Source organism: Salvia hispanica, chromosome 5 (assembly GCF_029641045.1).
Source record: "Salvia hispanica isolate PSC_SH4W2 chromosome 5, Shi_PSC_v1, whole genome shotgun sequence".
Lineage (NCBI taxonomy): Eukaryota > Viridiplantae > Streptophyta > Magnoliopsida > Lamiales > Lamiaceae > Salvia > Salvia hispanica.
The window spans coordinates 44,609,484-44,753,329 of record NC_142696.1 but is presented as its reverse complement, the minus strand read 5'-3'; the positions used below and the strand labels follow the sequence as shown (position 1 = coordinate 44,753,329).

The window sequence follows — 143,846 nt, the reverse complement described above, 5'->3', positions numbered from 1 at the left end:
AGTTAGATTAGTCAGTTCAAATTAAGTAGATCCATGTTAGGTTTCCGCTACCATTTCCTTTTCAAATTAAAGGCAATTAATATAATGAAAATGACAATAGTACCTAATTTTCTGTTTTTTTATTTCCTGTTTAGAGTTATATTACTATTTGCAAATGTATTTATTTTTTAGTTTTCAAGATATATGTACTAATTATCGTGAATTAAATATATGAGTCCACCAAAGGCCTTTTGTAGTTTAACTCATACTCCTTACGTCCATAAAAAATAGTCCTCATATTTCCACTTTCATTATTCCCAAACTAAAAATGAAAATTACTCTTAAATTACTACTCACTTTTATTTACTTTTTTCTTTTATTTTATCGATAATTTCACTTTCTCACTTACATTATCGACTTTTCTCTATCTATTCTACACTTTATCAATTTTGCATTAAAATTCATATCGTCCAACAATAAGACTATATTTTGTGAATAGATAGAGTATAAAAGAATTTTACCTTACATTTTTGTACGTACTTTTAATTCTTTTAACATCGATTTAAGGTCGAACTCAACCTATTCGATGTTTTCAGCTCCAAATCCACAGATTTTTCCAACTAATTCATTATTAATTTCCTAATGTTGACACTTGATGCATTGACTTCATAATTATGGTGAAGTCGATCTTCTTTTCTAGGTAATTTACGATGCTGCTTTTCTTCTAATCAGACAAAAAGGAGACCATCTCTTTCATTTGAATTAGATTTTTCAAAAGGTTTTGTTGACGTTGATCATAACCACACATTGCATGTATTCTGATGAGTTGTTTAGCATTTGTATGTATCCGCGGTTGAATATGCATATACTATGTAGTTAGATTTCATATCAAAAGCAACAAAGTAATTTTAAATCAATTTCCCACCTAAATACCATTGCCAAAATTTTAGGTTGGTTGTTCTCTTACTCCTGTATATGATTATACAGAGTTTGAGAAATATATTTTACTGCACTTTTTATGTTATGCATCAATTTCGTCAGTCCATGTTAGTAATATTTATTTTGATTTTAAAAATAAAGGTGTAATTCCAACTACTATATTACGTATAGTACTACGACAAACATGACTATGAGAATTATACATATAATTATTTTATTTAATATCTGTGCGGTTAAAAAAAATCTAAGTCGTAATTTTAGTATTAGGATGATAATGATTATCAGGAGTAATTTAATACTATAAATTGTTGTAAAAATAAATGAAAAAAAGTAATAATATTATATTATTATGATTGATGAAAATATAATTGAGTCAAATTATGAACTTATTTAAACAAGATAACGTTTTGTCAGTTTAATGCAATTATCCATCTTAATAGTGATGTTTAATAGAAAGACGACCACGTCAACAATAATGCTAAAATATAACACGATAATGTAGCAATGAATGGGATAATCCATATATTCCTGACCTGTCTTTACAGGTGTCCGAGGCATCATTAATAATACAGCGAGGGATCGATGAAACCTTATAAGTTGCACGGAGAATTAAATGGATAAGATGACTGTTGTTAGGGGCAAACAACTGTGCCTCATTTCCATAAAAATAAGAATATTTTCTATTCAAATATTGATAACTGAATTTTATTAATTTTGCCATTTTAAAATATTTATTTTTAAATATCTAATTTCACTTTTATTATAATATAATATTCTATTAACTCATACTAGCATTAGTTATATTTAACTGGAGCATTAAAAAATATATAAAAATGAGATTTGCATTCATTAATTTTTTCAACCACATAAGTATACATTTAAAAGTAAAATTACATGAATACACCTAAAAATGTAAGCTTATTAAACAAATGAAGATTATATAATGTGTTTATTGGCATGTAAATTACAGCACCACAACATAAAACAGAAAAAAAAAAAAAAAAAAAAAAAGATAACAAGGAAGAGTGAAATAATAATGAAGAAGAACAAACTGAAAATACTAGAGCTTCACAACTTCTGGAATATGAACAGGATATTTATGAATGCAATCCGCCCACGGCCCCTCCACCGGCAACTTGATCGTCCGGTTACATTTCCAAACCGCGCTGTTGCATTTAAATCCACTCCCAAATGCAATCTGCCAAACCCTATCCCCTTTCTTCATCCTCCCCTTGGATTCAATGTAGCTCAATTCGTACCACAGCGATGACGACGATGTGTTTCCGAATCTATGCAGCGTCATCCTCGACGCCTCCACCTGCTCGTTTGTCAGGCGGAGGCTCTTCTGCAGCTCGTCGATCACCGCCCTTCCGCCGGCGTGGATGCAGAAATGCTCAAACGCCTGCTTGAAATCGGGAATGTATGGCTTCCATTTCGAATTGATGATTTTCCTTCCGATGAGCGAGAGCGCGAAGAGGATCTGCTCCGACGCGGGGAGGACGAGCGGCCCGATCGTCGTGATATTCGATTTCAGCGCCTCTCCGGCGACGGCCATGAGATCTATGTTCAATTTAATCCCGACGTTTCCTTCCGAATCCTCTTCCTGCGACACGCATCCGTACGATTTGTCATCGGCTCCTTTATGCGTCCTCACCACGTGCGCCAGGCGGTACTTGGCGCGGCGGCGATCGGCGCGGCGGTTGGACAGAAGCAGGGCGGCGCCGCCCATCCGGAAGAGGCAGTTGGGGAGGAGCATGGCTCTCTCCTTCCCCTTGTAGCAGTTTGGGGTGAGGATCTCAGTGCTGATTACGACGGCGTTGGAATTGGGATAGCGCTGGAGGAGATCTCTGGCTAGATCTATGGAGATCAAGCCCGCGCTGCACCCCATGCCGGAGAGATTGAAGCTTCTGATGTTGCTCCTCATTTTGTACTTGTTGATCACCATCGCCGTGAGCGACGGCGTCGGAGAGAACAAGCTGCAGTTGAGGATCAAAATGTCCACGTCTCTAGGCTTGATTCCGGTTTTCTGCAACAGAGAATCCACTGCCGAGAATATGATCAGCTCGGCTTCCTCCCTCGCCATCGCCATGGTTGGGGTCGGGGGAATGTAATGCAGGGCTGGGGGAAGGCACGTGTTCTCCCCGAGCCCGGAACGTTCGAGAATCTTCATTTGAAAATGGATGCTTTTGGGCTCGGAGAAGAGGCGGCCCATCCGCACGTGCTCGATGAAGCCGGCAAAGGAGACGCGGTAGCTGCGTGGGGGCTTGAAGAGAGCGTAGTCGACTAGGTAGACCGGGCGCGGCCGCCACATCACGAACAAGGTCAGGATGTAGACGACGAAGAATGAGGCGCACAGTAAGACCACTGGGGTCAAGTGCATGGAATTATACATACTCATAATCTCTTCCGGACTAGTAAATAGAATTTTGATTGAAATAGCTAGTGTTGATGGTATCAAGAGGAGTATGAAGAAGTTGTTTACCAGGAATTGGTAGCATAACTTTAACGATTGAGCCATGGCGGTGGGAAATGGATGGAGGGAGATTTAGTTGTTTAAAGATTTATTTAAAGAGAGAGAGAGAGAGATGGGAGGTGGGATTAATAATTAATGAAGTGTAGGATATAGTTGTGAAGATGAGTAGCTAGGTATCGTAGTCGTTATGATTTGGCACTGCTCAAATAATAGTGGGAATTAATAGTAACTTTGATGCAGGGCTGCGTTTAACTGTTCGATCGATTTGATCCCCACAAATGGATGGTCACGGTTGGAGGGCTCAAGTTCACTCATCAATAGATTTAGTTGCATTTATGGACTCAACAGGAAGTTGCTTTTTGCAACTTGTGGTCATGTGGATAATCAAATCATGCATATCACTGATTCAATTACTAATTTAATTTAAGGTGCTAACTGTATTTTACTATATTAACAGTCACAGGATATTGTCCTCTAAAGAGAAAGGTCATAGGATAAATGTTCTCAGTTTGTTTGGTAATTAATCTTTGATTCAATTATTTATTATGGAGTACAGTTTTAATTGGACATCTGGATCTATGCTAATTAGAGTTTTGATCTTAAATTTAAGAGTTGTCTGTGTAGTGTGTACGGTGATTTAGACACTACAAGTGAGAAGATAATTTCATAGTAGTATTTATATAACTTCAAATGGATAATGGTTAATAGACATTTTTATTCATTTAAGGATGTTAAGTTTTTCAATAAGTAGTAGTATCATTTTTGGCGTTTAATTAAAATTAAGAGGTGTAAATAGATTAAGACGTGTATTAACTGACAATATGTCCTTAACATAAAAATGTTTTTCTTTGCATCCTAAATTTTAAAACTATTTTCTGATGCAAATATTACGTCTGCAATTCTAGGTGCTTATAAGATGAATTCGCTGGGATAATCTAAGTTCTTCATGCAAGTTGCATGTATCCAATATCATAAAATGACACTATCGTAACAGATAGATATCATACTCAAGAAACTTGAATCACGTTGTAGCGCTAAACATACTATTTTGACTAAAACATCTCAACAAAATAAGAGGAAAGGTGATAACCACAAAATACAAATGCAAATGGTAATAATTAGTTGTCAGACATATTCAATCTGTCAATCAAAAGGCCTTAAACAATAACCCCAATTAAATGATCAATTAACTAAATTATTTGCATTTGCATTAATATAATACTATTACATAGGATTAGTTGTACGAACTACATTTATTTATGGACGATCATAAAGAAAAGGATAAACAATAATATTAATTTTATGCATTAAATCTAATGTACCTTATGTTTCAACTATAAAGTTTAAATATCATAAATACAAATAATTGTAATTTGTTAGAAATTTCGGAACAAAGTTAACTAAATAGAATAGAGAATAAATATATAAGTTGATATTGTCAGATAATTCTGACTAAGTTTCGGAATATGTACCAGTTTTTTTTATCTGGATAAGTAACCTAGAATTTAAGGTTGTCATTTCATTCGTTTTCAACTTTTAAAGGCCAAAAAATGTTTCATGTAATTTAAAGAGCAAAGGACAAATTAAGATGTTACTATATTGCCTATCCTTTTTACAAGTAAGGAATTCTAGTCCCAAAAAGAACTCCTCCAAGGGAAGGTAAAATGGAAAATATAAAAACTAAATATATACTTCCTCTGTCCCCAATCAAAAGTCACACTTTTCCATTTTGATTTGTCTCCAATTAAGAGTCACACTTCATTTTTACCATAAATAGTAAGTGGTCTCACATTCCACTAACTCAATTCACTCACATTTATTATAAAACCAATATAAAAAAATGGATCCTACATTCCACTCTTTTTCAACCAACTTTTCTTTACATTTCTTAAAATCCGTACCCGATCAAAGTGTGACTCCTAATCGGGGACGGAGGGAATACTACATTACTCCCTCCGTCCCAGATAATTTGGGACACTTTGACCCGGCACGAATTTTAAGAAATCTAATGGAAAGTGAGTTGAAAAAGTTGGTGGGATGTGGGTCCTAATTTTAAAGTATTAGTTTTATAATAAAATGTGAGTAGGAATGAGTTAGTGGAATATGTGGTCCACTACCAAAAATGGTGAAAGTGAAATGAGACAAATTATGTGGGACAACCCGAAATGAAATACTGGATCGAATTATCTGGGACGGAGGGAGTACTAAATTTTGATATAAATTTCATCTTAAATAACAAAAATACTTATACTACTATAAATTACTTATATATTTAAGAGAAGACGAGTAAGAGCATCAGCAGCGCGGCTCGCCACCGGCTCGATCTCGTCCCGGCGAGACCGCGTTGCAAAACGCATCTCGTCCTGAAGAGACAGAACGTCTCGTCAGGCGTCGCACGCGGAAGGGGCCGGCCACGAGCTGTCTCGCCACGCGCCAGCGCCACGTGGTGCGCGCTGGCGCTTTATGACGTCATAATTTGTTTTTTTTTTTAATTCGAAATTTTGAAAAAAAAATTTCAAACGGTCGATTTTTTTTTATTTTTCTTTTATTATTCTATAAATACTCCATTCCTCTTTCATTCTCCATTCTACACACAAACACTACACTCATCTATTCTTCTCTCAAATATCTTGTCTCTTTTCTCTCCAATTTTTGAAAAATGTCCGGCGATGGAAACTCGGCTCCGGCGGCCAGGTTTTCGGCGGGTTCGAGTTGAACTCGTTTGGCGATTGGGCGGGCATGTACAACGTTTTGGGTACTACCGATACCGGTTCGTCGCCGGGCACCCAAGGCTCGACGACTCCGCCGGCGTACCAAACACCACATTTTGATGTGGATGCATACTATCATCCCTCCCCTCAGAGGTACGGGCAATCCCCAGGATTACCCCAAATTTCGGAGAATTTTCCGGATGAACGCACTTTGGAATACCGGCCGATAGGTGGAGGCTCCGCCCGGATCGGCGTCAATGCCGAGGTGGCCGAGGAGGAAGAGGGCGACGGCGAGGTTGTGGTGAACGACGACCGTCATCCATACAACCAAAATGAGACGTTGGCTCTGTACGACGCTTGGATCACCGTCTCGTACGATCATGTCATCGGGAATCAACAAACCAACTTGTGTTTCCGGAAAAAAGTCACCGAACTTTACAACGCACGAAGGTCGAAGAAGACCTTTGCCCGCAACTTGAAGATGCTCCGCGGTCATTGGGACCGATGCGACAAAGATGTCAAAAAATTTTACGCGATATACAGGGTAGAAGAGGCGAATTACCAAAGCGGAGCCAGTGGAGCCGACATTCTGAGAGCGACGTTGCGGCTCTTTAAAGACGACATCGGTAAAGATTTCAAGCATGTCGATGTTTGGTCGCAAGTCCACCACCTTGAAAGGTGAGCTGGCGGTGTCCAGTCGGGCTCGGGCTCGAAATGCACGAAGCACACGACGCGTGGCCAATACTCGTCTAGAGAGGGTGGCGAAGGCAACACCTCACAAGAGGGCACGTCAACCGATGATGCAGGGGGGGTCTTACGGTTCACGACGTCGGCCGCAAGGGACCAAGGCGGCGAAGGCGGCTAGAGCGAGGGGGAGAGGGAGGGGGAGGGGCCGCGGCGAATCAAGCCAGGCGGGCTCGGGCTTGGGCTCCGGCACGGGCTCGAACACCCTAATGTCCATGTACTTGCTCGCCACGATGGCTGACACTTCAAAAATGAGTCCTCCCCAATTTGAAGCCCATATGGACGGAATTGAGCATATGAAAACTCAACTTGGTATTCGGTCTCGATCTAACTTGGGTGCACCACCACTGACTTCGGGGGATGATTCGCCAGCGGAGTTGTTTTTATAATTTAATTTAGAGTATTTTAATTATGTATTTTTTTTTTGTAGGATTTTAATTATGTATATTTTTTTATTTTTTAGGCCTTTAAATTGTAATTTTTATTTATTTAATGAAGTGTGTTTTTATTAATTGAATTTGTTGGAATTAAAAATAAAAAATGAAATTGAATGAATAGTTAAGAGATGAGATGGTTAAGAGATGGAGGGATGCAGGTAATGTCTCTTAGTTAAGAGATAGGCTGAAAAGTACAATGGGACACATGAATAGTTAAGAGATGAGATGGTTAAGGGATGAGTAAGAGATGGTGTTGTGTATGAACTAATTATCCATTTTCTTTTTACCTTCTGCCTAGCTAGAGAAGAGAAGGGTAAATACACCTTCCACATATACCCATTCTCTTGGAGTTTCTATAATATATCTACCAACATCACCAAATCTCCGTGTACTTACTTTCATAGGTCACATTTTTTTCAAGAAATAAATGTGCATTATGCATCCAACTTTTAACTCAACCATGACAACAACTATTGTTTGATATCTGTAAATAGTATGTAGTACTAGTTTGATATCTGTAATTTTTGACAGCCGGAATTCAGGAATGTGTATATCGGATTTTGCGTTAGCCCAACTCAAGGGAAAATGGAAAAAGACATGTTTTGAGTTGGCAAATTATACTAATCAATTTATTTTGTTTTTTCTGCAATGCCAAAAGAAGTATCGAGAACTAGTGCGTGGATCTTCAATAAATTCGATAAAGGAAGTACACACACGCAATTCGTCGAATTAAATTAAAATAGGCCAATCTTTAATTCCCATCTATTTATAGGCGGCTGTGCAATTAATAAATTGTGACCCCCTCTCCCACATGTCTGAAGAAGAAAAAAAAACAAATAATGCCTTTCGCAAAAGTATTGATCACTACCAGCGCATCACATTTACAATTTTGTTTTGCCTCTGAGCTGAATTTCGAAATGTGATTGTATAAAAATTGGGACGGTGTATGATAATGGAATCTGCTGTCGACATTGAATGTCAACTCGTGACTACAGTCTACAGCTGAACAAGATTTATGATCCAAGTTATTGGTCGCAGTATTTCTACTTTGCTTAATACAATAAATGTAAAAGTTTGTGAGAATAGTTGTTGTGACATTTATGAGATTAAATTGGTGTAATTAACAATCAATGCCAGCGTTTTTTATTTGGCAGAAAGCAGAGATATGCCAAATTTTGATTAGAATATTGAAATGAATGTCTCCGGTTTGTTGTGGCAAATCACAGAACTATTTTTTTCAAATGCTCATCAATATTTGTGTTGTGGAGTAACAAATTAACATGGATTTGTGGAAAGATTAAAGGTCAGAGATGCATATTAGTTACAGAGCAGAGGTGGATTTTGATTTTGGTGAATGAAAGAATTGAACTGAGTAAGCTTAAAAAGGCAAGATCTATATTGTTGAATATATAATGCTAGCAATGGTTGATTATATGTTGATGTTCTTGATTGAAGACATTTCATGAAATAAAAGATGGGTTGAGAAAGTAATAATTGCAACGTCAAATTTAGAGATGGCAATATGGTGGATTCGAACATGAGACCTCTGGTCGTGTGCATTATTAACTAACAAGTGCTTAACTATCTTGCAGATGGCTCCAAATACAAATTGATTTCAAACTGGTAAGATTTTGAGAGGAAACCGTGGAAATTTTTGTGTTTTGGCAGTGTTACAGTCTATACCCCAAGAGTGGTGAGATATGGGATGACATTGTCAAAAGATGGGTGTTGGGTGGTGAGTATAATTTTCTTGATAGTATTTCTTTAACTAGTTCAGCATCGTTTAAACCGTGGGAGTTTGTTTTCATGGTCATTCGTCTTCAACAGCCGTCAAAATGGTGTGTCGCTGCTGCCAAACATCGAGAGAAGCTGATGAGTTTTGTGGTTTAGGGAATTAACTGTAAACTTTCCTACTGCTCTGAGAGACAAAAACAGAGGATATGATTGGAATGTTGTTAAACTTTGTACTATTACAGGATGTGAGGACTAAACATGGATATTGAATCTCATGTTTCTTCTTCCTTCTTTCTTCTTTTTCTTTTATGTTTGGGTCCTTGGTTGATAACTTGATATGTATGACTTTTCATTTTTAGACGTTTCAAACCATGTGAAGTATAAAAATAGTCTCACTTCGTTTTCCGGGCCTCAAATCTTTCAGATATGGTATACAAAATAATAGCCCAATTATGAATAAACTTTGACCCAATTTGTGATTTAAACAAAATTTCGAAAATATTTTAGTACAGTCTCCATCTTTTAATTTGTACCCTCCTCGGTTCTGTTCGGCCTCTTAGTTTGTGTATATAATAATCAGGATTGCAGCCTGAACCATGGTACTATTTTTTTTCCCTCAATAAAACAATTTTTTCAGTGTTTTTTTCTCTCCCAAATTTAACATAAATTACTAATAGTATTGTATCGCCTCTATTAATAATCTAAATTAAACAATAATGCAATTTTAAATAAAATTTAGAAAATATACCTCTATCGATATTATTTTCTGCATCCACTCCTACGATAAGCTGAATATTGGAGAATTTGATTTCTCTCTGTATTATCGAACAATCGATGTCTTCTTATTTTTTTTGGATGAATGAACATACATTTAAAGGTCACACTACGGAGGACTGGACTATTGATCACTTATTACATTGATAGAAGCAGGGTTTATCCGGGATGTCGATGTAATGAAATTATCAACCATTCGTATAAACTTTGTAAATTAATTAATCAAAATATTTTATTATAATTTATTTTTGTTGACAAGTCAAAGTAATAAATTGTAAAAGTAGTATATTTCTTATTTAGTTGTTAAATATCTATTTAGGGGAGCACTATGGTGACACCATAGTTAAAATGACAACCTAACATCATTATACACCGTCCGATTTCTTAATTAGATGGATGAGATTGATTTGTAAGATTAGAGTACGAATTGCTTGCCTATTAAAAGAATATTGCTTGTATGGGTATATTTGTCATTTGACCATAAATGAAACTGATACAGATTTGAAAATCACAATTAATTTGGACTCTGATTTAGAATTTCTCTCACACACCTTTCTCTTTCCCCTATTCTGCAATTAATCGGTGATCTCAACCTAGAAACCCTAGGAAGAAATCGTTGCTTTCCACTAACTCTCTTCGCCTCCATCCAAGCGTTGCAGCAGTCCACGGAAGAAAGAGCGCCGCTGCTGAAATCTATCCAACCTTGCTCTCTCATCGTTTATGATTGCATCTGGTGGAGGGCGGCACTATCTGCTATTCGTAGATGCCCGTATGATGCTCTTGATTCCTACTCCGACGCGACAGGTTGGGTAATTGTGTATGCAATTTTTTGACTTAGTATCGCTGTTGATTGTTGGGTAATTGGGTAATTGATGTGTATTCAATTTTCTGATTAGTTGGTGATGGTTGGGTAATTGATATGTATTCAATTTTATGAATCGCCATTTCCTTCTAATCGTTTGGTAATTGATGAGTATGCATTTTTTCAATTTGCTATTTATCTGTACATGCAATTATTTGATCTATGTATGCAATTTTTTTGATTAAGCTTATGCATTGATTGCTTGACGAGTGTGTAGTGAATTGCTTGATTAAACATTATGGATTGCTTTATCTATGCTTAGGTAAAAAAAAGTAGTAGTGAATTGCTTCACTGCGATTGATTAAGCTTATGCATTAATTGCTTGACGAGGGTTTGGTGAATTGCTTGATTAAACATTATGGATTTCTTTAAATAGTAGTGAATTGCTTCACTATGTTTGATTAATTGCTTGTCTACATAATACATATTGCTTGCCTTGAATCTAATTCGTTTGATAATTGCTTATTCAATGCGTTAGAAATGCTTGTTAAGTGTGTTAGAATTGCGTGTTAAACAAAGTGCTTGTTCATTGAGTTAGAATTGCTTGATACGCATTGAAAATGTGGCTCAAAAGGCATTTCTTACCAATCGTGGAATGTGCTTTTAAGTACATTATTATTTAGCTATTTCGAATTGTCTGGTCATTGGAATTGCTTGATAAAGGTATTGCTTTTTCAGCATGGTATAATTGCTTGTTCAAAGTGTTAGAATTGCTTGATAAACGTGTTGCTTGTTCAGAGTGTTAGAATTGCTTGATAAACGTGTTGCTTGTTCAGAGTGAGAATTACTTGTTCAAGCTTATTAATTGTTCCTTTAATTTTTGCTTTAATAAAGCATTGGATATGTGTGTCTAAAGGCATGTGTATAATTTGCTTATTAATGGTTGAGAATGTGCTTGTTAATACATGATAAGCGTAATGGTTTTCGTCATTCAATACATGACACGGTTAAACAATGGTTAGAAAGAGGAAGGTAACCGCAAAGCTGCAGAAGAGGACTCTCGAAGGAAATCTGTAGAAGCTCAAAATAAGTTCTTGGATGACGTAATGAGTACAACAACACACCACTTTGAAGAGACGCAATAGAAGGGACCCGTTGATGCTGAAAAGATAGTTGCAAAGTACCACAGACCTTGAACGGTGAATGATGTTTTAGGAGGATGAACGTTATTGTGTTTTGTTTAAAATTTTTTTTTAGGAAACTAACTCTTGATGGTAGATGACTGTTTGTTTCTTTTGATGTATACATTGATGGTTTTTGGGTTACTTTTTGTTTGGTGTAGACATTGAATGTTAAACACGCATAACTCATTATTTACAATGGTAAGCAAATTCTGACACATTGACAAACAAAACAAACTCTTTTAACATATTTGACACATTGGCAAGCAAATTGCAATACAAATTCTGAGTTGAGTACAAACAACTTCAAGCACTAATCTGTTTAAATCCTTGGTAATACAAAGCACTAAATGATAAATTGACATGCAATATGTGATGCAATTAAATTATAAAGAAGAATATGGAATTAATGACAAGATATGTTATTTCATATAACGAAGCAAGCAATCTGGTTTTAGACCTTGGTTTTTGATTTGTTGCATATATAATGTTTTTAGACTATTGTTGACCTTGGTTTCATAGTTTGACCATGTTTTTTATGACATTTATCATCATCTGGATTTATGCAAAAACATAAGCGTTATATAGCAGAGGGTGATACGTTTTTAATACAGGTGTTACTAAAATAAAATAGAGTGCAGACCTTCCTTAGTAAAGAAGCAATAACCAACAAACAAGCATGCAATCTGGAAGTCATTCTTTACGACAATAAAATTGAGTTCATTGTGGAATGTTTTTAAAAATGTAGTATGCACACTTTGCATAACAAAAAAAATGCATTGTTTTAATCAACAATCTATTAAACATATGTAATCTTCACATTTGGTGCATTAAATACGATCATGCAAACTACACCATAAAATATGCAGTAACCAACAAACGAATATGTAATCTAGTAGTCATACTCTTCGACAATGAAACTGAATGCACTATAAAATAGTTTCAAAATGTGGTAGGCAAACCTTAAATATTAAACAAGCAACATAAATTGTAGTAATCAACAATCTATTAAATATATGTAAATGAGCATGCAAACTTCCCCAAGAAAAGAAGCAAAAACCAACAAAAGAATATGCAATATAAAAGAATTTTGCAATCTAATACGCATTATCACACAACAATGAAATTGAGTGCTTTAGCGAATGGTTTAAAATACAGAGTATGTAATAAGCAAACTACTAACAAGCAATGTCAAGTATATTCATAAGCAATCTGTTAATCAAACTATGTTCGCCCAAAACAAACTACGTTAAATTACATACGGTTTTTCAATGAAACAAAAATCCCTAACTCTTTTCCTCTTATCACTTGCTGATAATGTTGAGGAGTAACTCTCAATACTTTGCCCAACCTCTTCCATCCCAGCTGAAAAATCGTAGAAAGCAATCCCCTCTTCAATTTTATAAAATTAGGAATTGCTTACCTTCTAAAAAGTTACAAATTACTGATCTCCATACAACCTAACAGTTCTTCAACTCTTTATCATTAATGATATCATATTCCAGATCGTCTAAAAAATCATGGCCGCTTTCTTGTCAATGAAAAATTACTGATCTCCAATATAGCATCACTTATCTCCATTGATCGATAATAAGAAATCTGGAATCGTGAATTGCTTATGTTGGTTAAAAATTATAGATTGATTTTCTAGAGACGAAGAAGAAGATTCTGTGAATAAATTTGACTTGAAATTAGGAGGAAGATAATGAAAATAACGTAAATTAAGGAATGAGAATAACTGCTCCAAAATGTATCTGCCCTCTTTACCCTTTCACGATGAAATATCATTTTTTTTAATTGAATTTCCCCTGCCAGGTGGCAGGCTGTGTGCTATCCGTTTTCAAAATCTAATGGTGTATTAGTGGCATGTTGTCATTCTAAATGTCGTTCGTCTTCTTAACATCTCCATATCTATTTATTTTTTCAAAGAAGCCGGATAAATGAATTTATATTGATGATGTAATCACCAATTCACCTTTTATTCTAAAAGGCTTTATATTTGGACTTGTTTTTATTCAATTGTGTTCGCATGCGATATCAGAGGAAAATAAATAAATCATGCAATATTATAAATAAGTCGTGGAAGGGGTCATTGAGAGAAATCATCGTGGATACCACATCTCTAATATTGTCACTGCTAAATCAAATTAATTAGACTGTAATTATAAAACATAAAATATTGCTAAATTCAGAGTTCATCAACATTTCCAAATTCATGAAAACCAAATTAAAATAATCCAAAATCTGAAAATGCTGAGTTGTTTTTGGAGAGATCGCGTCTTGTGAGATTAAATCCCCGAAAAAATGTACGCCACTAACCATGAATTTGGGATGATACTGCTGAGTCACGGGTGAGTTAGTCAATTATCTAATTTTTATGCTCTTTCCACGCAGCAATATTAATTATGTAATCATGTATTGTAAATAATGTTTGTTTTCTATTTTAATATTTTCACAGATCATTTAACTCAATATACACAGACCTGATTAATAAATGATGGTTTTAGTTTTATTCAGTAATTTGTTTACCAGTTTCAATTTCGTTTTATGCGACTAAAGAATTTTGCAATTACTACCCTGTTCATGGTTGGAATATAATTTTGCTTCCACAATATTTATGGAGTTTTCTCAATAAATTAGCAGTTCATGTAAATATAATTCATAAGAATATCGTAAGATATGAAACAAGAAAATGAGGCTCGGAATTACTCACTTGATATAAAACAAAATTGATTAAATAAAAGTTTATGGACATGGTTGGTAAAAGTATGAATAATTGGAAGAACCTTAATATAAAAGTATATTTGTGTTGGGATTGTAGCATTGTATACATTACTTTGATATATATTTTTCGCTTTGCATATGGTTAAACCTATACGGATTGTTTTTGGTCGTTTTTAAAAAAATTTAAAGTAACTGAAGTTGAACAACACTTATATATAGCTTGCAACATCCCTCACTCATGCACTATAGGATGAGTTTGTAATCCAACAATATGAAATGTTATATATCTTCCGTTATATCATAGTTGAATTATTTTTATTTTTGAAATGTTTCACTATAGTTGAGTTATAAACTATTTACATATTTTTATTACTTTTTTTCTTAACTTGATAAATATTTATTTTAATCTTTATGTTAAAAAGAAATGTCAATTATAATATTGGATGGAGTTATATTTGGAATGATAATAAAACTTCTATTGCCGGAGAATCTTATGCCATCCTAGTATTTAGATAAAATTTGGGTATCATATGTGCCATTGATGTCAATATCCCAAATAAAATTTCATTAGATAAGCGCACATTCGTTTTCCAAGTCAAATTCCAATTAGAGAGAAAGAGTGTTTGGCTTCCCTTTTTTGAGTCATACTATAAATTTATGAAATTTAGATAATGAATCTTTATCCAATAATCCAATCATCTCCACCACACTAATCAATCCAATGTTGACTAACTACCACATTTTTTTGGTCATCTTTATAATTAAATATTACTCCACGTTTATTAAATATACACCATACCATCTTCCCGGAACATCTCCTTCTCTACCTCAAACTATCACAAACACAGATTACATATTTAGCCAGCTGTGAAATTCAATTCAACAAAATCTTGCGAAATTGAAGAAATTATGGTAATTCCAGAGATAAACATGTGCAACTTCGAAGCAGGAATGAAATGCCTGCAAAATCCATCAACAATCTCCCGTTTATTTTCAATTCCAACCTTGTGGAAATATGGCGCTTTAATTTTGGCAATTTTTGCTACTTTCAACAGCATAATTAAAAGAATTAAGCTCAATTTCATTCGTTTCCACACTGTAAAACCGTGTTCTAGTCAAACCGAAGACGTATTCGAGTTCAGCGACGAAGACGACGACGTATCGCTAGCGTCTTCGGATGATGAACAGGAAGAGGAAGAAGTGAAAAGTCGAGATCAACACCGCGTTGATGGAGATTTTGGCGTGAGAGGTTCAATCCTCAGCTTCAAGAGCCAGCGGCGGAGCAGCGGCGGCGTGTGGCCGGAATTCGCCTGTGGTAAAAATGTTGTTAAGCTTTGGGATAGCTTAGGGTTTAGCCTAGAAATTGATGATTATCTATTCAATTTCGATCCGAATAGCATTGTTTCTACGTGGAATCGCCACCAGGAAGAGAAATCTAGCGAGATTCGCGGCGATATCTGGCCGGTGCCGGCGTTATTGCTGATGGCGGAGAGCAACGGGAAGGGAGACGGCGTGATTTTAGGTGGTTACGACTGGAGGATGAGGAGCAGAGTCGCGGCGCTGGTCGCGGAGTGGAAGCTTCCGGTGGAGAATGACGTCAGCGGGGTGGTAACGGTTGGTGATGTGAGGAACGTTAGGAGGCCGTTAGGGAGTGCGGGAAAGTCAAAAGGCGATACGTGGTGGGAAGCTGACGCCGTTATAGCGTCTAGGTAAAGAACCGGCAACTGATTTGGACCGGATTAGAAGAAATCGAGAGATGGAAAACTATGCTCTCCGTAAATAATTTCAATAAAAAATTGTTGATTATTTGTTACTCAATTTGTAAATAATAGGGCTAGTTTATTTATTTTTTAATGTGCCTTGGTGGATTAATGTTATTTTCTTGTTAAAAAGGGAGTGCTAATATTTCTTTCATTAAAATGTAATCTAAAAAGTTACTAGCAATTTCGCCATCGTGAAATTCTAGTTACCTTTTTTATGCACAACTATGATAAATTGAGAATATAGTCCGGAAAAGGATATATGAGAAATAATTATGTACTACTATCATCCGACGAAATTCACAAATATACATTGGAAACAATGACTTAACTTCCTTATATAACGTTGACCAGTTAAAAAATTTACGCAATGTATTTTGTAATTTTATTTATTTATGACCTTTGCACAAATTTGTGACTCCTCAATTATTCAAACTTTTAAATCTCGGTCATATTTAGGGCTGGGTAAAAATATCGAAATATCACCCTTATTGTATCGAAAAAATACCGAAAATATCGAATTTTTGGTATACCAAGGTACGGTAACGGTAACGGTATGAATTTTCCTATACCGAGGTATACCGGGGTATACCGAAAATACGGTACATACCGTAATTTTAGGTGTATACCGTGATTTTCGGTATATACCGATATCAATATATGCCAAATTATATCAAGTAAATTCGTACTTTTACCAAACAAATAAATATTTACTTGTAGAAATCAAATATTGCCTCATTATAGTTGTCGGCTAATCATGTAATTAAATATAAAATCAAATGAACTCAATTAGGAAAACTAGATATCGTTGAATCAATTAGTTTCAAACAAATATACTAATATTTTAGTTAAATTAGTTTCAAACAAATATCGTTGAACGTCGTATGATTGCGTGGAGTTTAATTGTTGCAGTTTTTTTAACATTATTTGAATATGTTTGAGTTTGATTAAATTTAATGTGTTTCTAAGTATTTTGAAATATTATTTTCTTTGTTTTACTATTTAGAATTATTTACAAAATAATGAGATTTTGGTACGTCATACCGTAGTCCGATTTACCGTAAAACACTGGCATACCCCAAAAGTACGGTATACCGAATTTAGGTACGACATACTGAAAATAAGGTATGGTATCAGTATTGAAATTTGTCATACCGAATAAGGTATACAGAAAATTTTGGTAAGGTAAAGGTATGATTTTTTCTCATACCGAATTTTTGGTAAGGTATACGGTATGATGGTTTCGGTAAGGTATTACCGTACCTACCCACCCCTAGTCATATTTGATTGTAGAGTGAACTTAAAAAATGGTCCCTGGACTATAGGTTTATCTCGAAAATGGTCCCTGGACTTTAAAAATATCGCCAGTAGTCCCTGGACTAAGGGTTAATATCAAAAACGGTCCTTTTGCACTGTTTCGTGACGAAAATGCCCTTTTGAGGGGTTTTGGGCGATTTGGGCGATTTGGTCTTTTTACACTTTTAACATTTTAAATATGATATTATTTCAGTTATGTACTAAATCTGATATTATTTCAAAATTATCATTTTTCTTCCCTTTTATCATCCTTCATTTTGTTTCTTTATTTCAATATTAGATTTAATTAATAAAATGAAATTTTAAAATTTATTTTTAAATATCAATAATTTTTTTTAATTAAAACTATTAATTCATGGACACTAGAAATATTGATTAAAACTATTAATTTTTGTTATTTAATATAATATTCAGCTGAATTGAAGAAGTACAGAAAAGTAATATTAATCATGATGGAAAAATAAGAGCTATTCTATTTAGCCTTCGTTCGGTTGTTATAATTGCTTGTGATTGAATATTATGAAGTTGACTAAAATTTTTATATAGCAGTATTTTTGTTGAAATTTTCTAGTCATTTTGATTGTTTTCAAATTAATAAATGAAAATTATATTAGTTTTACATTAGATGCATATTTATTTCAGAATAAATCGTGTTATATGATCTATATATGATTAAAGCTATTAAATATTGATTAAAACTAAGGCGTAGTTATATCTTATTGATTAAATATTAGACACTATCAAATGTTGATTATGACTATTAATTTTTGTTATTTAATAATTTTTATAATTAAAAAATTTTATTTATATTTAAAAACTGAAATTTAAAATTTAATTTTGTAAAATTAAATCTAATATTGAAATAAAGAAACAAAGTGAAGGATGAAAAAAGAGAAGAAGAATGATAATTTTGAAATAATATCAGATATAGTACATAACTGAAATAATACCATATTTAAAATGTTAAAAGTGTAAAAAGACCAAATTGTCCAAACCACCTAAAACCCTTCAAAAGGGCATTTTCGTTTCGAAACAGTGCAAAAGGACCGTTTTTGATACTAACCCTTAGTCCAGGGACTGCTGGTAATATTTTTAAAGTTCAGGGACCATTTTCGAGATAAACCCATAGTCTAAGGACCATTTTTGAAGTTCACCCCTTGATTGTAATCACAACTTATCCGGACTAGTCAGCAAACTCGCTAACATATGCTGCATATATTGATAATTTGTGCACAAAAAAAAATACTTATAAATCGAATACCATAAATTCTAATTTAAGCATAAAAATCTTTTAATTAGTAGAAATTTTTATATTTGCAAGGTAATTTATACTATCATCTAATTAGCTCATTTATATGATGAAGTGTGGGCTCATGAATATGTTATATAGAGCGAATGCGACAATAAAATAATAAGCCCAATTCTACAAATAAAACCCCCCATTTTTGGGCCCATTTGTCATTTCACCTCTTCGTCGTTTTGAGTTTCAGCTGTGCAACAGTGAGAAGAAGGGTGAAAGATGAATGCCCCTGATCGTTACGAGCGATTCGTCGTCCCTGAAGGCGTCTCCAAGTATTCTTTCTCTCATCCTCTAAATATATTGTCGCTTACACTATTCGATCTCTGCTGCGTTTTTTTGATTTTTTGGTAATGATTTTTAAAATTGGTTGCATAAGGGTTTCGTACGAGAGGGACACGAAGATCATCAACGCGGCGACGTTCACCGTCGAGCGTGAGGACCACACAATCGGCAACATTCTCCGCATGTATGTCAATTTTCTCCCTTCCTTTTCACGGTGTTTGATCGTGCGCGGCGTTGCGTTATTGAACCCTATTTTCCCCAAAATCAGGCAATTGCACAGAGATGAGAACGTTTTGTTTGCCGGATACAAGCTGCCGCACCCGCTTCAGTACAAAATACTTATAAGGGTTTGTATCTTTTCTTTCTGGAGTTTCTCTTTTCATCACTCCGATTGTTTAATTCATTTTTTGGTTCTCGATTTAGGAATTATATTGTTTTGTTTGTGCTAGATTACTGTAAAATCCTTGGCAATAGCAATATGGTAAGCTTAGTGTGGCAGTTTATACTGAAGAATAATTTTGCAGAATTGTGTAGATGTTGGAAACTTAGAGCTGAGGATCTCATATTGTCTTTATCTAAGTTGTGCATTTTGAAACATTTTGAAAATGTTCCATTTTTTCTATTTTTGCATCTGAGCATACAAATTGAGCTTTGGAAATTAAGTTTGTAGAACATTGTGTTTCTTTTTCTGGGGTCTAAAATTACGAGTCTTTTGTCGCTCATTGGCTTCATATGTTAAAGTATATATCTGAAACTTTAATTGCAATTCTTTCTATCAGTTTGAAGTCTTCTCTCTCAACTTGTTTGTAATTGGTGACTTCTCTCTCGATTTTTATGTGTTTGATATTTTTTGGCTGGCCAATTTGCAGATCCAAACCACGAGCCAATCTTCACCAATGCAGGCATATAATCAGGCTATCAATGATCTGGACAAGGAACTCGATCATTTGAAGAACACATTTGAGGTAATACTATCTTCCTAGTGTTCTTTTACCGTGACATTAGTGATACATCGCCTGTCAAATGCATCTCATGTATTAGTCCTGCCTATCTCTGCTGGTTCTCTCCATGTAGTAATTTCTCTTTGGTTATTGACGCTGGCAATTGCGTCTTGTTTCGCTATGTCATGTGCTGTATCCATCTTTGGTTTATGAATACTTGCATTTCCATTGTGGTTACTGGTTAGATAATAAGTATAAATTTTTGCGCTCTGTCTAGGTTGAGTTGGCAAGGCACAATGCAAGTCAACAACGGGAGTTCTAAGCTGCGTTGTTTTGGTTAAGATGCTAGTTGCAGTTATACTGTGGTAAATGTGGTTAAGTTGGGAACTGTCTACATGTAGAACTCCATTCTAAAACTTTCAGAAACATGCCTGTGTATGTTGTACGCGTTCTGAGACGTCGTCAAGTTGGTATGTTGTTGGCCATTAGTGCTCCCCTCTTATGAAACTACTACTAATTCTAGTGCTGTATTTTAGAAGAATTTAGAATTGGTTAATCCTCTTTCTACAATGTGCTGTGTTTTGCAACCCCCTGGAATCGATGCGCGGTGAGTCCACTGGGTAAATTCTCATTCCTGCTTCTGTTTTCTTGAGTCCTCAGTTGGTTCCTCAAATAGGTTAGGTAGCAAAACTGCTGGAATATAAATTATGCCTATGGCTTTTAGAAAAAATAGTTCTCTACTTATCATCATTATTTAAGACGATTATTGTCTCCGGCTGAGTTTGATTATGTTATTCTTATATGGTTCACTTATTAATATTTTTATAGGCATGTGTTGTATAGCATTATAATTAAATGAACGTCGCCTCTTTAGCAGAAATGTGTGTTGCTCTTGTGGTATAGCCAATAATATCATGGGTAAAAGGATTTGGCTTTGAGCTCACCATGACATGGTATTAATATTTTCTGTTTATTTGTTCATAAAAAAAGCTAAAAGTTTAGCCCAATGGAGCAACATATTGAGACCCCTATACTACTCTTTGCTGTGTTACTAGATTGTCAATCAGGAGAAAGTGAAATTCTAGTATAAACTTGATAGAATTAACATCATAAAGCTAAAAGTTAATGCTATTTGTATTTAATTGATTGCGTAAATTGTTTTAAAATGAATACTAAATTTTTATTTTCAACATATAAGGTTTTAATTTATTTTTGATTTTGCATTCCTCTTTTGGGCGAATTGGTTCTTTGAGTAAAAATTTGGCCATTTTTACTTTAGGTAAAATTTTATGTGGGGAAGTTGCCGAGATTTATCAAAGATCCATCCCATCCCATATCTTTGTCTTATATCATAACTTTGAAACTTATAAATTAAATTTTATGTATGAGGGCTTGTAACTTGGGGTGGGGAAAGATGTCAAAATAACATAATGTCAGACTTACGGTATCAAAAAAAATACCGAAAATATAGCATTTTTGGTAGGCTATGATGCTCTTCTCTCCATTATTCTCTCTCTTACTATAGAGAAACGGGTGGAGAATTATTTTTGTTATTAATATATTTGAATTACCAACAATCAAGACACTGTTTTTATTTCATTTAATTCTTGTTTTTAAGATGTATTATGTGCTAGAGCTTTGAAAGTTTATTATAACAGAATTAATTCTTACTAGCTAGATACTCCCTCCGTCTGCCATTAGGATTCTCATTTATGGGCGGCATGAGTTTTTAGAAATGTTATGAAAAATGGGTAGAAAAAAGTTATTGGAATAGGAGTCCCACTTGAATATAATAGTTTTAAATGAAATGTGAGTGAAATGAGTTAGTGGAAGGTGTGACTCTATTACCATTTATAGTAAAAGTGAACTGAGACTTCTATTTGCGGACGGACTAAAATGAAAAAATGGGATTCCTATTCGCGGAGAGAGGGAGTAGCATGTATTCCCTCACTCTACAAAAATAGTTCCATTTCTAAAAATAACAATACTATCATTTTGCCATTTCTTTTGTCCTAGTTTTGCCATTTCTTAGATCCTAAATCAAAGTTTTGCCACTCTACTAAATCGAAGTTTTGCCAGTCATCCAAGATTAAAAGTTACTTGTATTGACGTTGCAAAGGATCTTTTATGACATCCATTCTAATTTCTACAATATAGTAGCATTGGCGGAGCCAATTAAGGAAAAGGGGGGACGGTGGTTACCCCAAAATTCTCGAATTATTAGGTACTATTTGAGATTAACTAATATCAAAGTTGTCAAATGGTCTAGTGGTATTGCTCTTCTTTCTCATTGATTAGATCATGTGTTCAATTCTATTTGGACACCAAATTAATTTTCTTATCTTATTAAAACAAATTGGTGTCTAGAATGGTAACCATTGGAAATATATTATCAATAATATTTTATAATTATATACTTCTATGTAACAATTGTTACTTTTTTTTATTATATTTAATAATTATTATATGAAAATGAGATTTTTTTATTAAATATTAGTAAGGTTTAGAAAAATAAAATAGAATGTTAAGGTAATCTAAATGATGACCAATATTGTTTACGTTTTCACCGAAACTTTTTCAAAATAATGTAAAAGATGATTTCTGAATAACGGCTATTACTTCATGTAAAAATTTATCGCACTCCCAAGTCAAAAGTTCTGGATCCGCCACTGTACAGTAGGAAGACCTTTTATGAGTAAATATAACTAAATTAATGGTGCAAATTTTAATAGCTCAAACGGGAAAAGCTTATTTAGCATTTTGGTTCCGGCATGAAATAACATTACTATTACATCATCTGCCCACCATAAGACTCGTATTGCTTATGTCCAATTTAAAGTGAGCCATTTTTTTGCTAAATTAGTATAGGATTATTCTCTCCTTACTTTATAATTTCTATAATTAATTATCTAAATACCATATTCTTAAATCTCATGTTTAAAAGAAATGTCTCGTTTATGGAGATGAAGGGAGTAATATTTTTAAGTAATTTAACTTGGCTTGATGAGTAAAAATTCATACAACGAGAATAGAATTTAATTAACTCAACAAATAAATGTGTAGACCTGTCTGCAAAATTTATTAGCAGCACAAATATGCAAAGGATGTAGCAATCAACCTTCACACATGGCTGATTAATTAAAGAATTAAAATGTTTTCTCTAGGCAAATCTAAATCATAAATAATGAAATAATTTCATCCAAATCTCTTGTCTACCCAAACCTAAATCGTAACAAAAATGAAATAGTTTCACCTCTTAATAAATCTTCATCCACCACAATGAATCCAACGGTTAGTACTCGGTATACGGCTTCATGTAATCCATGTACGGTGAGATCGCGGTCGCCGCCATCGCCGATTGGAACATCGCGCTCGTCCGCGGCGAGCAATAGAAATCACTCGATCCATTTAATTGCGGCTCCGCCTCCACCAAATACGGCATTCTGTACATCGCCTCCTGATTCACGTCGGCCACAAATCTCCGATCATCAACCGACGACGCCGTTTCATAATTCTCGTCGTACGATGCGATGCCGCCGCCAACGGTATTGCCAAATCCGCCGCTGCTCGTGTCTACTTTTTCGTCCTCCTCCTTGAGCGTCTCCACCTCCACTTTTGCCGCGGCTGCCTCCCCGTCGCCGTCGTCGGACTGGCCGGTGAGCCTCTGCACCAGCTTCATGAAGTTGCTCGGCGCGGCGTGGATGACCTTGGGCGAGTGCGTGTATATGATCAACGGCTGCCGCGGCTTCGCGCCGGCGGATGGTTGGTGATTAGAAGGGGGTTTTTGGATGACGTGTGAATCTTTGCTGATTCGCATCGGATGACGTGGAGTGTTGCTCACTCCCCTTGCGACTTCACTGCCGTTATAATTTAAATTAGGGCTCATTCCTTTCTTCATGTTGTCAAAATGATCAAATTAAAGAATTAATCAAAGTGTGGCTTTTTTTCTTAGATTTTGTGTTAAGGGATCGGTGGGGGCTTATATGTGTAGAGGTGATAGAATTAAAAATGATAAGTAAAAGTGGTGTAAGTCTACTGCCTGCTGCTTATATATAGAGGTGATTGAAATTCAAATGATAAGTAAAAGTAGTGAAAGTGTACTACCCTTATATAGGAGTTTGATATATATGGCTGCGATTTCTGACCGTTAAAACAAAATGTTGAGGTGGTGGAATCATAGGGTTTATAGTGATAGTAATGGTTGAGAAAGAGTGGTTTGTTTCACTTTTGTTGCCTTCTTTTCGGTGGCGGGTGACATAGCCTAACATTTTAGAGATTAATAATCTATGGTTTACACGTAACTTTTCACATATTTTTATTAAATAATCAGTTATAAGATCCTGATTATCCATCTTTCTTAACGTTTCAAATGTAGAACTCTTGTAACTAAAATGATATTTTCTAGTGAACATATCCAGATTTAAATAAGTAAATAATACTAATAAATGAAACTAGTGGGGAATTGTATTGTAATAATTTTTGCCATATACACAACAGTCAACACAACCATGCATCCTTGGCTTCCGATGAGTCAAAATCTAGGGTTTAGTTAATTTCAGATATACTTTGAGTTTGTTGTAACAAAAAAAATAGAGTTTGTGAGTTTTTTTAATAGAAAATTTTCACATTTCATTTACAAACATGTGTGAGTGATCATTTATCAGCGCATGCTCTCATACTCACATATAAGCGACAATGCGACATGTATTCTCTGTTAGGAAAATATCTAGATTAAAGAATCTAGTAGAGAATTCTAGAATGTGAGATGTATGCCTATAAATATGGTATAGTTGTACCATTTTGAGAAGTTGAACAAGTTGTGAACTTGAGAGAGTTTGAGAAATAAAGTGTTTCTTTTGTGTTCCCACATCACCAACCTCTCCTAAATCATATTCCACATATTCCACCCATTCTCCTCTTAAATATTTCCTCCAAACTAAATCACTCTTCCAACATATATGTTATATATTCCAACAAAGTGGTACCAGAGCCATAAGTTCCTACCTGTAGTATGGCTAACTTGCCGTCGTTCCAAGTCCCCATGCTCAACAAGAGCAGTTTTGATAATTGGAGTATCAAGATGAAAGCGTTATTGGGAGCCCACGACGTTTGGGAGATCGTGGAGAATGACTACGAGGAGCCGCAAGACGAGACCGGTCTATCCCAACAACAAAGGGATAGATTGCGAGATGCGAGAAAGAGAGACAAGAAGGCTTCTATCTCATCTACCAAGCTTTAGGGGACGACGATTTCGAGAAGATCTCGAGTGCAAGCACCATTTTTCCAACATTGAAAAGAAAGGAGTCTACAAGTATAGGACGAGGAAGGAGCAATCCACAGTCGAGGTATGATAAATCTTCAATAGAGTGTTATAATTGTCATAGATAGGGGGGCACTATGCTTCTGAGTGCAGAGAGACAAAATCAAAAGTTGAAGAAAAGGCCATGGAGAATACAAATGAAGAAAATGAAGAAAATGGATGTGTTCTTCTAACTTATAAAGGAGAAGCTGGAAGAAAAGATGATATGTGGTAGCTCGACATAGGAGCGAGCAACTATATGTGCGGGAACAAGAGCATGTTCGTGGAGCTTGATGAATCAGTAAGTGTTAATGTCTCCTTTGGTGATGAATCTAAAACTCCAGTTAAAGGAAAAGACAAGATTTTAATTCGTTTGAAAAATGGAGCTCATGATTTTATTTCAAACATATATTACGTGCCCAATATGAGAAACAATATATTGAGTCTTGGACAACTCTTAGAGAAGATGGCAAAAATGATTTAGTTGCCAAAGTGTCAATGTCCAAGAATAGGATGTTTTTATTAAATGTTCAAAATGATGTGGTGAAGTGCCTTCAAGCATGTTATAAAGATAAGTCTTGGCTATGGCATCTTCGATTTGGGCACTTGAATTTTGGTAGCTTGAAAGTGCTATCAGATAAAGAAATGGTATGAGGATTAGCACCATCGGGGGATCCAGGTGGGGTCGAGTGGGGTCGGCCAACCCCACCACCCTTCCCAGAGTGCCGCCGGAAAGCTCTATTCATCAGCCTCCGACCCACAACGTTCGCATCTTCGACCCACCAACGTAGGGTGAGATGAAGCCCGGAATCCAGCGGCGGCCTCGCGGCAGGGGAGACGGCGATTATCGAGAATGAAGAGATGTAGAGAATTCTTTCGGTTTGTTTCCATAAAGAGAGAGATGAAACTGGGTTTGGCGCTTTTGAGGAAGAAGAGGAGAGAGAATGAAATATGAAAAGTATTTGTATAGTCATTCTTTTTCCCAATATTTACAAAGTTCATAAAAAAAATTAAAAATAAAATTTAACTAAAGTTAATGGAGTACTCTGTAGATTAAATATCTCGAGACTCTGAATTATGGTGTATCTTAACTGTAAAATAGGATGTGAAAATTTCTTTCTTTGTTTGTAATAATTAATAGAATTTCATTTCAAATAAATTCTCATCAAATAATTTCAATTAAGGTTAAATATATTTCTTACGTATCAATAAATCAAACTTATTTAAAATAAACACATAGTACTTTAATGAATATAGAGTCAATATTCCCTAATTTCATATTTTTTTATTTTATAATGTAGATTTCAACCTTATTCTTCATATTCAAATTAAATTTTCAAAATTTGCGATGTTAAGGAAAAAATTATACTCCTTCCGTCCCAAGATAAGTGACCTACTTCTTTTGGGCATGAGATTTAAGGAATTGATATTTAAATAGTTAAAGTAGAAAGAGTAAAATATGAGAGACAGAAAAATAGAGAAGTAAAGAGAGAATAAAGTATGTGAGGAATAGAGTAAAAGTTAGAATTTTATGCTATAAAAGAGAAATGACTCATTTAATAGTGGGACATCCCAAAAAGAAATATGTCTCGCTTATCTTGGGACGGAGAGAGTATGTTATTTTCATAATATTGATAATTCTCACATTAATTATTTATATTAATACAATATATATTTATAAAAATAATTAATTTAAATATTTATTTTCTAGTCCGACCCCACGATATTTGGTTTCTGGATCCGCCATTGATTACCACCCATCGAGCATCCCGATCAACTCTATGAAGGATGCTTAGTTGGGAAGCACTTCAGAAAGCCATTCCCAAAGGAGTCAAGTTCGTGAGCTCATAAGCCATTGGAGTTAATCCATGCAGACGTGTGGACCAATCAAGCCAACCTCCCTCAGTAAAAATAATTATTTCCTACTTTTTATTGACGATTTTTCAAGAAAAACGTGGGTATACTTCTTGAAGCAGAAATCAAAAGCATTTGACGCCTTCAAGAAGTTCAAGGCAGCTGTCGAGAAAGAAAGCGGTCTACAAATCAAAGCAATGAGGACCGACCGAGGTGGAGAATTCACATCCACGGAATTTCTGGAATTTTGCAAAGAAAGCGGAATTCGACGGCTACTCATAGTTCCGAGAACCCCCCAGCAGAATGAAGTGGTTGAACGAAAGAACATGACCATCGTTGAGATGACTCGAAGTACGTTGAAGACGAAAAATTTGCCTAAAGAGCTTTGGGCAGAAGCAGTGGCGTGCGCGGTGTACCTGTCTAATAGGTCTCCAACAAAAAGTGTGTGGGGAATGACTCCTCAAGAAGCTTGGAACGGAAGAAAACCAGGGATTGCCCACTTGAGAGTGTTCGGGAGCAAAGCCTATGCACATGTACTGGATCAGACGAGGAGTAAACTCGATGACAAAAGCAAACCATTCATTTTCGTCAGGTACGACTCTAACACTAAAGGCTATAAGTTATATGATCCAACTTCGCAGAAAACCATGATTAGCCGAGACGTGGAGTTCGATGAAGAGGAGTATGGGATTTCGGCTCAAACAATGACTACACATTCATACTTCCATTTGGAGATCAAGGAACAATCGAGCCGGTGACAAAGGTACAACAAGAACAAACAACTCTATCTACATCTCCTGCATCAACCGTCAGAAACTCACCACCATCTTACTTGAATGAAAGAGCCACAGAACACGCAGAATTTTAGGTGAAGTGAATGACGACACCGAAAGTTTAGAAGATCTCACCTTATTTTGTTTATCTGCTGATTGTGAACCAGTTAGCTTTGAAGAAGCTAAAACAAGTGAAAATTGGCGAGTCGCGATGGATGAAGAGATCAAAGACATAGAGAAGAATGACACGTCGGAGCTCGGGTGGCCACAAAAGGAGCCAACAACTATTTGTGTGGATAACAAGTCGGCGATTGCGCCATCCAGAAATCCAGTGTTCCACAACCGAAGCAAGCACATCGACACCGGCTACCATCAGAGCATGCGTTGCAAATCAGGAGATTCCAAGTAGAGTCTGTGAAATCGCAAGATCAAGTTGCCAATATTTTCACAAAGCCCCTCAAGTACGAATACTTTATCAAGATCAGAACGCTGCTCGGAATGACAAATCAAGTTTAAGGGGGATGTTGGAATATTAAAATGTAAACTTAATTTTGTAAATATCTAGATATTATGTAGAATTATCTAGAATAGGCATAACCCATTGAGGTACCTACTAATCAGTGCGGGAAATAGTCACTAAGCCCGCCGGTGGATACCCTTGGTAATTACCAAAAAAAGAAGAAAATATCTAGATTTGTTGGTAGAATTAACTAGAAAAAAATTTCTCTAGAATATAGAGAATATCTAGATTTTTTAGTAGAAATATCTAGATATTTAAGAAGAATTCCCTAGATGTTAGGAAAATATCTAGATATTTAAGAAGAATTCCCTAGATTTTTATGGAGAAAAAATCTAGATATAAAATACTAAAGAATCTAGTAGAGAATTCTAGAATATGAGATGTATGCCTATAAATATGGCATAGTTGTACCATTTTGAGTAGTTGAGAAGTTGAACAAGTTGTGAACTTGAGAGAGTTTGAGAAATAAAGTGTTTCTTTTGTGTTCCCACATCACCAACCTCTCCTAAATCATTTCCCACATATTCCACCATTTTCCTTTTAAATATTTTCTCCAAACTAAATTACTCTTCCAACATATATCTTATATATTCCAACATTTTCTAGTGGGATTGATAATAGGGGCTTGATCGGAGATGGATTGAATTTGGATTTTTCGGTGGGTGGAGGAGAAGAATGGTTGGATAATGGTGAGTGTGATGTACATGATTCTGCGGTTACTCAAAAATGGTTATGAAGCATTTTTATAATTCAGATCAAAATTCAATCAAACATATATATGCATGTTTGTGTCAATGGCTGCATTGCGCCTTAATCAATAATCCCCTTCAACGGCTAGATTTGTGTTCACCAATATGTGGGTTTATAATATATGAGATAATGTATATATACAAAAAAGAGTTTCATATTACAGCTATGCACATTTCTGTTAGGTTTGGTATACTGAAAAGCATGTTTCGAGCAAGTTTCGCGCGAATAGAATCTTGCTTGTATACGTAAAACTTGTTAGAATTTGTATACTAGAAATCACCTTTCGAGTGATTGAATACTGTTAAAACTCTTATTTTATTTTCCAAATGAATAAACAGATTATTTTTGTCATAATGTTGTTATGTTTTACATTTAATGGATGTTTATTGCATATTTAAATGTATAAGTAACTTAACAAAGTCTAAGTCTTTGTTTTAGTAGACCGGTTGTGGGCGTCGTTCACTTTAAGGTAACACGGTCAGTTCTAAACAAAGAAAAAGAATAATTTCACAACATAGATAGGCTTAGACTACCTATCGTGAAAGGTTGCAATGTCAGTCCGATTATTTCTAAGCCTTACTGAAATAAGATGACGTTGGTGTGGTATAGCACTGAATGGATTTAACAGCGAGACAGTCTTTATGCTATCTACTGAAAGACGAGGTCTCGTAAATTATTTTTCTCAATCAATGTACGTTAGCATTGAGCATACGGTATTGATTATGCACTACTTTGACTAACCAAATGGTGCGATTTTTTCACAACCCAATAAGCCTGGTATATTGGGTAGTGGTGATTAATATCTAGTGGTGCTAGGATTGCTATTATGTTGAATCGTGCGCGAGGTGAGTCTCGTTTGATAACATCCTCAAGAGAAGCTTGAAATAAGGTTTTATTATTCGGAACCTAGCTAGTTGGAGTTTAATTACTCTATGAATAATAAATAAGAATTTCTTGCTGAGTCCTCTCTTGGAATAAATAAGATATTGATTAATTAAGTCCATAGCAGACAATAATTAATTAATGGATGTTTCTATCTTAAGCGTGAGAAATAAATATAAAGTATTGGAAACCCGAAATACTTATAATTTCGGATTTGGATGGGGAGTGCAGTATTACTTCTGTAGTGGCTGCTCGTAATATTCCAATATGTGACTTATTATAAATATGAGAATAAAGCTAATTGGAGGAGCCCATATCCAAAGCCTTACATAGATCCCTGACTGGGCCCAATATGTGACTTATTATAAATAGGAGAATAAAGGAGACAGAAAATACACTTAAATTTTCTCCAAAAAATTTCGGCCCCCCTACTCCTAGTGGTGGTCGAATTTTCTCTCCTCCGAGGGAAAGGATTTCTGTCTTCTCTATTTAAGTCCTAGTGCACTGGTGAGATCAGCACACCCTGATATCTGTAACATCTCGGAATTTAGAACCCTAATTTTAGAGCCTTAGAATTTATTAGTGATGACGTGGAATCGAGAATGTATTTATTTCATGTGATGATATGGTCGAGTTGAGTCTAGGGTTTGCGTTGAAAGTTTGAAAAGTCAAACTTATTGATTTAATGATGTGGCATGTGATATATTAATTTATGAGATTATGTGGTAAATTAATTATCTAAGGGTGAGTGAGAATATTAGAGAAAATTTCCATAAATACTTGTCACCCTAATTCTTGAAATTTTCGACCCCTTGGCCTTTTTGGAGAAGGAATTCTATTTTTCCGGATTTAATTTAATTCTTGGGATGTTTATCCAAATTAAATCCAAGACCTAATTATTTTCCTTTTGAAGAGAGAAAAATCGAGCCCTTTGTTTTTAAGTGATTTTCGAAAATCACTATTTTGGGGAACGAAAGAATTATTTTATTTTGTTTGGTTCCTTACTTGATTTCCTTCCATACCTAGAATTTAATTATTCTACCAAATCTTTCCATACTTCAAGAGATCTTACCTTACCTTATTCTAGGCAATATTTAAAAATCCATGCCTTATTTAATAGGCATAGGGACGCTTATTTCTACTCCAAGTTAGGAGAATTCTTATTTTTATTTTTGCTCCGTGATATCTTATTCTACTCCGAAAATATACCAAAACAAAGTCTTGGCAATTTGAGAGGCCTAATTTTCGAAAACTAGGGAGATTTGCCCTAGGATCTATTTTTGTTAATTCTTCTTCCCTACTTCACAATATTTATTTATTTAATTGTGGAGAATGAGATCTTACCAAATATTCTATTCTAATTACCTAAAGATCTTGTTGAGCACTATAAATAAGAGAAGACCCCAACCCTAGACCCCAAATTTTCGGCCCCCACCATTCCCCCACTCTCTCAAATTTTCTTCTTCCACACACAAATATTTTGTCATCCTTTGAGAAGAATTTAGAGTTTGAACGCCAAGATTCTTGAAGAACCAAGTCTCTACTTTGTTTCTACCGATTGTTTTTCTCTAAAAAGGTATTTTGTTTATGAGTTCTTCGTATTCTTCTTCTACTTCTTTTTCTTCTTTCTAACCGATTAATCGGTCTTCTTGAACCCTCATGCATCTTAGTTGAGTGAAAGTGGGATAAAAGGGATGTGGGAATATGTTCATGTGTGTGTGTGTGCCGTGTGTGCGTGTGTGTGTGTGGCGTGTGTGTGTGTTGTGTTGTGTAGAGTGTGTGTGTGATGGTTAAATATTCTTGTGGGATAAACATGATCTTGATTAATTAGTAATGATAAGATAAATCAATGGAAAAGGGAAAAAAGTGTTGAGACATGCATGAGTAAGAGTAGTATTGAACCTAATTTGTGATATGCGCCTATGTGATTAAAAGGTGAAACTTTGGTTGCGAAGCCGGATAACGGCAAAGCGAAACCACTTGAAAACTAAGTAGTCGAGGTGGGCTTTACTCTAAAAACTCTCTATTATTTTATCAAAATGTCGTTTGGTGTTATAAGGGTGGTTTAACTGTTATGTCATGCCTATCTTTGTTTTTAATGTGATATTTGATATGCTTATACGAATTCGGGTCTGAGTATGGGCCGCAAGCCCTACCAGGCTGTGTACACGATGGGATCGGGAGCCGTCCTTGCTAGTCGGCCGGTCTCGTGGGTGAAAAGTGTGGCCACACTTTCGTCGCACCATGGAATGTTGTGATTGTTATTTTGATGAGAAAATGGGGGATTATTTTGACTGGCCAGTCTATGAAAACATATTTTGTGATACTCGTGATATTTCTCTTTTAACTGCTTAAAACTTGAGTTCACTTGGTAAGGGTGGCATAACTTATAAAATATTTTGGCAATGAGCTCACTGAGTATTTCAAAATACTCAGCCCTGCATGTGTTTTTCTTCTGTGCAGGTTGAACGATGACGAGCGGTGGCGGGTGTTGAGCAGGATAAATAATTAATATGGATATGTTGAACTTCAAGCGTAGTTGTGTCTTCATACATAGCTGCTCTTTTTCTCTTGGTCGTCTTCCGCTGGTTTTTGATACACTTAGGATTTGTTTTTGGGATATTTGCATCTTGACTTCGATTTGAGGCCTCAGCCCTTTTCTTGTGACTTCCATCTTGGATTTTATGTCGTACTCTTGAGATTTGATCGTTATTTAAGAGACCCCTTTCTCTTTCTCATTTAAGCTTCTAGGTTAAGTTATTGCTTTAAATACTCTGATAATTCTTTCAATTCTTTTGGTCAATACTCTTTAAATGAAACCCTAGCCTATGTTTACTTCTTTGGAGTCCGTTTGGGTAGCAGCCGCCGCATTTATTGTACCATAGGAGGGCGGGCTGTTACAATATCAGTTCACAGTCCGGGAACCAGTCAGAAGATCCGTGGTTTTGTACTAAAGATCTTCACGTGGAGAAGGCGCTAGCCATCTTCGATTCTTTGGAGAATCGTCAAGGTATAATGGCAGAACCTTAGAAAAGCATGTTTTAGGTTTCAATTAATTTAAAGCATGTTATTATTTGAGTTATGAGCATGATACGTGAGATAATTACGCGAATAGAATTTGTCTAAATAATCCGCTAAATAGATCTGAATTATCTGTAATTGATTTATATGAGCGCTTCCACTGCCAACCCTTTCAAAACTCTACAATCCACTTTTAACCCGATTCAGTATTATTCGAGCAGTTTCGCACGAATAGAAACAATATATTATTACATTGTGTTTGTTTGTGCATTTATAAGATGTTTTATAAACATTTAAATGTATAAGAAGCAAACAAAGTCTAAGTCTTTTGCTTAGTAGACCGGTTGTGGGCGTCGTCCACTTTAAGGTAACACGGTCAGATCTATGCAATGCTTTGCAAAAGAAAAAGAAGAATTTCACAACCTAGATAGGCTTTGGCTACCTATCGTGAAAGGTTGCAATGTCAGTCCGCATATTTCTAAGCCTTACTGAAATAAGATGACATTGGTGTGGTATAGCATTGAACGGATCTAACAGCAAGACGTGTCTTTATGCTATCTACTGAAAGACTAGGTCTTGATAAAATATTATTTCTTAATCTACATATGTTAGTATTGAGCATACGGTATTGATTATGCACTACTTTGACTTATCAAATGGTGCGGATTTTTCGCAACCCAATAATCCTGATATATTGGGTAGTGGTGATTAATATCTAGCGGTGCTAGGATTGCTATTATGTTGAAACGTGCGCGAGATGAGTCTCGTTTGATAATGTCCTCAAGAGAAGCTCGAACAAGGTTTTATTATTCGGAAAACTGGTCAGTTGGAGTTTTATTACTCTATGAATAAAAAATAAATGTTTCTTGTTAAGTCCACTCTTGGAATTAATAAGATATTAATTAATTAAGTCCATATCAAATATTAATTAATTAATGGACATTTATATCTTAAGCGCGGGAAATAAATAATAAACAAAGTGGAAACCCGGATTACTTGTAATTTCGGATTTGGATGGGGAGAGTTCAATATTACTTCTGTAGTGGTTGCTCGTAATATTCCAATTAAAGCTTGTATTAAATTTTGGGTTCAATTTAATTAGTAAAAAGCTAATTGGGGGAGCCCATATCCAAAACCTTCCATAGATCCCTGTTTGCGCCCAAAAGGAACTTAATATAAATAGGAGAATAAAGGAGAGACAGACATATAATTTAATTTATTTTTCACATGAAATTTTCGTCCCTTCTCTCTAGGAAGGAGAACGAAATTTTCAGCTCCTCCTCCGTGAGGAATTTTCATTCTTCTTTATTCGAGTCCTAGTATTTTGATAAGATCAGCCCACCCTGATATCGAGATACAGTTCGGGAACCAAAGAGAAGATCCGTGGTCTAGTATCGAAGATCATCACGTGGAGAAGGCGCGAGGAATCGTCGATTCTTTGGAGAATCAAATCGGTAACTCTAAACCGTAGAAATCATGTTTAGGATTTACTTTCTATGAGCATGAATTATTTGCGTTCTATCATGCAATAATCTGTTTAACATGTGAATTGATTAATCGCATAATCGGTCAAATAGATCCGTATCTGATTTATTTGTTTTGTACAAGTCTTCCGTTGTGCAAGAGGCACAAAACCCCAACAATTTCGTCAAAAGAAAAAAGTGATACGACATTTTCTTCTTCCATTACTGATATACTTCCTATGTTCCGCAGTAGTTGAGTCATTTCATTTCATTTTTTGCACTCGTTTTTGAAATGAGAGTAATAATATACTCCCTCCGTCCCAGAGAAGTTGACACACTTTCCTTTTTAGTTTGTCCCACAAAAGATGTCACATTTCCCTTTTTGGAAAAAGTTCTCTCTCACATGAATATAAAAATTATATTTTCTCTCTCCATTTAACACACAAAATAAAACCTCCTAAAATCTCGTGCCATTTTCAAAGTATGCCAACTTCTCTGGGACGGAGGGAATACTATTTAGAGTGGTAAGGGAGTAAAATAAGAGAGAAATAGCACTCGTTTTGAAATGAGAGTAATTATATACTATCTAGGGTGGTGAGAGAGTAAAGTAAGAGAAACATAGAAAATATCTTTTATGAACCGTGTGAAATAGAAAAACTATTTTTTTTGGAACGAGAGATTATAAATTATTTTTTCATAATTAGTACGATTTGCATGTTGATATATTGGAGTGCTTGTTACATTACTCAATCTAAAAACGTGCCGTACAGCCCAGAAATTGAATAACTAGGCTATAAAGTTTCCCTTCGGTTTCTATAACAATATGATGAAAAGAAATGGTCTTTGAATAAATTGACAAATGATTTTTATTTAAAATTATCGTAAATTAGCCTAATGGTCTTTGAATAATGAAACCTTGTCACGCAATTGTGGACCTTAAATTGTTATATTAGGCTGGGCTAACGTTGATCGAATATCTGTTTGTGGGCTGTTATTGTTATTGCTCCTTCAGGCTTCATGAGCATTATTCTTCCGATAAAGGGAATCTAGACTTTGATAAGCATAATTGTTGTTTAGTATGTTTCCTATATATTTGTATAATTCAATTATTTGATGAGTTTATTGAGTTTTGATAGCAGAAAGAACATAAAAAGGTAAAATATGGAAAAAAAAATACTTTCAAACATTCCATTCTTGAGTTTTACAAGTTACATGGCGTGTGAGTATCCTTACAAACCATATGGGCCGCTTAAAGTACTTTTGATTCGAGGGTTCGATTTTAAATTGCAGAGACTTTGAGCTTTAAAACCCGACCTATCATTTTTCTTTCATTTTGTTGATTTGTGTTATTTTATATTAGATAGTTTGTGAATTATAAATGCCTTAAATAATTTTTAAAAATTCAAACAACACAAAAATCAAATTGAATGTACATAAACTATCATTGACCCTAAAAATGAAAATGTGGAGCAATTGAAAAATGCCAACTTTCTTCATTGTGCTCTGTAACAAGCTAAATGCTGTATTTCTGTATATAAGACAATTGTACCATAATGTGTTGGAAAGAGGAATGTGATCAATTGGCCTAGCAAGTTATCCATTATATTATTCATACAGATTAATAAAATATTAATTGATTAATTAAATATTAATAAAATATACACACAGAATACACAATACATTATGTTGTTGTAAGCATGTGGGCTTGTATTTATAGGATCACGCGCACAAGCAGAAAGCGCATGCGTCGACTCATTCCTTTCTATGTCATACTACTATTTTAATACACATTATTTATAAATAAAAATTATTAATTGTTTAGTAGTAGTAGTACTAGTAGCTACTATTGTAAACTAAAACTTTTACTGCAACTATATTTTAAATTCGATCAAGACGGCAACAATTTTAAATTATACTGTAATGAATTAGTACGCGAATCCATAATCCTAAACCCTAAATTTTTGGTACTTTGATAGTAAAATATTTTTGCCTAGGTGGTGTCATAATGCTTCCAATGCACTCATTTGCTCTATTTTCTAGATTTTTGTCTTTCTTTTCTTGGGATCAATATTCAACAGTTAAGATATATGGGTTCGTGCGTGTATAAAATATGATTAATTAAAATCACACTATGTGGACAGTTTAAGCATGTTCCTAGAGTAAATACACATGGTTGAAGGCATGCGCCTTTTCTTCATTCATTACGGAGTACCAATTTGTGAATTATTATAATATTACTCTGTTTTAGGTCGAGTATGTTTGTAGTATAATGTATCTTTTCTGTTAGAGAGATATCGAACCCATTACCTCATGCTTAAGGGATTAAAGTGTGCATCAATAGTTTTTTTGATTTAGCAGCAATAAGATAAAAATAATTAGTGTTGGTCATGTTATAATAAATTATAAAATGTTTTTCTATTTAATTTTCAAAAATAATTTTATCTCACTAATATTTAGCATAACTTCATCATATTGTTCATTAAATAATATATATATCGTCATAATACATCAAACTCTTGTTATTACCATATAAATACAGTGATGATTACTCATTCTATGTTGCTTCGAGAACATTAAAATGATCGACTTTTAAGTCCTGCGTTATATATGAGAATGGATCTCCTGCTGTGCTCCAGTGCTGTGCTCTCATAGCCCAAATTTTTTATTAATAAAATAAATTTTAAAATATTAATTACTCCCTCTGTCCCGCTTTAGGAGTTTTGGTTGATCAGTTTTGGGCGTCCCGCTTTAGGAGTTCCGGTTGGGATAAATTAATAAAAAATGTCTACAAAGTGTTAAAAATGTTAAAAGTGGATCCCAACATCCACTACAACTAATAAAAAAGTGTTAAAAGTGGGTCCCGACATCTACTACAACATTTATTTATTGGAGACTCAATTAAAAGTGGGTCTCAACATCCACTACAATATTTATTTATTACACACTCAAATATTTTTTTTCTTAAAACATGTGTCCGACTAAACCGAGATTCCTAAAGCGAGACGGAGGGAGTATTTTTTTAAAAATTGTGCTATGAGAGCACAACACTCCCTGTTGTGGTGGGAGCACAATAGGGGATCCATCTCCGCTATATATACATTAGGTACCTTAACAAATTTTAATATACATTAGGTACCTAAACAAATTTTTATGTATAATAGAATAAGGTCACTTTTTATTTACATAAATCATATTCACATTTTACACACAAAAAGCATACCGCAATTTTTAAAATTAGGACAATTTGATATGATAGATAATTCATATTTATTAAAGTCAGTAACAAAAATTAGCCTAAAATATACTTTTATTATGTATATATTAAATGGCTGAAATTCACTTGGAAAGGGGGAGGGAGAGAGAAAAGTATTATGGTGACTGGTCAAAATAAAGGGATAGAATGGAAAGTTAATATATATTCGATGATCATCTATATATGATTATTTGTAGAATATTTTATTATATGGTAGTAATAGATATTCGAAGATCATACTACGATTATGTACCAAACATCACTGACAGTTATCTAATTATATGATCTTGCTATCGACTTATAAAAATCGGTACATTCACGAGTTAGTTCATGCCGTGGTATGAACTTGTGGCTAGGCGCATTGTTACAACTTTCTAACACCTAATTATTTTAATATGACGAATTTATCCCAGAGATTTAGTTGATCGGATGATCTTCTATATGGATTCTGAAAATCTAATCTATAAAGGTGAATTTGGAATTTTGTTAGTCATATTACTATAATATAAATGTGATATCCAAGTCAAGTGTACACACAGTTTTTCATTTTGTCTGCATCTCAACACCTATTCTCATATGAATATTTGGATACATAGAATTAATCTTTTAATTAATACTCAAAATTGTTTTGTTATAATATTTTATTCTATTTCATTATACAAATTTTAATTTTGACTATTTTCTCAAAAATAAAATGCTATTTTCATTGAGAAATTATAAAATTAAATTTGAAATTCGACGGACTCAAACAAATGGAGTGTCCACAATGGGGGGTCGCGACACCTATTGCAAGGAGTGGAAGAGCCGCAACTGCATATTTTAAAAAAAAAAATTCTTAATTTATTTCTATAAATACAACCTATTCACAATTCATTTTTTGTCCAATTATTTTTATTGGTATAAATTTAAAATATATCAACAATTGATAAAATAATGTGATTTGTGGCTTTGGCGTTGTCATTGTGGCTGGACAAGTTTTTGTTGTTGTGTTGACTAGGCGGACAAGTTTTTTTTTCTGTGACGTGGCTATTCCGCCTTATTGTGGACACTCTTAGATAGTTGGACGCAAGCATTAACAATTTACCGTTTAACCAACATACCCGCAAAAGTGTCTTGTTTTTGTGTAGAATTCGAATTATAGCTTCTCCCAACTAAATTACAATGATAATGGAAATTAATTGAAAGTTGTATGCCAACCATCTAGTTCTTAAACTGTATAAAATATTCCAAAATGCTATAGAATTAAAGAAATTTCAAGGACGTAGGCGTTATTAATTTTGAATAAGAAACAAGTGGGAGGATGTTGATGTGATGATGTGACAAGGAAGAAGAGCTTGATTTTGGGAGCTTGTTTTACAGAGCAGAGGAAGAAGTGAAAGGGGGGCAGTGTATGCATATTAGGATGGAATAGGACCACCTTTTATAGGATTACGCACCTAAACATTAATGTGTATATGAATTATCTAGGAAACAAAAGTACTATAAACAGATAAATGGAAGACTATGATTAAAGCGTGGAGTCTATATGTATTGAACGCAGAGTTTAATTATGATGATCGAATTTACTGCAGAGTTGTTGATGGAGATTAAGAGGCACATTTTAAGTTCAAATGTGTATAGAAATAGGGCTGATTGTTATAATGCAAATGGTTGAAAAATGAAACTGGAACTCATATCATTATAAGAACGGGAAATTTATCATATAAACAAAATACTAACTTTACTGAATAGATGAAAATAGGAAATATGGTTTTTATTTGTTTAAAACGGTGTAGTATTGGCTATTGGGTATAAACAACCATGACTATCTCTAACCATTTACATCAGATTCAAATCCATTTTGTGCATACGTCATATTAAAAAGAAGTTTTATTCCAATTATTTACATCAAATTTAAAATTTACACCAGTTTTTGTCTCACAACTTTTACAGTAACACCAAAAAATAGGTTTGAGTTTGGTGTATGATTGGAGAAGATTTTTATAGCAAAACTCATTTTTAGAGTATGATTGGAAATAATCTTATAGATTATTAGTATTATTATTGCAAGCATACTCTTTAAATTATACTAATAAAACTAAAAATTTTCAAAAATAAAATAGAAAAAGCGTGTAGGTAGCCGCAACATTGTTCTGACTGACTGTTTAGTATCACTCTCAGATTTAATTAGGCATAAAATTAAAATCAATTTTAAAATTCATTTATGATTGAAAAACAATTTTAATTCAACTTTCACAACGCCAAAAAGAAAGGTTTACAGAGTTCTCTCTCTCTCTTTTTTTTCCCAAAATAGTTTTTTAAAAACCGAAAGGCTAAAAATCTCCATAATACCCCTCATCAAGCAGAGTTTACGTAGCTTTGACTCTATAGATAATTACCCAAAAGTTGCTCAAGGAGTACTCCTTATTTTATTAATAATAGTAACAAACTAACAATAGTTTAATATGCTATCTACCACACGTCGAACCGAGCATAGCATATTTAAATAGATTAAAATGGACTAGTGTTATAAGGAAGGACACTATCCATGGAATGGCAGGTCAGGTTTGATCAAATTAATGCATTCAAAGCCCAAGCTCCAAAGGTGTCGCTTTCCCCCAAAAAATGATTAAAGGTAAATAAATGAATTTTTGTTGGTTTTCGATCACATGAAACCTAGGATTCAAACTCTCAGTCTAGCTATGTTGCTAGATTTCAGAAAATAGTGGAAATTATTGGTACGAACAAAATGAGTAAAAATGGATTGAAAACAAGGAGAAGCATACAATTTTTTGGTTGACTGGTTTTTGTTTGTATTTATGAGTTAGTGGCAATTAGCAGAATGTACCAGCCCAGGCCAGGCCAGCCCCCCTTCTCTTTCTCTCCCTGTTCATCTCATCCCCAAAAATCAAAATTGGTCGCCCCCCTCCCCCTCAATTCCAAAACTTTTACAACAAGAAAACTTAAAAAAAAAAAAAAAAAAAAAAACTCTCAAGTCTTAACAAACAAGAGAGAGAAAGGGGGGAATGTCCAATTTAGCTGGAAATAGCTGGAAAACCTACTCCATCAAGAACTGCTTCACAATCTTCACGCTTGGTTCCAACACCTGCCTCTCCCAAATCTCCGCCACCCTCCTCCCACCGGCCCCCTCCACCGCCGCCCTCAGCGCCGCCGTCGTGTCCACCTTTTTCAGATCCCACCCGGCGCAGTCCCTCAGCCGTTGGATCTTGGCCACCTGCCTTTTCGCCAGCTGACACGTGTTCTCCTTGATGGCCCCCACCGCCCCCTCGTACGCCTCCACGTCATCCTTGAAACGTCGAAAATACCCCTCGAATTCCGGCACCCCGATGGCCTTCTTCTGCCCGCTCTGGCTCACCGAGTCGCACTCGCCGCTGCTGAAATACTGCTTGAGCTCGTCGAACATGCCCGTGTCGAGCATGTCGTCGACGCGCTTGACGAGGTAGGCGTTGAGCACGGGAAGCGCGACGTCGACGTGGAGGAAGCAGCAGCGGTAGCGCTGCTCCCGGCAGAAGGCGGAGGAGGAGGAGGAGGAGAAGACGTCGGTGTCCGGGTCGAATTTGCTAGCGATGAATGCGTAGAGGAGGGAATTGGAGCCGCCGACGAGGAAGGGGATGCGGCGGCGGGAGAGGATGTCGGAGACGGCGGCGGAGGCGGCGGAGCGGAAGTCGGAGGGGGTGAACTCGGGGTGGGATTCGGAGGGGGAGAAGTGGGCGAGGAGGTGGTGGCGGATGTTTCGGCGGTCGGAGAGGGGGATTTTGTTGGTGGTGATGTCGAGGCCGCGGTAGGCTTGGATTTTGTCGGAGTTGATGATTTCGGAGGAGGGGAAGAAGCGGGAGATGAGGTCGATGGAGAGCTTGGTCTTGCCGCACCCGGTGGGGCCCATCACCACCACGACTTTTTGGGGGCGGGGGGCGGTGGTTGACAGGGGCATGTTGTTGGAAGAAGGGGAATGGGTTTTTGTAAGGCATGCTAGTCTTCTCAATCTCATTAAGGGAATAAAAAAGAAGCAATGAGAGACAGTGGTGGTGGCGGATGGCAAGGGAATGAGGATTGGATGAAGAGTTGGTGAGGGTGTTATGTACGGTGCGTGTGTTTTTTGTCTGGTGCTGTTGGGTTTTCTTTCATATCTCTCTCTCTAGTCTCTATATATATAGATACTAGATAGATAGGTGGTGTATTGGTGTTCGTTGAAGAGAGAGTTGATTGTTGGCTTCAGACTCTCTCTTCTCGACGTTAATAAGTGGTGTATGGATACGTTCAAAAACTGTTTTTTTTTTCTGTGCTTTTGATGGCGTGTGACTGATTGTGACAATCCCTTTGCAATTGGGCATAGAAAGTGAGCTTTTTACATTTTTTAATATTATACATGACGAGGTGGCACTGAGAAAATAAATTCAAGCCACTTCATTTTTTTAACCGTACGGAATCTAGGCTATATTCATACCCCACCTCTACATCATTTGTAAATTACCAGTCTTCTCCATATTTACGGAGTCTCTCTATAAATCTACTCGTACCATTGCCATTTGTCAATAGTTAAATGTTAATCCCTCCGTCCCCGATTAAGAGTCACACTTCATTTTTACCATAAATGGTAGTAAATCTCACATTCCACTAACCCATTTCACTCATATTTTATTATAAAACCAATATAAAAAAATGGGTCTCACATTCCACTAACTTTTCAACCAACTTTTATTTACATTTCTTAAAACCCGTGCCCGGTCAAACTGTGACTGCTAATGGGGGACGGAGGAAGTACTCCCTAGCATGTGTTGGATATATTAGAGTGGACTTTTATTTGGGCTATGTTATTTGTTAAGCCCGGATATGATTAATTGGGCTGAGCCCAATTACTTACCCTCTCTCACCAGATGCTGCCACGTGCCCTCTCTCTCGGATGCTGCCTTCCAGCCGTTGGAGGTAGGGTTGTGTGTGTTAATTGAGAGAAGGCTATGCGTCGTTCTCATTATTCACTCTAATCTCTCTCTCTCTCCTCTTTCGATTCATTGCTTCTCTCTCTTCTCTCTTCTTCTCCGATGATCTTCCAGCCATCTCTTGGTGATCTTCCATGGTTCTCTGATTGGTAGATCTGTTGTGAGTGCTGGTGTGAAGCAATCTCTTCGATTGATTGTTGCTGGAGAGGAACTATGGTTTGTGAGAACTCGGAGGTTGTGCGTGGAGATTTGTTCGGTGGAACTTGATCTGGTGTGAGGGGTTTCTCTGGTGGAGGTATTGGTGGTCTGAGGGTTAACTCTATCCAATCCATATGTGCTCCCTTGGGTTTAGTTTTGGAAGAATAGATCAGTGTTGTTGTGGCGGGTTCTGAGCCAAGTTTCTTTGATCTGTTGTCTTTCTCTTTGTTCTTAGTTAGTTCTTGTGTTTAGATCCGAGAGGATCTTTCTTGTTGTTACTAACTTGTGTGTTGAGTGTGCAGGCTGAAGTAATCGCTAGGAAGCAGAGTTGATAGCTTCCAAGACCTTGTAATCGTTAGAACTAGATTCTTGTAATCTAAGTTTGTATTACTTGTGTAAAATCAGCCGCGTGGGTGAGAGTTTGGCTGAGCTCTCTTGTACAAGAACAAAGAGGTCTCGGTAATTAGTGAATCTAGACTGATCTGATCCCTACAGTGGTATCAGAGCCACGGGGGGATAAGTCTAGCACGCCGAGTCGCTTAAGGAGGTGGGCAAGTGGAATCCTCCTTCGAGAGGGTATTCACTCTGGTAAATTGGCTATACCTTTCTTGTTTTAGTTTTCTGTTTAGTGCCAAATATAGGCTTGGGATCTTGTTTTCTGGTAGACAGTCTCTGGCAAAGACTTAGGACTTCTGTGCTTTCTGTGTCTGTGTTGCTTCCGCTGGTTCTTGTGCTCTGTGATCTTGTGATCTCATTTTACTTGACCACCAAGCATTTTATACTGCCCAAATGACCCCCTGCGCCCTCCAGTAGTGAGTGATTGCGGCTGGGATAGCCTTGGCCAGTGTTGCTCGTGACAGTCAAGGATTTGAGGTCTTGTCTGTTTTGTGAAAGCTGTTGGTCTGTTCTTGTGTTGCTTGTGTATGTCTCTTTGTTTCAGGTGTGTAAGGCTTTGTGTTTTTTGTCTTGCTTCCTGTGTCCTTGCAAATTTTCTTGCTAAAATGTCTCAGCCTGTTGGTTTGGTTCCTTATAATGGTAAAAATGATTTTGCTATTTGGAAACAAAAAATGAAATGTGTTTTGATTCAACAAAAAGTTTTCAAAGTTGTTGATGGGTCTTTACCTGAGGATACTGCTCAGGATAAAATTGATGAAATGAATGAGTTGGCTAGGGCCACTATTGTGTTAAATCTATCTGATCTGTGATTAGGAAAGTTGATCATGAGGAATCTGCTTCTGAAATGTGGAAATTGCTTGATACTCTGTATACTGAAACCTCTATGTCTTTAAGAATGTATCTGCTTGAAAAGTTGTTTAAATTTAAGCTGGATCTTGCTAAAGAAGTTGGTTCAGGATATTAAGAGATCAGGTGATAAAACCATAGATGAATACACTAGTATAGCTCTTATGAATGCCATACCTGACTCCTATAGTGATGTAAAGGCTGCCATTAAGTATGGTAGGTATTCTGCCCCTGTGGACCTTATTATTAGCTCCCTAAAGTCTAAAGAACTTGAACTTAGGGAAAGAGCTGCTGATAAGAATGCTTATAACAAAGTCTTAAATGTCAGAGGTAGATCTAAATCTAGAGGGGGAAATGAGCCTAATGGAGGTTCTGGAAATGGCTCCAACTCTAGGAAAAAGTTTAGGTCTAGGTCTAGAAGCAAGGATCCTAAAACCTATAGGAAGTGTTTCAATTGTGGTGATATTGGACACTATAAGAAAGAGTGCACTAAGCCTAACAAGAATAAGTTTCCCAACAACAATGCCCAAGTTGAAACCCTTGTTAATGTTGCTACATATGACAATGTTAATGATTCTGTGTTCATGGTGCATGATCTGCAATTTGTGAATGCCTCTCCTGCTTGTCCCTTTACCTCTAATGACTGGTTATGTGATTCTGGATGTACTTATCATGTGAGTCCTTTCAAGGAAGTGTTTTCTGAGCTGAAACCTGTAACTAAAACTTTTGTGTCTGGCTGATGACAAGAAATGTGAAATTCTTGGTATTGGCACTGTGTGTTTAAAGTTTGAAAATGGTTATGTGCTCAACCTGAAGGATGTTAGATATGTTCCAGACCTGTGTTATAACCTGATGTCTTGTACTGCTCTTGAAATTGAGGGTATGGGGGGTAAATGGGGGGAAGGCTGTATGAAAATTTGCAGATGATCTATGTGCCTTTTCAAAGCTAAGAAAAAGTGTGGTTTGTATGTCTGTACTGCTGTGCCTCTTGCATGTGAAAAAGCTTATGCCAATGTAGTTAAAACTGATAGAACCATGTTGTGGCATAATAGGCTAGGTCACATGAGTGTTAAAGGCTTGAGTATTCTGAAAAAACATGCCATCCTTTCTGATAATGATGTTCAAAGTGAGTTGCATTTCTGTGATTCTTGTGTGCTGGGTAAACAACATAGAGTTTCTTTTCCTAGTACTCCTGCTCCTGCTAATGTGAGTAAATGTATTTTGGAATACTTGCATATGGATGTCTGGGGTCCTGCTTCTGTGTCTTCTCACTCTGGATGTATTTACTTCTTGTCTGTGATTGATGATTTTTCAAGGAAAGTTTGGTGTTTTTTGATGAGACATAAGTCTGATGTTTTTGAAAAACTTAAAACTTGGAAAACCTTGATTGAGACTCAAACTGGTAAGAAGATCAAGGCTATTAGAACTGATAATGGCCTGGAGTTTTGCAATAATCAGATGGATGACTTATGTGACAGTTTTGGAATCAGAAGACAAAAAACAGTGTCTTATACCCCACAGCAAAATGGGGTTGCTGAGAGAATGAACAGAACTTTACTTGAAAAAGTGAGATGCATGCTTTCTAAGTCTGGATTGTCAAAAAAGTTTTGGGGTGATGCTTTATTAACTGCTACTTATTTGGTAAATAGGTCTCCTTCTGTGCCTCTGGTTGGTCAGTGTCCTGAATATGTGTTCTGTGGCAAGCCTCTCAACTTTTCTCACCTAAGGGTTTTTGGCTGAACTGCTTTTGTGCATAATAGGTCTGATAAACTTGAGCCTAGATCTAGGAAAGGTGTTTTTCTAGGTTACCCTGAGGGTGTCAAAGGGTATAGAGTCTGGCTAAGGGATGAACTTGGGTTCAAGGTCATAATAAGTAGGGATGTGGTCTTCAATGAAGATGAATTCCCCTGCTTAAGATTGACAAGTAGCCCAGATCCTATAGATGTGGACAATGAACCCCTCAATGAGGTGGAGTCCACAGATACACTCACTGGAGTGGAGCATCCCAGTGATGCTCCAAGTGAGATGGAGCAGCCATTTTGGAACACTTATCCAGTCTATACTCCTAATGAGACACCTGATGAAGGAAATCCAAATGTGATGCATGATAATCCTGCCCAAAATGTTGCTGACAATGTGCCTAATTTGCATAATAGTCATGTTAGAAATTCTCCTCCTGTTGCTGCTCAGAATGTGATACATAGCCCAAGTGGCATCTAAAATGCTATTGATAATACTAATTTGCAGGATTATGTGTTATCCAGAGATAGAACTAGAAGGGTAAATGTCAATAAACCCTCTAGATATGATGGCTTTGTTGGTTTAGTTGCCCTTATAAATTTGGCTTTCAATGTGTATGAATCAGATGGGGATGAGCCCCAAACTTATAAGCAGGCTACAAAATCAAAGTTCTGGAGTCAGTGGCATAAAGCCATGTTGGAGGAGATGCATTCACTAAAAATTAATCTTACTTGGATTCTTGTACCTTTGCCTCCTGGTGCATCTGTGGTTGATTGCAGGAGGCTTTATAAAATTGAAAAATGAGGTGGAGGGCCTTAGGTACAAGGCTAGATTAGTGGCAAAGGGCTTTACCCAACAAGAGGGGGTAGATTACACAGAAATATTTGCCCCTGTTGTTAAATTCACTACTGTCAGATGCTTGCCTTGTGTGCTCATTTTGATTTGGGAACTAAAGCAAATGGATGTTAAAACTGTCTTCTTGCATGGTGATCTTGATAAGCCCATTTATATGAAACAGCCTGAGGGCTTTGTTGATCCCAAGTTTCCCAATCATGTGTGTTTGTTAAAAAAAGCTTTATATGGTTTAAAACAGACTCCTAGGCAGTGGAACATCAAGTTTAATACATGTATGCAGAAGTTAGGCTTTGTAAGAAGTACCTTTGATGCTTTCTTGCATGTTAAGAATCTTGATGGTGTTCCTGTTTTCTTATTGTTATATGTTGATGACATGTTAATAATGGGTCCCTGTTTGAAAACCATAAAAGGTGTCCAAGCTGCTTTGAGTGAGAATTTGACATTAAGGATCTTGGTGATGCTCAGAAAATCTTAGGGATAAGTATCTTTAGAGATAGGAAAGCTTTTACCCTTGTGTTGCATCAAGAACCCTATGTGTACAAAATTCTGAAAAAATTTAACATGTTTGATGCTAAGTCTGCTTCTGTGCCTTTAGTTGCTCATTTTATGTTGAGTAAAGATCTGTGCCCTAAGTCTCAATCTGAAGTTGATGCTATGAAGAGAATTCCCTATGCTAATGCTATTGGATCTATGATGTATTTGATGGTTAGCACTAGGCCTAATATTGCCTATGTTGTTTCATGTCTTAGTAGATACATGTCTAATCCAGGTCCTGTTCATTGGGAAGCTCTGAAATGGCTTCTTAGATACTTGAAGCAAACTGCTAAGTATGGTTTATGCTATTCTAAATGTGATGATGGTGTTTTACTAACTGGTTGTGGATTCTAACTATGCCAATGACAGAGATAAGAGGAAGTCAACTACCTCCTATGTGTTTACAGTGTGTAGGTCTTGCATAAGTTGGAAATCCCAGTTGCAGCACATTGTGGCCTTGTCTACCACTGAGTCAGAGTATATTGCCATCACCGAGGCAATGAAAGAGGCTGTATGGTTAAAGGGAGTGCTTTCTGAACTCAAGTTTGTGAAAACCTCTCCTGTTGTGTTCTCTAATTCTCAATCTGCTATTCAGTTATGTAAAAATCATGTTTTCCATGATAGAACAAAACATATAGATGTAAGGTTTCATTACATCAGAGACATTGTAGAAAAAGGTGAAGTGTTTCTTCAAAAAGTGCATACTGATAAAAACCCAGCTGACATGGAAACTAAGCCCTTACCATTAGAGAAACTTCTTTTCTGCATTAAGTTTTTGCACTTTGATCTAGGATAGGTTGCATGTCCCGGGGGAAAGACCTCAGCCACCTTATCTGTTGTGGTAAGGGTGGTAGGTGGTTGGAGGCATGAAGTCCTTTAGACTAATGGGTGTCAGCCCCTCTGGTGTCTAAATGGCAACCTGGTGGTTCCCAAAATGCTAGTGGACTCTGTCCTTTGGTGCTGAGGGATCTGCCTTGTAGGCTGTGATGAGTATGTCTTAACCTACAACACTTGATTGGTTTCCCAGAATAAAAGTCCAAGGTGGAGTATGTTGGATATATTAGAGTGGACTCATATTTGGGCTATGTTATTTGTTAAGCCCGGATGTGATTAATTGGGCTGAGCCCAATTACTTACCCTCTCTCACTAGATGCTGCCACATGCCCTCTCTCTCGGATGCTGCCTTCCAGCCGTTGGATGTAGGGTTGTGTGTTAATTGAGAGAAGGCTATGCGCCGTTCTCATTATTCACTCTAATCTCTCTATCTCCTCTTTCGATTCAGTGCTTCTCTTTCTTCTCTCTTCTTCTCCGATGATCTTCCGGCCATCTCTTGGTGATCTTGCATGGTTCTCTGATTGGTAGATCTGTTGTGAGTGCTGGTGTGAAGCAATCTCTTCGATTGCTTGTTGCTGGAGAGGAACTAGGGTTTGTGAGAACTCGGAGGTTGTGCGTGGAGATTTGTTCAGTGGAACTTGATCTGGTGTGAGGGGTTCTCTGGTGGAGGTATTGGTGGTCTGAGGTATTGGTGCTCCCTTGGGTCTAGTTCTGGAAGAATAGATCAGAGTTGTTGTGGCGGGTTCTGAGCCAAGTTTCTTTGATCTGTTGTCTTTCTCTTTGTTCTTAGTTAGTTCTTGTGTTTAGATCCGAGAGGATCTTTCTTGTTGTTACTAACTTGTGTGTTGAGTGTGCAGGCTGAAGTAATCGCTAGGAAGCAGAGTTGATAGTTTCCAAGACCTTGTAATAGTTAGAACTAGATTCTTGTAATCTAAGTTTGTATTACTTGTGTAAAATCAGCCGCGTGGGTGAGAGTTTGGCTGAGCTCTCTTGTACAAGAACAAAGAGGTCTCGGTAATTAGTGGATCTAGACTGATCTGATCCCTACAGCATGTTTTATTCATTATTCATTTCAGAAAAATCATCCTCCATGCACTAATAATCGTCCTATTTTGTCACTTTTATCCTTCCAACAATAATTATTTCATATGTTTTCTTAATACTTTTATTATAAATAACAAAAATACTTCATTAAAATTCATAAAAAAATAACAATTTCAAAAATTAAACTTTAAAATAAAAATTCTAAGAAAAAAATATCTAAAAATGGAGGATACAAGTATAAATTGAAACTGAAATGCGCTGTATTTATAGAATCTTATACTCCACTTAAAAATATATAAATTCGGACCACACCCTCCTCTACTGGAGTATGATACTAGTAATTCGCTTGTAAGCGCTGTTAAGCATAACATTTATGATACATAAATTTATATACTATAGTACTAGCAATCAACCATCACAGGTATACAACACCATCGTGAACTATAATTTATGTGTTATCATACATTCTTCAAGTCTTGGAAACACGAACACAAATTTTCATACGACAATTTTAGTCTCTTTTATTTATGTCAAAATTTTAAGTGATTGTTCTCGATGTTTTTAGATGTTCTTTCTTGCTGTGATGTTCAAAAAATTGATATTTCGGTCTTAATCAGCAAATCCGGTCAAGCGACATTAGTCGGGGTCCGCCAAAGATGGGTTCGGTATACCTGTGGTAAAAAAAAGGATGATCAAATAGTGTGAGTTGAGTGGTTATCGGGTCGACCTGATAGTGAATAAATTCGTTAAGATGAAATCAAAACACAAACATATTAAAAGAATCCTAATTAAACTAGAACATGAATTCATTCTACCTTTCAAACTCGAAGACGACTCGCACACAACACGAATCCATTAGCAACACAATTTTATCTTTATTGACATGATATAATAACAGCACAATAATGACACAAACTTGATAACACATGAAAATCACAATATTAACAGCACAAAATAATCTAGACGTTCTGCCTTTGTTTAATAACCGCTTCCAATTGTTCAGCCAAACCAACGACGGTTAGGATGAAATCCCACTCACATAATGAAATTGTTTGTTCACACCAATTTAATTAAACTTTTTGCAGCAAAATCTGCCCCCCGTTGCCAACTGCGCTGCCCCTGCATGTCTATAGCTTAGATGCAGTTTTTAAATTAAACTTTTATTTGCATATATCGTGGTGCTGATCTGAATCTAAATAAGCAAAAGGAAATGAGTACACCATGTTTTTTCTTCCTTTGCACAGTCAATTACTATACAAAATAATCCATTCGACGCCGCCATATCGTAGTCTTTTCATTAGACAACTAGTTACTTGCAACATGTTACATGTCAACCCCATGAATACTTATGAGCATACGAAACAATGCCATGTACCTAATTAAAATCTTGAATATAGAATGCGACTAACAAAAAGGGATGTCTTTTGTGTTTGCCAAATGAAGTTTGAACGTCACATGGAGCCCCTCTACTGTATTTTAGTTTTATGTTTCATTTGATATAGTGTTATTAATAAGCATATCATTACAATATCTATCAATTTAATATAACTAAGCACCTAAGGAGAGCTTATATATAAATATATCGGCCGAGATACACTTTAGAAGTATAGCATAAAACCAAAGTACAATTATTGTTTGTGTGTGTAATTGTAGAAATATCCGATCGGAATTTGCATGTCAATATCTATAGTTAGGCTTAGATTGAAATATCCATTGCAATAATACAGGATAATGTCCTTAAAACACGCTACAATACATGAATCAGTAAAATTGGGTAAGAGTACAGTCCAATTCCAATCTATCAAATTATATATGTCAATTTGTATACTATGCGTAAAAGAAAACTCAAAGGTACGTGTAACATAGAAGAAAACTAAGTCTATGTACTTAGCATATAATCGAAAGAATATCGTAAAAATTCTAGACACTTCAAATTTCATACCACGTGCAATATCAACAACAAAATATTATGCCTACATTTAAATGTCTCTTTTTCAACGAAAACACGAAAAGTAGATTAAAGCTCAAACGAACAGTATCATACGATAAACACTAGTGGATGTAGATGGGGGTAAATGGGGATACCAAACTATAAATTTTTATCAATATTTTTTAAAACTGTTACAATTATTGGGTTTTTTTTGTTAATTGTTGTAGATTAACACTGTTATGGGTTCAACTAGTAAGAAAATTATCGTTTTGAAATCTCATAAACAAATTAGAAAATTTAACCTCCACTGAGAATTTTTTTCTGCTTCCTGCTCTATTAATACAGACGAGCATTAACTATGGAGAAAGATAAATACAATAGTATTAATTTAGAACAAAATTTATTAAGCCGCGTGGGGGACTCGCCTCGAACCCAATTGGCTGGTAAAATAGGAATGTTAAAACATGTGACAGTGGGCGTGGGGGTTTATCGCAGAGCCCCATGAAATTTTTCCTAAATTAATATTATAGGTGACTATGAATAAAATGTTTGGCTTAGAATTATTAAATTATAGTAGTAGTGAATTTTATTTTCCTAGGCGAGGCATGTTTGATTGTGTGCTGATGGGAAACCTGATGCACTATGCATTCACGCTTCTGTATCTAGTTTTTGGGGTTTGGTGGAACGTGGAATGTTGGTCTTTTGTAATAGTATATTTATTATATTTTAATACTATTTTGAAATTTTAATAGTATTAACATAGTTTCTTTAATTAATGTGTGGAGTATAATTTAGCAATTCTTGTTTTTTATGTATACGTATTGACTTTTCTAGTTCGGCCTTATGACTTTTGTATGTCATATGTAGATCAGTCAGAAACTCATGGTGTTAAATTATCTTTTCTTTATTTTTAATTTCTTATTTACAAGCATATAATCAAGTAGGTAAAGTAATTATTTGATGTAAAATCTCAATCCGATAGCCTTCCACTTATCCACAATAAGAAAGCTAGCGACTAAAACTCTCAATTTGCATCGTGTTGTGATTACAATTAAAAGGGTTTATTAAAAGGCTAATTTGTATTATCGGTAATCAAAACACAACCAAAGTAGGAGTATTAAACAAAGAGAATTGTTTGAATCGGCAACATTCCTTAATTAGCCACTACACGATTACTACAACCACATTAAATACAGATGTTTGAATCTTGTTAAAATTGAAAGTGCCTTAATCCAATTCTTTAGACAAATACATGCACAGAGAGGTTCCAATAATTGCTACAATAGTATACTCCACAAGATACTGAAAAATCTATATACACTGAAAGATAATACTCCGTATATAATGAACATGTTACAATAAAATTTAGATATATTTAATTTCATGTCATTTATCAAATTCTCAATTTTCACAATTACGAAATGTAAATAATTATTTTGTAGTAATAATGATTAAACAAGTGTACACTGTTTGGTATATTTCACAAAAAGACACAATTATTCAGGATAACATCTTAGATTAAATCAATTGCTACAAATAATTTTAAAGATAAGAAAGGTGAGAAAAGTTCACGAGGTGGCCGCCATAATTAAATAATTAGAAGGCCCAAAATCGATCATACTTCCTGATTTGGAATTTGAACTTTTTGGATCATCAAAACAAAATAATTGTGATCAATGAGATGATGAAAAAATCAATTCTCCTAACTCAAAATTCAATAATTGGCACATATAAAATTGAATGGGAAACTATTGACCCGTGGACCAGAAAATATTGAACCAGAAAAGTGAAAAATGATACAACTAAGAAAAGAGAATTTTGATATCTCATAATAACTTTAATTTAGACCTTTTTAATTCCGAAAGTTGAAAGTATATATATTAGTTTATATATGAAATCATGGAAACTAAATTAATTAATCACAATTCAGCAGTGAACATTTCTAACCCATAAATCACTTCTTCATGTCCAGATAGAACTGTTTTATACCACAATCAACTATAATTTGGGATTTCCTATTAACTCATCTCCACAAATGAATTTCTTCCCGTGATCCAAGAAAAATAGCAACACATGATTATTCACTTACAATTTCTTCGTTGTCTATCCAAATTGACATTTCATGCACTTGAAATCATAAAAAGATGTGAGAACTACTAATTTATTAAGAAGACCTTAAAAAGTGTAAGAATCTTATTGATCACAATAAAGATGGTGTCACCTTGTGTGAACCCAAGTAGTCAAATTGGGTCTAACATTTCTTGATCAAACTTGACACATATTGTCTTATTGAATCAATCATCACCAATAAATGGAACTAAAGTAAAATTTTAGTTTGAAAAGGAGTACATCAATGTAATGATAATTTTTTCATGATAATCAAGATATACAATCATCACATGAGCTTTCTTTCTTCTCTCTAAGGGGGGAAATTCAATGTTCAAAGATACCAAACATCTCAAAGATAGGGACACAACACCATAACACACATTTCGTGTACAAATTATGTAAGAAATATTGGAGAGTTGACAAAAACTATAAGCAAACCGTTTTAGACTATTGAATCGATGTGGTAGTATAAGCATGTTGGGCGTAATTCAATTTTTCTTCTTCTAAGTTATTATGTTACACGATATATATGCTTCATTTGATACAATATTCAATAACACTATAGGTAATGTGCATTCAACACGAGAAAAATGTCATGCAAAAAAAGAAAAATAGTCCAAAAGCTAACAGAAGATTAAGAAAGATAAAAGTATAAACATAGTACTAATTTTTCTTCCTGTCATGATAAGAAGCAAACCTCCATTGATGACTTCTTGCAAGCATGAATTACCTTTTCATTGTTATCTTTAATCATGTAATCATTTGCTAGAAAAAAATTTAGCAAGTTAGAATATTTTCCCATATAAGCTACGAGCTCCTATTTTGCAATTTGAATAAAGATAAATGTACATAAATTATAAATATACGTAATGCCCCTAAATTATAAATTTAATTAAATTAAAGTACAACATAATTTTGTTATTAGTTATAAAAAATTATATGGAAAATTTATGAAAATTTTACATGATTTTGAGCTTCATTTGAAATAATTATACAACATTCAATAAAAAATTACTCCTACTTTTTAAATAGGTAGATATTTAATTTAAAATTTTAATATTTTTCTAAATTGTTGCAGAATGGTTATTATGTAATTTATTTTAAACCAATTTATATTTATAAATCAATTTCAATGTAAAATATCTAAAATGTTCAATTATGTGCTTACAATTGTGCATTTATCAGTACCCTTTAGATTTTTTATATTACTCTTAAACTAAGTGATTTCCTTTTGCTCATGATTTTGGAGTTCCAAGTAATTACGTGAGATGTGTTTATTTATGGATCTATTATATTAGTTCCATTATCTAATATTTAGGTGTTTATTTGAAACATTCTTCTACGTATCATTTTCAAAAATATTGTACTAATTCTTAGCAACTTTAATCATTACTATTTTTTCTGCACCTTTAAGTTCAGACTGAGATTTGCTATGATCTAGATCTATATTTTATTAGTTACTAGTACTATATTTTTGTCAATGCATATTCAGTCAAATAAATCAAACTTGTCATTTCCTACCCACTAAGTTGAGCAACATTAGTAATTACTGATTGCGAACTAATTTTTTCCCTATTCACTATTGTTTTAATAATTAATGAACTAAAAACTAATTACACGTGATTTGTTAGTTAGGTATACGAATGGAGTATAAATTAAATTACATTGGGTATAGTAATTTTTATCGATTGGTAATAGTTTCAATTTTTATGAGATTATTGGAGTTGTAACTAATTAGCAGAAGTATAATTTCCAAAATCAACCCGAACTACGTCCTAATGGGCCAACCAAACGTTCAATATCACCAAAGCTGGGCTTTAAAGCCCAAGACCTTAATGAGCTTTACTGCTTTATTTGGGCCGACGAAATACTCTCGAATTTTTATTAATAATGGAGTAGTACTTTTTCTTTAGCTTAATATTATAGTTCAAACACTTATTATTTTTGATAAAATCAACGGCCCAAATCTATCGAGAGACGGTGCAAAGGAGTGAGTAGGTGCAAATTTTGGTGAGCATAAGAAGGTGTGCAAGAACAAGGAAAAAATATAACTGAAGCAAACAGAATAAATAGAGAAGAACACTCTCTAAGCAACACAAAATCAAGAACCAAAACGAAAACACTCATTACTAAGGCCCCTGATCAAGAACTCACAGGAGAAAATAGATATAGATGGAATCACCTAGGTCTCAACCAGCAAGAAAGGGTTTGTTAATTTCTATTTTTAATTAAATCCTCACACACTTGCCCCGGTAAAATGAAAACTCATGGTCATGGCATTAAGTTCTTAGGATAAGTTTATTTTTTTCAACATCCTAGTTTGGTTCTACCTTCTGTACTAGAATTCTATAATATAATAATATTATCAACTGTTTAACTCGTGTTAAAGGGAGAATTTCAACATATAAAAATGGGTTTTAAACTTAATATTGATTGGTGTTCGTTTCTCGGTGTACATGCATAAAGATGGACTTCCTAATTAATAGTATTTGATACTATCACACGAGGGGATGCGATAAATTGCTAACTAATTATTAATCCAAAATTGAGATCAATTTTTAATTATTAGATTAGAAAATCTCGTGGTTGTCAAGTGTAATATATTTTAAATTTAAATAATTATTAATTAAATTAAAAGGGTATTAATGTCAAATCCTATATATAGTAATTATAAGGGAAATTGGTCTCTAAAACCATAAACTTTGCCCAAAATTTGGTATTTCCCATGAACTTTGAAATTGGTATATAATATCATGAACTTTGCATTTTGTTTGGTATTTCCCATGGCATGTTTATTACTATATTTGACTAACTTACGAGGCTTTTATCATACTTGACACAATTAAATCAACGTGGTTTTCAACGTGACTTTTTATGCTACATGCTATGAACTTAAAAAATGGTTTCAAATATTATAAAACATATCACGGTTGCCTATGTTAAATAAGATTTTGATGAAAATATCTTATTTGAGTGAATTTGGGAATACCAAACAAAATACAAAGTTCGTGATATTATATACCAATTTCAAAGTTCATGGGAAATACCAAATTTTGGGCAAAGTTCATGGTTTTAGAGACCAATTTCCCTAATTATAACTAACTATTTTCTCTCTCCTCAAAATCATCTCAAATCTTTAAATTTACGTAACTCTCTCAATTTAAATTATTTTTTCGCAAAAAATATATCAAATTAAAAATAATGTAATAAGGATTCCAACGAGATCTCAATTGCATATGTTCCGACGATGTTCGGGTGATGAAATTTGATAAATTATATTTCAATTTTCGTACATGTTGATAAACAGCTTTTATCAACAAATGCAACAAAAAATCTCAATATATTGTAGGCAAAATCTCAATATTATGCATGTCCAATCTCAATAAAAATGTGTTGATATTTTCTTGTCCTTGTGTTGATATTCTAATGTCATATTGTTGATATTTGTAATACACAATGTTGAAAAAAAAATCACCCACGAAAATTATCATATGATAAGATAATGACGATATTACCCTTTTGTTGATATTTTGTCTAGTATTTGTTGAGATTTGTGAACTTTAATTTCATCCACTCATTTTAAAATCTAAGGATGGAGATTTAGCCTTAATTTTAAATTAGGATGCTATAAGTATTAGAACAGGACATATAAGTATCTAGTTTTCACTTCATTAACTCTTCTAATTTGTATCTATACAACTTAGTAAATCATGTCATTCTTGCCCGGCCCGGCCCGGCCCATTTATATTTCTTTCTCTAATCATTTTATGAAGAATGAACTGTAAAGACAACGCAAAGAAACAATATTTCGATTAATTTTTCATTGTAATCATATACCCCTAATAATGAGCGCAGAATTCTTGTAAAAATCGATCTCCTAACAAGCTGAATTCTGCTGCTTAAAGGGGCACACGAACTCCAAATGTCTATGCTGAATCAACTCTTCAACAGGGGACTCCTTGGAGCCAAATGGTTAGTTCAATCCATTCACTTTTCAACTCTCCTTTTTTCTATAATTGGAAGAAGAAATTTTAAATGCTAAGAATTGTCGATATTCGTCGGGTTTTTTCCCTTTCGATTTATTCATGATTTATTTCTCAATATTAGAACTATGTATATCCTGCAAATCGCGTGTGTTTATGTACGGATGATCATCTGAATCGGGATTGAATTTTGGGTATAAATTGTAGGGGCTTGATATTTGGATCTAGAATTATGAATGATTGTAAAAATTGCATCTTATGCAATGCTGCCAACCATTTTGGGGATTTTCTATCGACCTGAATTAGGGTTAAATTTCGTAAGGTGATTAATGAATTGTGTTAAGGAATGCTTTTATGCAATGGGAAAAGCTGTTTTTCTGTGATTTGGACAGTTCAGATTTAGATTCTCATATGAGTCTGCTTTCATAGGAGACTTGTTCTTGTAATTTTTAACAGTTTGGATTGATTACTCATACTTGTTTTGTAGTAAAACATGCTTAACCTTGGCAATCTCGCGTATCAAGCTTCTGCAAAACAAGCGGGATGTGCAGCTGAGGCTTATGAGGAAGGAGATAGCAGAATTTCTGCAGGCTGGCCAAGAAGCTATTGCTCGAATTAGAGTACTTATCTATTCATATTGAGAAGATCTTGTTTGCTTCCGACACAATGTTTTCATTCTGTGTTAATATTTTCTGTGTTGATATAGGTGGAGCATGTTATACGAGAACAAAACACATGGGAGGCATATGAAATCTTGGAGTTATTCTGCGAGTTTGTTCTTGCCCGTGTACCAATTCTTGAAAGCCAGAGGTAACCTCGTCCTTGGGTTTATGCCAATGCTCGTATATTTTCTGATTTTGGGATGTTTAGAAATACCAGAAGGCGTTTAAAGAAGTGCGTCATTTTATTTTTTAGCAATCTACCTTTGTTATGATATGGTCTAAAATAAGACAGACACTTCTGCATTTTGTGGTTATTATAAAGCAGTTCATTGTTTAGGTCTTAGCACATTGATTCTCTAGATGTGATAATCTAGAACTTTACGTGAAGCGAAGGCATTGGTTCGTCTCTATTCTGATCTAAGTTACATGTGAAAATCTGATGCTTGTGAGTTCATTGTTTTCCTTACATGGAGTCAATTTATCGGCCATTAATTTTTTATCGTACTTATGATTGTTGATAGTTCTAGTTTTGAATGTGATTGTGACAAATTAGTGGTGCTTCCTATTTTTTGAATCATAACATTTTATGCCATTTGTCTTCCTTAATACAGAGAATGCCCTACAGAGTTACGGGAAGCTGTGGCTAGCATAATCTTTTCAGCTCCAAGATGTTCAGATTTACCGGATCTATTGCAGGTCCGGAATCTATTTGCTGCAAAATATGGAAAGGAATTCATAGCTGCTGCATCTGAGCTTCGCCCCGATACTAGTGTCAACCGCACGGTTAATAGTCTTTTTATGTTCTTTTAGCTTGATATTTCACCATCCTTGCCAAATACGAATAATTAGAATGCGTTGTGTAATCTGCAGATAATTGAAAAGCTCTCGGTGATTGCTCCGCCCACAGATGTAAAGCTCAACATACTGAAGGCAATCGCACTAGAACATAATGTCAATTGGGATTCAACCAAAACAGAACAAGAATTTAGCAAGAAACCCGAGGATCTTCTTGTAAGGATCTCTGTCCGACTCTCGATCAAACTCTCTATGCATATGGTGTTATGATCTTTTAAACATTCATGATATCACCTTTCATAAGCATGCAACTCTTTTCTCTATGGTAATAATACCGATTTCTTGAATACATTATTATGATTTCATTTCCTTGCTATGTTTTAGAATGGACCAAAACAAATAGCTGTGCAACCTTGTCCAGAGCTAGAAGTTCGGAAATCTTCGTCTACCATCACAGATCAGCCAGCACCATCTTTACATGGTAATCGGCCAGCGCGCCACCTGCAACCTCCCTCTTCCCACAACAGCACTTCGTATGTGGAAACAAGGCGAGCTGAGTTATCAGCGAGGGAACATAGTCCCAAATCAATCAACGAGATCAAGGATCCCAACCCACAATCTTCCGATGACACTCTGCTAAAGGCTCGTGCTGCTATCACCGCAGCAGAGCGGGCATCAGCTGCTGCACGAGCCGCTGCTGAACTGGTGAACGCCAGGTTCTCCATGTCCAAGCATGACGAACAGAAAATCTAACCATGTAATCATCATTTTACATTATCGTTTTCTTTGTGTTTGTTATGTAAAAAAGTGTTGAGGGAAAAGGTGAAATTGAAAGGTCCAAGAATCAAATATGATGCAGCAGAGTTTGTAGTTTGAAGTATATCAGAGGCAGTTAGGTAACCATGTGAGTGACTGTGTGTGTGTGTGTGTGTTGAAATCCACACAATGTTTTTGGGGCATATATGAGTAGGGCGTTACTATATGTATAATAATGTGAAATAAATATAGGAGTAAGAAGGGAAAGAGTTAAGAGAGGGGTTGAGATGGTACAATCAGTTTCCAAATAGAGAGAGAAAGACAAAACTTAGTTGTGAATGCTTCGCCAACTTTTCATCTCCATGAAAAAAGACAATCACGGTAATGTGTAAGTGCTGCAGCATGATTGGTGATGAGACAAGCAGACTTCTGCCCTTTCTCAGATTTTTCATCTCATCATCATTTGAAAACTTAAATATTCCCATTTCCTTTTTTATCTTCTTCTTTTTATTTACCTAAACGATTAATGGTTTCTATTATGCCCATATCAATTATGTTGAAATCTTTGGATCAGGGAAGGTGCTAAATATAAAGTTCTGAAAGGTGCAAAAATTCAACATTTCTTTTGAGGAGGCTCCGAACTACACTTTTATAGGACTAATTACAATATAGCCCTTTTTAAGAGTAAGATATCTTATAGTAATGTGTAGTGAAGGCTGATTAATAAATGTATATTGTGAACCCCTTTTTTGTGGGAAATATTGTACGAATAAAAAGGCAAATTAAAGTAGTACTAATGTACCATGATATGCATGCGACGTCGGCCAATTGAAATGGTGGGAGCACAAAATAACGATGGGGTTTCCTCAAGGTTAAATGTGTGATATGCCACTTTTCACAAAAATAGATTTGGTATACATATATGCTTGCATACCCAAATCAATATATATAAATTTAACACGCACATGATATTTCATTCAACTTAGAATCCAATTATGCAGCCATAAAAGGACATTTCTCTGCACCTTAACTTCCACCGCAAAGAGAGCTGATAGGGATCCATCAACTTCATCTATTTTCTCCATTTTTTTAATTACTTCAAAGATTTTATTGATTGCAAATAATAATAGTAGTATTAAAGATTGCAAAGAATAATGGTACAAAAAAGACTTTCTGTGCGCATTAAATATCCAATGTTGCAACTAATATCAGAAAATACACTTCATAAACGTTGTTGAGTTAGCCAGTAAATATCATGTCAGCTAAATGTTGTCTAACTACAAAAAAGATAGCCAGATGCAATTACTTGTGGGATTTTTTTAAAAAAAATAATTAAAGATTTAGGAGGTAAAAGAAAGGGTTTAGGAAAAATTAATCTTTGCTTTATCTAGTTGTATCTCCTAATTATAGTTGTGACACATACAATGAAAACGGTTTTCTAAACGGTGATGCATTAATATATTTATAAACATAAATTAGCGGCGTTCTTTATTGCTTTAAAAAATGTTCTTAGCCAATTTTTAATTTGTTGGCAGTGGCTTATGGATACGTATATGAATATCTAGTGGATGCATGACGTGGTAGTGTTCGTGGACTGATTACATATATGCATATTTGAAGATAATAACTGGGTCAATTGAAGAAATTAAAAACTCATAGTAGTAATTTATACTTACAAGATTACCTTTTTAACTTTCTATAATCACAACACATGCAATTACAACATCAGCTTTGTTGTATCACAATATATTTGTAAATTATTAATTTTACAGTTACAAGTTTACAACACTTCCAAATCTTCAACGCTGATGTTTGGCCAATATGTACCGCCAAAATACATTTTATTGATGAAATTAAAGACGTTATGTTGTAATTGCAAAAACATAGAAGAAAGGAATATGTGTTATAAAAGCAAACAAAAAAACTTATACTAGCTGGGGTTTAATTATACTCTTCTTAGTTTCGCGCGTTATCACAAATCATCGACAAAAACTGAAAAAAATCTGATGCTACTGGGTAATAGAAAACCTAATACTCATACTAGTATATACTCCACTTATATAGGTATTGATTAATCCATGGGCAATTTTATAAGCACGAGAATTAATCCATGGGCAATCAAATGTCTTGTCCATTTATTTGATCTTTATATGGAATTACTCTTGGCAGATATACAACTGCATACACTCAATTCATAACTCGTTTACCAAAGTTTGTCATGTTTAATTAATGAATACATATCTCAATTCATCGACAAAAACTGGAATTTTTTCTGCTACTGTAGCAGAAAACCTAAAAGAAACATTTAAATTAATATACATATATGTAAGGGCACAATTTTATAAGCTCGAGAGTTTCTTCATGGGCAATCAAATGTCTTGTCTCATTATATTTATCCTATTAAAATTCTCAATCACTTTTTTGCACCCTAATGATATTAATTTATTCAATCAGTTTGCATAAATTCAGTACCTTTCTAGTTATTGTAGATATCTAGGACATGTACAGGTAAAGGGAAAAAATAGAAAATAGAGCCAACTTTAGACTTGGAAAAGACTTATGCTTTTCGAATCTGTATAGTTTATAAACTTGTAAATATTGACTTCAGGATTAGCTTCTTGAATTGTTTAGTTATATATTTACATCAAAACTATCAGTCTCCATTTCCAAGATGAAGTAGAAACAACTGCTTGTTTCTTTCTCTTATTTTATGTTTGCGTTTTAAATAAATTAAAGGACGACATCTGACCAAAAACATTTAATACAAGTAAACTTGTAAACAAAATTCAAATTAAAGAGTAATAGTTTCCGTAATTGGATTTGATAGCTATACCACATACATAAAGGCCTGCGACTCAGAGAGGCATGAATGTGAACAGAATGAGTGTGAAAGCAGATTCAGAAAATTGCTTGAATTAACTGTACTCATTGATCAGTAATTAAGGTGAAGTATATGGAGTATTTTAATTTATAAAATAAAACAAAAGTATTGATTTAATTAAATTGGAGTAAAGCATTAGGGTAGTGCAGCAGCAGCTTTAAACGTCTCAAAAATTGTGAATTGCAATTAAGCTGACTCTATAAAATCATAGGGGTCGTCGACTTTTGCTGCAGCAGCAGCTGCACCTTCAATTTGTATCTTTAAATTTCTAAATGTTTTAATTAAAATGATTATGCTAGTGTATTTAATTAGACTGGAATGCAACTTTTTTAGTGAAGTTTTTTTCTGGCCTACTCATGCGATGCTTGCTGGAAAACCCTATTAAGGCAACAGTACAATCTAGTGTTGTTCCTTTCACCAATGAGGTCTCGGGATTTCAGCTATGAGAGAGAGAGAGAGAGAGAGATTTAGTGTGTGTATGTGTGTGTGTGTGTGTGTGTGTGAGAGAGAGAGAGAGAGAGCTAAACGTTCTGCACTGTTGAAGTGTGACAGTGGACTGCTTCTTTACTCAATGGAATATTGCGAAATTGTTAGCAAATATACTTTCTATAGTGGTGTGACATCAATTAATTGGATAATATGGTGTTGGATTAATTTGGTTTCACTAGGATAAATGGTGCATTTTTGTGATATTTTATGTGACTGATATATAGAATTGAATATTAATAGGAATATAAAAGAGTCATCATTTTTGTGAATATATAATTTCAATAAATAAGTTTCATTTTTTATGTTGGTATTGTTAGAGAACTAAGTAGCACTGCAAAGTAGGAGCACTAAAAGTTACCCATCTCTCTAATCACCCTTATCTATATGGTTGTGTGGTCAGTGTAAGATCTAAGTTATTGCTACTATTGTTTGTCTAAACTTGACTCTAAATGGAGTACCAAAATGTATAAAATCAAATTGGATTTTAAAAAAATAAGATGATTTAATTAGAGATTGAGAAATGTATGTAGTAAAATTTAGGATTGGGGGGAAATGTATGATTAGGCACTGAAATATGGAAAAAAAAAATTAAGTAAGTAATGGAGGTTGATTGACCTAGAGAAATTCAGAGGCTAACTAGACTGTGAGTTGACCTGCCAATTAGAGTTGCCATATATTTGTTCCTTCACATCCTATATTTGCCGAACTTAATCTGCAGCTTTTGACCGTAATTTACTTTGCCCTGCAAATATTTCCCACACCTATGTTTTCTTGTCTCTCTTTCTCTATCTGAATCCATACATTTGATTTGTACATTAGGGCAACCATTATAACTAGCCGTAACCAAAATTTTTGCATGCTTCAAAATTCAAGAATTATTACTATAATGGAAGAGGTATTTGAACAAAAGAAAATGATACTTCCTCCGTGCCAACTAAGTTGAGTCGTATTTTTTTTTTTTTTGGGGATGTCTCAACTAAGTTAAGTCATTTCCTTTTTTTGACAAAAAAACAAAACAACCAATCACTTTTAATTCCATCATCTACTTTACTTTATCTATATCTTTCCTAACTTTCAACACAATTTCTTAATCTCTTGCTCAAAAGTTTTGACTCAATTTATTTGGGATGGACGTAGTATTTATTTTTTTAGGAATAATATCTACTATTATGTGATAGAAATATCTAAATATTACTCCATCTAAGCCAAAGTGTTATTTAGCAGAGTAGAATTTTTAAGAATTATATAGTAGAAATCGAGATATTTTGTAGTATTATCTAAATCACAATTGTATACAGTATAATTTTCTAGATTTTGATATTATCTAGTAAACTAGTAGAGTACTATATAGATTTTTATATAAAAAATGAATATATACTTCCTCTTTCTCACTTTAAGTGGAGTATTTCTTTACTGTCACATTATTTTATACATGTAGTGTTATTTTGTGAGATAAGTGAAGAGAATAAAATTATAGAGAGGGTGATGTTTCTATTTTTAAAAATATATCATTTAAAATGTGATCTTAATATGTTATTTAGAGTGAGACAGATAAATAGTAGAATATAAAATAACAGAGTAGAGATGGTAGAATACGAGAGATGTGTATATATTTGTGACTAACTTATCGGTTAATATTCATCATAAGATATCTACAATATCGGTTAATACATTTGTGACTAAATTATCGGCTGGTATTCATCATATATATTTTGTTGTTCTATTAGAGCATCCACAATAGTGGCTAACCGATTCGCGTCGTTAGCCGGTCGATTAGCTGAACTATTGGAATCGGCCAGCCGCGAATCGGCGAAAATATCGGCGTGGGCTAGCCGATTTGAGGGCGCTGGCCGCCATTGTGGCGTGCCAATCGGCCAGCACTATTTTTTAATTTTTTTTATGCATTTTTTTTATTTATTGCATTTTTTAAATGTATTTTTTTATGCATTTTTTTATTGTATTTTAATGTATTTTTTTATGATTTTTTTTAATTATGTAATTTTAAAATAGGCACATAGAAGACGGGCTAGGCCCAATACAAAATTAAGACCTAAAACAGAAACATGTCACAGCGGGACCCCCGTTCGGCTAGCGGCAAACTATAACGGATTCAAGGCATACTAACATTTTTTAATGTATTTTTTTAATAAATTAATGAGGAGTAGAGTGGGGCGGTGGCTCGTGTGTGGAAACCCGGATTTTTTTTTATTATGTAATTTTTTTTATTTTTAGTTAATGTACTTTTTTTTATTTAAATAAAATTAACGAATTTTTCCCGTATATGTTTCGTAAATTTAATTCCGTATTTTGTGTTTAATTCCGTAAATGTAGTTGTTTTTGAATTATTTTTATTGCGGCTGGCCTATGGCTGGCCTAGGGCTAGCCTATTTAAGTAAAATGCTGATGTGGCAGGTGGATTTTTAGTGCTAATGACATGGCAAAGAGAGAGAGAGTGGCTCGCCTATGACTGGTATATGGCTGGCCTATTCTTACCGTGGATGATATTAGGAAGTGATCGAATTAGCAATTACTTCGGCCCTAATATATTTCATCTACCCAAACCAGTACACTTTGACAAATGAAATGTGAATAGGAGTTGAGTATATTTTGCCAACCTGTTAGATCGGTCAAGATTTGACATGTGGTATTATATTTCATTAGTAATTTTCTTGTATATGAATAACTGGAAAAGTTGGTCTGTGAAATTATTCATGTGAGAGGAAACTAGATGTAATATGGTCCATATTGGATCTGAAAATTAATGATGACAGCGACCTTGAAGCAAATAGAGTACCTAGAGACAGATTCGGGAATTGAATGAAGTGCAAGAATATAGACTATTAGACCTATTTGTATGTATATAAATCTTTACATCTTACTACTTGGTATATATTTATTATTAATATATAGTACTAGATCTTAAATAGTCGTTTCAGTATTCTGGGCGTTCGAATGAATTCGCTTATTTATACGAGTATATTTATATTTCAATATTCACGTGATATTACTATTGTTTGGCATGTGTAAACATTTAAAATGCATTTTTCAGAGCAAACGATCAACTAATTAAGTTATTATAGTAGTATATTTTGATGTTTGCATTTATCAGTATGCATAAAGCAAATTAAAGATATTCTTTAACACTAACACCTCATGGAACTACAGTGAATAAAGGAAAATTATGACTCAACACGTGTTGATTCGTCGATCTTTTATGATTTATCTTCTCGTAGAAAGAGATAATCGATGAATCACCTTCTTCGTATAAATCTATTAATACTATACAATTTGAAGAAATTATAAAAAATCATTAAAATACTAGTACTCTAGTTTTCATTATTCATTCAATCCATACGACTTGCAGATAACATAAAACCTAGAAAACTCCACAATCACATCTTAATTAATTGATTAAATATGGAGTAGTTATTTGACACAAGAAAATTGGAAAGAAAGAAGCCTCCAATCCGAGTTGAGGAGAAAGTAAGAGATGTGATTCATGTGAAAAAATAAAGCCAAAACTGATGAGCATTGAAAGATTTGTCAGCATGTTTTTGGATTGATTGTGTCTGAGAGAGAGAGAGAGAGAAATTAAGAGGTAGCAAAACAGTTATGATAGTAAAAAACAGAGAGAAAAACAAAAGAAAAGAATCCATGTTGATGCGGATTGATCGACATATACAATCCAAAACGTTTTCCAATCTTGTCCTTGTCTACCTCCGGCCCCACCCCACTCCTTCCTCCTCATTTCTACCGCCGGCGAACCCCTGCCCCACCGGCGCCCCTATGCACGTGTACCTATTCTCCCCCTCCATCACATGCCCCACCAAGTACTCCGGATGGAACGACACCATCCTCGGCGGCGACGCGTACAGAGGAGGAGGAGGCATCATCCTCGTCGGATACACCGGCCTGAACGGCATCGCTCCCTCCCCTCCTTGCGGAACCGGAACCGGCTGCCCTCTGCACATATCATAAATTCAGTCGGTGACTCAAAAAAGAGACAATTTTATTTTATGAGTGAGAGAGAGAGAGAGCATACGTTGAGACGTAGCTTAGGTGGCCTGTGGGAGCTAAATCATTGGTGAAAACCAGTTGCCTTGCCTTGTTCAATGTCTCCGTCTCCCTCTCTGATAGTAGTATTATATAAGCATTTGATTGTATGTGTGAAGAAAGTGGAGAGAAGAGATAGTCCTACCTTGGCGGTGGCGGTTCATGTGGCCGCCGAGGGCTTGGGATTTGCAGAACTTGAGGGAACAAAACCTGCACTCATACACCTTAGAGGCTTCATCTTTTCCTTCCTTAGCGCCGCTTTTCTTTTTCCTGTATACTGCTGCACCCCATGCCAATTAAAGCAACTTTGATGAGACTAATCCTCCCCCTCTTCTCATTTTCGATTTTGGATATACCTTGTCTTGTCATTTTTTCAACCACTTTCTAGGGTTTCGTTCTCATACTCCCCATCCCCAACAATTTATTTTATGAGATTATTATTTAATTCATTCAAAATGTGCACTCTTGTTCTAGAGAATGGATCTTAGTAATATGGAAGTAGTAGGTGTGATGGAGTAATTAATTACTAAGAGAAAAGCTATGTACCAGCAGAAGAGGAGCTGTCCTCAGGGACAAGTTTGGCATCTCTTGCATAATCCTCAGGTAAGTTGTTGAGGTCTAGTGGGTTTCCCTCTGGTCTCCTGGAAAATGTATACATACCAACAAATAAAATTTTAATTGATTAGTACTAGCAACAAGTGAAAGAAGAAGTTAGAGTGTGAAAATTGAAAGAAGATGATCATGTGTGGGGTTGAGGGGTGTGATACATACATGGAGACGACAAAGAAAGACAGATGAAAAAAAGGATTTAAAAAATGTGATTTTGTTTTTTGGATGGGAGATGGGATGGAGAACTAAAGCTTGGGAGATTATAAGACTTCAGTTTGGAGGCTATTAGTTGAGTGATGTTGAAGAAAGGAGGCTTGAAAGTTCTCTATCAGTTTTTTCTTTCTGCCAGCTCTTGTGGAGACATCCCTATTCACTCTCTCTCACTAAAATTGAAACAACACAAGCTCTCGTGACTTTAAAAAGGAGAGGATGAAGCCCTACTCATACTAGCCTGCATAACACAAAACACACACACACTAAATTAATCATGGAAAAAAAACACACATTTTATGTAAAAATTGAACCCTTAAGTTTCAGAGTAGTGACCATAAAACATGCGTCTTATTGGTGCAGATAGCATCAAACCCTTTTTCATTCATTTTTATCAGAATTGCCACTATGTATATCTGTGTGTGTATATATATGCCCTAAGGGCATTGAAGACAAAGGCTTTGCCTTTTAGATATGACTGTGCAGTTGTGATCGGTTTTGATGTAAAGAAGCATGCTTGAGATTATTATTATTGTAAATGCATAAAGATTGAAAGGGCTAATGCATGATGTGTAGCCATCAATATAGTACTTGCAGCCCAAGAAAAAAAAAATACCCAGGAGATAAACTTTGAGCTATTTTGGTAATTAAGAAATTTTTTATCAGACCAAATTCAGTGGATGGATATTTTGGAATTACATAGGTTGTCTTGATTGAGTTGCATCAAGATTTGTCTTAATCATTTTGGATTGTGCGATTAGGTGAAAATTTATGTGTGTTACCGCAGTTAAAGAATGAGTGGTTAATTGGTGGAGTAGTAATATTAGGGTTAAAAGGACTGCACATAAAGGAAAAGGTAAATATTGTGGTCCTCCTCATATATCTAGAGAGAGATAGGTCTTGCTTTAAGTGAATATTTTGGTTTCTTCCTTCTAATTAGTCTGCCAGTTATCTATTAGTTTTGTAAATATTCTACATGAGAAGCAATAATGCACACTTCATCTCTCGGTATCTCACACCTGAAATCAATGGTAGGATATCACAATTCAACAATATATACTGTATACATAATACACATACACAAGGTGTAATATCTACGCTTCATGCGTGTGCACATATGGAATATGCAAGTATAGCAATTATGAAATTTTATCGTTTGAAGACATGATGATCAGTATAGAAGTAGTTTTTGGTACATGGTTAAATAAAAAATCGTTTCTGAATATTTCGTTCATTTTCTATTTATTTTTTACATACATTAACATAAGTCATTATGTAAACTTTTTAGTATTAGTAGTAGTATTATTTTAAAATGGAGGTCCATGTCTTCATTAATAACACTCTAGAATAGTACTCCATAAGTTATGGGCCGTTATTATTAATTAATTTGGGCTCAGGCCTTCGCAATATTACTCGGCCCGTAATATGTAAGTTGTCTTATGTTTTGCCTTAAAACAACATGCGATAAATTTAAATATGAACAAATGTCATTAATTATTCATTTTGCTTCTAGAAATCTATAGACTAGATTATGAATTTTATTTCCATTTAAAATTATTTTATTCGTTTAGGCCGAAAGTCACTGTGAATGAAAACGCCATATTTCCGTAACTAGCTTTGGAGCCCAGGCCCAATTTTGTCACGCTATGTAACTAATCATCCAAAATTTAATCGATCAAAATTCTAAATAAAAATAATTACTCCATTTTTTCCACAATAAAATTCTATTTTGCTATTTTTGCTCGTCTCATAATAAGAGTTTTATTTCACTTTTATAATAAATGGTAAGTAGGTACCACATTCCACCAACTTCTACTCACATTTTATTATAAAACTAATATTATATACAAGTGAGACCCACATTTCACTAATTTATTCAACTCACTTTTATTTTTATTCTTAAAATCGGTGCTCAAATCAAATAGAGCTCCTATTATGGACGGATAGAGTAAATTATAAAAGTTACCGGAAATAAGTTTATAATATTTGGAAGAATAATACACATAATTGTATATAAATTTGGAAACTCGTAGTGAAATACTGTATTTTACTGAATTGTGTTATTATATGGTTTCCTCTTACTTACGAAGAGTACTACTAGTAGTACTTATTGGAGAAAATAATAATCGAGTTTAATCTTTAATTAGGTACAGAATTCAATGATTTGAAGAAGGACTGTATTTTTTATCTCACTTTTTATTGGCCGTACACAATAACGCAGTAGAGAGATACGCCTGAGTGAGTTGATTTGATTCGATCTTCTTCAGCGTCAGTTTTCCAACCACACGATCCGATGTCGTTTTGCGGAAATATATTATGCACATGTAATTTACAACTAACCATTAAAAACATTTTTTAGAACAATAAATCTATGTGACCAAATTTTGTACAACCAAATTTTTATTTATTTGACAAAAAAATAGGTTTATTTATGAATTTAATTAAAATATTAGATACATATATAGTACATGGAAAGTGCATAATATTGTGGTTATATATTTATGATTTTTTATAATTTTTTTATTTTTTTAGAATTATATATGTAACTAGTGCCTACTTTAATTCAAATTTTAAAAATAATAGAAAGAAAATTCAAATATAAATATAAAAAATGAGGTTAAAGGCTAATAAGTCTTTTTAACTTATCCACTTACTATATTTATAATTTTAATATATAACTAATACATCAAATTATTAATATAACTTTATTTTGCTTGTACAAAATTTGGTTGTTTATCATCGCTTTTTTAGAAATCTACTTTTCAGTAAATCTCCAGACGGTAGTAACTATTGACGTTATACCGTTCAATTGAAACTGTTACAAATGTTGGTTGAGTCTATTGACACATTGCAACCTTTTACCACAGCTTAAATGTATCCAATAAGGCTTTATCATCCATACGTCGATTAAATTTTATCTTTTGTTTCTTGATCATTCATATTTAGGGGTGCAATTTACAAAATCTAATAAATTAGTATAATTGTTATTTTTGCTCTTCTTAACATGTGCAATACTCTGTACATAATAATAAGAGAGAGGTATACGTGTACTATTAGTTACCTTAGTACAACAACCTTTATATACTAGTACATGTTAAATATGAGGCTAAATGTCTCGGGATTGAATCAACTGACCTTTAAATTCATGTTTATTTGAACATTTCAAACCTAAGCCCAAAAACCTTTAGTCTCATTATGATAGAGACCTTTAAATGCTTTAAATGATAATATCTAGTGTTTGAATTGCTTGTTAACTATTTTGTTAGGCCCGCTTAAAATAGCAAAGGCCCGTTGAATTCGGGCTAAAAGGAGCTGTTTTACTATCGTATAAAATTCAGTGATAACAATCTTGGTAACTTTATTTCAAGTCTTAAACTGTCTTAAATTAATATAGCCTCAGATTTTGGAAATATAGATAAAATCAGAGGATTGTTTGGGAATTTCACACTATAATATAGTACTCCGTATATAGCAAATCAAACATGTGATATTAGCAACATTATTTACTTTAGATAATATATCATCAATTCAAACACCATAAATAAAATTATAAAACCAAGATAAACATTGTTGCAAAATAATTATGCTCTTATGTAGATGAAATATAAACCCCAATTCAAACACATCCTTAATTTATATTTTTTAAACCGGTGAAATATAAGGTCAAAGATCTCAGATTTAAAACCATAGGGGAACATTTTTTTAATATTTATATATTCACCAGTCCATAAAAAAGAGGACGATTGTTTCAAAACTAAACCAATTCTGATTTTCAACTTCTCATGAAAATCTAAACTTTAACATCAAGTCCGTGTAGAAAACCTAAATAATTCATTTCGAATTAAAAAAAAGACATTATTAAGATACGGTTAAGTCTATTCTGTTGTAAATTCATATAGTACTATTCAAATGTTGGACCGGTATGGTTTGGGTGTTTTTTCTCTTCATCTTAGCAATTTTCATACCCAAATTAAATCCAATTTACTTATTATTAAATTTTAATATTATTCGGTGGTGAAAATGAATAGCCTTCCTATTTGTAGACTTGAAGCTATGGATTGAATTTCGGGTTGTGATTAGTTAGTGTAAAGTAGGATTGGTTGGATTAGGCTAAGCGAAACATAAGCGCGTTCCTCATATTCATAATTTGCAAACCAGCTGTTTCTTACTAGTACAATTTAGGTGGGTGGCGCCATGTGCTGATTTACTATACATTTTGTTGAAATTATGCAAACCCAATAAATGGAGAAAAACTACATTGGAAATGTGACAAACATTATGAAATTAGGCATTAAATGTGACCAACATTAGTATGGAGTATTATAGTATTAACTGAAATAAATAATAGTACTTCATCTTAAATGAGACATACGTGAATTAGTGTTCATTTGCATATAATATTGATCTAAAAAATAAATATAATTGAGTGATAAAAATGAAGAGAAACGTAAACGAAAACAGTCAAAATAAATCAAGTATAAAGGGTTTATATAAAGTCTCATACCTTTTTAAAAATTTCCCTACTTAAAAAAGATGCCAATTTTCCCATTAACCTTAACAATATAGTGTCATGGAATTTCCAAATGTGCACCAGCAAAGATGAATAAAAGTCCCAACTAAAATGGAACATTTTCTACTTCATAGACAAAGATTCCTTTGTGTATAAGACATGAAAGCGATTGACAATTTGGAAAAAAAGTTCAACAAATTAACACTAATTAGTTGATAATTATGATTTCAATTACTTTGAAGTTTGAACATGATATTTTCTCAAGGGAAGACGATTTTAAGACTTTCAAACAATGTGCGTTTCAATTATTTAAATTAGGAGATTGATATCGCAAATAATTTATAATCTATCTATATATAGATAAAATAAATAAACGACCGCATGAAGCAACCTATAAGTTTCGTACATGTATATCAATTTCGTACGAATAATTATTTAATATTTTCAGCAGTAAGCAGGCATGCATAATGGGCCACCACACCATACTAAATTATTGATAGCATCACGAATCAATTGGTCTTGGTCTTGATCTTGATCTTGATCTTGACCTTGTCCACACATTCAAAGACATCTTTCTTATAAAAATAGAATCTTGAATCAATTAATTTTCTGATTAATTTTATAAATTTTTAGAGCTAGACTAGTTTAAAGTAAAGTCAAATGACCAAAATAAAAAATAAAAAATCGATCGCATCAATTTTCGGTCGCAGTGGCAACATCCGTCTAGCCTGGCAGTTGTTTTTTGGTCTTGTAGTAGCAAGAGCGGAGCCATAAATTTGAAAGGAACGAGACCACGAATTTTGGCCCAAAACATTAAGTTTTAAAAAATGGATCAATAACAAATGAAAATATCGCCGAAGTAGTCCTTTTTTTACAATTCTGTAAAAAAACTAACGGTCAACGTTAATTGCACAATGACATGACTGATAATTTTATGATGGAACCGTAAAAAAAGGACCACTATGACAAGGATTTCATTTGATATGCACATGTCTTGATTGTGAGCAATATGAGTTATAATGTAAAATTGATAAAGTAAGAGAGAAAGAGACAAAAAATTAGTTGTTAGTTGAAAATAGAACCACATCATTACAGGAAAAAACTTATTCTCTCCGTTTCCTATATACTCCCTCCGTCCACGATTAAAAGTTTCATTTCTAAATGGCGCGGATTTTAAGAAATGTTAAGAAAAGTGGGTGGAAGAAAGTTAGTGGAATAGGGGTCTCACTTGTATATATTAGTTTTAAATGATATGTGAGTGAAATGAGTTAGTGGAATGTGAGGTCTCTTTACCATTTATGGTAATTATGAACCGAGACTCTTATTCGTGGATGGACCAAAATGGAAAAACAGGACTCTTATTCGTGGACGGAGGGAGTATAAACTTTCAAAATGACACGAGTTTTAATGTAAAATTGGTAAAGTAAGAGATTAATTCTATAACAAATAACATAGATTAAAATAACAATACGATTTAAAAAAAAACACACACGATAATGATAGGCACTAGAGGCTTCACGTACCCCGCCGGATAGGAACATATGCTAGAATTCCACCCAAACTCGGTAGAGAATGGACACTCCAAAAGTGCCACCTGACCAGGTCATTAAGGCATTACTTGGCCATTCAGCCGGATGGTTCGTGCAGATCCAAAGCAATGATTTCCACCCAACCTGGTCATTATTGGCTTCACTTAGGCAACTAGTTCGGTAGATTTGTGCCATAGCTCCACCCTGCCAGGTGATATGTGCAGAATTTATTTCGAAGCTTCGTGATCCAATTGAGCTCAAGTATAAATATCATAACTAGGGCTTGGTTTTCATCACCCACCAACTTATAGAGAGAAAGAGCAAGACGAAGTTCCCCACTCATCGAAGGGTTGAAGAACACATTTTCGAGCAAGATTCGAACCTTTCTAAGTGTACCAAGGTTAAGGTAAAAAACGGTTAACTTTTGCTCTTTTTTTATGGATCTTTTTTAGTTATGTACATGTTGGATCTTTTTTTTTTCCGAGCCTTTACCTTTTGACTACTACTTAGTATCGACAATAGGTATGTATGAAAAAGTCTCTAAAAATATCAAATATAGATATCTGTTGAAGTAAGGAACCATGGCATATACGTTTGGAATAGATTCCATTTTGCGAGAGTTGAAAAAGCATTATCTCATTGAAAGGTCTTATATATTTGTCCTTTCTCTACGTATTTCTTTAGTCAATGACTATATTTCTTTTCACGCTCATGTCACATCGAGGTACTGCAGAAGATAAATCAGCAAAATTCGATCTAATTTATCATAATCGATAAATTAACATGTTGGTTAACCATATTGAAACACGGAAAAAATAACGAGATATCAGTTGACATAGGACTTAGATATTGACTTGAAATAGTAATTATTGTTATTGATATCATAAGATTCACCCACCTTATATTTTCTTGCTTTAAGTTGGCTTCCCTTCATTTAACCACGAGTCTTTACAACTCAACTTAAATATTGGTGTTCTGATAGCGATAGAGATTGGCTCGTGTTTTTATGTAGTGCAATAGTCTATATGGATACTCACTCTTGCATGCATTTGAGTGCACTAACATCATACACTTATGGATATAGTTTAGTCTAATTTAAGAAAGTAAAATTTTTGCATGGCCCGCACCGAAGGTTGGTGGCCCCACACGTGTCAAGTGGTCAACATCATTTCATATGCTCGCTAGTGCCAAATAGGTAATATTCGATTAATGTCTTTTGCTAAAAGCGCAACACCGCCTTTTTTAGGTGACGTCATCTTCAATGCCAAACTAGATTTTCTCCGTGTTTTTGTCACCAACGTCAAGTCGCCTCATGCACACAACCATGCAACGTGGTATCTTTATGCGCGACCCCATTCCTGCGTCGTCCGACTCTAGAGCCGCCAATCGTGTGCTTTAGTCCTCAATACCAATTAGGTCAATGCCAAGCTAGATTTTCTCCACGTTTTTGTCACCAACGTCAAGTCGCCTCATGCACACAACCATGCAACGTGGTATCTTTATGCGCGGCCCCATTCCTGCGTCGCTCGACTCTAGAGCCGCCAATCGTGTGCTTTAGTCCTCAATACCAATTAGGTTTGAAACTATACACAAATGAAATAACTCCAAAAATATAAATAACTATCTAAGTACTTAATAGTTAAAATATCAAGTTTCCTAAATTATTCCTAAAATATATGTCACATATAATAAAGACTAATTAAATTTGAAATGCTATTGAATAAAGCACGCAAAGACTTATCCCCACCATCTCTCTAATGGTTCGAGCCACTGTCATGATAAGAGTAACGCCTCAAGATCTGCTCTTTTTTTTAAAATTTTTTAGCAAATATTGAAACAATTCAATTCAACTAAACAAAGCGCTCCTCTCCTTTATTTTAACTCATTTATAAAGTGGAGTAATAATCTCTTTTATTTTATTGCAGCCTTAAATCAGTAGTTGTCCCCCACGCAATCGTAATAAAATAGTTGGTCCAAAAATATTTTAGGAGTACTATCAATTTTTGAAATATTTTTATATCTCACCTTCAATCAATATCATGTGTATAAATTCAACCTAGATAGGCGATTTCAACCTTCTTTCTCATGCCCTAGTCTAACCGTTTATTCTACCATCTATTCCGTCCCTCTGTTTTCCCTTTCTTCTTATTTATTTTCTCTTTTAATTTTTCTCTTTCTTTCCATTAGATTCCTCCTCATCGGGAGTGCTTCTTAATTCTGTATAGCTCGTTCAGGTAATAACTCTAATTATCTCTTTGTTGTTTAAAGCAGCTGCTCTGTTACTTGGCATCTCACACATATTTTCTCAATTTACTTAGTAAGTGTCTTTTATGATTTTAGTTTTGGAAGATTTGCTATAAAATTTACAAAATTTCATTTCTTTCAGCTTTTTTTAAATCAGGATTTTCTTGTTCTCGAGTTCATCTTTTTTTTTTCTGGGTTTTCTGAAATTTCAAGGGTAGCGTGTTTGATCTGTTCCCAACTGTTAAAAATCAAATCTTTCGATGTTTCCAACAGATCTATGCAGTTTTCTAATTTTTCTTCCCAAATTATTAAAAAAAATATATATTTTCAGACAGTAACTGCTTGTCTGTGTGCACAAGTCAATAAAACTCCGCCGGATCTAACCTTGAAAAATAAATAAAACAAAGAAAAAACTAATCTTTAACACCAATAGATCTACTCAGCTTGTTAAATCATTTTAATTTTATTTTGGGTCTGAAAAAATAAATCTCCTTTTTCTTGTATACAGGTGTAAATTTTTTGTTGTTGTGAGAGATCTCAAAGAGATTTGAAAATGAACCACTGTGCAATTCAGCAGAACAGCTATGCTGCGTGTGAAGAGATTTGGGCCACCGCTGCCGATAGATCCATGGAGAGGAAGGAGACCGTGGTTTGCCCTAAGCCACGGCGACTCGGCCTAAACCGCAGCACTCTTGATCCAGCTTTTGCTACACCCTTGAGATGGCAATTTAGGTATAAAAAAATCTTGTTGTTTTATTTAATTTATATATATGCTCTTGAAATTATTTTTAACTTTTTTTTTTTTATTTTTTTGCAGCCATCAACAAGAGGATTATGATGCAAAGGCTGGAAATGAGCTACTGGACATAATTCTTGCACAGGTTTGTTTCTTTTTTCCTTTTATTAGTTTGCAATATTATGTACAGTATACCTTCATTTCTTGAATATATGGATAAGATTTTAGAATCTTTAGATAGAACAACTTTGTATAGCTTTGTTTATATTTTTTCCAACCTATAAAAATTGGCCGTGTATTTTTACTACCTAATTTTAACTCTATCATCATGTTACAAGTTGTGAGACTTGCTAGATCTGTGACCCAAACTAGTAAAAATTATTATAGTTAGTCCTAACACATTACTCAATAATCAATTGATAAATATATTGTTAGATCCAACGAGTGTTCTAATCTGATGATATACAATGAACTGCAGGGTGGTTCGAGTTCGGACCAATCCGCTCGACAGGTAGCCTCGTCGCCCCCATTTTTTTCCGGGTCGCCGCCGAGTAGAGTATCTAACCCGCTAATTCAAGACGCTCGTTTTGGAGATGATAAAGTCGTCCCAGTCCCGATCCCCTCATCCGGGATGGCGCCATCGGCCTCCTCCTCTGCCCGCAAGGGATGTGTGAGGTCTAATTTTGGCAACAATCCAGCCGTCCGGGTCGAGGGTTTCGACTGCCTGGACAGGGATGGGCGCAACTGCAGCATCCCTGCCTTGGCTTGAGAAAGAATGAGTACATACATAGTGAGAGAGTGAGAGAGAGTTAAGAAGGTTTGAGGCATCAAATTTTAGAAGAAGAACAAGAGATTGGAAACAAGAGTAACATTTTGATCATTAGCTTACCTCCTACATGTTGATTTTGTCGTCTATTAATGTGTATATATATATGATGTCATGCAATATGTATGTAATTAACCGAGTTGAGGTGAGTTGGGTCGAGTCTTTGTAAGTACATGAGAATGAAGTTATTGAGCAATGAAACAAATTAATAACTAGGGAGCTCTCATCAATGGAAATAACCCCTCTTTGTAATTGTGTAAGTAAGTGATGAGAAAGGGGGATTTATCTTGTTTTTTTTATTCAATTCGTAATATATGTTTGATGTTCATTTTGGGGTTAGTTTGGGATTTTGCAAAGGAGAACGTGTATAAATGGATATTAATAGAGTTCTTTAACTTGTGGAAATTCTTGCTTTATTTGAGAAGTTATTGGCATGCAATTTGTGTCTTAAGTAATTATTTTTTCTTTTCATGCTTTGAAATTTGAATAGAACAAAAATTTAGTGGGAAGCTTGTTAACTGTTGGACATTTCATTTATGTGAGGAGTACTATACTTTCTACTGTACTAAATTTTACTTCTTCATATGTCCACAAAATAATGATAACATTTGTCATTATAGGTTTTATAATTGAGGCAGAATTTTTCTAACTCAAAATTAAAGCAATGTATATTTAGTGTATTGAGTAGATAGATAAAAAAAAAGTAAGAAAGAAGAAAAAGTATAAGGAATAAAGTTGAAAGAGAATTAAATTGAGAAAATAAAATAAAAGTAAGAAAAATATTTTAAAATAAAAATGATTCAATTATACTTAAAAAAAGTGAATAAAAAGAGGTAAAAAGAGTAGTATAGTTAGTAAGAGACAAAAAGTAGAGATTGGACATTTCTTAATCATAGCAAGAGATGGTGATGTGGACTAATTGGGACCTTTGATTTTTGAGGTTCATTGGATTTGACATGTTGTGGACAAGAAGATGAGAAAAGTCAACTATATAAAGGAAAGCTTATACTCCACATTGGTCTACCAAATATAATCACATTTTATTTTGATTAAATTAGTGGAACGTGAATCTCATTTTTGTATATTAGCAAATACTTTCTCCGTCTTGTTTAGATGATATGTTTTTCTTTTTAGTTTGTCCCAACTAAAAGAATATATTTCTTTTTTTGGAAACTTTCTCTCTCCAATTAATACACCCAATTACTTTTTTGCATTCCTATTAAAATATTCATCTTCATTTCTCTCTCTATTTTAATACTCACACCCACCATTTCTCTTTCCAGTTAAATACTTTAACCAATAACTCCTAAAATCTCGTGGCGGCTAAGAAATGTGTCATCTTACTCGGGTCAAATGGAGTTATAATTAGTGAGTGTAACGAGTTAGTGAAAAGTAGGGTTCGACTTACCAAAAAGAGGAAAAATTAAACAAAGTGGATAATATTTCGTGGATGAGTTAAATGGTAGAGTGGACAAAATTTGATGAAGTAAATAGTATTACTGAGGTTGGGAAAATTTACATGATTTGTCTTCTCCAACGGCGGAATAGATGCCCACTCAAGTTTTGTGAAACTATTGAAAATTAAAACGGCTTTAAATTAAAATTTATGTTGCTCACAATTATTAAAAGTGAATAGAGTATATAATTATATAGGGTAGGGTTGGCTTGCAAGTTGTAACTATTGTTGTAATTTTATATTGAAGACTCAATAGAGCTTGCCTCTCCAAAAAACAAAAATTGAAAAGAATTGAAGGTGTTTTAGTCGGGTCTAAAATTTGTGCATAAAGCATCAAAATACCGTAATATTGTCTCAGTTAAAGTGACTTTTTTGAGAGTTTTCATCTAAATGACATGTTTCTTAACAAATTTAAACTTTATGTATTCTCAATTTGACTCAATAATGAAAAGGGACTTCACATTTAGATGGGGCGGTTGAATTATTATTTAAAAGTAATGCCTGCTCTTTGTCCATCTAAACATTCGTATTCCTCTAATACGAAATTGTGAGCAGGAAACAATACGAAATTACTTACTTTGTGAAGATAAAATTAATGGTAATTTTAAAATGTCTATACTTACTAAAAAGCAACCTAGAGTAGATAATAAACTTACTTTATCAGTTGTAACAAAAATCACAGAGTTTTAATGAAGAGGGTGTAAACAATAATATAAATCAGTGATAAATCATTTTCTCTAGTGTTTAGTTGAAGGAAAACATTTATGCTTCAGTCACGAGCAAAAATGTGATTTGAGAAGTTATATATGGCCCACAAATGATGGTGGCCGATATGAAATTATACGTTGTGGGCCGAAGAATTGAGCCTATATATGAACTTGAGATTAGGGCCTGGATATTTCTCCAAAAGATGGGCCCGATTGTATGTATAAATTTATGTACATATTGTATTCAACGAGGAAAAAGTAGTTGAATTATTATTAATAGAAAATAAAATATCACATTAAATAAAAAAATTATCATAAATTAACATAGAAATTAATTTTGATTGACAATCACAATGAAATATAAATGTAGATAAAAAGAACTTACCATGGAGTATAAATTTATTTAGATGACTCATGTCCAAAATTGAAAAACATAATCATTTCTTTTCGTAAACATAGGAGAAGTGAGATATTCTAATTACTACTATAACTAAAATAAAATAAAATAAAAGTAAAATATAAATTCTAAATACAGAAAAGCTAAAATAATCATTGTTACATGAAGTGGTGGTGGCCGCCTAAACACCAAATCTGAGGAAGAATATAAAATTTTTAATAAAAGATCATCTTGGATGTCAAGTAAAATTTTCTAAATATAGTAAGTTGTCAATTTGAATCCACTATTAGAATCAGATATTTAGAGCTTATGCAATTCATTCTGTGGGGGTAACGCAGATAAGATTTGTTCAGAAACTCATAGGAGTTTATAATAATTAATTGCATATCTAATTTATACTACTTTATTAAAATTTTACATATATTCTAATTCAACTAATACGACAGGCTTAATCATTTCTTTTTTCTTTTTTTTGAATAAATTCTTGTTTATTATACTTACTATACATGTTTGCAAATTATATGGAAAAAATATTTTGCAATTCGTTAATATACGGTGAATTTAACATAGGAAATGATTATTGTCCGAACACATCCCCTTGTACCGAGTGGACTACGGCGGTATAGAAAACATAGTTTATTATTTAAAATATTTTATTATACTAGTACTATTAAATTCATAAATATTTTGGGCCTGAGATTCAACGCATAATGTAGGGAAAGTAGTGCTTTAGGTTCCAAATAGATTGACTTAATGCAGATATCCTGAGCTCACCTCCTCGGACATCATGTTCCAAATATTCAAACCACTTTTTTCTCTCATTTTTACCATAATCTATCAATATATATAGACAGAATGAATAAGTGGGATTTGGGAAAGAGAGATATATAAACAATGAATAGTAGTAGTAGAAAAAGGGGAAGAGACATTGTCACAAACGATAAAGATGCGACAGCACCCAAGAAAGAGGCAAAATTGGACGTGACAAAGGCGGTGGAGGAGACGAAGGAGGGCGTTGAAAGGCTTTTCGCGGTGGAGGAGGCGGAAGCGGAGGTGCTGCGGTGGAATGGTGTGGATGAAGAAATGGAATGGGCTAGTTGTTGGTTTCCATTTTGGGAGGGGCAAGCTCCCGGTGATGCTTATGAAGCTCTCTATGGTGATGTTTGGGATTATGATATTTGGGGCTTAAGAAGCTAAGTGCCCATAACTTTGCTCCACAATAACAAATGAGAGAGAACACTATGCACAATAGTATCTAAAAAAAATTGTTGAGTTTTCAAAGCTGGTTTTGATTAATTCAATTTCATATAATTGGAACCTTAATTGATTTTCTTTGTCATGAGGAAGAGAAACAGTTGGACAAAGGAGAGAGAATTACATGTATGGTTAATTATATTTCATGTTGTATGGGTAATTATATTTCATGTTGATTGGTTAATTAAGACACTGATGCGGAGCTGCCAACACACGACCCGCTGCATCTGCTCTCCCACAGCGGAATGTGGCTTCTCATCATTGATTTGAGGATTATAGATATCTAACTTATTTGTCAATGCTTCTTATATTAATGGAGTATTTCTATTAATGTAAATTGAGTAAGTATAATAAGTTCATTTTTGGGATTTTCTAACAAGTTCTTGAATTGCATAAAGTTTACATAACTACTATTTAAACTTAAATCCGTTTCTCCCAGACTCGCCCTTACCTTACTAAAAATAAAAATCAACACAAATACATAAGTATATCATCTAAATTTGTGTAGACATACACATTTTTAATTAATTGAGTTGATTAGTTGACAATTTAAGAAGAGTTAACAAAATTTGAATAAGTACCAAATAATAATACTCCCTCCGTCCCATTGAAGATGATTCACTTTCCTTTTTGGTTTGTCACAACCAAGATGACCCATTACTTAAAATAGAAACACACTTATCTCTACTTTATTCCCTCTCTCTTACTTTACTCTCTTCTCTTTACACACAAAATATAATTGCATAAAATCCTGTGCCATCCAAAGAAGGGGTCATCTTCCTTGGAACGGAGGGAGTAGTAATTAATAATGACATGTCATAATAAATAATAATTAAATTTAAAGTATAAAGTGAATATGTAATGCAACTCAATTTTCAGTTATGGTGTTACCTATTTTTTCACCAGTTTGATTTGGTTCACATAATTAATGGAAGAGTATTCCCTCGGTCCTAAAAAATATAAATAATTTTATCATTTTCAATCGTTCCCACAATTAAATTAAGTCTAAATATGAAATTTTTAACCAATTATTTCCCACTAATTCTGAAAATAAATACATACACTTAAAACTAATGTATTCTAAATACATAAAAGTTATAAATAATACTCCTAAATTCGGTAGTAGTAATAAAAAAAGTCATGGTTGCATTAATTGGTCGGTGGCCGCCTAAACACCAAATTCGGGAGAGAAGATTATCTTGGATGTTCTAAAAATAGTAAGCTGTCACTTTGAATCCGCTCTTAGAATCAGATTTCTAAAGCCTATTCAACTCGTTTTGGTAAACGTAACACGGATAAGATTTGGTATAAAATTCAGATTTAATTGAATATCTAATTATTTAGATTTGTTTTTATGATTCAGTTAGTTCGACAGGCTTAAACATGATTTAGGAGTACAATGTTTGCAAATTATAAATGTTGTGTAATTCATTACTCATGTATGTTGAATTTAACTTATGTCCGAGCTCATCGAAAACGGTACTGAAAATAGGATATAATTTTATATTAAATGAATAAAATATTTTGATCCTTAGATTCAACGCATAGTGTAGTGAAAATAGAGCTTTAGGTTCCTAATAGATTGACAAATAAAAAGATATTCTCGTGAAAGTCGAAAATTGCAATTTGTAAAGATGAGCTCACCAACTCGGAGACCAAGTTCCAAATATTCAAACCACCTCTTCTCACCACTATATATAGAGAGAAAGTAAGTGAATAAGTGGAGAGAAAAAGTGATAAACAATGAATACTAGTTGTAGCAAAAGGGGAAGAGGCGATAAAGATGCACCAACACCAAGGAAAGAGGCGAAATTGGATGCGACAAACGCGGCGGCGGAGAAGAAGAAGGTGCTGCGGTGGATGAGGAAATGGCATGGGCTAATTGTTGGTTTCCAAGTCATGCTTATGAGTCTCTCTATGGAGATGTTTGGGATTATGATATTTGGGGCTTCAAGGAGTGTGAGACACATATACTATAGTATCAAAACCATATATAGTTTTTCTGAGTTTTATATGAGTTATCTTTGATCAATTCCATTCCATCTAATTGGATCCTAAATAAAATTTCTTTCCTCCTTTTCCCTCCAGATTTAGATCCCCTGCTATGCTCAAAGTCCCAACAAAATATGCTGTTCTACACAGCATAATACTTTTTCCTTTGTTGTCTCTTAGCCAGTTCAAGTAGTTTAATTTTCTACACAACTGTAAAATGATAGAGGGAGAGAGGAAAAAAAATCAAATACAAATCTCAATGCAGTACTCCTTATTTAATTATTCAACGTCCATCTTTTTATTTCATAGGAGTACAGGGCAGTTACATGACTACGATCGAAAGTGCAATTAGAGGGGAAGATCGGAGGCGCCGCCATGGCGTGGATCCCCACCTTGAACCACAAAGCATCCATTATCGAATTTTGTTGCCGTTTGATCTTCTAAATAAATCTTGCTCTGTAAATAGGAATAGTGTACAAGATTATTTGTGTGTGTGTATGTATATATTCGTCGGAGACTGATAACGTCAGCCACAATCTTTGCTCTCAAGAGGTTAGAGAGAGTGCAGCTAAAAAAATACAGATACTGACGACCAAACTCGTATCAACCTCTGCCTCTCTCTTCTTTCTTTCTGTAATTTGTTCTCTTTAATGCCAGCCTGCAACTACAAATACATACACTGAAAATTACGTGACCAAAATGCCCTTTGAAGGCTTAAGGGCGTTTTAGTCATAAAAAACATGATACGTGACTATGTTTAACGTTAGGGTCTTCCAACGATAATATTTTATTTTAGACATGTAGTGTCACAATTAATGTTGGAACTTATATGAAGAGCTGTGAGTTTAATGGTCAGCGACAGAGTGTTCAAAAATTAAAAACCCTCAATCCAGAAAATCCTCTGGACACTGGGTCTAGGAACTCAAAGAATTTTGAGCTACCTGTCATTGGGCACACAATCGCTACCTTAATCTCCCTTCAAAACTCTCAACCCACTTTAGCTAAAATATTAGTACAGGGAAGCAGGGATCGAATCCACAGAGATGAATGCGTAAATAAACATGTTCACAGCCCTGGAAACTATTTTTGGCTGCTGCCACGCAATTTTTGGGGTTGAGACTTACTTCCTAAACTTAGGAATTTAAAGAACTTATCCTAACAGCTAGATCTAGATGGGATCTTTAAAGCATGCATAAACCAGAATAAAGCAAGACAATTACTGGGCCGAGCAAAAAGCTTTCTAAACTAACCTAGACTTGGGAAAAATTAGACGTGGGGACCATTCCCCCAAAATGACAGAGTACGACTGTAAAACTGCAAAATAACTAACCTAAAGACAAACTAATATCGACATCATCTTCTCCAACTTTTATCATGAAACTACCAGTGAAAAACATAGCAAAGCGAAGATCGAAACAAGGTGAACGAAATTAAACCGATAGAAACGAAGAACAGGTAAAACTAATGCGGATCTACGACTACTAGACGAGCCAAACAAGAATGCAGAATTTAAACAACAAAATCAAGCGAAAATAAGCAGATCCATCCACGGGACGCTTAATCCACTCCGGATCCAAGCCATCCACAACAATCAAACATCATTTCCACCTCCGATCCTCACAAGTTTACGTAGATTCAACCGATCAACAACAAATTTCTTACAATCCAACTCCAAACTCAAATCAACCAACAATAATCAGCAAATCAAAACCACAACACAGCGATAAAGTAAACGAAACAAAAGTAGCGACATCCATTGCAAAATTCGAAGTATTCAACGACAATAACGAAACAGAGCCGAGCCTCGAACAGCGAGGACTCGGAAAGTATGAAAAGTAAATAGGAAAACAAATGATAATTGTTTCTTCGCCTCCGTAGAGACGGTGTTGCTCCACAATTAAACTGAAACGTGAACCCCTGTACCAATTCCCCGTGAAAGTGTGTGTAGAGAAGTGGAAAACTAAGCTAAGAGCTTAAAAGTGATGGAACCCCCTCTTCATGTTGATCGCATGCTCCTATTTATAATGGTTAGAGCTTCTAGACTGTTCCTGTGTTCCCTATTTTGCCCTCCAATTTGATGCTCCTCAGTCTAGTAACTCTTCCTTCTTCCGCTCATTTTCCCTGCCAGCTTCTCCATCCAAGCAATCTTCGTCTTCTTCCTGGGGCTGGCGATTTTTCTACACACCTAGCTTATAAAACCTTGTTAGACCCATGAAATCACAGAATTTTACCCCATAACCAGTGCATGAAATTAGCTTTATCATTATACTAAACTAAAATATAAGGTGAAAATGTAAAGGAAAGTGAGTTAAAAAGTTATTGGAATATAAGTCTCATTTTTATTAATTGGTTTTATGGGTCATCTTTTATTGCTTATAACATCATAATCCAAAATCAAGACCAAATCTCCACCCTTAAATTTTAAAATGAGTGGATGAGATAGAACCTTACAAATTTCAATAAATAGTAGACAAAATATCAACAAAAGGGTAATATCGTCATTATGTTATCATATGATAATTTTTGTGAATGTTTTTTTATATCAACATAGTGTATTACAAATATCAACAATATGACATAAGAATACCAACACTAATATAAGAAAATATCAACACATATTTATTGAAATTTTTACATGGTTTTATTGAGATTTTATATGCATTATATTGAAATTTTTTTGATATATTTGTTGATAAAAATCTGATTATCAACATTTACGAAAACTAAAATAAAAAATATCAAATTTTATCATCCGAATGTCGTCGGAACATATGCAATTGAGATCTCGTTGGAATCCTTATAACATTATCTTTAATTTGATATACTTTTTGCGAAAAAATAATAAAAATCGAGAGTTACGTAAACTTAAAGTTTTAAGATAATTTTAATGAGAGGGAATTGACATTAATACCCCTTATTTTATTTAATAATTTTCTTAACTAAAAATATAATTCATGTGGCATTATTTTAACCACTAGATCTTCTAATCTAATGGATAAGATTTGGTCTTAATTTGAGATTGCTAATTAGTTAGCAATTGATCACTCTCCTTTGTTTTATAATTAAATGTGAGTAAATAAGTTAATAGGATGTAAGACCTACTTATCATTTATGGTAAAAGTAAAAATGAACAATTGTTGGAGAACGAATGGAAATGACAAAAATGAATAATTAATAGGACAGAGGGAGTAATATCAAAGGGAGCAGCTCTCATAAATCAAACGCTATTTAGTTGGGATATACTATATTTTATTAGGCATGCACAACTATATATTTATTTAACTTACTAAAACAAATGGGCATAATTTGTACTACCAATTTTGAGAACTTCAATAATGGAAATGCTACTCCATTATGCATAAAATCTCGTGTCGCTAAAGGAACGAGTCATCTTCTTTAGAATAGAGAAAATACTATTTTAGTGGACCGATGGTATAATTTTATTTTTGCACAACTACTGTACGATAAATTTATAGAGGTAATTAGCAAAATAAAAATTGAACTTTAGCACTAACAGAAGACTTTATGATTTGGAAGTGGCTATTTCGATTGTAAAATGTGGAATATGAATAAATAATCACGACTTCCATCTGATTATATTTTAATGTAACGATTAAAGTAAAAAATAAACACAAATTTTATGTATTCTATCTTGTGATGCATAACTGGAAAATCTAATATTCCTTAAAAAAAATCCAAATCAGAATCACATCTTTATGTTGGGCTTAAACAAAGGATTATTACAAGCCCGATATAGTATGATTTATTTGGGCCTTTGTAAATGGCTTAATGCGCAATGGATCGTCTATTTGGGCTACTTTTGACTTCAGCAGGTGGCCTGTTCTTCTTAATAACGTATTGTTACTGTTTTTTACTTTGTGATAATACGTTGACCGTCTATAAATAATTAGTCAGATTATTAATTTATGCTTACAGGAAAAAAAAAGTAGTACTACTACTACTCCATAATTTATTTCTTTTGACATTACAAAGTCAATCTATTGGGGGAATTTGTCAACTCTCTTTAAATTGAGTGTGTTCCACACTTGTACTATATTAATCAATTTTTGGGCGTATATTCCACTTTTTATTTATTTATTGATAGGATTGGAATGTACTTTTTGTTAAAGGAAATTGAATTGTATTACTCATTAAAAACAATATCCCAAGAATAAAAAGGAAAAATGACAAAATCAGCAATCCAATAATATGGTTGCGAGTAGTATATAGTTCATCGTATTTTTTGTGTTACAAAACAGTCTGTCTAAAAAAATATCTAACTAATGGTACTCCTGGTACATAAATATCTAAAAAATAAATAAAATAAGGACTTTATCTAAACTTCTTATAGAAAAAAAAGTAGAAACTAGAAATCAACAAACAGCACACATTAGAAATATTATCCATCAATCTTTGTAGCGATCTTATCAATTAATCTCTAAATTACTCAACTGTTCCATTGAGAAAATCTACACACATGATTGGCACTATATAAAATTGAAATATTCAAAGGGCTCAGCCGTCATGGAGTACGCCATTCAAACAACACCAGTTCACCACAGAACGTGGTGATGCAATGCATCATTTCCTTACTAATTATAGAAATACATGTAAATACAATTTTAAATTGATAAAGTGATTATAATGATTAGTAAATTACAAGTAGAGGCACCGGAAAGAAAAGTTGATATTCTCAACATTTGTTGGAGATGGAAAATTGGAAACCACTAGCCCAACTCAGAGGGCGCCCACAGTCCGTACATTAACAGCGAAGAAAATATTAAAACCTGCCTCTTTTTTAGGAGATAAAGATATATTGTGGGAAAAAGAAAATTAAATTCATATTTTTGCGGAAAATATTGCTCCTGGAAAAAGGGATGTGGCAGTGCTTCATTTCGTGACTACATTTGGAGAGGCTGAACTGGTATTTTATTTATAATTCACTTATAGGTTAATTACTTAGTTATAATAAACGATTAATTCAATATTTAACTATTGATACTTGATAGGAATGCATAATTGCTTTTTGTATAATTTAAAACTATAGTAGTACAAAATTATTACTGTATGTATATATGTAAGACGTAACATTGTATAAACTATGGATTTTTTTTCAAAATTCTATCCATATAAAAAAATGATTGAGAATTTGGAATCCTATGTTTCTAAATATTTTTTTTTGTATTTTGTTTGGAAGCCATCCAATATTTACCAGTGAGAGTCATCCATTTGGTGCTGTAGCTCTGAGGCTCACACTTGCCAGTCTGCTACCATCTACATAACATTTTGTTTTCACTTACAATATCGTTGTACATATGTTGAAACTTATACTATTAACATATGACAAAATTCAGCTGAATTAAGAAACTATATCACGGTACACTTTGGATCGCTGCCAAGTTGTACTACATGAAACACTTTATAATCGTTTTTTCACATGATATAGGAAAAGAATAGAATTATGAATTAAGTGGTGTCGCTCGTAAATTTTATGAGGGTTAATTATTGGTTGAGTCCCAATTTTCAACATTTCAGTTTTACACTTGAAAAAATTTCAACTTTGGATCCTCTTTACAAAATAGAGCGGCGCAATAATATGTCAGTCTCACCTGATTAGCGTGCATTTAAGGTAAAAACTCTAAAATATACGAATCCATCTAATAATCCAGTGGGATTATTAGATTGGAGATATTTTCTAAAATCATATGAAAAGATTTGCAATAAATTAAGCAGCCATTTGTAATTTTCTAGTTTCATAGTATTAAAAAAGAGTAATATTATACTCCAAATATAAGTGTGCTACTTTTCCTCCGACTGGCCTCAACAATAATAGTACAAAATTAAGGTGCTTGGTCGACACGACATCAAGCATATCGTGACTACATCGTATCATCAACCCAACCCCTGCAATTGCAAATATAAATACCCTTCTCTCCCTCCTCTCCGCATCTCTATAAACCCCTCTCTCTCTCTCTTTATATATAAAAAAAAATGAGCTGCAATGGCTGCAGAGTCCTCCGCAAAGGCTGCGTCGATAACTGCACCCTCAGACCCTGCCTCGATTGGATCGAATCACCCGAATCTCAAGCCAACGCCACTCTCTTCCTCGCCAAATTCTACGGCCGCGCCGGCCTCATCAACCTCATCAAATCCGGCCCCAACCACCTCCGTCCAGGTATCAAAACAAAATTCGATTCAATTTTCATCTTTTTTTCAACTAATTTGAACTAGTATCTGATTTTGGAATTTCGTGATCAGAAATTTTCAAGTCGCTCTTGTACGAGGCCTGCGGCCGGATCATCAACCCCGTCCACGGCTCGGTCGGCCTGATGTGCTCCGGCGACTGGCCGCGGTGCCAGGAGGCGGTGGAGGCAGTCCTCCTTGGCAAGCCGCTCGCCGCCTCCGACAGCTGCGACATCCGCCACCTCTCCAAGGACGCTCGCCGCGGCCGGATCCGGAGCAGGTCGAAGAGGGACGCGGAGAGCCGAGCCGACTCGTCGTATGCGGCGGCCGAGGCGAAGTTCACGATCACGGGATGGGATGAGGTGAAGAGAGCGCGGAGCCACGATTCGTACTCGGTTGAAACGGTCGAGCCGGCTTTGGTGAACCGGGGTGGTGTTAAACCGGAGCCCGAGGAGATCGGGCTGGAGTTGACCTTGGGAGGCCCGAATTTTGTCATGGGTGCAGTCATAGAGATTTCCGACGCTCAAAATTAAATTTACTAGTACAAAAAACCCCAGTTTTGGAGGAGTAGTGTTTTTTTTTTTTTGGGAAAACAAAGAATTAATGTAGATTTTAGAAGAATTGTAGTAGTAAAATGCATGAAGTATCTCATTTTTTGTTGGGAAATGAGGTAGTTTTCTAGCAAGAATTGGGGAGTTTTAGTGTATATTTGATTGTGAAATAATTGATGTTTTGAATATAAACATGATGGCAACTTGTAATGTTGATGAATTACTCTCCAATTTCATTGGCTTATTATTATATTCGTAAAGCATTATTATCTAATGATGTTTCCGAGTGGAACCAGTGGAGGTTTTTAAGTGTTCAATTAGTAGTAGTTAGTTAGTTAATTAATTAATCAAATAAAAATAACTGCGGGATAACGCTAAGTTGATTCGTTAGCTAGATAGATACAAAAATGTCTACGCGCATTTGGTAGAAAAAAGGTGAATTTCAGTTAACAGGTTTAGCAGTTTGTTATCGACAGATGCCATTCATGCAAGCTGCTTTTTTATTCCTAGGTTTTCACTTTTCATTCTTGTCATCTGTCAATATTACTTCCTCCTTCAATCATTCGAGATTATATGTCACACTTTGACTCATAAAATTTTACAAAAAAATTAAAAGATATGTTTATAAAAAATGGGTTCTATTTTTAAGAATTAGTTTTTGTGGAGTAGTAATAAAAAATTCAACTGTAGTTAAGTTCGAATTTGAACATACCACTAACTCTTCAATTATGTTGAGACTAGAGAATAATAATATGACATGGGTGAGTGTAGCGCCCATCTGCTCGCACCCATCTTCTCCTCTCATCTCCTTAACTGCCACGGTGCCAGCTCCTCCACCCCGGTTCAATCCGCTCATCTCTCAAATAGTTTGTGAATTCTCTTTTGGTCCCACTTTAAGAGTCTCATTTGAGTTTAGCACGAGTTTTAAGAAATGTAAAAAAAAATGGTGAAAAAAATAGTGGAACTTGGATCCTATTTTTATATAGTTTTGTAATAAAATGTGAGTGGAAAAAATGTCAGTAAAATGTAGGGCCTTTTTACCATTTATGGAATATTTCAACCGGGACTCCTAAAGAAGGACACCCAAATATGGTTAACCGAGAGTCGAGACTCCTAAAATGGGACGGAGGGACTAGAGAGTGTTGCATAAAATCGAGTTCATTATAAATTTTTTAACCTACATATATTATCCGTATAAAAAATGGATCTTGATTAAAGAAGGGATGTTTCCTAACAAGAATTAGCCAGTGGGTTTTCCTATTATACCATTAATGAAAAGAGAGGCGAGAAAATGTATCGAAAAAATGAAAATTTGACTAATTGAAGGGAGTTGACAATTTGTTATGTGATAAAATAAATCAAGCAAGAAAAACCATGTTATTAGTCAATTATAAAAATAAAAAAAAAGTCATATGAGCATCGCTTGTTCGTCGCATATAAAATTTATGACTCTAACATATAATCTAATTTTAATTGTCATTTGACTACGATTTTAAGTAATACTATTATCCTATTAAACGATTAAATATGTCGGCAGTTTGTATTTAACTCCCTTAACCAGTCAAAAATTGTTTAATGTATAAAGAATTATTAAATTCTGTGTTCAGTTAAAGGGATCATACAAAGAAGTTTTCTCGAAATTTTCTCATTTGATTAATCCGTCTGATGACTACACGGATGACGATTTTTGCACTAGAAAGTGATCTATCTAGAGCATCTTTCATTATTAAATGTTAGATTCTAGTTTAGTAGTATAAATTTTTATTTTATTAACTAAAAGAAATCAAGATTCACTATGCGAGGACCCTAATTAAGATAATGTCACAACCACATGTGGTCCCACTAACATTATTAAGTAAAGATTGGCTAAATTAATGCTTAAGTAATATTCTTTCGCCTGAGCAAGTCGCCACATACCTTTGATATTATTTATAATATAATCATTAGCAAAATACAAACTAATGACAGATATTAATGCTAATTTGACCATTTGTAATTGGTTTTCAGGAATTGTGGGCCTCAACAAACTAATTAAAATTATAAGTTTAATATATCATGATTCATGACTCTTCAACACAGTCCGAGCCATGGCTATATAAGTACATTTATTGAAAATGAATTATTTTAATGTTATGGATCAAGTCAATTTATAATTTGAAAAGTTATTTTATTTAATGAAATCATGCTGATCATTTATCCACTCCAATTACATAAAACTTTATCCTTGCATGGCGGATTCACACACACGCACACATCAATAAGTAAGTGTATTGTAATCGAATAAGAAATTAGACAAAAAAAAAAGAAGAATAAAAGAAACCAAGACATCATGTTGCAATTTCTAGACAGGTGGCTTTTGGATATGATTTTAGGAGAGCGTTCACAGGTAGCCGCGAAGGGTTACTAATTAAACAATATTAAAAAACCTCTAATCACATTCTCACTCGCAAAAGTTGCCACTTTAATTTAACCTCAATCATTGCTAATTGTTAACGGATTTGGATAATTCTTGTCAAATTACTAGAATTTTCCCTTTATATAAATAGTCAATGTCATTTTAATAGTAGAGAATTTCATATTCTTATAAGAGATTCATTAGTGAAATATTTATGCTAAAGAGCGGCTCGAGATACATTCTCGTAGTGAGTCACTAGCGACAACACGTTAATCAAATCATGTGTTTCTTTATTGTGCTTCCTGGTTGTGTGTGCAAATTTTCAACTAATATCATGACTCATGAGTTTCAGGTTCGTAGGGAGCAATCACAAAAATAGGCAATAGAAAACATTCAATTGACAATTTTGACAGATAGGATTTTGGCTTTTGAAATATGCAGATTGACGATTACCGCTACGATAAATACGCTTACTAGCCATTGGGAGTTCCTGAACAAAAAGGCGATGAGTGCAATATACTTATAAACGTAAAAAAACGTGACATATCACACAACGAAGCTGAGAACAAAGATTATTTGGACATATGTACTAGAAGCCATATCGTACAATGTCAATCTAATTAGGCGATTTTCAACCTAATTAAAGATCTTTGAGGGTACACAAGCAAGTGCAACAACATTTGAATGAGTTCAACCTGATCACTAGGCAACATTGGCCAGCTTAAATTGAGTTTGATGATAAGACACATGCCTTAATTATGTTATTTTCTATGCCATAAAGTTAGGCCAGAAAGATAACATTAGCGCTTTATTCGTGACGACTAAGCTTAGTTTTGATGGAATGCAAGATCTGATGAACAGTGAGAAGATTCACATGAAAGAATATGAATCCATTCTAAGGACATTACACGAAATAAAGGATCGGTCTGAAGGGAAAACAAAATCTAGATCAAAGTCAGCAAAAAAGAAAGAAAAACACTAAAAGTGACATCGTGAGGCGAGTGTGAGGCATTGAAATAAAATAAAAGAGATCAAAATGACAAGAAGACCTTAGCTGAAACCACAAATGAGAATGTGACGTGTTGGCTAGATTGTGAGCGGTGTGCTGAAATCGTGAGTGTTGAATTATGGAGTATCGTTCCATTCATGCTCATATGTACAGTGAAACTGTACAACTCTTGAGATACTATGCTCGTCAGCCTAACTGGTGACGAGCCCTTGAAGATCATGGAAAAATAGATCTTTGGATCACAATAGCAAACACATGGTTGTTGAAGTGGAATGATACGAGTCACATTTTTGGAATTGAAAGGAAATGTACATTCAACATCATTGTTGTGGTGGAATGGTGAGACACATTTTGAGATTGTAAAGAAATTTACATTCAATTAGGAAACTTAGCAGTGATGAATATTTAATGAATGAAGGGCCATAATACTTTTAGTAAGAAGAATGGTAGTATACAATATCTAGCTCCCTTCTTAGCCTCAATTTAGTTGGTATTTCAACGAAAGCATATTACAGATTAAACATGCATGAGAAGTTATTCTAATTAAAATATTAGCTCGTCAAGAGAGAACACAATTAGTTTATAAACTCACATATTGTGTTACACAACTAATGTGGAACATCACTAGAGGTTGTAACATACTACCTCCATTTTTCATAATCGTCCTTGAACATTAAATGAAGTGTTCCAATCATATAAATGATTAATTTTACATTTCTAATCCTATAAATTACTATGAATCTCTACTAAATGCATGCGTATAATTAATACATCACAAAAGAATAATTGAAGATGGGTAAAATTTATATAAATTATAATTTTATATACTCATAAGTATTAACACAAAATGCTTGTCGATGGAACAAGAAAAAAATATGACAGTGAAAGGAAAATGAAGTGAATATTCGTGTTATAATTGCAAGTTAGGTAAATATGTTATTTATAGGTTCACCACTTCATCTCGTAGTTTGTATCAGATCGATTTTCTATCATAAGCTATTGAAATTTACTAGTATAATTTAGTCAAAGAGCAGCAATTTATATGTGTGTGTGTGTGTGTGTGTGTAAACTAATAAATGAAAAACTAAAAACAGTTAATTAAATTATGTCCTCGTCATAAAATAGTTCAACATATAATTAAACAATTAGATTACAAAAGATTCTTAATTAAGCCCCTCCAGAATTTAAAATTCGAGTGATGACTGCACGGATGACGATATTTTTGCAAGTAGTATTTGTGAGAGTATAATTTAATAGATGACATCAAGATTCTTTGGCAATTTTATATAAGATTCATTGTGCCAAGACTTGTAGCCACCTTTATACATGTGAAGCCTCACCAACATAGTATTGTATATTATTTAATTGATAGTGGAGACTGATTAATTTTTTGGCTCAACCAGGTCGCCACATAAATGTATTAGTAGTATAACAAATTAATTAAACTGTCCAATCCTTGCTCAACTATATGGAAAATGGTGCACATAAATCCTTATATTTTGAATATTTAATCTTGCTTGTGGTTGCGTGGCGCTTTTGTAGTATGCAACTTCGAAAGTTGGTGATATAATAACTTTATTTTATGAGTTCATGACTCCTCAAAACTGCTTAGAGGTATAAAAATTTCAGCGGTAAAAGATGGAAAATGATTGGCTTGTGCTTACACAATCCGAAGGAAAATGATTGGCTTGTGCTTAACACTAATCCGAATAATATACAATAATAATAAGGCTGTTATTTATAAATATCACCATCACATCACATGTGACTCATACTCTCTTACTTAATAACTACTATAAATATATTAATTCTTACAAGTTTCAATACTTCTACGCATAATTCTCTTTTTTATTTTACCTTTTTCTCAATTTTTATTATTATTTTTACATGAATATGAAAAATGAAACGTGTTTATTAATATGGAAGAGAGAGAGTATATCTTTAATTCATTTTAGTCTGTGAAACATAAAAATCGAAGTAAGTTCTGGTTCGTTTCAGTAATAGATAAATCGAGTTCAAATCTAATAGAACTGCATGAAACCTCATTCTTTATCTAGCCATTTATTTTATTTATGTAAATACAGATAAATACACAATTAAAATAAAAGATGCAAAATCGTTCTGGAGATTCAACACGCAAATCCCATATATGGCCCGGCCCGGCCCTCATCTTGACACCGTCAACGTTTCACTAATGAAACCAAGTAAATATATTTTGAAAAGCCCATTTCAACTTTTTTGCCAAGCATAACTTACTCTGTAATCCAATTAAAATACTGAGGCCCAAACCTTTCTGGGCTTGCTCTCAATAAATAAAATATTCTTGATCACTTGTTGGGCCTTGTCTTTGTGGATGACCTTCTTGATAGTGTTTGTTTTTAATACTTTTAATTCTTTAATTACGAGCACTTCTTTATTTCCAAAAGACAGAAAATAGTAAAAATAAAATAAAAGGTGGATTACGATATCTACAATTTCAGTAAAATGCGGTCATAAATTATGAATTAAATTCCTGGAGTAATAAAACATTCAGTAGTTAAGGCAGTACCACAACAAAGAGAGGTGTTTTAATAATATTAATTAATTATCGGTAATGAAACTATAAAATATAAAAGGAAAACGTAACTTCCAAAATATTTGAATTTACATTGAATATTTTTTTTTGTAGTTAACATTCAATCTCAATCCAGTGAATCCAAAAAGATCAGTGTATGTAAAATATGCGTTTAGCTTTCTTTAAGTAATAAAGATTGTACGTTAATATTTATCAAGAAACAAAATTAGTAGTACATTTGTTTGTCCTTTTTAGTAAACTAAGAGGAATATAAAACATACTCACGAAAGAAATCCTTTTATTACTTATTAGTCAACGAGATTAACCTAAATCAAGACATTTTATATGTAGGCATCATATATAATTAAACCCAGCTCCTCAATGAATTAACCATGGTTAGGAATAACCTCGTTTTTTCCCTTTTTTTTTTTTGAATTGTATTTTGATTTTTTCTCATGGACCATTTCTGTATGTCACGAATTTAAGCTCAATATATTGGTGAAGGGAAATTTGTAATTAATATTCTGTATTTACTTTTACTAATTAACTCAAAAAAAATTCTGAATTGAAAAGGAAGATTCATTCATTTCCAGAGACTTATGATAATATCTTGATTTAAGTAAAATAGAATATCTCTAATGGATTTTTCTTTGGTAACGGTCTCTCTCTCTCTGTCAAGGACAAGCACCCATGTCCCTATGTAAGTAGGGTGGTTCAGCATAGAAGGGAGGATTGTGAATTTGGCAGATTTAGAAATTAAGGAATTATGTGATATATAATTAAATGATTAGATTATGAAAGAATAGTAGACAAGTTACTATCAATCTTTAATGGAAGTTTGTTAGAAATGAATAGATTACGAAATATACCTTTTTATTTCCTTGGTTTATGGAAATAGTTGCCCATCCAACTCCACAAATAGGAATTTGAATGTTACATTTGATTTCTTAGTGTTGAAGATAGTCATACTATAAGTGGGAAAAGTTGAAGTTAAAGTTCCCATGCATCTAATATTAGGCATAAGAAATTTACAACCATATTCCATGCTACCTTGCTTAAGCAAGAAAGGAAATAAAAGTAGTTCATGCATGGGGATTATTAAGAAGGGTGTAAGTAAACAAGAGAGAGAGAGAGAGAGAGAGAGAGAGAGAGAGAGAGAATATAAATTTAATGCATGGGTATGTCTATGATTAGTAGGGTGGTGTAAGTTTGTTTGTACTTTCATTTTCATATTAATTTGGTAGATTATAGTATTTGATTTAATTTATATACAGTTCGGCAAAACCATTGAAATTTGTGTGGGTGTATAGGTTTTTTCTAGAGGTGTAAATTAAGTACGCAAAAAGTTGGTAACTATGGTCCAAAATATAGTTAATTCAAGAATATCAATGAATAACAATAACCTTCAATTAGAAAAATAAGGCACATGCCTCGTGTTGCAATTGCAGTCATATTCTAGTCTCACAATTAAATGTTTGTAAGCAAGGGGGGTCAGTTTTAACTATTAATAGTAAAGAATCCAAACATTTCAACGTTTAAATCTATCAAGATCTTTAACTATTTTGTCTTTTTGCCCAAATTAATCATTTGGAGAATGTCAATGTGGATAACAAAATATCCATAATCTAGTAGAAATTCCGGATAATGAACTAATTAGGCATGTGACGGATTGTCTATCGCTAACTCCATCGTACGAACAACGAGGGCTTGAGGAGGGATTATTGTACGTAATTTCATCCCCACAATATCCCCGTTATTTGAGTCGAACTAATTCGTCGCAAACTAGTTTTTCAATGGTGATATTTTGTAGCGTATACAATGCACTTTATTCATCCTTTATAGTGTATTGAGATACCTAATCACATACCATTATACCTGACTATCATATAATGCCAATGTAGCAATAGTGTGGTCACTTGCAATTACCACTTTAACGAAATTCTTCACCATTTCCAAACATCGAAGGTACAATTATCAAGAATCACAACACTGCACAACTTTTGTACAGTCATACTTAATCAACCTAAGATCAAAGAATGGTCTCCCTAACTACATTAATGAAATTTATTATGGTACAACCACGAAATCACATCCACAAAAACAAATCTAATTCTATCTTTTTTTAATTTCTTTGAAGCAAAGGATAATCAACAATAGTACTAGATGGGCCAAAAGCTAGAATCTTTTATTCTAAAGCTGAAAGTTACACCTCATGAGCATCTAAAACTTATATATTTCACCTCAATCTAAACCCTATTTATGATCATATATAGGAGTATAAATTAAGGATTATATCAACTTCCAATTTTTTTCATGGAAGATTCCGGCAGAACCTCTTCAAAACCTTCTTTCTTACAAATGAATTCATCAAACCTAGAAATCTTCAATAACATGTCATCATTTGAAGGCTTCAATGTTAGCACAAATAATGGTCATGGCACCATATCTTTATCCAATCAAGAATTCTCCGATCATCATCATCAACACCAACAAACCCAACTCCCACTTTCTTACCATGATCAAATCCTAAGATCAATTGGGCCTAACGGGCCGGTGTTGAACCCGATGATGGCCCATTTCTTCCCCCCGGGCCTCGGATGCGACAGCAACATGGACATGGGGATGAATTCATCTCCTTCCATTTCTGATGCCGGGTTTCTTGCACTAGACAAGGATAACAAAGCACAGGTATTTATTCTACTTTTCTTATGTTTAATATTTAAAAAAAATGACCCTTTTGTTTTCTTGCATTGCTTGATTTTATGATAGAATAATGGGAAGAAGAGAAAGAGGATGAACGAGAGAGAAACTCAGACACCTAAAGAAGTTGTTCATGTTAGAGCAAAGAGAGGGCAAGCCACTGACAGCCACAGTTTGGCTGAAAGGGTACATTTTTACTAGTCTAAGATTGATTTATTTTGATTCATTATTTTTCAAGAGTTAGATTTTGTACGAAGTTGACAATATTTGATCTTTTGTTTGCTTGTTTAATTGTTTGTTTGAACTAGTTGAGAAGAGAAAAAATAAATGAGAAATTGAAATGCCTGCAAGATCTGGTTCCGGGGTGTTATAAGGTAATTAATTAATATTTATTTTTTCATTCAATTTTGTAAGTTCTATGATATTCTTCTAGTTTGTGTTAAAATAATGAAATATGTGAACATTAAATTATCTGCAGACGATGGGAATGGCTGTGATGTTGGATGTGATAATTAACTATGTAAGATCATTGCAAAACCAAATTGATGTAAGATACTATTCTCATATGTGTGTTTAAGTATAAATATATATTGATATATAATCAAATTTCCAGTGAATCGGTTAATGTTGAATTTCCTTATATGTGTATTCAGTTTCTATCCATGAAGCTGTCTGCAGCAAGTCTATTCTACGATTTCAACTCAGCTGAAGCCGAAGCCATGGAAGCTCTACATGTGAACTCTCTCTCTCTCTCTCTCTCTCTCTATTTTGGTGCAGACACGTTAATATATCTTGATTTAATCCATACCAATCAACTGATACAGACGTCCCAGTTTCCTTATTTATTTCATTCAATGAAAAGTTGACTTATATAACCTCTTGTCTAAAAAGTGAATGAATAATTATTTAATATTTATTTTGAATATAGGGAGGCACTTCTTATGAAGGTGCAGAGGCGATAGGAGAAGGTTATGGAGGAATGTCCCAATTCCATAATGCACCTAATTGGCCTCTTTGAATTTCAGTTTTTTTATTCTCTCTCCATGCAACACCTTTTATTTTCTGACATAATTGACAATTATACTATATATGTATATGTGTTCCATTCAAAATCAATCTAGCTCTCCACTTAATATTAGTATCATGTAATTGTTGTTACATTTTTATTGCATTTCAATCATTAAGAATCAACAGTATTGGCGTACTGAATCATACCTTGATTGGCTCATATTGAATGTAGAGAGGTGTGGATACAAAAGTAATCTATGGTGAAAGCTATGTTTTTTGTGTTTTATTCGAATACACATTTTTAGGCTATTCATATCATTAATAGGGTTTTTGCAAAGCAATGTTTAGATAACTATAAAAATACTATACAAGAAAATAATTCAAAAGTATGCTTATGTGTGTGGGAGGGAAGAGAGAATCTTGATTATTCTCGAATTGTCCAAATACTAAGATGGCCTAAAGATTAATTAAATTGTTATAACACAGTAGTCGTGGGGCGCATGAATTTGACATTCAACAACTGATGTTACTTCATTTTCATATACATGCAGTGAAAATAAATAATTTTGGGACATAATCCCCACTTCGACTAACGATGTTTTTGGTAATCAAGGATCTCTGGCCCAGCTGATAGAGTTATGGATAAGCAGCATTTTCAATAAATATCTTAATTCACTTAATTTGGACAGTCTTCTATTACGATTGCAAAATAATGAAATTAAATTATAAAATCGTTTTCATAATAGCTTGCAAACATGTGTGTTTAGAAGACTAAAGAATCAATGTTTATTTAATCTAGAGTAGTTCAAGAGCCCAACAGTCAGGTTTATTAATGGAAGGCCCAATCATTCTTTTTGAGCCCGAAAATCACTTTTCTCACAATTATTTTCGCCATTTGTTTTCCTTTTCTTCATGCTGTTTCTGTTCCCCCAAATTAATTATTTTTCTACTTGCACAAACTTTTTAATAATTTAATTCGGAGGGAAAATCATGTAGGAAACAACAAAAATATTGCAAAACTAGTCGACCTTTTGGCAATGAAGTGGATATTTTTATTGTAATTTAATTAACACTCACGGCATGCTAATTTAATGATTATATATCAACCATAAAGCCCAATATATTTCTTTATTATGAAGCCCACGGCCCATATATTGCCGCATTTAAGAATGCATCCACACGGAGTACTTTTTTGTGATGTTAAAAAACAAAAAATACTTATCTCGTATTAATTAAAATAAAAATTGAATATATGTTTGACATTCATCAATATAGGTTGAATATATCTTTATTAATTGTTAACTTTTTGGTGTTAAAGTACAACCATTAAAGGGGCTTTCCCATCATCAACTTCTTGGCCCCAAATTTTTTAGTCATATGACGATTAATTAGGGCACCTTTTACTATTTAATGAGCACAATGTGGGTGTAGAATTGTGGTTCTCTTTGTTGGACAACTAAGGAACTCCATATAGAAGTGATATAAATTTAAAAAATAAAATAAAATTACAATTAAGACACAAGCAAGATTCTTCTTGACATTTCATTTTCATTTAACCATGTCCAAAATCAATGCACCATATACTAATAGTGATCGTGACATTTGAGGTTGAAATTTGATCTATACTCGTGATGCTTATGGATTCGACTTGAAAATCAAACCCAATCACAATAAATAAGAAATAAATAAATGTTTTGGAGGGATAAGTCTACAAAAATAACTTCTACTATTTTTATTAACAATGTTAATAGTATATATACTAGTTACAACTAAGATGTTTAAGCCGTAAAAGAAATTTAAATCAAGAAGTAACTTTGAATACAACTCAATAAGACAAGAATCTAAACAGGAAGCAAGTCGGCTAGAATTTTACAGTATCAAACTTTCTTCAAACCATGATGTCGTAATCTATATCAATTTTCAAGTTATAGCAAATCATGTGGCAGTTAGATCCTTCAAGTACTAAACATCAAGAATATGAGAATCTTTGTAATAATCCTCCGAAAATAACAAGACACCATATACCAAGCGCAATACATTAGTGACAAATTATATTCAATTTTGAGTGGCATAAAAGTTAACAAATTTTGGAAATGAATCTTTTATATTCTTATAAATGACATAGATCTTCGTGAAATTGGCATAGGAGAAATCGAAATTATGCTCTTAAGGAGACATCATTGTCTTGAAGCACAATCTTGGAATCTAATAAAATACAAGAAATTTATTCTCCTATATTTATGCCGCCATGCTCATCAAACGGAGTAACCCCACGTTTTATTATTAAAAAAATATAAACGAATAAACAAATTATAGTAAAAGAATAATCCATTCTAGTCCATCACGTTTCTTTGCATAGAAATTCTATTGCACAGGGAAGCAAGAAGGAATCATCCCATTTAAAAGAATTCATTTTCAAGTGCACCATTTTCTTCTCTCCCATTTCTCAAGGCGTTTCTTTGTTCTTTCCTTCCACTATTCATTGTAATTATGCTAAAATGCTAGTAGAACATATCTTTTGAATTTTGAATTTTCTAACCCCAATCCCAATTAACTACACTTTTTTGGGGATGACGAACCATGTTATTCCATATTCGCAACGTACAATATCTAGAAAATATCATATACTCCATTACTTTAAAAGAGTAAATATTTTGCATTTCACAAGCAAAGTAAATCGTTCGTTACATGATGATCATCTTTAATTGTGTAAATAAATCGTGCTCCCTCTCTCCACCATTTAAAAAGTCATTTTGGATTGTCCATAATTTAAAGGATTATTTATTTTTTTCACTTTTGATATATAGACCCTACATGTTATTAATTTTTTTAACTCACAATCATTATAAAACTAATAGAATACTAAAAGTGGGTCTCACATTCCACTTATTTTCTCCATTTACTATTTTCTTCATAAAGTTAATTAATTTTTTAAATTTCGTGTTGACTCAAAATGATTCTTTAAATGAGAACGGAGAAAGTATTTGTGTTTGTTGCCACGATGTTGTCAGAATCTAGATCTAGTGTGGAAACTAAAGACAAAAGGGGTCCTCTTTCTTGTTCTAAGCTTGTTTGCTAAATCCTAAAACTAAATTTTCTTGAAATCCAAAAAGTTTATGACCCATAATTTGGTTTAACTGTTCACTTGAATATATTCCAGTAGACTCAGTCCATATCAAAGACCTCTGTCCTCCTATAATATCACAAAACGCATCTTTCTAATTACTTTAGATTGAATTTGTGTTGGGAGGCGACTTCTATTCAATTATATTCAAATTTTATGCGAATTATGATGCAAAAGCACCACCAGTCTATCTTGCGAAACATATTATTGAAAAAAACCTCTGAAAATACGACTCACACCTAAGATGTTTCATTTAATTTCTAGTTAAAGAGAAAAAAAAAAGTACATAAGTTTTTACTTCTAATTCAATGGAATAGTAGAGTCAATTTACATCACTTATAGAATTTCTCCAACAATCCACGACTTAGATACTCTAAAAAGGATGGTATTCTTAGTTCATTGCACCCACTGACCCATCTTCAAAACCAAGGAAAACTGAAAATTCTATGTGGTAATTATTGTAAAGAACAAAATAAAGCCACTTAGAAAACTTGCAAAATGGGCTCCACTTCTTCTTCTCTTATATTTCCATGAGATCCTTCGTTAGAACTAGTACTACTATAAAACCTCTTTTGTCTATCCAAATCCCCACAATCTTCACTACAACTCTCAATCAAATTCAGATTTTCTTTAATTTTGATATTGATGATGAGTAGTAGTAGTAGTAGTAAAGGTAAAATCCCAAAAAATTATAGTAGCAAATTAGATGAAGATGGAAATGAGGTGAGAAGAGGGCCATGGACACTAGAGGAAGACAATCTACTCATTCAACACATCACCTCTCATGGCGAAGGCCAATGGAATTCCTTATCCAAATCTGCAGGTAAAACTTGAACACATCCTACTGCGTTCAAATTTTCTAATTCCATTTACACTTATCATTAGTACTAATTTTAATTTTAATTTTATTTATGCAGGGCTTAAACGAACAGGGAAAAGCTGCCGATTAAGATGGCTTAACTATCTGAAACCAGACATCAAAAGAGGAAACCTTAGCCCCCACGAGCAACTCTTGATCCTCGAACTTCATTCCAGATGGGGAAATAGGTCCGTTATTTTTTTTTCATTTATATTTATATACAAACACTTAAATTTAAAATTATACTAAAATTGAATAATAATTGCAGGTGGTCGAAAATAGCACAGCACTTGCCGGGAAGGACCGATAACGAAATAAAGAACTATTGGAGGACGAGAGTGCAAAAGCAAGCCAGGCAGCTGAAGATCGATTCCAACAGCAAGAACTTTCTAGAAGCCGTCCGACTCTACTGGATGCCCAGATTGCTCGAGAAAATGGAACAGAACGCCAAGTCGTCATCATCCTCGGAAACTCCGAATATCGCCATCTCCGCCGCCGCGCCGCCGCCTTCACCGATTCAAATTATTAGCCACCCCGCGCCGCCTAATTCAGAGATGGAAATTGAAGAAATTTCAAGGCTTTTGAGCTCGCCTGAATCGTTTGATGAAGATTGCGGGTACATTACAGGGTACGGAGTGGGGGAATTGGAATGCCACGCGGCGGATGTTGATTGGTTCGGGGAGGAGATTGGAATGAGCTCTTTTTGGAATAGTGATGAGTTGTGGCAGTTTAGGAGATTAGATTGATAATGACATGTTGTTACTCTAATACTGTTAGTTTTAGTGTACAAAAATGGCTCTTGTTTTTGTCGTAGAGCCAAAAACTTAGTAGTCATTATATATACTCCATGTGTAGATCTTCTTTCTCTTATTGCTATATATTCTCTCCGTCCCAATAAATATGAAACGTTTGTTTTTCAGCACGTAATTTTATATAGTATTATTTTGTGAAAGAAAGATTAAAGTAAGAGAGATGTACAAGTAAAAATAAAGTTATTTCTATTATAAGAAACTTTTTATTTTTAATGGGACATATAGAATATGCGCGAAAAATTTGTAGTCCAATTATGTTATGCACATAGGTTATACTTAATTGGGGTAGTTTTGGACTTTTGGGGGAAATTTTAGCTTTTCGTGAATCGATCTTACAAAATACTCTAATGAGATATTCATGGCATGAGAAGAATTTTAATCCTCCATTTATTTGAAAGCGTTGAAAAAAATAGAGGTGCAGTCAATTCACGATAACGTTGTTGAAGTGACAATTTGAAAAGGATGAAATGTGTAGTCTAATCACATACATATATGTGTGTGTAAAGAATTGTTTACAATATTTTTTCTTTGGGCAGTCCAAATCTTGAAATAGATAATCATAATCGTAATCATAATATAGATTTGGTTAGTGAGCAAGTGGGCGAGCAATCAAGCATGATATTCCAATTGACTAGTTATAATCGACATTTTTAGTCTAACCTAAGCCACCATTTCAATTTCATACCGCCGCTAATTACGAGTAGAATTAGTATTGACTACCTTCACCAATTTATCAACATATTCCACAAGCCAGAAAATTAGAAACAAACAATACTAGTATTAAAATTGAGGAGTCATTTATCAAATAAAGCCAGAAAACTAGAAAAAAATATAGTACTCCTATAAAGATTGAAGGGCCGTTTATCAAAAATTTCCGCGGGTACCGTCACACTTTTGTTCAAAACTTTAACTTCAAAACCTTTTCACTTATTTTTTTTTGTTGTTGTATAATATTTCATCTAAAATGTCAAGTGTACTTGTACATAAATTGTTCTACTTCACTTATTATATCTCAATAGTGAAGTTGAATACTCTAGAAATGACCAACTATCTTTGAATATGTCATATAAGTAATAGCGTTAATTAATTTAGATTTTTTAAATTCATATGGCTGAAACTGATTCATTTCTCTTAAATCTCAAAACTACGATTTATTGACAAATCTAAATAGTAGCAATACATGATGCACCATTACAAACTACTACTACTAAATACTTCCACGACATAAATAATAAACCATAAGGAGGTGTTCGCTTACTCCTATTTCGAAATACATGAAACAAATCTGTAATTAAATCTTCATGGCCCCACCACATGCGAAATAATTGTAGGCGTTTGGTTATACCCATTTGAGCTCCATGTTTTGGAAGACATGCGATGACTTTGACTACTTTGTCCTCCATAACGTAGCGGTATACCTAATATACCCTCATCTCTTTAGCGGCAAAATCGAAACGAAAATATTGAAATGCCCTCCAAAATGAAATTTTCTGTATGGCGGGAAATGGGTGTCTTTAAATACTGTGCGCCTTTGCCGACAGATTCATGCTTTGACGGTCTTGATTTTGGTATCTATCCCACAAGATGTATTCGTATCATATGTATTCACTTTTTTTTTTCATTCTAGCTTTCTGGTTGTGTTCTTCAGGGTGATATGTCGACTGCAATGGGAGGTTCTAGCGCCACAACGGCCAGAGGAAGTGATCCTTCTGGTATGTGTGTTTTAGTTGAAATATTTTGTCGGCTCATCAGAGATTGTTATCCATATTTTTTACGTGTGTGATACGTAGGCGTAGTAGTTCCAGAAAAATGAAGTCGGAAGTATAAAAAAGGGGATCGCACTCGCCGTTTGTGGTCTCATCGCGAAGAAGAAATTTTAGCAGCTACTTTGGTCGAGCTTGTTGCGCTGGGGTGGAAATCAGACAACGGCTTTCGAACTAGATACCTTCAAAGATGTGAGGATAGTATCAAACAAGAATTTCCGATCTCCGACATCAAAGGTTCACCGCATGTTGTGTCCAAAATCACTGCATGGAAAGCAAGCTACACAAGTCTGAGCAATATCCTTGAGAGGACCGGAGTAGGGTTCAGTTCGAACGGTGATTACAAAATAGACATCGACGACGAGTAGTAGGAGCACGTCGTTAAGGTAGTAACATTGCATATATCTGTGTGTGTTATGTTTAATATAGATTTTATGTCTTATAATAGTTTCATGTGCACTTTTACAGTTAGATCCGAAAGCGAAATTCATGCGCCATAATTCATGGCCTCTGTGGGAGAATTATAAGATAATTTTCAGGAAAGACTGTGCCACTGGCGGTGGGGCAGAGAATATATCTGTTGTAGCAGCGTGCCTGCGCGATTCTGACGAGGGAGATAGTCAGTGCGACGAGAGTGACTCCCAGCCCCCCTTCGTGTCAGCCCTCTTCGCTGAACATGACCCACCGCCAGATGAACTTATTGGCGATCACGTTAGTTCAGGTGCCAGTGACAAGCAAACCTGTGTTCCCAAAACAGGGGGTGAAAAACGAAAGGTACCTAATTTGGACGAACTTCTTATGGACTTCTTGTCAAATTTACATGCTGAGACTAACTCAAGGTTATAAGTTTAGTCTCAAGGTTATAAGTTCTGTCATCCAAAATTGGTAACAACTTCGATCTAGGCCAGGCTTGCCAAGTTGTCTTTCAGAAGTTGAATGAAGTTGACGGACTCACAACACGTCAAAAATATCGATTGTGCAATATCTTGGGCGATAAGCCGCAGCGTCTTGAGGTTTTTATGGGGATGACTGGGCCTGGCCGGTTGGGCTATCTCCTTGCTGTGTTGGAGGAAGAGGGATGAGTACCTTGACGTTGTTGTGTTTGTAATCGACTAGTCTTCGTATCGGACATTTGCTTTATGTGGTTGCCTTTAATTATGTTGTGTTTCAGTTTGGTATCGTTTTGTATTTTGTAGCCCATCAACCTTTTGGTTGGTGTATGGTAAGGTATTATATGGTTACTCTGAACCTAATTTTCCTATACGAATGGCATGTAGTGGCCGTGTCTGGTTGTGGAGTACTCATCTTGTCAAATACACTCGCGATCGTTAAAATTTATATATCCCATAATGCATACGTCGTTCATAGGCAACTTACCACGACAATAAACAAACAAACTATGCGCATTCCACGACCATAATGCGACTTCAAAAGTTCTACTTAGTACATCTAAACAAAATACATTAATTTCGCAAAACACTTGTTGTTACCCGACATTCAAACCAAACTTCTCCAAGATTTCTCCAATCCCATTTCACTTTCATGTATCCGGTTTGTCCATACGGCTAAATGGCGAGTTGGACGCCACCGAACTTCTATACGGGGACATGGTGTCGGGTGCCTCGACAACATTGTTCTCGGTGCGTGTAAATGGGGCAGATGTCGACGCATTCTCAAGCCTTGACCGGACGTTTCTACGCGTGATCATGGGTTCTGTGGGGGGGAGGGAGGCGATTTCAGGCGAGTGTGCGACCCCATCCCCAGCAAAAAGCTTACGACGAACGCCTGCCCTGGTTGGGATAGCTGGCGAGTTCACCTCTTCTTCGTCGGTGTCCAAATCCATGTCATCCTCCGATAGCACAATAGTGCCTCCGGAACTGGATATCTCAATGACGCTTATGCTTGTCTCCTCCACGTTGTCAAATGACCCGAAAAGTGTATGAAGCCGAGTGTATTCTGTTTCACCATGGTAGTAGTACGCCGCGGCAAATGGGTTGGTCTACGCTTATTCGACGATGTTCATATACCAACATGTCAAAGTGGTGTGCAAAAAAATCAAATGAAACAAAAACAAAGGTATATGGTTGGTGTATTACCTGCATTATACTATTCCAAACCGAATCGACCGCGTATACAAAGTTGTCGACCATGTCCCAGTACGTTCCTCTAGTGTGTATGATTTCGAGAAAGGTTTTGCGACGGACGGAGAGAAAGCTTATGCGTAAGATGATTGAAGTTTCGAAAAAGGATAGGTCACACTTCTCACAAATTTCGTGCGCAACTTGGCCCATCAAACACGTTAGGTAATCCTCTTCAATCCATCACACCTCTTCTTTGAGTCGAAGCATGGTGTCGATAAGCACTGTGTCGACGGTCGGGGCCCAATTACCACGGTATAAGTAATGGGATTGTAGTGGAACGTTGGTCAAGGTTGGGAGAGGGGTGTTAGCATGCATGGTTAAAGATGGGGTGTTGTTCTTAAGTGAATGTGAAGGGTGTATTTATAGAACTTGTTAGATGCATTAATATGTTGAAAGACTTATATCTACCACAATGCTTGTTGAGTTACGTACTTACACCCACAATAGTCAACATTATATTTCATCACACTTAACTAGACCTGCCCAAGGTTTACCGAACCGGCGGATAAAATCGAAACCGTAACCAGCGGTTACAGTTTCGAACCGAAACTGTGAGAATTTACTCGAACCGAAACCGTCGATTTTTGAACCGTGGTTCGGTTCAGGTTCAAAAATTTTTGAACCGAAAACGTACCGGAACCGCCGGTTCCGGGCGGTTCCAGTTAAAAACCACCAGAAAACCTTGAAATCAAGCCAGAACCGCAAAAAACCGACGGTTCAAAATCGTGAAAAACCGTAAAAAAACCACCGGATAACCGCTGGTTCAAAACCGAAACCGAAACCGGCGGTTTTGGAACCGGAACCGTAACGGTGAAACACCCTCGCGGTTCGGTTCCGGTTCAACAATATCCAAAACCGGAACCGGCGGTTCCGAACCGTAACCGTCGGTTCCTAAACCGTGGGCACCTCTATACTTAACAATGCGAGACAAGCTTCATTTTTGAACTGTAATCTCTAATTCCTCATTTAATCCATTCTCCTTATCTCGGCCGAACTAGCTACATGGGGCATGATTTCCCTATATATTTACCAAATCTCCCAAGTCTTACATGTATTGTCATTCGAATACGTTTTTCAATCCAACCACTTGCATGATGGTTGGTTGCAGGCTGTACATTCATTATATACATGATCATTTCTCCATAATAAGGACAAAAAGTATAAAAAAAGGTTGCATGGCATACAATGAAGGAAATGCGTTGGTATCCGCATTTAACAATAAGTTATAGCACACATTGTTATCAACATAAAACCATGATATCATCAAGGTTGCACATATCATCAAAAACCATAGTATCGCACATATCATCAAAAACCATAGTGTCATCAAGGTTGCAATGGAAAGGCAAAGGGAGTTCATACAACATTCATAAACCATAATAAACACGACATCATATAAACTGAATAAAGTGTTTGTCGCGTGAAGGAAACCATCAAAAACAATACAATAGCCAACATTGTCCAAAATGCAAACCAAGATCACGAAATTACCAAATCTAACTGCAGTTAGATGGGGGATCAAGCACTTCACCAACGTCGTTATCATTCGGTGTGACTGGGCCGAATTGTTGTAGTAGGGCTCCGTATTCGGGTTCATCTCGTAGGTATTAAGATATTGCGAACGAACGGACCTACGACGACAATGGGACGATGGTCTCCGACGTTAGAACGAACACAAACCGACGTAATACACAAAAACGTAAACCCTTTAAATGAATGATTGTACCTCAAACATCTGACGTCAAACTACATCTTTCGCCTTCACGTACTCCTGACGAATCTTCCACTTCGCACCGGGAAAGTTTGCCACAAAGACGATAGAGTGGGGCTCGTGGTGGTAGGTGAACAACGTCGCGAGCTCATCGTAAGCATCGTACGCAAACATTCCGCCGAAGTCGATTGTTTCGCTTTCGTCCTCCGCTTCTTCTTGCTTGAGGAGCATATACTCTATCAGGCGGACGTCATCCTCCACCTTCCAGTGGTTGTTGTAGAGATAAAAACACTGCGAATGGACGTGGATAGGTTCGTCGGGCAAATCGGCCATAGTAGTGTCACCGGAGCTGTAGAGATAAATGGGCCATAGTAGTGTCAATCGGACAAAATCGTTACTGTTGGCTTAACCGTTGTCACAGAGGTAGTAACATCCTGAGAGGCAACGTATCAGCGTTTGTTAAATAGCATGTAAACTACCAAAATTTATGTGATTATGGGGTTGTAACCAACCTTGTGGCACCCTTAAACCATCGTGTTGTGTAACAGCGTCACGTAACACACAGGAATCTCCGGTTGAGCCCTCCCACCTTGGCAGAACGAACATAAATTGCATGTTCATATCACAAACGGCCAAAGTATTTGTTGTTATTTGGCCTTTACGCGAACGATATCGTGGCTTGTCCGTACTGCTCACTAACACGTTGATATGGGTACCATCAAGAGCACCAAGACATCCCTGGCATTATGAATGTAACAGTCTCAGTTATTTGTGATGGGGTTTGGTGCCCCTTGCACAGCGGAAGACTTGTACAAAACAAATAAATCAGACAAGGATCTATTTGACCGATTATGCGATTAATCGATTCACATGTTAAACAGATAATTGCATGCTAGAACGCAAATAATTCATGCTTAGAAAATATAAATCCTAAACATGATTTCTACAGTTTAGAGTTACCGATTTGATTCTCCAAAGAATCGTCGATTGCTCACGCCTTCTCCACGTGATGATCTTCAATACTAGACCACGGATCTTCTCTCTGGTTCCCGAACTGTATCTCGATATCAGGGTGGGCTGATCTTATCAAAATACTAGGACTCGAATAAAGAAGACAAAAAAATTCCTCACGGAGGAGGAGCTGATATTTTCACGGAGGAGAAAATCAAGAAAAAATCGCTTCCTTCTGTAGAGAGAAAGGAACGAAATTTTTGTAGAGAAATTAATGAATGAATCTGTCTCATTTATTCTCCTATTTATATTAAGTTCCTTTTGGGCCCAGACAGGATCTATGGAAGGTTTTGGATATGGGCTCCCCCAATTAGCTTTTTACTAATTAAATTGAACCCACAATTTAATACAAACTTATATTGGAATATTACGAGCAGCCACTACAGAAGTAATATTGAACTCTCCCCATCCAAATCCGAAATTACAAGTAATTCGGGTTTCCACTTTGTTTATTATTTATTTCCCGCGCTTAAGATATATAAATGTCAATTAATTAATTAATGTCTGCTATGGACTTCATTAATTAATATCTTATTAATTCCAAGAGTGGACTTAGCAAGAATCATTTATTTATTATTCATAGAGTAATAAAACTCCAACTGGCCAGTTTTCAGAATAATAAAATCTTGTTCGAGCTCCTCTTGAGGACATTATCAAACGAGACTCACCTCGCGCACGTTTCAACATAATAGCAATCCTAGCACCGCTAGATATTAATCACCACTACCCAATATATCAGGATTATTGGGTTGCGAAAAACCCGCACCATTTGATAAGTCAAAGTAGTGCATAATCAATACCGTATGCTCAATGCTAACATATGTAGATTAAGAAATAGTATTTTATCAAGACCTAGTCTTTTAGTAGATAGCATAAAGACACGTCTTGCTGTTAGATCCGTTCAGTGCTATACCACACCAATGTCATCTTATTTCAGTAAGGCTTAGAAATATGCGGACTGACATTACAACCTTTCACGATAGGTAGCCAAAATCTATCTAGGTTGTGAAATTCTTCTTTTTCTTTTGCAAAGCATTGCATAGATCTGACCGTGTTACCTTAAAGTGGACGCCGCCCACAATCGGTCTATAGGGCTGGCAATTTTTGACACGACACGATAATCCGACACGAATCCGCACGAAATTATTGGGTTTGGATCAAGTCTTATTGGATGCGGGTCATAATTGGGTCGACCCACTAAGAACACGAAAAAATCGGGTCGGATTGGGTAACCCGTTAAATATTAATATTATTATTTTTATTTTGAGTAAAGATAAAGTTACAAAAATTGTATACACAAAATGCCCTTCAAATTTTAAAAAGGATAATATTAATTTATTTTGATTTAACAAATTTAATTTAATTATTAGTATTTTCACTTTTTTTGTTTTGTTCTTTTTACTTCCATAGTTCTTTTAACTTGTTTCAAATTTTTTTGTTAAAACTAGAAAAAACATGATGTAAAATATTTTTCTAAATATAATAAAATATTTTATTAAAATTATAGAAGCATTTTTTGTTTTGGAATTCAGCCGAAAGCATGTTCACTACCCTTTTATTTTTCATATTATTAGACTTAGTCACGTAGAAAATAAAATAATAAATAATTAGATTAGGGTTAGAAATTCTCAAATTAGAATGTGGATTGTGGAATAGCCGAAGTGCCGAACAACCGCCGTCTTCCAGATTTCCTACTTCTATATTTCTATTTCCTACCTCTGAAAGTGAAACCGCCGCCGCTCATCATCGCCGGAAACCTGGAGGATTTGGAACAAAAGTTATGTATTTTGTTGGGTTATTTTGGATTGTGTTGGAGTTTTGCTATTTAAAATAGAACATCTTCATGTTATATGGCTTTTTAAAGTCTTGATCATTTTTTGAAGCAATATGTAATCGTGTTGTTATCGTGCTTAGGTTGTTGTCGTGCTGTTATCATGTCGGGTCAACCCAAAGTGGTTCGTGTCGGTATCGTGTTCAGTTCGATATCGTGTTGTTATCGTGTCTAGGTCGATATCGTGTTGTTATCGTGTCGGGTCAACCCAAAGTGGTTCGTGTCGTTATCGTGTTCGGGTCGTGTTCGGGTCGTGTCCGGGTTTGAAGGTGGCGGGTTGGGTTCGTGTTCGGGTTTGGGGTTTCCTTAACAGGTTGGGTTCGAGTTTGCCCTTATTGGGTTGGGTCGTTATCGGGTCAACCCGATAACGACCCAATCCGCACGATTTGCCAGCCCTACCGGTCTACTAAGCAAAAGACTTAGACTTTGTTTACTTCTTATGCATTTAAATGTTTGTAAAACATCTTATAAATGCACAAGCAAACACAATGTAATAATAATAGTGATTCTATTCGTGCGAGACTGCTCGAATAATACTGAATCGGGTTAAAAGTGGATTGTAGAGTTTTATGTATACAAGCAAGATTCTTTTCGCGCGAAACTTGCTCGAAAATTGCTTTTCAGTATACCAATCCTAACAATCTCCCACTTATACTCAAAACATGCTTTCGAGTATACCCACTGCCAAAAACTCTCCCACTTATACTCAAAGTAGGTATTTGTACTAGATATATCGAACTACCATTCATTTAACTAAGTGAAAGAAAAATCTACTTGGTTGTTCTCTGATAATATCTTTTTTACCATAATGTCTTTGCTGCGCACTTGATCTTTAATTAATTTCATCTCCATATGTGATTGCTTAGCTTAATAAACTCGTGTGTCCCTTGAGTTAGCCTTCACTAGAGTAGTAAAAAATAATACTCGTAGGCATACTCAAACTTACGATTAAAGCTATTAGGAAGATATTCCTAAGGTAAACACATATTCAGAGGATGACTTACTCGATCACTGATTAGTCATAAAACTAAGACAGTATAACCCCAAGGACATTACATGAATGACTGGTAAACTAGAATATAGTTATTAGTTTTTCTCTAGCACTAGGGTATATTCATTACCTCAATCAAAATCCTTTGCCATGGTTAATATGATATATACTTGCTATGCAAAAGCACAACTAATATCAAACTTAGTACACATTATAGCATACATGAGACAACTATCTCCGAAACTAGTCTCATAATACTTAATCTCACTAAGCGTCAAACGACACTTGACTAGAGACAAGACAATTCCATCTTGAGAGGTATAAACCTTTTCATGGAATTTTTAATACTTAAATGTTCCAAGTAATGTGTAGATATAGGATTCCTAAGAGAATCTCAACATTCTTTCTAGCATCTTAAAAGGACTTAGATGGTAAGAATGTAATTAGTTTCTCTTAAATCATTTATCTTAAACTGTGTAGACAACCAGTTTCCTACGCTAGATGCCAATCTTAGTTGTTTGCAACTTTTTGTAGATTTCATAATCGTAGAGTACCAATAATACCATATGTAATGCACTTTCAACTTCCTTGTGCTTATAGCACTGTTAAGGACACAAGTCAAATACCAAATATTTGACAATTTTGATAAAACACATATACTCTGATTTAGATGCTTGCCTAAGACCACGAAGGTCTATATAGGCTTCCAATCATGCGTTTCTTGCCCTTAATTATATATCCATTAGAATGTTCTAGTAGATGATTTCCTCAAGACTTCTATTTATAAAAGGCTGTCTTAACAATCATAATACATACATTCTAATTTATGTAAGTTCTAATAGACAATATGATCGAATAAATCCTGGCACAACGATGGCGAGAAGATAATTCTCTTTGGGCATAACCCATTGTCATTGTCTAGCCTTTTGAGATCCATATTTACACTTGCAAATATACTAGCTCCCACTGACTGACACAGCCTATAGGTAGTTTTGCAAGTCTTGTAAGACATGTTGTCTATTTTAGATTGTAATATGGAATCTATCACATGTTCAAAGATGATTATCCAAATATACTGTGTTCACGTAATGCGACACGGTGGAGCCGGACCGCCAAAACTGGAACTCAACTACTAGATTCTTCTGATGATGCGCTAGGACAAGTACAAACATCGCAACTTGTTCTTCGACCCCTACACATTTCCCAGTTGCCAGACCAGCACGATTGGAAAGAACACGGCATAGGTGGCCGAAAATGTTCCGGTCCATTCGTAGGTTTGCGAGGCAGTCGTAATCGGTGAGCTTAATAAGCCGATCCATATGCTTCACTTGCATAGGAAGCTTGTTAAGTACACTATAACGCCGAGCGTCCTCCAGAATACGGAGTCGCTTCTTCCGGCTTTTACATTTCAAATAACGATGAACTAAAGTGTTGGTTAATACACGCAATTGTTGCGTTATATTCTCCACCATGATGCACACCAAAACAAATTTACTATGTGATTTCGTCATCTATACCAATACAAGGCAGCCAAAAAGAATGATTTCAAAGTAACCACAAACAAACGCGGTACACCAAAAATTGGAAATTGCACCCAAGACACAAAACGCAGATACGAAACTCGGGAAAACGCATACTTTTATAAACCGACTTCGGGCACACCATCGATGTAGGTCGACAGAACGGATTTCAGAAGCACCAATCTAAATAAGTCAAAAGGGGAATTGTCGGCCAGAAAACAGCAAAGTTGGTTGGAAATATGTACAGGAAAACAAATAACATTTAACTCAGTCAATGTAAAAAGGAAATCGTGCTTTAAAGCTGTATACCTTGAAACGGTAGATACGGATGATATTCGTCAAGTCCCGATAGCACACAAGGTCGGATCAACACAGATCTGAGAAAATTGAGAAAGTTATCAAAGGGTTATGACAGAGACACCTACAAATTAAAAAGAAAAACAACGATCGATATTTTTCGTGCGCTGGGTACGAGATTCAGCGGACGAATTGTAACTTCACACTATTATGCTACCGCCTGATGTGCGGTGGCGTCGCCGGTGTCGAACTACAATCCGCAGCGAATCCTCTTGTGTTGGGCAGAGAGAGGGGTAGAAGGAGATAGATAGAGAGAGTGAGTGGTAGAGAGAGACAGTCAGATGGCGTATTGAAGAAATGGGAGAGAATGTGTGGTCTGGGTGGGTTTCGAATAATTGAGGATCAAACTTGGAATTTTGGGTGCCAAATCAGGGTTACTGTAGAGGGCCAGATTTCAAATATTGGCTGGCTTCCGTGATTTGTATTCGACTAAAAAATGCGTGAACAGTGTGGGCCGGTAGCTATATGACGGGGCAAGCAGATGTAACAAATGAACACCAAACCGTGTGAATTGAACAGTTTTGGCATCTATTATGCGTAAATAAGGGTCAACGAACGGGCCCTAAATGTTTATTGTGCAAGAGATGCACTGAATTTTATTACTCGTGTTTCCAATAAAAGTACACACATGAGTCACCACGATTGACCCCACAAAGTACATAATTTCTTTATTTGGTTTTCCCTCGCAATATTATCGTTGACGAAATTGGAAAAAAGGTGAAAATCATGATAAGTGTAATTGGATTTTTCCATCAATCAAATACTAGTTGGCATGCTTCCTTAATATGCATATTCCTAGTTAACATGCAATTAGCTAAAACTTTTGAAGTTTTGTTCATACTCTTATATCTACTACCTTCTACTCCGATATAGTACTATATATGTCAGCATCCCACTATAGATTTAGCCTTTTAGCCTAAAAATTTGCAATATAGATTTCCAAGAAAAAAATGGTTCAATTATTTGCTTTTTCACTGTTGTCGGTCCCTCGAAATGAAAGGGCACTTATCAAACCTAATCAATTCAAATGCATTACTACTATTTTCTTTCTTTGCTGCCAGTAACAGCCTAACCTCCTTCATCTCCAGTGGTCACCAATCACAGTGTATATTTTCTGCAATGCTGAAAGTCACATCTCTCTCTTTCTGAACAAGATAGGATGTAGAGTATAGAGTACAGGTCCACAACTATCTATCTGACTATCTACAAAAGAAACCCTAAATTCTAGTAGATTGTAACCATTGAGTCACTATGTCACATTATGTAAAAGTAGTTTATAACGAACTCAAGTACAAAGGTGTAGTGGAAAAACATCAGTGACAGGAAGTTTACCAACTGAAACTACGAACTACAGTTACAAAACATACATTTACCATCCGGATTATAAACGACACAAAATCACACAATGGTCAGTTTTGAAAAAACAGAAATTTGATTTTACTAAATAAGACAATGTATTGTACTTGTATTTGTGTATAGTGTTTGCTTATACATTTCGTCTACACTTGGCCTTCCAAACTCACCTCCCCTGCTTACCATAACTGTCGCGCAATGTTACAGTGCGGTTAAACACGAGCTTCTCAGGAGAAGAGTCCAGGTCAACAACAAAGTAGCCTGGACGATGAGTGAAACGAAAATGACTCAGCTATAACATATAAACAAAATTTTAGAGTTCCAAGACCAAGACTTTCAAAACTATGAGTTCAAAGTCTTCCAAGCCCTTCAATATTTTGTCTGTTCAAGTTTGTAGCATGTCATTGGTCATCATTTCATTTTTCAAGATAAAACAATTTCATTTTGGGAACAAATCACTAAGTTAAACATAGAACACACAGAAGTGGCGGAGATAAGATTCCAACAAGCAGTGATTGGGATTTATTTTGGTTGGGGTGATCATTACAGCTAATATTTGGTTGCTCTGTATATAACATTTAATGTGTGTGATTGGGATCTATGTAGTTTAGGTCAAGGATGAAATGTTGCTGTATTGAGGCACATACCTAGTCTTTCAAACTGAAAACTGTCTCCAACAGCAGCGTTCTTGATAGAAGGCACAGCGTATGCATCCGCTATAACTACTTTCGAGTGTGGATTTAAATCGCTAAGCCAGTCATCAAGTTCGGCAGGATTCTGGTCACAATACCAAACAACAGTGAGTGTGCACAATGCTGCTATGCAAAAGTCAAAAGTTTATTCAAAGATAATGAAGAAGTCCCAACCTCAGAATTGAATAGTTTTTCGAACAATCTAACTTCCACCTTAAGAGGATTAGCTCCTGGTGAAGATTCTGAAACCCAGTGCAGAACGCCCTGTAGAACAGAATGTCAATAATTTAATATTATTCGAGAAATCTAAACATCCATTCATGCCGTCACTATTATTTAAAGCTTACCTTTGGTTTGCTTTTCTTAGATGGATCATACTCAGCACGAATTTCAAGCACGGTCTCATTATCATCGCCTAAAACCACTTCTGTGCACTTTATAGGAAATGCATACCTATATTATGGAGAAGCATAATTAAGTGCCATCTGAAAATACTAAGCTACGAAAAAACTTTAAGAGTAACTGCAGAAAGAGGTACCTAAGGAGGACAGATTTCCCAGGAGCAAGTCCATAGTAATCTTTAGAATCTTTCAAACGAAAATCAGATTGTTCAATGTAAACAACCTTAGAGAAAGGGACCTGAATAAAAGGAGTCAAAGAGCCATCACGAAATAGCAATAACAGGTAGACACGTGCAAAATTAATAAAAGCAGGTTGGATGATGCATCATCGGCATGAGCATGTGGCCATTTCTTGGCACAAAGCTATACCTTATAAAAAGAAGATGCATCATCTGCAGGAGCATCTGGCCATTTCTTGGCATCAAGATCCATGACTGCAGAATCCATGTTTGTAATGACAACCTGAAATACAAAAAAAGGTGGATGAAACCCATGTTCCAGTATGCAAAATTTACACATGTGCATGCCCATGAAAGATGCACACCTTCAATGGGTTTAGCACAACCATGGCCCGAGGTGCTGTTTTGTTCAGTTCCTCCCTTATATGGTACTCTAGGCGGTTCAGGCGTATTAAACTATTATCACTGCAGAACCAAGATTTTTTTATTTCTCAATCATCAAAGAACATGGAGAAATAAAATTGTGGAATACATTCAACGGATAATCAACCTTCTTGTAATCCCAATTCCTCGAACAAAAGCATTTATTGAAGTTGAAGTTACGCCCCTACGTCTCAATCCAGCCAGAGTCATAAGGCGAGGATCATCCCAACCATCGACCCAGTTTTCTGTCACAAGTCGATTTAACTGCAAGAGCATGCAAGATAGGATCAGATTCAATTGTGAATTGAACTACCCACTCAAAGCCTCTCCATACTTCAACACACCTTACGCTTTGACATCACTGTATTGGTAATATTCAATCGAGAATATTCCCACACATATGGTTGGTAGAGACCCAGTGCGTCCAATAACCAGTAGTATGAGGCACGCCGTGTCTCAAACTCAAGTGTGCACAGCTGCATGAAAAGATTGACCACAAAAAATATTACTATGAGATGTAGCAATCAAAATTATATAATCATGCTGATAAAAAGAATCAGGAAAACGATGCTCTTGTTTTACTTGCTAAGAGACCGGCAACAAGAAACCCAGTTGAATAAGAAAAAGTTATCACCCATATAATTACTGTGAAAGTATTGAGTATCAAGTGATTCTACAAAGTTACTGACCGAATGTGTTATGTTTTCAAGAGAATCAACAATGCAATGAGCATAATCATAACTTGGATAGATGCACCATTTATCTCCTGCGTGGGGATGAGGTGTGAACTGAACAGTGGAAAGTAAGAGCGCATTAGCATCCCTTTTTAGCATCACAAAACATTTGCGTCATGACACTTACCTTGATACGATAAGCAATTAGATCATACATATTGAAATTATCACTCTGCATGTCCTGTTTCATTCTTAATGTTGCTTTTCCTTCCTCAAGCAACCCCTTCTTCATGTCATCAAACAATTTCAGAGATTCTTCAATTGGTCTATCCCTCCAAGGACTGTTCATCTTCTTTTCCCTGTACTCTTTTATCTCATCAGGTGTCTGCAACATACAAAGAGAATTGTTGTCAACCACTGCAACACATAAAGCAAGAAATGATCACACATCAAATTAGTTCAATATTTCAACTTTAGAGGCACATTCCTTACTTTAGAATAGCTTACTTAAAAAAGGCAAAATTAGATAACTGAACAAAATATTCAATTTGGATCTAGACAATGAAAATCATGAGTGTCCAAACAAGAACCCACCTGATGATCAACATAAGCATGGCCACGACGTATCAGCTCCACTGCTAGTTCATAGAGCTCCTGGAAATAATCACTAGTGTAGGTGATCTGAAATTTTCAGACACATATTAGACGATGTCCACTAGAGTGTCAACCATATGGGTAAGGAATTATACCTTAAAGGGTTCCCAGCCCATCCATCCCACAATCTCTTCAATGTGATCAATATATTCTTTTTTCTCAGCTTCTGGATTCGTGTCATCAAATCTATGTATCATTTAATGGTTAGAAGAAAATAAATCTCAATTTTAACATATAAAGTGCGATATCTTAAAGGTAATCAAGATAGTGCTAATTCTTGACCACGAAAACTATTGTTTTATATGTCCGATAAAGCAAAAGGGCCTCTTATGACAATTAGTATAAAAGCAGACCTGAGATAGCAGCCTCCACCTCGCTCCTTAGCCAGGCCAAAGTCCACAAACATAGCCTATAGAGTTAACAAATAAGAATTGAGAGAAATGTCCATAATAAATGCAGTGAGATATGCTAGATATTAGCCTTTTATTACCTTGGCATGACCTATATGTAGATACCCATTTGGCTCAGGAGGAAAGCGTGTGTGTACTTTCCCACCTGTGACCTTCAAATGTTTGTCTAAAATTTCCTTTGAATTGCAGGCTCTAAGCACCGGACGATCGCTGAAATATATTTCAGTATGTACCTGGAGACGAACAAAATAGGGCGACAATGTCATCAAAATAAATCATAGGGAAAGGTTAGCAGTGGAATAATTTAAGGCCGAACTTATCACCGAAAAATTAGTGCAACTTTTAGCATGATCCAAAAATTAATTTTCCCATTCAGATATCCAAAAAGTAAGCTCACCAAATGAGACGAAAGCAACTCATAGAAAGAAAATTGAAATACTACCTTAAAGTTCTGATCAGGTGAAGGAAATATTAAAAACGGATTGATTTCTTCTTCAGTTGGTTTTTCTGGAGCTGTCTCAACAAGAACTGCTTTCTCCTGGTAACACAAAAGACAAGATATAGAAACCTAGTGTCATACTACAATTTCATAATTAATATCATACTGAACAAACTATAATTTCGTACGGCTGAACTATCTGTCTGGCAATAAGACAAGAGAGAAGAAATGCAATGTGAGAAATGTGGCTATTTATAAGAACCAAAAATACACTCCACAGTAAAGGAGTGCATATATTCAAAAGACTCACCTCTGCTTTAACAGGCTTCTCTTTTTTCTTTTTCACAGGCTTCTCATTGTCTGCAGCTGTTCTTTCCCCAAGCAGGACATATAAATTGGTATCAATGATTTTCTGGTGGCAGAAGTTGAGCAGGTCAGAAAAATAAATAAGACAGTACATGTATAAAAATGTTAATGCTGTTTTGCTAATTTGTGGAGAACGCTAGCACCTGTCAATATTACCTTGACAACCTTTGGATCTGCCCATGGCTGTTTCTTTCTCACGTGAGCAAATAGTTCACCAACTGTATTTATATAGTTGATTAATACACAAATTACCATCATAATGGTAAAAATTGAGCCAAACTGGACAGGTCTTCATAATGATAAAGTCAACTATCCAGGAATGCCCATATAAGTAAGTTCTGTAAAACATAATCATCATGCGAAATTGCGAATAACAAAGTCTATACTAGTTCAAGTACAAAGTTCCTGCACTACTTAAGCAACAAATAAGCACCACATACAAGGACATATTATTCCATTAGCATATATCAAATAAATTAGGTCCATTTTGAAATATGGAATTACCAACCATTTGTTCGGTACCGCTGCTCCAAAATAACAGCTTTATTCTCTTCAAAAATCTCATCCACAGATTTTTCAATATCTTCCTCAGAAACCTCAACTCCTGCATAAGACAAGATACACTTTTTAGGACTAGACATTTATATATTACTAGTAATTAATTATTAACCATTTAGCATATAGAAGAATCGCACTCAACCATAATGGTCCAGATGGTTACAAAAATGATTCATATTTAAGTTTTTAACATAATAGCTAGGAAATCAAAATAATTAAGGAGGAAATGATAGGAAGGTTCAGAATATTCTTTGAAAAGATCATATAGCCCACAATCCAACTCAGATTTAAACTTTTAAATAAATATATTATTAAATCTAGTCATCCACAGAGAATCATAGTTTTGGATCATACCAACACCACAAGCAGCTTCAAAGTCATCAATCTTCAAGTTGTCAGAAGCAATAGTAGTGAGAAATAAAAAGGCAGCTTCTAACTGGGCGGGAATTTTAATCTGTAAGAGTAAGAAACACTGATTAACAGCAGGCATACTGAAAATTAACTATTCAAGCTTAAACCCCTTGTGAAAATGCATAAAACATATGAGCTTTAGACCTTTAATGACGTAATATATTTGAGCAATGTAGGCCGATGTACAAGAGCATTTGTTGGGAACTTCGTAGCAACCTGCCAAGAAATGGTATCATATCTTTTCATGTTTGAATGTCCATCTCAGTAAAGAAATAGAGGGCTACAACCCGCATATGGAAAACTGAAATGCAGCAACGTTAAAGGTATTTATCAATACTAAATCATGTTCATACTGTATAAAGTAGATTCCCAACTGTCCGATCACACCCATCAATCACAGCTGCCTGCAACAAATATAGAGGTGAACTTAAAAACAAGCTAACTTGTATGAGAGCTTACAATAGCATTTTAAACAGAACTTAACAGTTAAAATCCACATATATTCAAATCTTGCGCAAAGTGAAAAAATGAATCGTAAAAAATACTCCTTCCATGGGTACCGTGCAACATTGGAGATGGGCAGGTTTTTTGTAAATAAAGAGTATTATGAGGTATAAGTTGACATGCCCACAAAGGGAAATTTGCATAGTTTACGTGGGCATTTAACAAGTCAATTGTTGCACACTCTTGGTTGGTTGACAGAGGGAGTGTAAGAATTCAAAATGACATGACTATACCTTATCTCCATTTCCTAATCAGCACAAAAACAATCTCCCAATGCCAACCAATATACATTTACATTTTAGTCCGCTCCTTGAAATTATGCACTTTCTATTTTAGGAAACTTTTTTTCTCCACTTACAATACTTCAATCACTTTTTTTATATCTCTCTTATACTTTACCGATTGTGCATTAACCTCCCAACCCACCCCAAAAAAAAAGTTCCTACTTTTAAGGGACGGAATCTCTCTCTTACATGACCAATTGTGCATTAACCCCCCTCAAAAGTTCTACTAATTGTTAAGGGACAAAGGGAGTATAACTCTATTACATCCAATAAAAGCATGTATCAAAAAGTTTTCAGATGAAGTCCGCACTATTGGTGATCGGCATAATTTCTCAAAATTATTGATAGATAATCAAGATGCATAGCTAAACCGAAATGAACCAAGGTTTTCCTCAAACATCTTCTAAAATGAAAGAACACCACATGCAAAAAATAAAACATTCGATCACTAATAAAATACACAAACACAATCCAAATCATATCTCAGATTCAATTAGAAATTGCTACATAAATCCAAAACAAAAGGCAGAGACCTCAACTAAATATCACAAATTCGACATGCACAAACAGAAAACAACACTATAATTCACACTCCACTCATCATAATCGCAATTCGGCAAAAACGCAGAAATACCTCATGAATGACGGCGGTGAGATTGGCCGTGACCTTATTGTTAGCGACGGTGTTCTTCGCCGTCCTTTCATCCAGCCCAATCTTCAGAAACAAATCCAGTGTGTCGTCGCCGCCGCTGCTTTCAGTTGCGTTCTTCCCCACCATTGCTTCAGCTCAACTGTAATTTCTCCCTAATTCTTACTGATACCAAGCAAATTGGAGTAATTTATATGACCTGGATTTAAAACCCTAGCTACACCGGAATTTTTACAAATTCTGCTGCTTAATTTTAAATTTTTAATACTACTGTTTTTGCTTGGGAAGCAAGGGTCAAAATTAGAAAGTCAATTAGTACGAGTTTTAAGTTTTAACTTAACATACTTGAAATAATTATGTAGATGACACACTGCCCAAAAATAATTAAGTAAAATTGCAGAAGAAAATATTTCAATAAATAAATACGTATAAATTATTTTTATGCGACTGATGAAAAAAAGAAATTCATTCAAATTTTATGGGACGGAAAGAATATCAGTATATTTCGTCCCATAATAGGAGTTACGTTTGGGCACGGGCTTTAAGATATATAAGATAATAGATTGGAAAAGTTAGTAGAATATATAATCTATTTTTTTATATTAGTTTTATAGTATTAATACACTGTAAGTGAAGTGGGTTAGTAGAATATGAGACCTACTTACTATTTATGGTAAAATTGAAATATGACTTTTATTTTGAGATGAATTCAAATGACAGCACGTGTCTCTGTCATACTTGGTAGGATGAAATGGAATGAGGGTGGAATGGAATAACTGTTGGAATTGAATAAAGATAGGAATGAAATGTCAATTTTCTTGGATTTCCTTTGCATTTTTATTCATTCACACATTCATTCCATCATACCAAGCAAATGAATAGAATGGAAGTAGGAATCACATTCCATTCCACTATTTTATTCCATCGTACCAAGAAGCCTCTTATAGTACGACTTATAGTACGACGGAGAGGGAGTAAACTTTTAAGTTATCTTTTCTTTTGTAGTAGCCGATTTCTTCTACCGTTACTAGTATTTTTTAGCTGAGATTTTAAGTGATTAAAATGAAAATGACTACATTGGGCCAATTAGAGCGTATATGGGCTTACTAACTGATTGTAAAAGAAATCTTTTTATGTCCCAGTTCTGTGGCAGGCTTGGGCTATACACTACACCCGTTAGTGGGCCTGCAACTCTATAATAATTCTACTTCATCTACTTTTCTGTTGACCTTGTCTAAGAAAATTAAGAGCTCTTACTTTATGCATTATTGAAGCTCTGATACATAAACACCATCAATTTTATTTCTTCCCAAATTTCCCTTTCTTGATAGTATTGACGTGCTTAAAGGCCAGAAAATTATTTCAGTAGGGGCTATTTAATTTTAATTTTAAGTTTGAAATTTTGAGAGGATAATATGTTTGGTAGAGTAAATAACTCATCTATGAATGAAATTTTATGTTTTATCTCTAGACGAGTTATCTACCTTACCAAACTAAACAGTTGATCTAGGCTTTTGCACAATAATCTACACATGAGCTCATTTTATTTCTTGAGTGGCGATTGTGAGTAGCTAAAGAAAAATTAGAATAACAGATCGAACCCTAGTATTTTGCACATGTCTAATTCTCCTACTAGTAGAGAAATTAATACTGAATGTGTGTAGGCAAAACAGTAAATGCAGCTGAGGGCGATTGTTTAAGATCTCACGTAGGGGTCCTCTTCACGAGTCTTCATAGTATGGAGGTACAATCATGATTCATGCCCACATATCATTCAAGAATCATCAAGTTGCTTTCAATATTTCGTATTTATGATATATCATTCACTGTTATGATTTCTTTAGGCAAACCAATGCAATGGATTGAAATATAACCCACAAACGCACAATAATTTCTATTTACGTATTTATCCCCCATTCTCTCTAACCTTAAATGGTTTAACTAAGAATCTAAATATGACATATATAGATGTAATTTTGAATTTTTGGTACAATAATTTCAAGCCCATGAACGCATAAATGATTCCGACAATCTTGCATAAAAACATGAAGTTCAAAACCTCATAAATGTTTTATAAGTGAATAACATGATGTAATAACACTAGATCATGGGCAACTCCATAGTGGGGCGGCTCGTTTTCAATTAAATTTGGGTAAGTGCTAAAATAGCTAGCGTATTGTCATTATCAAATCCATTATCAAACAAAAAAAATAGAAATCATTACTGCCATTTTATGCTAATTTTGAATTAAGCATTACAACTCCTAGGAATCTGATCCAATATCAATGCCATAATTTACTCCCCCAAAAAACACTCTAATTTGTCCTTGACAGTGCAATCTTGATTAGGGTACACATGCAATTATATTTTATTGGGAACAGATCATGTGATTGGCTACATTTTATTTTTCCTTGACTTAGCATATTAGTTCATCATTATACATCAACTTGATGCTTGTCATGACATGATCCCAAATATAACAAACGGACCTATTAATATGTAAGCATATCCAGCAAAGTATGTCCTAGTAAATGAATACGATTGTAGTAAAATTATAGTTTCATCATTAATTTATTTTAAAAAAAAACAATTTAAGATGTGTTATACCTTTTGAAAATTTCAGTGTATATTGTGCTAGACGAGAACAATAAAAAGGTGTGATTTTTCTTTGCTTTTAGTTACTTTATTGTTAGCCCAATGCATACGCAAAATTATATTGACTTCAATTTCTACATTATGATGCAAATATAATAGAAACCGACAGATATTTACCATGCAAAGATAATAATTGTGCATTGATTCAAACTCGATCTTAATTTCATGTATTACTTGAAAATAAATTTGGGCATAAATGACAAGGTCATGTTGCCTCAGTTTCATGCAGACAAAAGCTAACCTCTCTATAAATATTTTCACACCGTTGGAATAAATATTGTTTACTCTATATTTGTACATAGATTCTCTCTCTCGTGTTTTTTGATTGATTTTACATGAGATGGATGTCCACACATCAATTCAACATTGATTAGATTAGGGGGAAATAATAATGGGGAGCAACTATAGGGCCCCAAGTTACAGCTGGTAGTACGTTTAATTTCAGTGGGATAAATATGGAATTGGTGAAATTTTCCTTCCCCAACAATCACGTTGTGTCAAAAAAATCTTACGAGTTAGGATAGACGAAAATAAAGAATTTCCAAAGTCCACAAGTCTGCAAGAGTATCAGATTGTGTTGTGCTGCTTTTTCACCTAGATCGGCTCATTAATTAATGTCATACGAAAATCTTTTAAAAAGACATGAAAAAGGCATACAATCTAAGCAAATCCCTTCTACTTAATTGCTACATATTCTCTTGTAGTCCCCTTACAATAATTTCAAATCTAATCATGTCCCTACTTATTCTCATTACTACTCAACCATATTACCATTATATAATGTTGATAAGTGTTATGTTATTTATATATTTTGTGAACATCATCCTTACACAATTCTCTTGTTTAGACCACATCAATATTATTTATCCTTGTTTGGTTGTATACATTTAATTTAATTTTAATGATATAAAAAATTTATTAGTGACATTATTAATTTTACAAATTACGTAAAAAAAACAAAGCTCGGTTTGTTCTTTTATTCAATTATTTGATGTAGAGAAAATGAATAATTTCTAAACTCAAGATATTAAACAAAACAGATAATGCTGTTTTTTTTAATTCAGTTTTTTCGAATTATATACTCCACAAAACAGATAATGCTAATATTGATTAAATGTGAACGATTTTAAATAATGATGCTCCCATAGAATATACGCATAACATTAATATTTATACTATATCATATGTGTGTGTTTGCTTGTACATCCTAATTCATGGATATGGTGTCATCTTTTCCTCTTCACAGTGGAAGCATTTGATGAAAAAAATAGTACTATCACGCATGGAAATGGGAATAACTAATTGAGAAATTAATTAACTGATCCTAAATGAGTTTCACTCTATCTATATATCAATATGCATGAGAAATTGATGTTCTTGGACCACTATATACTAGTATTATAGAAGATTAATTCCAGAAAATTGTGCTCCGCTTTTAAATCGTGTACTAGTTAATATTCTATTCATAATATATAGTACTGTACTATATTTATAGGAGCGTTCAAATTGTCAGGCAAAATAATAGTGATATACATGCAATATATAATAAACTAATTAATATGGGTTTGTTTATGATTAAATTAATTATTATAAGGGTGAAAGTGAAAAGTGAGATAATCAATCGTTGTTGGAGGATGCCATTGTGTATACATTGTCAATTTGTCATGAGTCGAATTTTTGATAAAAAAGACTACTAAACATGAGATAAAATTAGATATAATCTTTAATCACAAATAATCATCATAATTGAAAGGCCCAATGTGTATATAGATATATACTAGTACTACTATATACTAACCTGATTTCAAAAAAATTAAAGCCAACATAAATCTAGAGCATGCAATGCGAAAGCACCGACTTACGTACGCCACACCAACAATTTGTAAAGCTGTACTTGCACCGAAAAGAAGGTGCCATTTTTAACCATTTTCGCTTCATTTTTACTAAAAAATACTCCCTCCATCCCAGATAATTCGATCCAATATTCCATTTCGGACCGTCCCACATAATTTGTCTCATTTCATTTTTACCATTTTTGGTAGTGGGCCCTACATTCCACTAACTCATTCCTACTCACATTTTATATAAAACTAATACTTTAGAAGTAGGACTCATATCCTATCAACTTTTTAAACTCACTTCCCATTAGATTTCTTAAAACCCGTGCCGGGTCAAAGTGTCCCAAATTATATGGGACGGAGAGAGTAATTAGAAAAAACTAAGTGGGGCAGACAGATTAGACTTTTAGGTGCTTCATTCTTGGAATGCATTAACTTGTTTTCGTGGTTACACGTAAGCTTCCTTAAACTCACATTTCATTGGCTTCTCACCTACATACTTTCCTGGGTGTCCGTTTTCCCAACTAAATCTGACCTTTTTTTCTTCTCAAATTTCAACTAGTTGTTCAAATATTCAACTTAATTATATTTAATTAAGCCGGCCACATTACTAAATTACCCATTCGTAAGCATCCAATGAGATCTTCAAATATTTTAAGCAACACTCTCATCCCAAATACTACTACCTAAATCTACTTAAATTTCGATGGTACGTACTCTTGTATAATTAAACTTGACAAATATGGAAACATAGAGATAAACTAAAAATGGCTTAAATTTTGCATAATTAAAGCTTGAAACCCCTACGTACACTGTTGTTTTTCTAGGTGGAAATAAATAGTCTAAAATAATAATGATGTCAATCATGACTAAACCCAAAGAGTCTCACTTTGTGGGGCTAACATCTTAGTGAAGTGGTTAATAATCTTGTCTAGATCATGAAAATAAATCATTGTGCCGTGTCTTCTTTTCTATATTGGCTACTACTTATTCAACACATCAAAAACCATAATAATTCTAGCTAGTCATACAACGTATGTACATCCATCCAATTCGAGTGACATACTCTACAATGCTGGACCCAAATTACAGAAATAATCAATGTGTGCGAAGAAAAATAAATCTAAAAAAAAAAATGTAGAGAAAATCCTCTTCATAGTCACGGCTCGGCTGGAGCCAAGCTGAGATGGAGATCCAGCCCAAACGCATCGTCGAAACTGGGCCCATCGCTGGAAAATCTACTCAGCGAAGGCCCATCGTGGGCCATGAGGGGCTGCGAAGGCCCAATAGTGGAGTCCAGTGGGGCCCGGGCGGTGGGGGAGGAGGAGAAGACGCAGCCGTGCGACACGTGGAAGGGGGCCGGGGGGCGCGGGCCGTAGACCCAGGCGGCGGAGGAGGGGGGGAGGAGGTGGGCGGGAGGGGAGAAGGCGGAGATGATGGGGTTGCGCAGGTAGGAGGCGCCGGCGGTGCGCGTGGCGAGCATTTGGGCGCGCTTGAGCTGCTGGCGCTCCTTTTTGTGGGCGTTTTGGTGGCCGCCGAGGGCCTGCGAGTTGGCGAACTCGCGGCAGCAGTATTGGCACTCGTATTTGCGGCCGTCCGCTGCCCCGCCCGGGGGCGCCCTAGAGTCTTCTTGGTCTTCGGTGACGTGGAAGCCGAAGAGCTTTAAGGGCGCGTTGTTGCATGCCTTGTTTTGGTACTCCACATCCGCCATGCTATACATACATACAACTACCTAATTTTGTAGAGTGATTGGCTTTGTTAGAGAAGAAGCAGAGTTTGGTTTTATAAGGAGATTCTTGCATGAGTGGGGTATTTATATAAGTAAATTTGTGTGTGTGTGTGAGAGAGAGAGAAAATGAGAGAGAGATGGTTGCGGACATAACTAGGGAGAAGAAAGTGAAGTGAAAATGGGAACACTAAAAGGGACCCAATGGATTTCATTTGTCGCTCGATCAACATCATTTTTTTTCCGAGTTTCTTATTCTCTTCTTCACACTATCAACACAAGTTACCCAACTTCTCTTTTCTTTTTACTTAGGGGTTATGCTTTTTATGATTAATTGCGTATGGTCTCGTTCGATTGCAACAACTCATTATCATATGATTACCCATTTAAAATGAGCCCTAAAAATATATGGGTTGTTACAAATTGATTTGGATTCATGTATCATTAGAAAGACATTTGGAAGGATTTCTAAAGGTATTTTGGGATTTTTTTAGGACTGTGGAAGATTGACTCATGGGTCAATGAAATCCAAACTCAAGTCAAATTTTTAAAATTAAAAATTCGTACTATAGATCTTATCACTTATGACAATAAAAAATGGAATAGGATAAAAAAGAACCCTTCTAATTAGTATAAATTAATCACTGTGTCGACGTCAATTAATTATGCATAACTATTATCATTGTTTTTAGTAGTACTAGGGTTTTCCCCATAAGCAATCGTCTGTAATGAACACTTGTTTTATCTTAGGAAATGAAAAGAAAACTTTAATAATGCTGAGATATTTGAAAATAGTACTAGTAGACGTATTAATTTGTGGAGCCTTGATTATTAGCTATAGTGAGTGGGGATTGGGGTGAAGAATGTGGTGCATGTGACCGTTGCAGGATAGTTGAGCTATCAAATGATTGAGTTTACCCTTGTTTTTCGAGTTATACATAGCTACCTTTTATTGCTAGCAACTGAACATATTCAATTATTAATTCATGGCACAATGTCTCAAAGGTAGAAATTAAATCCTGCAACCGAACATATATATGCAATTGGATTAGTGGGACCTACTTCAATTTATTATTTTATCCATCTTAAATTACAAATATATTCCTATGACAAGATAGCTTTTCCCTGTTTATAATCATTCATAATATGCATCAATGGATCATTCATTGAAAGTCCAACATAAAAACAATATATATAGGTTATCCATTAAATTGCAATATTTGGTAATGCACAAGATATATATCAAAAGTCGAAATTATTAATTTCGATGTGCAAATATAGCACTGTTTAGTGCTTAGCCAGCTTTGAACATTAATGCTTTCGAATATTTTATGATTGAAATTTCATCATACTATATAATCTCAGTTACCAATAGTTAAATTTCTGTGGTATTTACCTAACTTTACTTGATGCCATCCTTACTCCCTTGTCCTTGACCTTAACTTCTTGCAGATATATGGAGAAGAAATTATGCTTTAATTTTCTTGTCGTACACCACTTATTATGACAGTATACCAGAATTTGTTGGAAAATTAAGTGGCAAATTTGCATTTAATTAGACACCAGATATATCAACATTCACACCTATTATATATATACTCCTATTATATATGTCCTTGATAATATTTCTACTAGAGGATTAGTCGTTCAACACTTGAGTATTTATACCAACACTTATATTATTACATTAATAGAAAATCTTCGTACGATTTGTGTTCAAATTCCAAACTTCATAAGTACTACTTTTCTAACTAAATATAGTAATCTTAGTTGAAATTACAATTTGATACCGACATAATGAACGAAAAGTAAGACCTATTCCACATACAACGAATTTATATATAATCATTTGCAGTATGAATTTCGATAAGATGTTTTAACTGCATGTTAAGTGGGCCCACCGAAGCATTACGTGGTGGTGATGAATTATTGTTGAGGATGTTTGCGTGATTGACGTTGAAAGTTTTAAGCTTAATTTGCTTTCAATGTGAAAGATCTCCAAGAAATCTTACTAACTAGTATAACTACTACATCACGAGAGAAAGAGAATAGTGTGTAGTACAAATTTACACATAAACACACACAAATTTAAAAATATTATAAATAAACCGTTATATATCTATTGCTACTAACTTGATAATTCAAATTAAAAATTTTAAGTAACTTAAGTAATGTATTTTCAAGAAACAAGCACAAAGTTATTGACTTGGGCTACTTGAGTTTCATTGTTATTTTAGGATTTCTCATAGAATTTTACCTACTATTTTTAGTAAATGAATTTTTTATTACATTAACTCATTATTCCACTCAGGTTTATTACTACTACTATATATTATACAACTAATTAAAGTGGAGTGTGTAAAAGTAGGATTTAAAATATTCTAACGTTTAATGTTTCTAAAAACACGAACATTTGCTCATTTATGGAGGGAGTATAATTTTAAATTCGATATAAACTATCATTACAGAGTCAAAGTTAGTGGATAAATTTAAGAATAACCTACCATGCATTGCATGTGATACTAATATTTAGGGGCATGTTAATTCGGTTTTAAGTATTTTTTTTATCTTTGTTTGAATTGGAATTTCCTTAATCACGATGATTAGCATGGCTGAAAAATCAATTGTGTCTTCGGCAGTTTTTGGTTCTAGGCAAGCTTCCTTTATTCAAAAGGTTAGGACGAAACTTTTTCGGATTAAACATACTATGAGTTAAAATTTATTTGATTTTTAGAATTTTAATTGCTAAAATTATAAACTTTATCAATGTAAAATTGGATGATGCATGTCACACTGTTTTTATTCATCATTTTATCATACTATGAGATATATTAAATAAACTACTCAGTTTGGTCCAAGTGCAATGAATTTGATTTTATTAATTAGTTATAATACAAACAATTAGAAGAAAATGCAGAGACATAAATAAAAAGGGTCACTTGCCTTTTGTCCCATCACCAGCTAAGCTAATCCAAATCAGAATTCGATCACAAATAGAGAGTATAGTTAAATTCGAGAAGTGTATTACTGAATTAACTTATAGTAATGTATAGTAGTTGAGAAGTTTTGTGGCAATACATTATAGTTGTAATTATAGTTTGGAGTCCATAATAGAAAAATATTTCTTACAAAATATATCTATAGATAGATATAATTACCTTGTCATCCAATTAAGTGGAATAGTAGATATACATACATATTAGCGAGGAAACCCTAATTAACTATCGATCACTTCTTCTAGTGGGGCTCAAGAGGTAGGTTTGACATTGGCAAATCTATAACTAAAGACAATCAACTTAATTAGGAAGTATACATATACAAGTTTGTTTAGACTTTCAAGAATTGCTTGAAACTCGAATCTTTCTTCACAAAATTAAAAGTTACAGAAATCGTGTAGTGTTAATTTATATCTCACTCTCGTGATGCTTTACCAGCTCTTACTATTTTTAATATTAGCTAATACGTACATGGATATAACATAGAACTATATACATAGTGATTTTTTTTGGCATCCCCTATTCTACCCTAGCAAGTTTTTGCCTTGATTAGGATACTTATTTTTTTGGGCATTCTCTAATTAATGTTTCGTGAACCTACAGATTATTCAACTAAATTCATAATTTTAATGTTTTTACTTAGGTGCATGGTGTGAAAATTTCAAGAAAAGAAAGATACTACCAAAGTACCAATTTTCCAATTCCTACATAAAAATAGAGAATCTAGACTACAAATCTTGTCACTTTGAATTTTCTTGCTACAATTAATATATAGATATGGTGGCGGACCTAATTATCTAAAGCTATAGCACAAAGCCATATACTTTTACTTTGTTTTTGATATTTTATTAAAAGTGGATTTACTATGGTTTATATAGTATTAAGAAAATTGAGTCTTGACGTGAAACAAGGAATCGGCCCAACTATAATTCTGAAACATTTAATAATGAATCATAGTATAATAAGACAAAAAAAGGCTAAAAAATAGTCAAGGTTAATTATTAGACAAAATATAAGCACATGACCGCCCCATTGTTGTAGGAAAAAGGCATGTTATTGATAAAAAAAAGTCATATTTTAATGCTTACAGCACTCTGATCTAAAATCAAGATCAAATTTTCCCCTTAGACATTAAAATGAGTGGATGAGATTAAATCTTACGAATCTCAATAAATAATAGACAAAATATCATCAAAGGGTAATATCGTCATTATGTTATCATATGATAATTTTCGTGAATGTTTTTTTTATATCAACATAGTGTATTACAAATATCAACAATATGACATAAGAATATTAACACTATTACAAGAAAATATCAACGCATATTTATTGAGATTTTTACATGGTTTTATTAAGATTTTTACATAATTTAATTGAGATTTTTTTATGTATTTGTTGATAAAAATCTGGTTATCAACATTTACGAAAACTAAAATAAAAAATATCAAATTTCATCATCCGAACGTCGTCGGAACATATGCAATTGACATCTCGTTGGAATCCTTATAAAATTATCTTTAATTTGATATATTTTTTGCGAAAAAATAATTTAAATCGATAGAGTTACGTAAATTTAAAGTTTTAAGATGATTTTAATGAGAGGGAATTGACATTAATACCCTCTAATTTTATTTATTAATTTTTTTAATTAAAAATATAATTCATGTGGCATTATTTCAACCACTAGATCTTGTAATCTAATGGCTAAGATTTAGTCTTAGTTTGGAATTGCTAAGTAGTTAGCAATTGATCACTCCCATGATCAAACAATTCAGATTTAGATGTACTGTGCCGATATAAATAATAGTAATACTATTTCATTTATTAATCATAAACACAATATAAAGTAATTTTTCGCTTAAATTCGATGAGTTATACATATCATATCTATTTGCGCATTTGTGTGTAGAGTAGTGATATAGGGCAAGTGCCCATTAAGCACATAACTAGAGAACAAATCACAACCATAAGATCAAGAAAATCAAGGGCTAGTATTAACACATGTGATTTTCAAATTTGAAGGAGAAATCAGTTCACTCTATCACAGTCAGATTTACTTCACCATAACAAGGTGGGGGTATAATGGTCATTTCACGGACAAAATTAGGGTTAAACTCTAATTAGTCTCTCATTTATGAAAATTATCTCTCCCGCTCAATTCTCTCTTCGGTTTTCTTCCATTCTTTTCGTTTTCCCATGGCCGATCCATTCTCACTCAATGTCAGCGCCGTCTCTGTTGTCTCATTCCGTTATCGTCAACATTCCTATCGATTTAGAACTCAACGTTCCGCCATTGTCAACATCGAACAAATGTAATCAAAACATAAAGATTTCTCAAAATGTAAGAAATCATTCCTACCAATTTAGAACTCATTTTCCATTAACATTTCTTCGATTGATTTTGATTTTGATTTAATTTTATTTTGTAGCTTTTAAACGTCAAAACAGAAATACAATTGGAGAATCCGGCTGTATACTCAAAATCGCCGATCGTGAGTCGTTCCTATTTATTGCTTTGATTTTCTTCATTTCAGTGTAGTTTATTCTGCTTAAAGTGAATCAGTTTATGCTTAGAGTGAAGTATATGATGCATGCCCTATAGTGCTTTGGTTTTTGTGATTTCAGTGAAGTGTATAGAGCTTACAGTGAACTGGTAAATGCTAAGAGTGAAGTAAACGTGCTTAGGGTGAAGTATTTCATGCTTAGAGTGAATTGTTTGTGATCCATGCTTATATTGCTCTGTTTTTTCATTTTAGTGAAGTAAAATGTGCTTAGAGTGAGTATTTCATTGTTAGAGTGAAGTGTTTGTGATCCATCCTTATACTGCACTATTTTTTCATTTCAGTGAAGTAAAAAGTGCTTAGAGTGAAGTATTTCATGGTTAAAGTGAATTGTTCTGATCCATGCTTATAGTGCACTATTTTTTCATTTCAGTGAAGTAAAACGTGGTTAGAGTGAAGTATTTCATGGTTAGAGTGAAGTGTTTGTGATCCATCCTTATACTGCACTATTTTTTCTTTTCAGTGAAGTAAAACGTGCTTAGAGTGAAGTATTTCATGGTTAGAGTGAAGTGTTTGTGATCCATGCTTATAGTGCGCTATTTTTTTTTATTTCAGTGAAATAAAACTTGTTTAAAGTGAAGTATTCCATGGTTAGAGTGAAGTGTTTGTGATCAATGCTTATAGTGCACTATTGTTTCATTTCAGTGAAATAAAAACGTGCTTAGAGTGAAGTATTTCATGGTTAGAGTGAAGTGTTTGTGATCCATGCTTATAGTTTCTATAAATGAAAGGACAACTATTAATCTTTCGAAAGCTCTTGATATACTTAAAGAAAGACGAAAAGAAAGATCTAGAGCAATGAAAGCAGAGACTAAGATGATGATTGAAGCTTGGCGTCTATGAAGGCGAAGATGTACCAATTTGATATATTCATAACATGTTTCATTTAGTTAACTATAAGCCCGATTCGGTTCATTTAAATTCAATAGTATAGTTAGAGTGAACAGATTATGCTTCGAGTGAAGTATATGATGCATGTCTTATAGTTATTTTTGTTTTTTTTTTCTCTGAAGTTTATAGAGTTTAAAGTGAACTAATGAATGCTAAGAGTGAAGTGTTTTACCTTTGCAGTGAATTAGTTTATGCTTAGAGTGAAGTATATGATGTATGTCTTATAGTGTTTTGTGTTTTCTGGTTTCAGTGAAGTGTATAGACCTTAGAGTGAAGTATATGATGACTGTTTCTATGGTGAGCGGGGACAAGATTGGAAATGTATTGCCTAAAAGAAGCAGCAAGAAAATACTCCAAAGGCTAAAAGCAAAGTATTGCAGCGCATTAATGTTGTCGGAAACAAACCATAATTCATTGAATAACTTGGCGACAACATCAAAGCATTATCAAAAATGTAGCAACAACATGGAGATAGATGTGGCAAAATTATTGTAAACTTCAAGCGTTCATGCCCATTTGTATGAAAATGATATACTCATAATATTTGTCATTAAGTTCAATATAAAGCTCATTCGCTTCAATTAAATTAAATATTATGTTGACTATTTACTTCACTGTAAAGCATATTTGCTTCACTATAGAGCATATTTGCTTCACTGTAAAGTTATTATACTTCACTATAAGCATATAATAGTTCACTATATGCACAATATACTTCATTGTAGTGAAAAAATAGTAAACTATAAGGTATGTTCAATTTACATCACTATACGCACAATATACTTCACTGAAAATGAAAAAAATAGTAAAGTATAAGGCATGCACAATATACTCCACTTTATGAAAAAAACAATACATCATTATAAAATTACACTTTATGCATAATATACTTCACTTTATGCTCAATATACTTCACTTTATGCAATATTAAAAATCATATTTACTTCACTGGAATGAAAAATAGTACTCCATAAGGTATGCTCAATATATTTCACTGTAAGTATTTAATTAGTTCACTATATGCTCAATATACTTCACTTTATGGGCAACATACTTCACTATATGATAAAATAGTACACTATAACCAAAATTCTTCACTCAAATGTTAAAAATATTCAAAAGTGAACTAAACATTCTACAAAGTGAACTATTTCTGCCAGATTCTCACTGGCTTTGTTTTCACACTTGTAAGTGAACTACATGAATCATAAGTGCACTAAACATGCTATAAAGTGAACTATTTATGTCCAGATTCTCACTGTCTCAGTGTTGTCTTCTCTTTCACCTTTTTGCAGTTCCTCGAATCATGGTGTACAGTCTCATGGTAGTTTCCACATTTTCAACCTGGTTGCATTGATAACCTCACATCTGACTCTTTTTTCGAAATCTTCATACTTCCACTTCCCTTTGTGCTGGCAACATCTGGAGGATGAACTTCAATTAAGTTGGGAACTTATGAGTCGTAGAAGTTACCGATCAATGCTCTCATTTGTGTGGAAGACATGACAACATCTTGGAGACCAAGAAGATGCTTCTTACCTTGGACAGAAGGGCAACAACAAATGTCACAAGGTGACCATGATTATCCTTACCCATAAAGGAGCAACTATTATACCGTAGCTACATTTTAAAACCATCATATATAAGTACACTATAAAGCAACTTTAATTAACTATAAGTAATATAAACTTCACTAGAAAGCATGCAGAATATATTTCACTATAAGCATATACTAGTTCACTATATGCTCAATATACTTCACTATATTGTCAATATACTCACTGAAATGAAAAAATAGTACACTATAAAGCATGCATAATACAATTCACTGTAAGCATATACTAGTTCACTATATGCTCATTATACTTCACTATATGAAATATTCACATCACTGTAAGCAATAAATCACTGTTGTATAAAAAAACAATGTTATACTTCACTGTTTGTAATATATATATACTTCACTATATGAAATATTCACATCAATGTAAGCATTAAATCACTAGCCAATGTTATACTTCACTCTATGAAATATTCACATCACAATAAATGATAAATACTTCACTTCAACGTAATATAAGTAATTTTAGAGTTAATCATGCTGAGCAATTCACAAAACACGTACACTTCAATTTAAAGCATATACATATATATCACTTTGACTGCTATATACCTCACTCTAACATCTTTTCACATCATACACACTCTAATCATGCTAATAACAAACACATAGACTTCATCTTCATCACTTTTACTGATAATAATTGATAATTGCCTTTAGATTTAGTTTCTTCTTCTCCCGACGAAGAGGAATCGGAATAATCTTCCAACGATGGTTGCAGAATTGAATCCATGTGATCAGAAATTCAAATATTGCTAATCAATCTCGCTGGATAATGAATCAGAAACAAATCGAGATGGAGTAATGAATCGTGGCTGACCAATCGCGGTAGAGGAATGAATCGGGATGAATAAATCAGGAATCGTTGAATCATGATGGAGAAAAATCATAAATCATGGCTGATCAATTCACAAATTTGGACGATTCACGATGAACAAATCAGAAATCTGGATGATTCAGGAAAAACACGATTTGATTAGGAAGATCAAATCAGAAATCTGGACGGAAGATGAACAAATTGTGAATCTATGGAAGAAATCATAAGCTGAATTTGGTTCAGATTGTACAAATCGCATATACACAATTCACGTTAATCTTATGAGTTCCGAAAATGCCCTTGGGCTTTTATTTTGAGAAAAATCTGAAAGATTATTTAAGCCATATAATTAATTTGGAGTAATAAGATATGTGGCTGAGATTTATTCTCTAGTTATACACTTAAAATTAGTTAGACCTTGATCACTCATCTTTTGTGTGTATATATGGGGTTGTAATCAAAATTATCACTAATCGTTATAATTAATTAAATTTGATTGTCACATGGCATCAATCATAGCTAGCTATTTGATTATATTGCAATCCTAAGATATGGCTGAATTTTGATAGAAAGAATTGAGATTTGGTAGAAATATTAAGTGTAAAAATACAGAACCATGCATACTTTTTGGGTAAAAAATTATGGTTTCAAAACCATGATAGAAAGAATTGAGATTTGGTAGAAATAAAAGCTAGCAAGCTTGTCCAATCAACTTCTTCACAAGCTTGTTAATTAATACACTAATAATTAAACATGATGAGGGGCTTTCCTGAATGGTTTCCACCACCGATTAGAAAATGCTTACTTTAAAGGAGCTTAATCATGCTATTTTCTTGGTGTTGATTGAAGTAAAATCGAGATAATTATTATTTGAGATTGCCTAAATCGTGATTATGCCCCACTAGTTGTGTTTGTGAAGACTATAGAAGCTTATTCAATCAATATCAATAAAAGATGATTTCAGACACAATCCTATCATAATAATACAACCCCCATTAACTTTTCTAATCATCTTTGTTCCCTTTCTACAGCTATGACTTTGAAAGATCCAAACAAAAGAAAAGATGATACGAGACTTAGTTTCCAAGTTGTACTCCCCTTTTATGGATATGTTCACAAGCATAATTAAACTAACTATTTATTTATGTGGGGCTGACTCAAATAGAATCAGTGGAAATCCATTGTTTTATCTTTTTATCAAATTATGTCAATATTACACACGTAACAAGCATATTTGAATGAGACTGAAACATATAGTAGAAATTAAACACATATGTGCTATATACTATAGGAGTGATGACTCACTCCAAATAATTAGTATTCCAAATTGTGGGATTGTGGAGTTTGCTTTAAGTCATGTGATGTGACTCTATCGCTTGTTATAGTTTAATATACATGTCAACACTTAAACAATTAAATACTTATTTAATAGTCTACTAACAAAGCCTAAGCCTAGATTACATGAGTCAAGAATGTCTACTAGTAGGAGTATATTTTAAGACATTGATAGTGAACTCCAATATTTGAGCTTTTCTTAATTAAATAATCTTATTAGAAAGTATCGTGAACCATGATATTAAAAGGGTTTTGTTTGTGGGGGTATTTGAATGGCTTGTAATAAGACCAAACAAAATTGGCTTATGGTTGCTAATAAATGGACATTTATACGGCAACATAAACACCACATTAGATATAAACGCAGCATATTGACAGTTGCACATGTCATTAGGATTAATTAAATTAAAAATGTTCCTTGATTAGAGCTAATTGGGCAGTTTAGAATTGTAGAGGACAAAATAATGTTACCATCTATTCATCTCTAGCTACATCAGCAGCATCATGACTTACATAATTAGATTATTACTTACAAAATGCTCTGCAGAACATGATGATTACCTATTTCTTTAAGAAAGAACCTTAGAGCATCTGCAGCGGTTGCTCTAAGCCGTCCGTCCGTCTGTGCCAGCGGCACGGCGCTGCTCTTAGCTAAGAGCACGTCCGTGCCGCTGAGCAGCCATACGTGGCATGCTCTGATTGGCCAACGACATTAACGTTGGCAAATTCGATTTTTATTTTTTATTTTTTTAAAAATGCATAAATAATTCAAAATAATACCAAAAAATAAAAAAAAAATATTTTTGGATTCCCAAAAAAATAGAGCCGTTTATAGACGTTTTTTTTGGATTTTTGTGAATTTTTTTTTTTTTTTATCCCAAAATCATCTATAAATACACACATTCATCATCCACTTTTCACATCAAATTATCTCTCATTCATACTTTTTCATACTAATCATCTACATCTTCCTCTCTCACCCAAACTCTCTCTCAAAAATTCAAAAATGGATTTCACCAATCTCATTGCGGAAGCGGAGCGCGAAGAACAAGAATATTATGAACAATATCATGCCGCCTATGAAGCCTCTGTCGCCACCAATACCCCCGCCCCTCCTCCTCAACCAACTAGAGCAAAACGTCGCTACATCCCTCGTGATCGAGAGGGAGCCCATGAAAGGCTCGTTGCCGACTATTTTTCCGACCAGCCGCGGTATCCAGAAGATTACTTTCGTCGCCGTTTTCGCATGTCAAAACGGTTGTTTATGCGTATTGTCAACACATTGTCCACCCGCGTTGAATATTTTCAAGAAGGTGCAGACGCAACCGGTCGGCAAAGTCTCACGGCGTTGCAAAAGTGTACTTGTGCCATCCGACAACTTGCTACTGGCAAACGGCTGACCTCTTCGACGAGCATTTGCATGTCGGTGAGTCAACTGGAATCCTATGCCTCAAGAATTTTTGCGACGGTGTTCGTTCTGCTTTCGGCGAGGAATTCCTTCGGGCACCCACCATCGACGATTGTCAACGGTTGCTCTGTCTTCACGAAACAGTCCATGGTTTTCCCGGTATGCTAGGAAGCATTGACTGCATGCATTGGAAGTGGAAGAATTGCCCGACTGCTTGGAGGGGGCAACACTTAAGCGGCCACAAAGGTGGCGGCCCAACGCTTATCCTTGAAGCAGTCGTCGACTACCGCCTATGGATTTGGCATGCATATTTCGGTGTTGCCGGATCCAACAACGACTTGAACGTGCTATATTCTTCACCACTCTTCGATGATGTTTTGAATGGTGTAGCACCGGCGATCGACTTCACCGTCAACGGAAATGCATACCACATGGGTTACTATCTCGCCGATGGTATCTACCCAAGGTGGTTGACTTTCGTGAAGTCGTTCAGCAATCCACAAGAGCCGAGACGGATTCTTTTTTGCGCAGCGTCAAGAGTCTGCTTGGAAAGACGTCGAAAGAGCTTTTGGTGTCCTTCAAGGCCGATTCAACATTGTGAAGTCCCCTTCTCGGCTTTGGTACGTTAAGAATATCGCCGACATCATGTACACGTGCATTATCTTGCACAACATGATTATAGCTGACGAAGGACCGATGGCGGGTAACTTTTACGACGAGGATGAAGCTGGAAGCTCAACCGCGAGGTCTCCCCCACGTCGAGGTGTGCATACGACGGTGAACGAGAGGATGGAAAGAAGACACACAATGCGCGATACAAGAGCCCACACTGAGCTACAAAAAGATCTAATCAATCATATTTGGGCGAAATTCGGCAACGAGTAGTGTAATTTTTAATTTTTAGGATTTTAATTATGTAATTTTTAATTATTTTGTAATTTGTAATAGTATTTCGGATATTTTAATGCATTTTAATATTGTGGAAATGTTTTTATTTAAATTGAATAATAGAATGGTGGGACCCTTGAGCTTGTCCTTAGCTAAGAGCACGGATGTGGGTGTTGTGCTCTTAGCTAAGGACAAGCAGTAAAAGTGGGTCCGTGCCCACTTCCATGCTCTTAGCTAAGAGCACGGATGGAAATGCTCTTAAATAATCATTCCTTTTTTCCAAATTTTGGAGGCAATCAATAAGTTGGACTAGCGAAGTTGCAAATTGGATGCAACTTGTCACTACATAGATTTACTATCATTAAACAATAAATGTGTGACCAAATTTTGTACAATCAAAAATTAATTTATTTTAACAAAATAGATTTATTTATACATTTAATTATAATATATGGATACATAGGTGTCAATACGATTAACGAAAAACGTCAATAAGACCATATGATTAATTCCAAAAAATATCAATAGGGATATTAATATCAATTAACTACATGTTTAGTTATAACTAACTTTTAAATGAAATTCCAAAACTTTAAATTAATATAACATATATCAAATTAAAGATAATTTCATAAGGATTCCAACGATATCATACATGCATATGTTCCGATGTCAAAAATTGAAAAAAAAAATCGAATTTTTTTAATTTTTTCATACAAGCAGAAATGTCAACATACTATATAAAATATGTCAATATAAGCAATGGGTTAACATTCTTAAAGCATTGAGTTGATATTTTCGGAACACTATATTGACATTTTCATCCAAAATCCTAATTTGGAGTTTTTTTTTATCTTTTCGATTTAATTAATAAAAACGAAAAATTACACGTGGCAAATTGTAGACCACGCGTTTTCTAAAATCATATGTCCTTAAATTAGTTGTAGTTAGCAATTAAATGATGAGTTAGAAATTGATCACTCCCCTGGATGCATATATTGTACATGGAAAGTGTATAATATTGTGGTCATATATTTATGATTTGTGTATAATTTTTTTATTTTTTCTGGAACCATAAATGTAATTTGTGCATACTTTAATTTAAATTTTAAGAACAATAAAAAGAAAATTCAAATAAAATATAAAATGAGGTTAAAGGCTAATA

At 34.5% G+C, this 143,846-nt stretch overlaps 11 protein-coding genes, 2 long non-coding RNA genes and 3 pseudogenes across 15 annotated transcripts; 9 read left to right on the top strand and 7 right to left on the bottom strand.

Annotated features, from left to right (window-relative positions):
* Window positions 1–1,829: 1,829 nt before the first annotated feature.
* LOC125190978 (3-ketoacyl-CoA synthase 5 pseudogene) lies at window positions 1,830–3,565 on the bottom strand (annotated as a pseudogene).
* Window positions 3,566–15,312: 11,747 nt separating this feature from the next.
* On the top strand, window positions 15,313–16,541 carry LOC125189255 (uncharacterized). Its single transcript, XM_048086548.2, has one exon. The coding sequence runs from the start codon at window positions 15,408–15,410 to the stop codon at window positions 16,209–16,211; it is 804 nt and encodes a 267-aa protein (XP_047942505.1). The 5' UTR covers window positions 15,313–15,407; the 3' UTR covers window positions 16,212–16,541.
* A 2,467-nt stretch (window positions 16,542–19,008) lies between these two features.
* On the top strand, window positions 19,009–20,668 carry LOC125187510 (DNA-directed RNA polymerases II, IV and V subunit 11-like). Its single transcript, XM_048084110.2, has 5 exons — window positions 19,009–19,147; window positions 19,252–19,341; window positions 19,426–19,504; window positions 20,027–20,122; window positions 20,376–20,668. The coding sequence occupies exons 1-5, from the start codon at window positions 19,095–19,097 to the stop codon at window positions 20,418–20,420; spliced, it is 363 nt and encodes a 120-aa protein (XP_047940067.1). The 5' UTR covers window positions 19,009–19,094; the 3' UTR covers window positions 20,421–20,668.
* Window positions 20,669–23,112: 2,444 nt separating this feature from the next.
* LOC125186521 (uncharacterized) lies at window positions 23,113–24,166 on the bottom strand. Its single transcript, XM_048082893.2, has one exon. It carries the CDS (start codon window positions 23,994–23,996, stop codon window positions 23,391–23,393), a length of 606 nt encoding a protein of 201 aa, XP_047938850.1. The 5' UTR covers window positions 23,997–24,166; the 3' UTR covers window positions 23,113–23,390.
* A 16,490-nt stretch (window positions 24,167–40,656) lies between these two features.
* LOC125191349 (adenylate isopentenyltransferase pseudogene) lies at window positions 40,657–42,019 on the bottom strand (annotated as a pseudogene).
* Window positions 41,923–49,140, top strand: LOC125189257 (uncharacterized). Its single transcript, XM_089059286.1, has 13 exons — window positions 41,923–41,978; window positions 42,965–43,066; window positions 44,258–44,311; window positions 44,373–45,003; window positions 45,077–45,179; window positions 45,294–45,496; window positions 45,940–45,962; window positions 46,051–46,483; window positions 46,538–46,787; window positions 47,505–47,590; window positions 47,859–47,962; window positions 48,782–48,899; window positions 49,111–49,140. Exons 1-13 carry the CDS (start codon window positions 41,923–41,925, stop codon window positions 49,138–49,140), a joined length of 2,193 nt encoding a protein of 730 aa, XP_088915412.1.
* A 7,986-nt stretch (window positions 49,141–57,126) lies between these two features.
* Window positions 57,127–59,656, top strand: LOC125187156 (Regulator of Vps4 activity in the MVB pathway protein). Its single transcript, XM_048083690.2, has 6 exons — window positions 57,127–57,308; window positions 57,807–57,939; window positions 58,026–58,129; window positions 58,593–58,764; window positions 58,852–58,992; window positions 59,161–59,656. The coding sequence occupies exons 1-6, from the start codon at window positions 57,259–57,261 to the stop codon at window positions 59,527–59,529; spliced, it is 969 nt and encodes a 322-aa protein (XP_047939647.1). The 5' UTR covers window positions 57,127–57,258; the 3' UTR covers window positions 59,530–59,656.
* Window positions 59,657–66,427: 6,771 nt separating this feature from the next.
* Window positions 66,428–67,999, bottom strand: LOC125191262 (zinc finger protein JAGGED-like). Of its 2 annotated transcripts, none has more exons than XM_048088777.2 (5): window positions 67,727–67,999; window positions 67,502–67,596; window positions 67,101–67,235; window positions 66,945–67,032; window positions 66,428–66,865 (listed from the first exon to the last, which is right to left on the bottom strand). In XM_048088777.2, coding segments are annotated over exons 1-5 (570 nt in total). In that variant the 5' UTR covers window positions 67,729–67,999; the 3' UTR covers window positions 66,428–66,615. The 2 variants fall into 2 exon arrangements, with proteins under 2 accessions (XP_047944734.1, XP_047944735.1); XM_048088778.2 differs by having other exon boundaries at window positions 67,101–67,232.
* Window positions 68,000–75,863: 7,864 nt separating this feature from the next.
* LOC125186471 (uncharacterized) lies at window positions 75,864–77,923 on the top strand. Its single transcript, XM_048082840.2, has 4 exons — window positions 75,864–76,047; window positions 76,566–76,789; window positions 76,875–76,938; window positions 77,272–77,923. The coding sequence occupies exons 2-4, from the start codon at window positions 76,611–76,613 to the stop codon at window positions 77,560–77,562; spliced, it is 534 nt and encodes a 177-aa protein (XP_047938797.2). The 5' UTR covers window positions 75,864–76,047; window positions 76,566–76,610; the 3' UTR covers window positions 77,563–77,923.
* Window positions 77,924–83,043: 5,120 nt separating this feature from the next.
* On the top strand, window positions 83,044–83,974 carry LOC125190933 (uncharacterized). The gene is made up of 2 exons (XR_007170999.2): window positions 83,044–83,392; window positions 83,735–83,974. It is a non-coding gene; the product is annotated as an uncharacterized LOC125190933 (long non-coding RNA).
* Window positions 83,975–89,364: 5,390 nt separating this feature from the next.
* On the top strand, window positions 89,365–90,373 carry LOC125190283 (LOB domain-containing protein 41-like). Its single transcript, XM_048087549.2, has 2 exons — window positions 89,365–89,600; window positions 89,684–90,373. Exons 1-2 carry the CDS (start codon window positions 89,417–89,419, stop codon window positions 90,139–90,141), a joined length of 642 nt encoding a protein of 213 aa, XP_047943506.2. The 5' UTR covers window positions 89,365–89,416; the 3' UTR covers window positions 90,142–90,373.
* Window positions 90,374–98,380: 8,007 nt separating this feature from the next.
* Window positions 98,381–100,015, top strand: LOC125187134 (transcription factor BEE 3). Its single transcript, XM_048083665.2, has 6 exons — window positions 98,381–98,805; window positions 98,887–99,003; window positions 99,126–99,191; window positions 99,296–99,364; window positions 99,471–99,551; window positions 99,746–100,015. The coding sequence occupies exons 1-6, from the start codon at window positions 98,431–98,433 to the stop codon at window positions 99,833–99,835; spliced, it is 798 nt and encodes a 265-aa protein (XP_047939622.2). The 5' UTR covers window positions 98,381–98,430; the 3' UTR covers window positions 99,836–100,015.
* Window positions 100,016–103,480: 3,465 nt separating this feature from the next.
* Window positions 103,481–104,727, top strand: LOC125187133 (MYB-like transcription factor EOBI). Its single transcript, XM_048083664.2, has 3 exons — window positions 103,481–103,772; window positions 103,867–103,996; window positions 104,077–104,727. The coding sequence occupies exons 1-3, from the start codon at window positions 103,595–103,597 to the stop codon at window positions 104,552–104,554; spliced, it is 786 nt and encodes a 261-aa protein (XP_047939621.1). The 5' UTR covers window positions 103,481–103,594; the 3' UTR covers window positions 104,555–104,727.
* A 5,107-nt stretch (window positions 104,728–109,834) lies between these two features.
* On the bottom strand, window positions 109,835–116,488 carry LOC125191066 (uncharacterized). Of its 2 annotated transcripts, XR_007171027.2 has the most exons (5): window positions 115,898–116,488; window positions 115,706–115,771; window positions 110,748–110,973; window positions 110,251–110,669; window positions 109,835–110,155 (listed from the first exon to the last, which is right to left on the bottom strand). It is a non-coding gene; the product is annotated as an uncharacterized LOC125191066 (long non-coding RNA). The 2 variants fall into 2 exon arrangements; XR_007171028.2 differs by lacking the exon at window positions 115,706–115,771 and having other exon boundaries at window positions 115,898–116,436.
* A 716-nt stretch (window positions 116,489–117,204) lies between these two features.
* On the bottom strand, window positions 117,205–124,182 carry OVA9 (glutamine-tRNA ligase, putative / glutaminyl-tRNA synthetase, putative / GlnRS). The gene is made up of 23 exons (XM_048087522.2): window positions 123,928–124,182; window positions 122,859–122,909; window positions 122,650–122,721; window positions 122,449–122,548; window positions 122,045–122,140; window positions 121,693–121,754; window positions 121,481–121,582; window positions 121,174–121,269; window positions 120,812–120,964; window positions 120,675–120,730; window positions 120,417–120,507; window positions 120,262–120,348; window positions 119,855–120,052; window positions 119,683–119,781; window positions 119,338–119,469; window positions 119,121–119,257; window positions 118,936–119,035; window positions 118,761–118,853; window positions 118,529–118,629; window positions 118,338–118,443; window positions 118,165–118,254; window positions 117,946–118,075; window positions 117,205–117,559 (listed from the first exon to the last, which is right to left on the bottom strand). Exons 1-23 carry the CDS (start codon window positions 124,069–124,071, stop codon window positions 117,465–117,467), a joined length of 2,391 nt encoding a protein of 796 aa, XP_047943479.1. The 5' UTR covers window positions 124,072–124,182; the 3' UTR covers window positions 117,205–117,464.
* Window positions 124,183–129,341: 5,159 nt separating this feature from the next.
* On the bottom strand, window positions 129,342–130,273 carry LOC125190788 (zinc finger protein GIS3 pseudogene; annotated as a pseudogene).
* Between the last annotated feature and the right edge of the window lie 13,573 nt (window positions 130,274–143,846).

Excerpts from the sequence above, each read along its gene's own strand:
- LOC125186521 (XM_048082893.2), bottom strand. The coding sequence starts at position 23,996 with ATGAAGAAAGGAATGAGCCCTAATTTAAATTATAACGGCAGTGAAGTC.
- LOC125186471 (XM_048082840.2), top strand. The coding sequence starts at position 76,611 with ATGAACCACTGTGCAATTCAGCAGAACAGCTATGCTGCGTGTGAAGAG. Across the intron at positions 76,790-76,874 it reads CCCTTGAGATGGCAATTTAG|CCATCAACAAGAGGATTATG; the intron begins GTATAAAAAAAT and ends ATTTTTTTGCAG. Across the intron at positions 76,939-77,271 it reads TGGACATAATTCTTGCACAG|GGTGGTTCGAGTTCGGACCA; the intron begins GTTTGTTTCTTT and ends AATGAACTGCAG.
- OVA9 (XM_048087522.2), bottom strand. The coding sequence starts at position 124,071 with ATGGTGGGGAAGAACGCAACTGAAAGCAGCGGCGGCGACGACACACTG. Across the intron at positions 122,141-122,448 it reads TGAAGCTGCTTGTGGTGTTG|GAGTTGAGGTTTCTGAGGAA; the intron begins GTATGATCCAAA and ends TGTCTTATGCAG. Across the intron at positions 118,255-118,337 it reads CTAAGAAAAGCAAACCAAAG|GGCGTTCTGCACTGGGTTTC; the intron begins GTAAGCTTTAAA and ends TCTGTTCTACAG.
- LOC125187156 (XM_048083690.2), top strand. The coding sequence starts at position 57,259 with ATGTCTATGCTGAATCAACTCTTCAACAGGGGACTCCTTGGAGCCAAA. Across the intron at positions 57,309-57,806 it reads GGACTCCTTGGAGCCAAATG|TAAAACATGCTTAACCTTGG; the intron begins GTTAGTTCAATC and ends CTTGTTTTGTAG. Across the intron at positions 58,130-58,592 it reads CCAATTCTTGAAAGCCAGAG|AGAATGCCCTACAGAGTTAC; the intron begins GTAACCTCGTCC and ends TCCTTAATACAG.
- LOC125189255 (XM_048086548.2), top strand. The coding sequence starts at position 15,408 with ATGGTAATTCCAGAGATAAACATGTGCAACTTCGAAGCAGGAATGAAA.
- LOC125190283 (XM_048087549.2), top strand. The coding sequence starts at position 89,417 with ATGAGCTGCAATGGCTGCAGAGTCCTCCGCAAAGGCTGCGTCGATAAC. Across the intron at positions 89,601-89,683 it reads CCCCAACCACCTCCGTCCAG|AAATTTTCAAGTCGCTCTTG; the intron begins GTATCAAAACAA and ends TTTCGTGATCAG.
- LOC125187510 (XM_048084110.2), top strand. The coding sequence starts at position 19,095 with ATGAATGCCCCTGATCGTTACGAGCGATTCGTCGTCCCTGAAGGCGTC. Across the intron at positions 19,342-19,425 it reads ATCGGCAACATTCTCCGCAT|GCAATTGCACAGAGATGAGA; the intron begins GTATGTCAATTT and ends CCCCAAAATCAG. Across the intron at positions 20,123-20,375 it reads ATTTGAAGAACACATTTGAG|GTTGAGTTGGCAAGGCACAA; the intron begins GTAATACTATCT and ends CGCTCTGTCTAG.
- LOC125187133 (XM_048083664.2), top strand. The coding sequence starts at position 103,595 with ATGATGAGTAGTAGTAGTAGTAGTAAAGGTAAAATCCCAAAAAATTAT. Across the intron at positions 103,773-103,866 it reads TTCCTTATCCAAATCTGCAG|GGCTTAAACGAACAGGGAAA; the intron begins GTAAAACTTGAA and ends TTATTTATGCAG. Across the intron at positions 103,997-104,076 it reads CATTCCAGATGGGGAAATAG|GTGGTCGAAAATAGCACAGC; the intron begins GTCCGTTATTTT and ends TAATAATTGCAG.
- LOC125187134 (XM_048083665.2), top strand. The coding sequence starts at position 98,431 with ATGGAAGATTCCGGCAGAACCTCTTCAAAACCTTCTTTCTTACAAATG. Across the intron at positions 99,004-99,125 it reads GCCACAGTTTGGCTGAAAGG|TTGAGAAGAGAAAAAATAAA; the intron begins GTACATTTTTAC and ends TGTTTGAACTAG. Across the intron at positions 99,365-99,470 it reads CATTGCAAAACCAAATTGAT|TTTCTATCCATGAAGCTGTC; the intron begins GTAAGATACTAT and ends ATGTGTATTCAG.
- LOC125189257 (XM_089059286.1), top strand. The coding sequence starts at position 41,923 with ATGAGAGACAGTGGTGGTGGCGGATGGCAAGGGAATGAGGATTGGATG. Across the intron at positions 41,979-42,964 it reads GAGGATTGGATGAAGAGTTG|CCATCTCTTGGTGATCTTCC; the intron begins GTGAGGGTGTTA and ends ATGATCTTCCAG. Across the intron at positions 45,963-46,050 it reads TCCTTCTGTGCCTCTGGTTG|GTCTGATAAACTTGAGCCTA; the intron begins GTCAGTGTCCTG and ends TGTGCATAATAG.
- LOC125191262 (XM_048088777.2), bottom strand. Across the intron at positions 67,236-67,501 it reads GGACAGCTCCTCTTCTGCTG|CAGTATACAGGAAAAAGAAA; the intron begins GTACATAGCTTT and ends CATGGGGTGCAG. Across the intron at positions 67,033-67,100 it reads CATGAACCGCCACCGCCAAG|AGAGGGAGACGGAGACATTG; the intron begins GTAGGACTATCT and ends TACTACTATCAG.